General features: G+C 38.2%; 1 protein-coding gene and 1 long non-coding RNA gene across 5 annotated transcripts; one reads left to right on the top strand and one right to left on the bottom strand.

The window, feature by feature from the left end:
• Positions 1–25,124: 25,124 nt before the first annotated feature.
• LOC138987238 (uncharacterized) lies at positions 25,125–29,464 on the bottom strand. Its single transcript, XR_011463694.1, has 3 exons — positions 29,368–29,464; positions 27,883–28,013; positions 25,125–25,758 (listed from the first exon to the last, which is right to left on the bottom strand). It is a non-coding gene; the product is annotated as an uncharacterized lncRNA (long non-coding RNA).
• VGLL3 (vestigial like family member 3) lies at positions 28,854–83,011 on the top strand. 4 transcript variants are annotated; one of them, XM_005895591.2, is made up of 4 exons: positions 28,854–29,354; positions 41,301–41,583; positions 52,306–52,839; positions 78,159–83,011. In XM_005895591.2, the coding sequence occupies exons 1-4, from the start codon at positions 29,229–29,231 to the stop codon at positions 78,200–78,202; spliced, it is 987 nt and encodes a 328-aa protein (XP_005895653.2). In that variant the 5' UTR covers positions 28,854–29,228; the 3' UTR covers positions 78,203–83,011. The 4 variants fall into 4 exon arrangements, with proteins under 4 accessions (XP_005895653.2, XP_070223953.1, XP_070223967.1 ...); XM_070367852.1 differs by having other exon boundaries at positions 28,866–29,354; positions 41,298–41,583; XM_070367866.1 differs by having other exon boundaries at positions 28,873–29,354; positions 41,466–41,583.
• The last annotated feature ends 50,083 nt before the right edge of the window (positions 83,012–133,094 follow it).

The raw sequence follows: 133,094 nt of genomic DNA, 5'->3' as shown, positions 1-133,094 counted from the left end.
AGAAACAATCCTAATAGTTATCAACTAGTAAATGGAGAAATATGTGGTGCATCCATACAACAGAGTAATATTCAGCAATAAAAAATCAGCAAACTACTAATGATACATGTAACATCATGGATGAATGTCAAAGACATTATGCTAAGTGAAAGAAGCCAGATTTAAATGGTTACATACCATATCACTTCATGTATATGACACTCTGAAAAGGATAAAACTGTGGGAAAAGAAAACAGACCAGTGGTTGGAAGAGACTGGTGGAGGGGGAGGCCACTGACTACAAGAGGAAACAAGGAAATTTTTGGAAGGATGATGGGAGTATTCTATATTTTAACTGTGATGGCAGTTAGACAACTGTATGTTCATCAGAACTCATAAAACTATACTCCTAAAGGGAGAAATTTTATTGTATGCAAATTATGCCTCTATATTGAGTAACCTGTATTTGTTAGTTAGTAGGAAATCACTTTTACTTCCATGAGTTACTTCATACATAATTAAAAAATGAATGGATGCCTAAAAAGAAGTAATTGATTAACAGAGACAAAGCAAACAAATGAATATGCAAATGTTCATTTATCTTCAGATTTTTTAGAGGGGGACAGTAATTCACGAATTTTGATATAGTTTCCTAAATTGCAACTTAATTACTAAATTTTACAATTAAGACATTTAGCTCTTTATTTCCCTTTTAAGGAAATACCCTCAGCATGTAATGTATATCATAGAGTTTATGGACTGTGAGTTTTACAAGAGAAGTGGGCCTCAGTAAATAATTATAAATTGCTTTTTAGTCATTTCAATTCCCAAAGAAATACTGCATAATCTAAATAAGAAATGCTGCATTTTAATGGACATAATATTTTAATTTGGTAGTTACACAAAACTGTGTTCTGGCAGTTTATAAATTGTATGAACATGTGCAAATTCAACTGACATGCATTATTCAAGAATGAATAATTGTCCAGAAAGATGAGCAGAGAGAGAAGAATGAAATATAATTTATTTGCCTCTCTCTCACTCTCACTCTCTTTCTCATTTCAAGATAGCACAGCAAATAAAGAAAAAGAGGGGAGGATTACTTGGTTGCTTTTACTGGTGAGCCAGTAGACAGTAAAAAATAAACTATAATAGTATTGGAGAAAAATAGTTCACATCATTGTTTCTGTCCAAAATAGTCTTATATAATTTAAGTAATTCAGTCAACTAACTGGTGAACTAAGATAAATATCAGATTAATTTTTTAACTTAGTGCTTTGAAACAAAACAAAATTAAATCACACTGATTGCTTATGGGTATTTTCAGGGAGGGAAGAGGGAGGCTAAATTTATCAGTACTGATGTATTAGACACTTGTACTACAATGTACTGAACACTTCTGTGTGCTCTGATCATGAAAGATCATTTTGCAGAAAGAGATTATTGCTGATCACAATTCATGAACTCTTTTTGTGAACCCCAAGATAGCAAAGTAATGCTACAGTTCAGCATCTTTTGATTGATATGGACCAGAGACAATCGGAGGGTATGCTTTCATTTCTATCTTGATTCTAGAATCCTGTGTAGAATTTTGGTGGGAAGAGTCTTTTTCTGTTTGAAATTAGAATCTAAATTAGTTCCCTGTTGGGGCAGCATTATGACCCATCCTGTCTAACCATTCAACATTCCCTAGGCATCTTTAATAAGGCACAGTACCAACTATTTCATGCCTAATGGTGTATGTATTACAGAGGCACTGTGGCTTTTTGTCCCCCTCACTGTCACTTCTTTAATCACAAACCCTTTGAGAACCAAAGTGGTTGATTAGAAAGAGATTTAGAGTAATCAAAAATCTACTTTTATCCAAGTACTTAGCTATCCTCTCAGAAAATTTGATAACAAAACACAAGATCAATTGTTTATATTCTTTTTCATATTCTTTCCCATTATAGCCTGTTATAAGATTGGTGGCTCAGATGGTAAAGCATCTGACTGCAATGTGGGAGACCCAGGTTCAATCTCTGGGTCGGGAAGATCCCCTAGAGAAGAAAATGGCAACCCACTCCAGCACTCTTGCCTGGAAAAGTTAAATGGACAGAGGAGCCTAGTGGGCTACAGTCCATGGGGTCGCAAATAATTGGACACAGCTGAAAGACTTCACTTTCACTTTTTCAAAAGATATTGAGTATAGTTCTCTGTGCTATGCAGTTGCTTATCTGTTTTATATATGGTAGTTTATTTATGTTAATCCCAAACTGCTAATTTATCCCCCTCTCCCTCTGCTATTTATTTTGGTAACTATAAGTTTGCTTTCTATATTTCTGAGTCTTTCTATTTTGTAAATAAGAAGTTCATTTGTATCATTTTAAAATTTTGCATGTAAGTGATATCATATGATATTTATCTTTCTCTGATTTACTTCACTTAGTATGATAATCTCTAGGTCCATCCATATTCTGCAAATGGAGTTACTTCATTCATTTTTATGGCTGAGTAATATTCCATTATACAGATGTATTATATACCACATCTTCATTTTCTATTTGTCTGTTCATGGACACTTAGTTGTGTGCATGTGTGCTAAGTCGCTTCAGTCATGTCCAACTCTTTGTCACCCTATGGACAGCAGCCCAGCAGGCTCCTCTGTCCATGGGATTCTCCTGGCAAGAATACTGGAGTGGGTTGCCATGCTTTCCTCCATGGATTTTCCTGACCGGGGGATTGAACCCACATCTCGTATGTCTGCTTCATTGGCAGGTGGGTTCTTCACAGCTAATGCCACCTGGGAAGGCCTTGGTTGGTTCTATGTCTTGGCTATTCTACATAATGCTGCTGTGAACACTGCAGTGCATTTAAGAAAGATCACATCTAACAAAAAGTGGGCAATGTTATATATTTACATATCTCCACTCCTGTTTAGTATATTTTGTATATATATATGTTTCATCCTGCTCCCAATGATAGTCACAATTCTTCCCAATAATAAGTGATTTGTAATCCATCAGTAGGCAAATATTCTGGGTGTTGTGGGCAATCAACGTCATGGAGCAACCAGATAATGTTCCCTGGGAAGACTAGAATGATGTGTGCAGGTCATTACTCTCAATCACCCCAAAGTCAGCAGCAGACAAGGAAGAGATTTCCGTTATGTAGAGACTAGGCAATTGGCTGAAATTGAGTTTCTTGCCCAGCACAGCTCCTGGGCATTAGAATTGTGCTTCTCATAAGATCTTTGTTCCCACATCCTTGCCCTAAGAGTTTCTAAAAGCAGATCCACAGTAAGACCATGTTTAGAGACATTTGGCTTTTGGCTTCTTCAGGGCTCTAACTTTTCCCAACTTCCCCAAGAATTTTCACCCACACCCTTTCATTCTCTCATAAATAAATACACAAATTTTTTTTTTTTTTTTTTTGCCTTCTCTTCCCTTATAAGAGGACTATCAGACTCTTGGAGAGGAGCACAGTCATCTGTTAGAACAGACCCTTAAATCCATTAGCAATTTAAAAAATTATTTAGCCTTCCTTAAGGATAAAAAGAACTTTGTTTTAAGAAACAAAGTGTTCTTGCCTGGCTCAAATTACAACAGGGAGAAGAAGAGGCTTCATTTTGTCCTGGGAAGGAGGACCCCTAAGGAAGAAATTGAATGGCTTCTTCTAGTGTAATGCAAAGGAAACTTGGATTTTCATATCAAAAACACAAGTTGAATGTATATATATTTTTTAAAATAGAAGAAAATCTTAATTCACTCAATTTCCTTTAAAATTGTTGTTTCCTTCTCCTATTTTCTTTTTTCCCCCTTCTTTTCCCTCTCCTGTTCCACATTTATATAAAGTATGCTCCATAAAGCAGTTCAGAAAAATTATTAGGATCCTAGGTCAAAGAGAAAAAAATGAAATTAAAGAAAAGCATCTACTGATTTCCTCTTTCCTCCAAAAAGGTGAAAGACTTTTAATTTTTCAAAGGCTGCTATAAAATATCCAAATACTCACTAAGGCGCAAGGCAGTAAACCATAGCTGAAAGAATATCTGAATGGAAGTACACTATTTGAATGACTTGGTCAAGTTTTTCAACTTTTTTTTTTTTATTTCTCAGCTTCTTTATCTGAAAATGAACGAACTCTGCTAGATCCTATAATTATAGAAGTCTATGAATCTTCCCCATCCGCAGCTTTTTATTACCCTTCAGCATTAAAACAGTTTGATAATGTGATATATAAAACCACTCCTATTTATTGACTTCAGACAACTAAAATGTTGTACTAATGAGATTCAAATCTGCCCCCTTTACCCAGCTATCTACGTACATACTTGCACTTGGACAGAATTCTTTAATGTCAGATAATCTCATACCAGGTATTTCACAATAATAATAAAACAAGGAATAATACACACACACACACACACACACACACACACGGTACAGTGGTCACCACTGGCCTCCTTTCTTCTCTTTCCCCTATCAAATCTGCTCTTTGCTTAGTTGTTCCTATCAAGATGTATATGATTATAGATCAAGATGTAAGATGTTAGTATTGCACTGGTATGTGCATTTTGAAAGAGAATAAAGATGGAACTTTAACCTGGATATTTCAGTTATGGATGAAGGAGAGGGCAGGAGCATCGCTCTTTGGCACCCCTGAAATCATTCAGTGATGATTCTGCTGGCAGAAAATTCAGTGTGTGAAATGAGAATTTTGGACACAACAAGAAAAAAATGTGTCCAAAAGTGGCACAAGACCTAGAGAAATATAAGCTGAAAGAAGATTTGTATGAATTATAGAGGAAAAACCAATCTGTCAAGATGTTCATTATGGGGTTATTTGCCAAAAAACCAAGTCATGAAAACAACAATATAACAACCATAGAAAGTAATTTAAATCAAAGGCTATTCAGGTAAGAGAATTCATAGTTCTTAAAAAAGATGGTTTATAAAAACCAGAGAGCAACATGAGAAATGTTTATATATTTAAAAAGTATTTTTAAAATTTTGATATATACCACCTAAAAAGGTACAGCAGGAATATTTATCTGCTTCATTTTGTGTACCCCTATATCCCAGGGTCTATGAATCACTTCATGAAGACCTACAAGACCTTCTAGAACTAACATCAGAAAAACATGTTCTTTTCCTCATAGGGGAAGACTGGAATGCAAAAGTAGGAAGTCAAGAAAAACCTGAGGTAACAGACAAGTTTGGCCTTGGAGTACAAAATGAAGCAGGGCAAAGGCTAATAGAGTTTTGCCAAGAACTGACTGGTCATAGCAAACAACAACAGAAGAGACAATTCCAACAATACAAGAGACAACTCTACATGTGGACATCATTAGATGGTCAGTGCTGAAATAATTGATTATATTTTTTGCAGCCCAAGATGGAGCAGCTCTATACAGTCAGCAAAAACAAGACCATGACTGGCAGTGGCTCAGATCATGAACTTCTTACTACAAAATTCGGACTTAAGTTGAAGAAAGTAGAGAATATGACCTAAATCCAATTCCTTATGATTATACAGTGGAAGTGACAAACAGATTAAAGGAATTAGATCTGATAGACAGAGTGCCTGAAGAACTATGGATGGAGATTTGTAACACTGTACTGCTGCTGCTGCTAAGTCACCTCAGTCGTGTCCGACTCTGTGCGACCCCATAGATGGCAGCCCACCAGGCTCCCCCATCCCTGGGATTCTTCAGGCAAGAACACTGGAGTGGGTTGCCATTTCCCTCCCCAACGCATGAAAGTGAAAAGTAAAAGTGAAGTCGCTCAGTCGTGTCCGACCCTCAGCGACCCCATGGACTGCAGCCTTCCAGGCTCCTCCATCCATGGGATTTTCCAGACAAGAGTACTGGAGTGGGGTGCCATTGCCTTCTCCGTAACACTGTACAGTAGGCAGTAATCAAAACCATCCCCAAGAAAAAGAAATGCAAAAAGGCAAAATGGTTGTATGAGGAGGCCTTACAAATAGCTGAAAAGAAGAGATCAGATCAGATCAGTCGCTCAGTCATGTCCGACTCTTTGCGACCCCATGAATCGCAGCACGCCAGGCCTCCCTGTCCATCACCAACTCCCAGAGTTCATTGAGACTCATGTCCATCGAGTCAGTGATGCCATCAAGCCATCTCATCCTCTGTTGTCCTCTTCTCCTCTTGCCCCCAATCCCTCCCAGCATCAGAGTCTTTTCCAATGAGTCAACTCTTCGCATGAGGTGGCCAAAGTACTGGAGTTTCAGCTTTAGCATCATTCCTTCCAAAGAAATCCCAGGGCTGATCTCCTTCAGAATGGACTGGTTGGATCTCCTTGCAGTCCAAGGGACTCTCAAGAGTCTTCTCCAACACCACAGTTCAAAAGCATCAATTCTTCAGTGCTCAGCCTTCTTCACAGTCCAACTCTCACATCCATACATGACCACAGGAAAAACCATAGCCTTGACTAGACAGACCTTTGTTGGTAAAGTCAAGTCTCTGCTTTTGAATATGCTACCTAGGTTGGTCATAACTTTCCTTCCAAGGAATAAGCATCTTTTAATTTCATGGCTGCAGTCACCATCTGCAGTGATTTTGGAGCCCCCAAAAATAAAGTCTGACACTGTTTCCACTGTTTCCCCATCTATTTCCCATGAAGTGGTGGGACCGGATGCCGTGATCTTCGTTTTCTGAATGTTGAGCTTTAAGCCAACTTTTTCACTCTCCACTTTCACTTTCATCAAGAGGCTCTTTAGTTCCTCTTCACTTTCTGCCATAAGGGTGGTGTCATCTGCATATCTGAGGTTATTGATATTTCTCCTGGCAATCTTGATTCCAGCTTGTGTTTCTTCCAGTCCAGCGTTTCTCATGATGTACTCTGCATATAAGTTAAATAAACAGGGTGACAATATACGGACTTGACGTACTCCTTTTCCTATTTGGAGCCAGTCTGTTGTTCCATGTCCAGTTCTAACTGTTGCTTCCTGGCCTGCATACAAATTTCTCAAGAGGCAGATCAGGTGGTCTGGTATTCCCATCTCTTTCAGAATTTTCCACAGTTTATTGTGATCCACACAGTCAAAGGCTTTGGCATAGTCAAGAAAGCAGAAATAGATGCTTTTCTGGAACTCTCTTGCTTTTTCCATGATCCAGTGGATGTTGGCAATTTGATCTCTGGTTCCTCTGCCTTTTCTAAAACCAGCTTGAGCATCAGGAAGTTCACGGTTCACATATTGCTGAAGCCTGGCTTGGAGAATTTTCAGCATTACTTTACTGGAGAAGCGAAAGGCAAAGGAGAAAAGGAAAGATATACCCATTTGAATTCAGAGTTCCAAAAAATAGCAAGGAGGGATAAGAAAGCCCTCCTCAGTGATCAAAGAAATAGAGGAAAACAATAGAATGGGAAAGACTAGAGATCTCTTCAAGAAAATTAAAGATACCAAGGGAATATTTTATGCAAAGATGGGCACAATAAAGGACAGAAATCATATGGACCTAACAGAAGTAAAAGGTATTAAGAAGTGGTGGTAAGAATACACCAGAAGAACTATACGAAAAAGATCTTCATGGCTCAGATAACCACAATGGTGTGATCCCTCACCTAGACTCAGACATCCTAGAGTGAGAAGTCAGTGGACCTTAGGAAGCATCACTATGAACAAAGCTAGTGGAGGTGATGGAATTCCAGTTGAACTATTTCAAACTGTAAAAGATGATGCTGAGAAAGTGCTGTGGTCAATATGTCAGCAAATTTGGAAAATCGAGCAGTGTCACAGGGCTGGAAAAGGTCAGTTTTCAGTCCAATCCTAAAGAAAGGCAATGCCAAAGAATGTTCAAACTACCACACAATTGCACTCATCTCACATGCTAGCAAAGTAATGCTCAAAATTCTCCAAGCTAGGCTTCAACAGTTCGTAAACCAAAAAACTTCCAGATGTTCAAGCTGGATTTAGAAAAGACAAAGGAACCAGAAATAAAATGCCAACATCCTTTGGATCATAGAAAAAAGTGAGAGAATTCCAGAAAAACATCTAATTCATTGATACACTAAAACCTTTGACTGTGTAGATGACAATAAACTGTGGAAAATTCTCAAGAGATAGGAATACCAGACCACCTGACCTGCCTCCTGAGAAATCTGTATGCAGGTCAAGAAGCAACAGTTAGAATGGGACATGGAACAATGGACTGGTTCCAAACTGGGAAAGGAGTACATCAAGGCTGTGTATTGTCACATTGTTTATTTAACATATATGCAGAGTACACCAGGAAAAATGCCTGGCTGGATGACGCACAACCTGTAATCAAGACTGCTTAGAGAATTATAAACAACCTCAGATAGGCAGATGACCCCGCCCTTATGGCAGAAAGTGAAGAGGAACTAAAAAACCTCTTGATGAAAGTGAAAGAGGAGAATGAAAAAGCTGGCTTAAAACTCAACATTCAAAAAACCAAGATCATGGCATAGGGTCCCATCACTTCATGGCAAATAGATGGGGATACAATGGAAACAGTGAGAGACTTTTTTTTCTTGGGCTCCAAAATCACTGCAGATGGTGACTGCAGCCATGAAATTAAAAGATGCTTGCTCCTTGGAAGAAAGCTATGACAAACCTAGACAGCATATTAAAAAGCAGAGACATTGCTTTACTGACCAAGGTCTGTATAGTCAAAACTATGGTTTTTCCAGTAGTCGTATATAGATGTGAGAGTTGGAGTATAAAGAAAGCTGAGCACTGAAGAATTGATGCTTTTGAACTGTGGTGTTGGAGAAGACTCTTGCGAGTCCCTTGGACTGCAAGGAGGTCACACCAGTCAATCGTAAAGGAGATCAGTCCTGAATATTCATTGTAAGGGTTGATGTTGAAGCTGAAGCTCCAATACTTTGGCCACGTGATTCAAAGAACTAGCTCATTGGAAAAGACCCTGATGCTGGGAAGGATTGAAGGCAGATAGAGAAAGGGACAACAGAGGGTGAGATGGTTGGATGGCATCACTGACTCGATGGACATGAGTGAGCAAGCTCCGGGATTTGGTGATGAACAGGGATGCCTGGCGTTCTGCAATTCATGGGGTGGCAAAGAGTCAGACATGACTAAATGACTAAACTGAATTGATGTCCTAGGCATCTTAAACAGTATCTGGCACATAGTAGGTGTTCAATAAATATGTGTTGTGTGATTTTATTGATGAGTCATTTAAAGTAAATATTGAACGGTGATATACAAATAAATGCAATGATAGAGCTGCATTAGGGTGTGAAATTACGGTACCTACTTTTTCCTGATTTTTCCTAACTTCTTCCTTTTTTCTCCCACCTTGCTGTCCATATATATCCTGTTGCTATGCAATCGTGCATATATTTCAGTCTTCCTCTACCTCAGTACATGTCTGTTTATGTTTGCAATCTGAGCATAAATGATAATTCAATGAAGCGGGAAATTAGGAATTTTTAAAAAGATGATATTTCTTTGAAAAACAAAAAACAAGGTATCATGTGATATGCACTTTTTGTAGCTACAGTCCTGTCTACAGCCAGGGACAACTACATAGCACAGAAATGACTTCTCTCTGTTTCAGTCATGAGCTAGTTTTTCCATTGTACATTTATTCCACAGTTAATAAAACAGAGCAATTCTACTTGTTTTTAATGTTCTGCCAATGAACATACTGCTAAGAACAATAAGTATGAAATAAATTGCTGAGTTTTTTTCAGAGAGAATTAGTTTCTTACCATGAAGTTTAGCCAAGTCAGGCAAATTAAACCTAAACAATAAAGCTTCAGTTAGACATGTTATAATGCAGACTTATGTGTAGAGTTTCTGAGTAGATTGTAGTTATGGAAATCAACAGATATGTAACAATACACTTAACCTCAGATTTTAGTTTTATTTTAGTAGCATATGAAGCCTGGGACAAACTGCACTATTTTCAAACTCAAAATTGCAACCTATAATTGCATCCACAGCTTGATGCACATCATTGTGGATGGTTCCTTTCTGTTCCAACGTTATTTTTCCATCCATTCACTGTTTGCTTCTTCAGGAAATTCACTTGCTAGCTGCATAATCTTAGGTGAGTTGGTGAATAATTTTGGCTTCAGTTTCCTCATAAAAGGCAGGCAGTATTTATCATTGTCTTATACGAGTTGCTGCAGTTGAGTAACACATGCAGCATTTTAAAAGTCCTGGCATACCTCAGAAGTGTTAGCTCCTTTTACTGTGCCCCAGGCGCTCTGCTAGGAATTGCAGGTATGGTGATGAAAAGGATGGGCTTAGTTGTGGTTCATGGCAGCCTGTATCAAAGTGGGTATCTTCATCAAAAGACAGTTCACTATGGCCCTCGAGTTTCTGCATGGCTTATGAGCAGAAGCACTGACAGCCTTTTGTCCTGATTATCTTCTCAGGGATGTTTATATGGAGAACAACCTTGGAAGATAAAGATAGTGTCTTCCCCCAGGGAAGAGAGCTTTGGCTTGTTTTCCACCATTAAAAATAATAATAATAATAATAATAATAATAATGCCTCTCTCTCTGGGACAAAATGTGGGCAGATTTGCTTGAAGCCAGTTCTGAAAGACTGACACTTTCTAAATTTGAGATTCCTTTACTGCAACCCATTTTACGTACACATGTCACCTAGATCCTGTTATTCCTCCGTGTAATAACTGGGGTCTCAGACAATCAGGCCAAATGTTGATATTTAGATATAGCCATTAATGTGAATAATCTTTTATTTCTGATCCAGGACCTGTTTGACTTCTCCTAGCATCCAAGTTAACTTGTTAACTTGCAAGTTGGATAAAATTTCAGATTTTTCACAATTGCTGACAATCATTAGGTAAATTATCAGAAGTATATAACATGGCTGAATAAACACAAAAATGTACATACATTCTTGTGAGTGTAGGAAAATTGAGGATAGCTAAATGTTATAGGAATGTTGTACAGTAGGGTAAACTTGGTATTAATCTATTAATTTATTGAATTGACACTAAAAACCTTAGAAGCAGGATAATTATCTAATCGAAACTACTAGCTGTCAGGAGTTTATGCCAGTCTTGCCTACTACTTTTTCTTCACTGCATATTAGAATAACTGGCATATAGTATAGTATATTGCATATATTATTAATAAATATGTGACTTATGAATATATTTATTAATAAATGTGTTCTTTTTACTTCTTTCCAATTTCCGTAATAGGATAGGTGCCTTTGCATGGGAAATCCGGTCCTTTGTTGAATGTCATTTTTGGAAGTTCTTCCTTACTGTAATAGTCAAGCTTCCTTACTGTATTACATTGTGATAATATAAAAAGCACAACATAGTATTGAATGGCATTGCATAATAAAAAATTTATTTCTATTCTAATACCATCATTCAATATAAATTAGGAAGCTCACCTTCCTAGAGGCTTTCTCTTTCATGAGATAAATCAGAAATTGGGGCTCTTCTGTAATGTTGTTCCAACCAGGGATAAAATGAAAATGACCATGTTGTCTCCAGTGTACTTAATTTGAACTCAACTTTCATTTCTTAAACTGAACTCATTGATTCCAGTTTCTTCCTTGGAACAAAACAGAACAACAACAGCAATGAAAATTTATTCTTTTCACATGATATGACAGATATTATAATATTTATTTCCTTTGGTCTCTACTTTTTCTAGCCTCAATTTTCACAGTTTCCATAATCAGGCCTTACATGAAATCATCCTCAACTACTTTACCATTTTGATTATTTTTCTATGGCCATCTATTAGGTAGTCCATAGCATTCAAAGAATATCACTGAGAATGGAATACATCTCAATATATTCAGATTTTTGTCAGAGAGATTAGAAAGGCCAATGCCTCTAGTCTTTCCTATTATCTCATGAGAATTATGGGATGCCAGAAGGGATAATATTTTTCAGTATTAGCAGATGCTGGCCTATCTTATTTCATTTTACCTGTTCACCTCTCCTCCCTTTAGGTCACTAGACTTCAGGTGGGCATTGCCTCGAGGAGTGGTAGCTATGGAAACTGGACAACAAATATATCAAATTCTTAACTTCTAAATTTTGATAAGAACCATGCAAGAATACTTGATGATCAAGTTTTTCCTGACTTTGATGAGATAAGAACTCTCCAGGCTAGAAGAAATAGGGAAATGTAGAAGAAGCTAGAGCATTAGACACTGGTAAAGGCATAGGAGAGCAGGTTTCAGGCACTCTGTCCACTCCCCTCCACCCTCACCTTTAAAGTCAGTTCTAGAAAAGGGAGGAGGAAAAACAGAAGTCAGTCATAAGTGAAATTGGAAAAGACAGAATTTCCCAGGCCTCTGCCCTCTCTCCGGCATGCTGAGAGAGGCAACATCCTTCAGATGGCGAGGTGGGGTGTCAGGCTTGAGAACTCCAGGCAACTGCAAGCTCCCGTGCATGGCCTAGGGCCACAGATGCATTGCTGTCCTGCCCCTGCCACACTCCACCTTCAATAGCCTAATATTTCAGGCAGGAGTAAACAGGAACAATCTGAAATGTCCAGTGTAAACCTGAAATCATTGAATACATCCAGGAAAAGTTGAAAAATTTCTGAAGTAACTTGAGTTCACTTATACCTAAGTGAACTTATATCTAGGATTAACTTGTCTACCTTTAGGAAGACTCAGAGTTATAACAGGAAATATGTCATATCTTAGAAAGATACGGCCAACTCTTTTGCATTTCTAAGGACATAACTTAAAATATTTTGACAACCATAGATGGTTTGTTGTAAATGGACAGGTACTGGATTTTGCTTTAGAAGGTCTAGGTTGAATGAAGTCACCTTCTCTAGGTATTTGGCCCCATGAGAATTTCTCTCTTAGCAACAGTTTTATCATAAAAAACAGGTACGTATTATGACTTTCTCATGGGCAGAATGAGTGTATGAAATGAGGTAAGTGCCTAGAATATGATTTTATAGTGTATAAACTGTCATGAATTTATCACCATTAGCCTATTTCTACCAGGTGACTGTGGTCTTAAAATTAGGCTAAATTTAACATATGTGATTTGATGTTACACTTTGATATTGGATATAGAAAAACACTCCAGTTTAGTGCTTCTTGAATTTAACATGCATAGAAACCACCTGGAAGATCTCGTCACAGCACAGTTTCAGATTCAGTAGGTTTGGGATGCAGCCTGAGGTTTCCTACTTCTAACAAGCTTTCAGATGATAATGAACCTGTTGAACTATAGACCACACTTGGAGAAGCAATGCTGAAGTTAATGATGAGGTTTTGCATAGTTCCTGAGCTGAAACTAACAATATTCAATATTGTGTCTTATATTGACTTAGAACAGCTTTATCTCTCCCATCTGTTCATATCGAGCTCCTCATATTTGTAGCCTATCTGAAGCTGATTATGTCATGACCTGATTATCAAATGCTCTGAAATTACTTTTAGATTTTTAAAAATATTTATTATTCATAAAGAACATGGTGTACTTCCAGGGAAAGTATAAACAAATAGTTCAGTCCTTGAGAATTTATGGGTTTTAATCCCACAAAGTTGGCAGCTGATATGCTATTATTTCAGTTATCCACTTTTAAGAAAGAATAAAATGTATATTTGGATACTATAAGTAAAAAATAAACTGGACCAGTATTAAGACAGCAGAGGTACTATTTTATTTAGATGGTTTGAGTGCATCCGTATCCCCTCAAGATTCCAGGAAGGTGGTATACACAGAGGACAGGTTATCGTTCATGCTTTTGTCCCTCTGGTGAATAATACCACTACTGTCGAGAACACAGAACATCACTGCAGACATCCGAGATGAAAGATGTCTGTTCAATCACAAGAAAAAGTTGTAGACTAGAGACTGTGGTTTCCTATGATAGAATGGGTAAATTTATTCAGAACTGCCAAAGTTGCACATCAACTTTCTACAAAACCCTCTTTGAGACAGATTGTTTGGGTGATCATTTAATCACATGATATTTGATTTCCATATCTATTGTGAGGATTAGATGAGTTGCTAAAAGTAAATGTAAAGCATTTAAGACCTGCCAGACACATAGCAGACACTATGTAAAGGTTAACTATGATTATTATTGGTGTTATTTCTATTACTGTTATCATTATTTCTTAATTCCCCTTTCTTGATCAAGTTTCTGTTATGATTAGATAACTTCAGGAAGTCCACCCATAACTATGCCATCAGGATGGACTTGACTTTGCAATCTCTCTGGACACTAATATATAAAGGATGAGCTACTATAATTTATAATAACTGGAGATGATATACATCTCCTGAAATCTCAGTGGACACTGTATTTTTCAGTTGTAACATAGTTGTATTATACTAAAGAGATTGCTTACATTAAAATCCGTAGAAAATGAAAAAAAAGTATTTTCAAAAGTATTACTCATCAACCAAACATTTTTATATTATTCCAAACAAAATATGAAAATTAAGCTAAAAATAATTAAAGGTATATTTTCTAATATTCATACAAAAAGTCCTTTGCATTTGTGTTCTTCCTGTTTGATGTTTAAAGAGACCAAGGCAAGACCATTTATAGATTAACAATCCACAACATTCACTGATGACAGAGAGTCATTCAATTCAAATTTATCTAAGCAGAGTCACAGCGTACCGACTTTTGGTGCTGTAGGAAACACCCAAGAAATATCCAACTCTACCTCCTCCATCATAGAATTTGTTTTTTGAATCTTTTCATGATGGAGGCAATTATGATAACTGAAACGATCAGATCAAAATAAAGAACAATAAAAATAATAACTGTATGCAATCAAGTCACCAAATATAAGGTGCAGGCAATACAAATTATAATGGTATAAAGAAAGTTAATTTTCAAACGTTAAGATACACTACCTAGAAGAAGTGATGCCTATGAAGTAGGTGGGATTTTGAATATATTCCAGGCATCTATAGCCACAGGGATAATAACGTTAAACATTAAAATATCCTTTCCAGTATGACCTATTTATACAGTAAGAACAAAGTGGGCAGCTGGGATGCAGCTAAATTACTCTAAGGACTTTAAATGCGTGCATACCTTTGTAGGTGTGGAACAAACACAATGCATGAAAATCTGGCAAAAAACTAGCAGCCAAACAGAGGAGTCATTTTTTTGTTTGTTTGTTTCATAAAAGCTATTGGCCTTCAACAGGGTCCAAAATGTTTTCCTTAAATACAAAGCCTCTTTTGTGCTTATACACATAAATTACCTATAAAAATCATGATTTGCCCTCGTGTTCCAGGCCGACACCTCTTGTGTCAGTGAGAGCACAGCCCATAGCCAAGGGGTTGTGGGGAGGCGCAAGGCATCATGTTTCCTCTCTGCCTTCTCTCCTCTGAATGACAGCAACATGGGCTTTTGGCTTCATTTATCCTAAAATATTTAAATCAAATTATAAAACTAATGTATTAAAAATGAGAAATAAATTCAAACCAGATTATGCTGGCTGCTGTGATTTATTAGTCTAATTGGTCTTTGTCTGTGGCTTGTTAGCCTGGTGGGTTAGAACACAGTGTTAATGACGCCAAGATCAAGGCTTTAGTCCCTCCTGGCCTATTTAGCTTTGTTCCATTCCAAGGACAGAACTGCACCCACACCAGGCCAGACTTCATGTGAATATATTCCACTTGTCACAAGCTGACAGAGAGAATGCAGTTAGATTAGTCCACATCAGCCATTACTACCAGCAAAACTAGCAAAAAAACAACCAACTCAAGGTACACATTGAACTAATGGTCTGCCATTAGCTTCTATGAGGACAAATGATCCTTTCATGGTGAAGTACATGCTCTTTGCTGACTTGTTAATGCAGGCTAAGAAGTGTCTTGTTATCTGTTCATCTTATCTCACTGTTCCCAACTTGGATTCCTTTATTATTAAATCTCTATTTAAGTATATAAATAAGTAGTACTATAAAATCTTACAATTCCAGCCAAAGTTACTAGAGGAAAAATAATCTCAACAAACTTTACACAGGGAGCCTGCTGACTGTTTCAAAACTGCATTCTAGTAGTAAACAGAGGTACAAAGAGTTTCAATGAACCTCCAGTGAGTGAGAAATTGGTGAAGCAGGTGATGATGCCATTTGCTGTATGTCCCTGCTGGATTCACTGGAGATAAAGTCTCATTTTTATTAAACAAACAAAACTAGAAGGACTGAAAATAGACTCATTATTAAATTGTAAGTAGATGAAACTTCATCCTTGGAGTCTTTACATGAGAGCTTCAACTTGTAACGAGCACTGTGTGCTCTGACATAAACACATCATAAGAGAAGTAAATAAGACAGAGAAGTGGCACTTTATTAGATGTTTAAAGTCATCAGGAAAAAAAAATACCATCTTGAATCAGAGTACAAATAATATCTCTGTAAGAAACCCTGCCTAAGAAATTCTTGCATGGATGTTTTTAAAACAATCTGCAGAGAGAACATGCTGACTCTTATAAGCTTAGCCATTAAATCTCACCAGGCTGGAGAGAATAGAATAATGCAAAACACAACAGGCATGTGCCGTGCACAACTCTTGTATGTCCTGTGCCCTAGATTGTCCATGGATTCACAGGCCTGGCTGGTTGGCTTGTGCATTTTTAGATCAGAACTCTTAAAAGGACCCACAAATTATTTTTTTTAAGTATTTAGTTGCTCTGTAGTTTGTCTGTTTCACAACTTGCTGAGGAAGGTTTGTGACAGGGAAATAAGCTAACATTTTGAAGTTCAGCATGAGTTGATTTCTCCCCTATGAGCTTTATATATTTTATTTATTAATCCTCACACAAGTCCTATAAATATAACTATCTCCATTTAGACATAAGAAAACTGAAGTTCAGACTTTTGTCTGGAGCTAAGGCTTGTGCTCTTTTCATTCTTCATGTAAGTATCTGAAGGCTCTTTGTGACACTGATTTACCAGTCACCCCACAGCACAGCCAGCCCCTGCTCACTTGGTAAGGAGCTCAGGCAGCTGGTGACTTTCCTGATCACTGTCCCCTACAAGACTTGCTGTCCTGACCACCTGCCTACTCTGGCCACTCTGCTGTATTCTCTTCAAAGTCTCCATTTCTTACAACTAAGGCCACATTTCTGGTAATATCAAAGGTTATTCGATTTTCTTCTCTAGTTTTATTGAAATAAAATTGACATAAATCTGTAAATGTTTTTAGAAAAAGGAATCCTTCTACATTGCTGGTGGGAATGTAAATTAGTGCAGCCACCATGGAAAACAGTTATGAAGTTTCCTTAAAAGAACAAAAACAGACTTACCATGTGATTCTGAAGTCCCATTCCTGGGTGTATATCCAGAGAAAACTCTAATTTGAAAAGGGACATGTAATCCAATGTTCATCGCAGCACGTTTTGCAATAGCCAATATATGGAAGCTATCCAAGTAACTATTGACAGATAAATAAAGGAGATGTGGTACATATGCATAAGGGAATATCACTCAGCTGTAAAAAAAATATGAAATAATGCCATTTGCAGCAACATGAATAGACTGAGAGATGCTCATACTAAGTGAAGTAAGTCAAACAAAGGCAAATGTCATATGATATCACTTATACATGAAAAAATAGGCTCGCAGACGTAGGAAAAAACTTATGGTTACCAAAGGGGAGGTGTTAATTTCTAGGATTGTGTCCAAATTTTTGCAACCCCCGGACTGTAGACTGCCAGGCTCCTCTGTCCATGGGATTCTCCAGGAAAGAATACTAGAATGGATTGCCAGTTCCTCCTTGAGGGGTTCTTCCTGATCCAGAGATCAAACACTCATCCCTTACGTCTCCTGCATTGGGAGGCAGGTTCTTTCCCACTGGTGCCACCTGGGAATAACTGAATCGCCTTGCTATACAACTGAAACTAACACAACATTGTAAATGAAAGATACTTCAATTTAAAAAATGTTTAAAAACTGTATAAATTTAAAGTGTAATATGTAATATGACTTATGTACATCGTGAAATGATTACTATGGTAGGTTTCGTGAACACTCATCATCTCATATAAATACACTAAAGAAATTTAAAAAAGTATTTTCCTTGTGATGAGAACTCTTAGAGGATTTACTCTCTTAACAGCTTTCAGATATAATGTCACTTATCTCTACATTGTTGCACATTACATCGCTAGTACTTACTTATAACTGGAAGGTTATACTTTTTGACTACCTTTATCTAATCCCACCTAGCCCCACCCCCAACCTCTGGTAACCACAAATCTGATACTGCTTTTAATAGATTATGAAAAGAACCAAATAGAAGCTAAAAATTAATAGGACTTTCAGGAAAAAAAAAAAAAAAAAAAGCTTCTCAATTCTACCGAAGGAGGAAATTTTGAAGCTACTTCTTTAATCCCTAGCAATTAATTTTTAACATGCACTTCAGAACTTTCAGGAGCTCCCTACCCACGTCTTTCCAAACCAGTTCTTAAAGCCAGAAACTCAGGTTCAGCAGGAAATTTTAATTAAATTGACCCATTAGACAAATAATTGATGAAGGAAATTTCTGTGAGCCTTATTAATTCTTTTATCTATCTTTTTATCTCTCTCACAACACAAACACATAAAGTTAAATATAAATATAGACCATTTTGTCAGACTTAGTGCTCATTAATTTTTATATAAAGTATGGTATGATGATAATTTTTTAAAAAACATGTGTTTTGGAATCAGACCTGGGGTCAAATCCTGACTAGGCACTCACCAGCTGGGTAATCTTTAAGCTATTTAATTTTTCTGACCTTTACCTTTTTCATATCTAAAATGGTAACACTATCTAATTCATGGGATTTTTGTGAAAATTAAATGAGTAAGAGAAAAAGAATCTTAGCATAAATGCCTGGTTCATTGCAGGTGCTCATAAAATGTGAGTTCCCTTTTTCATCATCTTCCCCATGAAGACGCAAAAATATTGATCCATATAAACCTACTACATTATTCATCTTCTCATAAAGCACATGCTTTACATCATCTAACAATTCTATAACGTATATTTTGGGTGGTGAAACATCTACTGCTAAACAAAGCCTATCCCTGTAACTGTGACAATATTGAACCTCAAACGAAATTATCCTTTCATAAAGCATACAATCATGATTTCATTAAGTGTGATATAGTAGTGAATATGAATGAAACATGGGCTTCCCAGGTGGTGCTAGTGGTAAAGAACCCTTCTGCCAAGACCACAGAGGTAAGGGAAGTGGGTTTGATCCCTCAGTTGGGAAGATCCCCTGGGGAGGGCATGCCAACCCACTCCAGTTCTCTTGCCTGGAGAATCCCCCTGGACAGAGGAACCTGGCAGGCTATAGTCTATAGGTCGCACAGTCAGACACAACTGAAGTGACTTAGCATGCATGCATGAATAAAACATATATATTTTATTTCTTCATGGATCATAGTGAGAAGACAGGAAAAAAAAGAGGGGGTTAAAAAAGCCTATATATGAAAATAGGATAAATACTAGGAAGGGGATGTGGGCAGGCTGTTATTGGAGAGAATAGTGGGGGCAGAATGGGGGTGCACTTTAAATTGAAAAATGTCTTTGAGGAAGCATGTTTAATCTAAGCTCTAGATGGTAAGTAGGCCAAGTGGGGGGAAATTTTTTCCAAGGAAAGGGTGCTTGCAAAGACTTAGGGAGAGGGCTCATTGGACGGAAGCAAGTGGTAGGATGACATGTGCTAGAACAAAATTGCAGAGTGGATAGGAGGAGATGGGTAGAAATGGTACAGGTTAGCTTGCAGAGGCAGAGAGAAAGAAACACAGAGAGAAAGAGAAAGAAGGGAAGAGAGAATTCATGATAAAAAAAGCATTATATTCACCAGTGAGTTAAAACTTAGTAGAGCTAGCTGGATTAAGAGTCAGATGGGAGACATGAATCCTTTATTATTATTCCTTGAGTTGGTCTAAATTCCTACTTGGCTTCCCTGATGTCTAGGACTGTAAAGAATCTGCCTGCAAAGCGAGAGACCCAGGTTCAATCCTTAGGTCGGGAAATCCCCTGGAGGAGGAAATGGCAACCCACTCCAGTGTTCTTGCCTGGAAAATCCCATGGACAGAGGAGCCTGGCAAGCTACAGTCCATGGGGTAACAAAGAGTGGGAAACACTTTCACTTTCCCTTATATATATATATATATATATATATATATATATATATAAATAAACTAATATATATATATATATATATATAATATATATCTTAATCTGAGTATGATATTAGCATTTAAAGATTGGTTTATGTATTTTTTAAAACGACATGGTTCCTAAACATGGATCAATTTTTCATCTGGTGGTCAACTGAAGAAAAGGCAAATTTTTCAATGCTGGAGGTTAAATTGTCTGTTGAACTTTCTGAGACACAGTATATGTGATTTTGCAGGGGTTTGAAGAAATTTTCAATAATAATTTGGGCCATGCATAGTTTCACTTGCTTTATTTATTGACTTTCAGTTCAGTTCAGTCACTCAGTCATGTCTGACTCTTTGCGACCCCATGGACTGCAGCATGCCAGGCCTCCCTGTCCATCACCAACTCCTAGAGTTTACCCAAACTCATGTCCATTGGGTCAGTGATGTCATCCAACCATCTCATCCTCTGTCATCACCCTCTCCTCCCACCTTCAATCTTTCCCAGCATTAGGGTCTTTTCAGATGAGTCAGTTCTTCTCATCAGAAGGCCAAAGTATTGGAGTTTCAGCTTCAACATCCGTCCTTCCATTGAACTGATTTCCTTTAGGATGGAAGGGTTGGATCTCCTTGCAGTCCAAGGGACTCTCAAGAATCTTCTCCAACAGCATAGTTCAAAAGCATCAATTCTTCGGTGCTCAGCTTTCTTTATAGTCCGACTCTCACATTCATACATGACCACTGAAAAAACCATAGCTTTGACTAGATAGACCTTTGTTGGCAAAGCAATTTCTTTGCTTTTTAATATGTTGTCTAGGTTGGTCATAACTTTCCTTCCAAGGAGTAACTGTCTTTTAATTTCATGGCTGCAGTCACCATCTGCAGTGATTTTGGAGCAGAAAAAAAGTCAGCCTCTGTTTCCAGTGTTTCCCCATCTATTCACCATGAAGTGATGGGACCGGATGCCATGATCTTAGTTTTCTGAATATTGAGCTTTAAGAACCGTGTAAGATATATTTCTATTCCATGAGTCTTGGGCTCTGGGCTAGATGCTAATTTTTGTAAGTAACTTGCATATAGAGGTGATTTGAAGATGGATGAGGGGATAGAGTAATATGAGGAAAAAAAGCCCAGAAAAAAAAACTAAAAAACTCGATATTTTGAGTTTAAGTAGAGGAACATTTAGTGAAGGAGACTGAGAAAGAATAGCCAAAATATAAGAAGGCAGATTATCAAAGAAGGGCATAATGGTAGGATGTCAAGAGAAGAGGTAAATTTAAGGAGGGATTAATCCATAGTGTCAAAATTTACAAAGCATCAATTAGGATGAAGTTAAAGACATAAAGTTAGAATTGTTAACATGATCATTACTGGTGACATTAATAAACTTTGGTGGGGTGATGAGGCAGAAATATGGGTGGAAGAGTGAATAGAAAAGGAGAAAGTGGATTTTTGAGGGTTGGTAATGGTGGATAAGATAGGAGACAGTAGTTATAATAAGATGTGGGTCAGCATGCCAGAGGAACACAGTGAAGTTGCTGGGCACTGAAGAGAGTACCCTGAAGGCAGGTGATCTAAGATGACAACTGCGTAAGTGGTTTAACTGTTTTACATGGGACTTTTGATCTTCTGTTTTTATGTCTATTCTACTAGTATTATCAGCATCACCTTTTGGTCCAGACAACTAGAGTCCCTCCTTGGCCCCTGAGATTTAGAGAGCCTCACTGGTTCCTCTCCTATCGTGCCTCTCCTCAAAGGCAACTGTAGGGCAAAGGGGACATGCCCACCGAAGTCCTCTCTTCTAGCCTCCCCTGCCCCCCATTACACTGGTGATTAGTTTCCTACTGCTGCTGTAACAGATCACCGCAAACTCAGTGACTTAAAGCAATGCAAATTTATTGTCTTATAGTTCTGGGGGTCTGAAGTTCAAACTGGTGTGGTTGGCAGGATTGCATTTCTTCTAGAGACCCTGGGGGAGCCTACTTCATGCTTTTTCCAGCTTTTAGAGGCCATGTACTTCTTGGTTCATGTTCCTTTTCCATCTTCCAGGTCAGAGATGGCCTGGAGAGTCTTTCTCACTTCCTGTCAATAGGACACTGACTCTTCTGCCTCCTGCCTACCCTCTTAAAAAGACCCTTGTTATTACTTACACTGGGCTCACTCATATAACCTGGGATAATTTTTCTATCTTAAAATCCATTCATTAGTAGGCTAAATTCCACTGCAATCTTAACTCTCTTTTGCTGTATAAGATAAACATATCCATAGGAATTATTCTGCCTAGAACACCTATGTTTTTGTACTCAAGAGTTGACAGCTTCGTGAGTAGATGAACCAAGTCTACTTCCTCAGAGCCATACTTCCCAGAGCAGGATGCATTATCAGTGGGCTCAGCTGAGGCCAGAGGGCTGGCCAAGAATCAACTCTTTATACCCTAGGAAGAATGTTTGGATACACATGCTGAGCCATCTAACACGTGCACTGCAGATCTCATTTGTTTTCTCACACTAAGACTCTAAGCTAAAGACAAGCCTAGCTGTCATCCTTCTAAAACAAAAGGCAGCCCCCGCTTTGCCCTATTTTATCCCAAGAGGTATTGGGGAGATCCACTTCAAGTTACCCCTCCAAAAGAAACTGGTTTGCAGGGTTCACCTCATTAAATTCCAGCTGGAAAATTTGGAAATATTCTGGGAAATTTGGTGGGTGGTGCCAAAAATACAGTGACTGTAAATCCCTGACTCAGAGAGTTGGAAACATTAAAGGCCACCTAAGTATTCTATTGGTGGTTTTCCAGCTGGTGCAGTGGTAAAGAACATGCCTGCCAATGCAGGAGACACAAGAGATGTGGCTTCATTCACTGGGTTGGGAGGATCCTCTGGAGTAGGAAATGGCAATCTGCTCCAATATTCTTGCTTGGAAAGTTCCATAGACAGAGGAGCCTGGCGGGGCTACGTCCATGGGGTTACAAAGAGTCACATACAACTGAGCATACACACATACAAGTATTCTATTAGAGCCACAGTGGCTGGGATATAAAACAGTAGGAGGATAAACATCAGATAGGCTTGAATTTCACATCACTCAACCAGAAGAGGAGTGGGGCAGACTGAAAGAAGAAAATAAAGATAAATGAGTAATTTTTGAGAAACCTGAACTCAGAAATAAATCATCAAATTCCATCCTATTACTATGTTATTCCAAATAATTGTGACACCTCTGCATGACAGATATGAAAATGAGTACATCATTGGTCAGATTGAAATCTCTGGTTTGGATGACTCACTACTGTCAAATGCAATCAGCCTACATTGCCCCCAACCCACTCCTTTTTCACAACTCTGGGTTCACCAAAAGATGATCTCATCTAGAACCTCTGCTTATATGCACTAATGAATATGTACACGTATGCACACCCACATATATATGTGTGCATGTAAATATATATATATATATATATATATGCATGTGTGTGTGTGTGCATGTGTTTGTTTATATATATTATTGTGGGTGGTAGAAAACTGAACTAAGAGTCCAGAGACTGGGACACTTTGATTTTAGTTCTGCCTCCATTTCCTGTCACTCTTTGTGACTCCATGGACTGCAGCACATCAGGCTTCCCTGTCCTTCACCATCTCTCAGAGCTTGCTCAAACTCATGTCCATTGAGTAGGTGATGCCATCCAGCCATCTCATCCTCTGTCCCCCTCTTCTATCTGCCTTCAATCTTTCCCAGCATCAGGGTCTTTTCTAATGAGGAGGCTCTTCCCATCAGGTAGCCAAAGAATTAGAATTTCAGATTAGCATCAGTCCTTCTGATGAATATTCAGGATGGATTTCCTTTAGGATTGACTGGTTTGATCTCTTTGCAGTCCAAGGGACTCTCAATAGTCGTTTCCAACATCACAGTTCAGAAATATCAATTCTTTGGCATTCAGCCTTCTTTGTGGTCCAACTGTCATACCCATACATGCCTACTGGAAAAACCATAGCTTTGGCTAGACGGACCTTTGTTGGCAAAGTAATGTCTCTGCTTTTTAATATGCTGTCTAGGTTGGTCATAGCTTTTCTTCCAAGACGCAAGTATCTTTTAATGTCATGACTGCAGTCATCATCTGCAGTGATTTTGGAGCCCAAGAAAATAAAGTCTCTCACTGTTTCCCCATCTATTTACCATGAAGTGAAGTGACTAGATGACAGAATCTTTCTTTGAATATTAGGTTTTAAACCAGCATTTTCACTCTCCTCTTTCACTTTCATCAAGAGGCTTTTTAGTTTTTCTTTGCTTTCTGCCATAAGGATGGGGTCCTCTGCATATCTGAGATTATTGATATTTCTCCCAGCAATCTTGATTCCAGCTTGTGCTTCACCTAGTCCAGCATTTTGCATGATGTACTCTGCATATAAGTTAAATAAGCAGGAAGACAATATACAGTCTTGATGCACTCCTTTCCCAATTTTGAACCAGTCTGTTGTTCCATGTCTGGTTCTAACTGTTGCTTCTTGTCCTGCATACAGGTTTCTCAAGAGGCAGGTAAGGTGGTTTGGTATTTCCATCTCTTGAAGAATTTTCCACAGTTTGTTGTGATCCACACAAAAGCTTTAGCATAGTCAATGAAGCACAAGTAGATGCTTTTCTGGAATTCTCTTGCTTTAGATCACTTGTTTGCTTATCTTTAAAAGATGTTGTAAACTAGGTGATCTTTTTTATTCTTTTCTATTCTAAAACCCTAAACTTCTACCTAGGGGAAGTCAGACATATCTTCTTTCCTACAAGGACTCCAACTTAGCTTTCCTTAATAGGAATTATCCTACCTCTCTGTCTGGGCATAATTTATCTTCATTTTCTTCTATCAGTGCAGGATAGGGAGGAAGAAAGGCACCAAAACATATATATTGCATCATAGAAAATTTTGCCAAACACCTCCAGACTTTTGAGCCTATGACATTAGTGTCCAAGAACTATGTCTTAGTCGTACATTAAATATTTGCAACATACTAAACAGAGGCTCTACGGGACACAAGGAAGATGCAGAAATTGGAGCATGAACATGTTCGAGCTAGTTCTGCCTTTATTTTCTAAGTCAACAAATAGAACCTGAAAACCTCCTAAATGTTAGATATACAAGATATATATGATTCAGCAATACTCTAGTGGAGGAGACATATCGCACATATAATTGTACAAAAATAATCAGTTTTAGATATATTATCTGAAGATAAAGTTAGAAGTGTTAAGTGACTATACTTCTTCCTAGAAAGGGAGGTCTCAATTCAGATGGCTGAATGGACAGTTGCAGGAGATGGTGACATAGGTAAGAGCCAAAATCTGAATGTTAAAGAGTTGGGACTGTAGACTGTCAAGAGCTGCTGGGGAAATTTTTTTAAAAAGAAGGGCAAGCATCATTACTTTGTTGGATTTGCAGTGACTGGAACGGAAGAGAATGGACAAATGGATCAGAAGAGATTTGAACCTGGGGCCTGGAAATCAGGTAGGTGCCTCTTGCAGGATTCTGGGTGAGAGATCTCCCAGTGAACTAAGAATCATAGCAGCAGAGATAAAGAGATTAGGGGAGAGAGTCAGTAGAAAGGTATAAATGGGGATGAAATGGACTCCAAGACCATATGTGGAGGCTGTGATGTTGGATGATACCCAGATTTCCAGCTCAGCAACTAGGATGGGAGTTTCAATACCTGAAATGGAGATCAAAAGAGGAAGATCAGGTCAGGGCTATGGGGACAATATTAGTGCTATTATGACTGAGGTCCTACAGAAGATCTGTATGGAGCCATCTGGACTGAAAAGATGAAATTTGAAACAGAGAAGATTGGTATGACCAGTGGTTTTCAACTTGAGAAAAAGCAGTAATAAGTATTTTAAATAAATTTGTATATGTCTTACTTATTGCCACCCTATTTATCTAACTTATACACAGACCACATCATGAGAAAGGCCTGGCTAGAACACTTATAAGTTAGAATCAAGATTGCCAAGAGAAATATTGCCAACAGCCTCAGATATGTGGATGACGCCAAAGAACCTGTTGATGAAGGTGAAGAAGGAGAGTGAAAAAGCTGTCTTAACACTAAACATTAAAAAAAAAACTGAGATCATGGCATCCAGCCCCATCACCTCATGGCAAATTGTTTCTGTCTTTCAGTCACTCAGTCATGTCCAAGTCTTTGCAACCCCCATGGACTGCATCCCATCAGGCTTCTGTCCTTCACTGTCTCCCAGAGATTGTACAAATTCATATCATTGAGTAGGTGATGCCATCCAACCATCTCATCTTCTGTTGTCCCCTTCTGTTGTCCCTTCTCCTCCTTCCTTCAATTTTTCCCAGCATCAGGGTCTTTTCCAGTGAATTGGCTCTTTGCATCAGGTGGCCAAAGTATTGGAGCTTCAGCTTCAGCATCAGTCCTTCCAATGAATATTCAGGATAGATTTCCTTTGGGATTGACTGGTTTGATCTCCTTGCAGTCCAAGGAACTCTCAAGAGTCTTCTCCAACAACACAGTTCAAAAGGATTACTTCTTTGGTGTTCAGCCTTCTTTATGATCCAACTCTCACATCCATACGTAACTACTGGAAAGACCATAGTATTGACTATAGGGACCTTATATTTCATGGAAAATAGAAAGAGGAAAGGTGGAAGCAGTGACAGATTTCCTTGGGCTCTAAAATCACTGCAGATGGTGACAGCAGCCATGATACTAGAAGATGATTGCTTATTGGCAGGAAAGCTATGACAAACCTGGACAGTATGTTAAAAAGGAAAGACATCACTTTGCTGATCAAGGTCCATATAGTCTTTCAACTAGTCACATATGATTGTGAAAGGTAGACCATAAAGAAGGCAGAGCACCAAAGAATTGGTGTTTTTGAACTGTCGTGCTGGAGAAGACTCTTGAGAGTCCCTTGGACAGCAGGCAGATCAAACCAGACAATCTTAAAGGAAATCAGCCCTGAATACTCACTGGATGGACTGATGCTCAAGCTCCAATCTTTCAGTCACCTGATGTCAACAGCTGATTCATTGGAAAAGACCCTGATGCTGGGAAAGACTGAAGGCAGAAGAAGAAGAAGGGAACAGAGGATGAGATGTTTGGTTGGTATCACTGATGCAATGGACATGAACTTGGGCAAACTCCTGGAGATGGTGAGGGACAGGGACCTGGCGTGCTGCAGTCCATGGGGCTGCAAAGAGTCAGACATGACTAGGCAACTGAAGAACAACAACAGATAGGAATATATCCTCTGTTACAGAAAGCACAATGTCTAAGTGATGAAAGCCCTTAATAAATATATTCTTAATTTTCAAGTAATCAGAGAATGAGCAAGTGAATAGGAGCTACTATGAGTAGCTAACAGTTCCTATCCAGTCACTACAGTTTGTATATTTGAGTGTATGAGGGAGGGCATGTGTGAGGGTACATGTGTTTATATATTTGTGTGTCTGGCTAGTTATATATAACCATACACACATTTATATTTATAATATTATAAAAATTAATAATGTAAACAGTATGTTAGTACTATACATGTGTATTAGTCTGCTAGGGCCTCCATAACAAAACATCACAGACTGTGTGGCTTAAACATAGAAATTATTTTGTCACAGTTTTGGAGGCTAAAAATTTAAGATTAAAGTACCCTCAGAGTTAGTTTCTGGTGAGGCTTCTTATCCTGACTTGCTTCTCACTAGGTGTTACAAGCCTGCCAAAGCAGACAGCCCTCTGGTATCTCTTCCTCTTCTTACAAACACATCAATCCTAGATTAGGACCTTGTGTTCATGACCTTTATTAACCTTAATTACCTCCTGATAGACTGTGTCTCCAAATACAGTCTCATTGGGCGTTAGGCTTCAGCATGGGAATTTTAGGGGGCCACATCTGTCCGGAACATCAGTACAGTTGACATCCAGATTAACTTCTCAAAGGCTAGTTTCTGCAAACAAAAAGAGATTGTTCTGTGTTACATATAGAGGGAGGGATATACTCGGTCAGAGACTTTGCTTCTTTACAAAGTAAGTATAATTCTTTTCTACTTTACTTGATTATATTGAAATACAATTATATTGGAGAAGATTGTAAACCACTTGCAAATAAATCTTTAAACAACAGCTGGATGTAGGTTTAATCGCGTGTCACTGTTTGTTATTTTATGGAAACCAGGTTGAAAAGGCCAGAAGAGGTTGACATCCCACAGGAGGTCATACCGTGAAGGTGTAAACTTAAAGCGGAGATTGTAGAGAACCGGGCTGCATTCTTGGCATGTGCGCTCTTGCAAGGAAGTTAGCACTTATGGTTATATTTAATGTAGGAGCTAATCCCACTTCATTTTGCGCCTGCTTTGTTTTACCTCTCAGTACACTTGGCCTTCATTTAGCCTCGGCCTCTACGTTGGTGTTCCCTGTAAAATCTCGGTGCTGGGAAGCCCTCGCCCCGGCGGCCAGGTGACAGGAGATGGGCTGGGAATCCGCGGAGCTTTTGTAAGGGCGTGGAGCCTCTCGCATACCATTCCCTCCCACCATCACCCCACTGCCGGGAGGCGGAGAGGGCTTCCAACTTCGCTCCAATCCGCGGCCGGTCCTCCCCGGGGTCCCCCTGCTGGGCGACCGGCCCGCCACCGGCCGAGTTGGAGGAACTTCGCCGAGCTCCGCGTCAGACCCGGAGAGGAGAGCGCTCCCTCTCCTTCCCGGCCAGCTCCCTCCCATTGCCCCCGCCTCCTGGTCCTCGCCCAGCCGGGAGCGCCGGTGATAGGACGAGCCCCGGGCGTGCATTGTGTATATGCAAACCAGAGCCCGGCTCCCCAGGTCTGCCCAACCCCGGCCGGCGCTCCGCAGCGGCTGGCGCGGCGGTGGGCGCCAGAACCCCGCACTGTCATGTCCCCGCCGCGCGGCGGGCCATTGCGTCCCCGAGTCGCTATATAAGCGCAGGCCAGGGGACACCCAGAGGGGCTGAAGATGAGGGTGCCCGCGCATGGGCCCCCGCTAACTGCCAACTCCTCCCGAGCCGGAGCGGCGCGCGGAGCCCGCGGCCGCCGAGGACCCGTCTTGGCCGCAGTAGCAGCTGGAGCTGCGACAGAGGCGGCGGCGGAGCCCGTCGCTCCAGCTCATAAAGCCGCGGCCGCAGCCCCGGGGCCGCCGCTGCCCCGGCTGCCATGAGTTGTGCGGAGGTGATGTATCACCCCCAGCCATATGGAGCGCCCCAGTATCTGCCCAACCCCGTGGCAGCTGCAACCTGCCCCACAGCCTGTTACCACCCGGCGCCCCAACCTGGCCAGCAGGTGAGTCACCGACCGGGCAGCCTGCCGGGGGCGGGGGCGAGGGGCACGGAGAGTATCGGTCTGGGGCTCCCGCGACGACGTCCCTCTGGGATGGGTGGTGCGGAGGATGCTCTGAGAGTTGCGGGAGCGCCCTTGAACAGAAAGCCATCGGAAGAGAAGAGCAGAGCAGAGTTTCGGGAAGGACGAGCAGCCAGGTGGCCGACGGGTGGGGATTCCAAGTGAGAAGTTACCTGGCTGGGGGCTTCAGTGAGCTGTGGTCATAGCCACCCTAGCTCTTAGGGCTCAGTTCTTTGAAGCTCACCAAGGGCACCTGTTTTAAGAATATGTGAGTAAACTTCCTTTAAACCAAGTATCTTGTTTCCTTTGAAAAGGTGGAGTGTACTAGGGTTTTCTTGATTAAGAGGATGAAATGTGTCACTGACACAGGGAAGGCTATCCGGATAGTGAGCCCACGGAATGTCTGTTCTGGGACTTTTTTGGTGGAACTTGGGTCTAGCGTGATATTCGTCAAATTATATTAGAAGTTCTCTGTAAAGTCTGTCTTCTTCCATACTGTGACTTAAGGGGCAAGTATTGATCCCCAAATCCCTCATCTATTTTTAATTCCATCAAAGCACAGAGGTGCTATGGTTCAGTCTATTGGACAGAACCCTCTCCTTTCCCAAGCCAAGAAGTAACCTTGGATCACTGGATGCTGTATCTCCACCATGCCAAGAGTGACTGAATGCTGTTAGATAAGAAGGGTTCAGGAACTAGGGAGATGATAGCGTTCCTTTAGAAGGGAGAATAGGGTTTGGGGGAATTTAGCACTTGGTATCCCTGGATGTTCCTTTCTGGATGCCACAGAGTGTCAAGGGTTAGTCAGCCTACATAAAGCACATACGTGAGCACGTGGCCAGGGTGTACCAAAGTAGGGTCCTCAGACTCTGGGAGTTAGGCTGGGTTGGTTTGGTGAGACTTAAAAAAATGCTATTTATATACTCTGAGGTGGAGATACCTATCAGGGATCTAGGTGCGCTTTTAATAATAACATCCACAGTGTTTATTGATTTTTTGTTTTTTGTTTTTTAGTTTCTTAAAAACCCTGTGTTTTATTGTGGTCTTTAGGGTTTGGCTCTTTAATTAACCTGGTCGTTTAAAATATTTCCTCTACTTCTGTCTCTTTACTAGATTTATTGTGCTACTCTTTGGAAAGAAATGATAACTTCTGTTTATAATTTAGGGACTGAAATTCAGCTGATTCTGGAAGGGTACATACTCTAGATTCATCTGGTGAACAGTATGAGCTTAACCAGGACAACTAGGGCAAAAGAGGAAGGAGCCTCACTCCGTGGCTTTTTTTTTTTTTTAATATTCATCAGTTTCAGCATTTAAAAGCAAGATTACTCTTAGGGAGGGGAATGGGAAAGCTTTGTAATTTGTGGTCAAGGGTAATAGGTTAAAACATTTTGGTTAGGCTCTTTGTTTACATTCTTTGGCTTTAATATAAAAGATATAGGTAATGGAGAAAACCATTTAAATCCAAGTCAGGCAAGGGATGCAAAGAGACATTGGATATCTGTTTTGTGTGTTTTATGAACACTCTGTTTCAGATGAACCACCCTCTTCTTTCCTTTCTTCCATTGCAGACACTGTAGAGGCCTTCAGTTATCAATTGGAACATAGATGAGCAATAAACTCAAACTTTACTAAGCATTCATAAAGGTATTTTTCCCCATCAAAATTAACTTTAGCAGATTACTTTTAAGTAAGATTTTATTTTCTAGAGTTGTGGAAATAGTTGCATTAAAATATGAATATTTAGTGAGGGTTAGAATTGGAATAATTTTTTGAGCTAGAAAATAAAGTTTGGTACCAGAAAAATTGTAAATAACTAATCATGAAATATAGTTTTTAATAAAAAATGACTCCGATGTCTTATCTAACTTTTGCAGTAGCCCCGGAACTCAGTTCCCAAATTGCATTCTTTTGCTAAGACCATCAACAAATCAAAAAATAAGCTTTCTTTTTCACTTGAAATGTCTACCTTGATGAGTATCATATATTAGTAAATAGTAATTTCTGCTACCCTTTGGGCTTCTGTAGATATTGTTTAAGTAGGCATTAGGCTGAGTTGAGCTTAAGAACTTTGTTGAGAAGTGTGCTTGAAATTTTTATGTTGCTTTTACTGCATTGGCTTGTTTGAGATTATTTTGTTTTGTGGAGTAAAGAAACTATTTGACTATAACTGGCTAGCAAAATAAAAGATAGTAGTGTAACTCCTGTTCTTTTACTGTCAGGAGTTTATTTTGATGACCTATATTTTCTGTTGGAAAAAAGATTAAATCAGGAAATTGTTATCAAGCTGACAACATTTTTAGACTATGTGGTGTGTGGGTGAAGTGGGACTAATATTGACTTGTCCTCAACATAGTCATCTGAGAATACATATTTTGGTTGTTTTTGCATTCCATAAGTTTTTATCATTATTATCCATGAAGATTGTTTTCTCTGCACATGGAAAGTGACCCCTAGTAGCATCTTGCATGAAAGACAAAAATAAGAGCTACAAGCCCTACTACATTAAAAAAATTGATTTGTTGAGGCCAAGAAGCAGAAAAAGTGATAGAGTGACAAAGTTTAAACATCATTTAGAAAAGGTTAGAAAAGATAGCATTAAAGTTTTGCTGTCACTTCTGTATATCCAATTATTGTAGTGTATCTTTGTGATTTTTCCCTCAAAGCCATGTAGCTCTGAAGTCCTTGTAAATTATTATGCCATAATGGTTTGTTACACTGGATTTTAAACTTAAGTATATTTTCCTTTTAATGTATGATTATATAGCAGAAAATTCTTTTTGAAATAGTAGAACTTCATACTCCAGACACATGTACTCTCAGCTTTTCCCCTAAAAGCACAGAGTATGTTTGAAATCTTAAGTTTTATTTTTTTTATTTGAACATACTATACATTGTTGGTGGGTAATAGGTTAGCACCTTATGTAAATATACCTGTAGAGTCAATTTTATAGTCCTTGACGTTACTTCCTAGAAACTGCATGGCTGTGAATACATTTTAGTGTGGTTTCTAGAGCCAGGATTTGTTGAGGGCTGCTAAGCTCTCTGGTCCCTGTGCCCACCATTTCTTCCTAGGTCGAAAGTATCAGCCCCTACTATCTCCTCAGGAGAACTCTTGACCCCGTCTCTCAGCACATGCTCCAAAGGCATGATGACACTGCAGAACATGTACAGAAAGGAATGTCCTTCTATCCTAGTAGTGACAGTAGGAAAAATGGAAAAAATAAAAAACAAAAACTCAAGATATGTGTCAGGAAAAATTGAGGGAAATAATGTGAAATCATAAATTCCCTTCATACACTGGATTCCTCATCTTAAATGCGGGCAATCTGCGGTTGTCTAAAATCTCCCTCCCCCTCCCCCCATTCTTTCATAATGTTAACATTAGGGAGATACTTAAAGCAGAGCTTTCAGAACTGGGTAGTTCATAGACGAGGCAGTGAAAACAGAGGAGAATAGCCCTTGTTCACTAATTGTGCATAAGGGTTTTTAACAGTCACACTTTGGGCTTCATATATGAGTATATTTAATCTCCCCTCTTCCAGGGTGACAGCTGGGTGACTATACATGCATGCTTCCACTTAAGAGAATTAAAAGTCTTGGGAGGCAGAACTCCAGTTATAAGTTTGTAAGGGATTTTTCAAGCTCTTTCTCTGGCCTCTGCCACTTTGGTTAGGTCATAAAAATCTTTCCGAGATTCTGTTTGTTAGGGAAAAAAACCCTGGAAAACACACACTTCAACCCCTCCTTTTCCAGATGGAGAAATGCATGTTTATAGGGCTGAAATACCTGACTAAAGATTTCAAAGCTAATGGGTGACAAAATTAGGACCACTGGATGCCCTGCTCCCTAGGATAGCATCTTTCCACCATACCATGTGGTCCCCTGTCTTTTTTTTTCTTGCTATTGTGCAATAGACTTATTTTTGTCTTTAGTGCTCCAAATCAACTTTTTGATAAAGAAGATTAATACGCAGTAGATTCTTTGGCCTTGGGGCTTGAAATTCTTTCCAAGTCCTTGGTAGTGTACGTTTTTAGTTTAGGCATTCCGAAGTCCTTTTGCAGCATTTGTATAATGCTAATGACTTTTGCTATCCATGTTGCATCCTTTGTTGATGAAGCAGAATATCAGTTAGCAAATGAACATGTATTTATTTGAAAATAATATTCAGGAAGTGGTATTAACAGTCAGCTTTAGGTACCTTATATATCATTGCTATTCCAACATAAGTTTAGATTCATTAAGAGAAAAGCATATAATTACATTCTAAATAGTTTCAATACACAGGCCTCTTATTTAAGTGGGAGGATCTAATTTTCTTGCAACTGAAAGCAAGGACTTAAGTGGATTTGTAAGAGTCCATACAGGACTTCTTTGAGAAAGAACAGCCTCTCTGATTCCATACTACACAAAATAACTTGACTGTAGAGACTGAGAAGTTTCAAGTGCCTCAGAGCTTTATGCTCCCAATAACTTTCCAGCCAGAAAATTCAAAGCCAGAAGGAAAATTAAACTTTAAACTAACTAAACTGAACTGTTGTCTCTGGCAATCAACCAAAATGGAGATTACAATACCGATAGTACAGGCAGGCTGGAAAGCCATAAATTCACATGCAGTAAGGCTTCATTCACCAGAAAACCAAATGCCAGGACAAGGAAGCATTCTGTGGAAATTTAAGTTAAGGATATTTTCTCTCAATGCATGGAAGTCCTTCTTTACCTAGTGCTTGGTAGAGGCTCACATCTCACAGAGTTGGAGAGGACCAGGAGATGATAAAGGGAATGAGGGTGATCAGGAGGTAGAATGATCCTTCATGGTACCTCTTTTCGCAACTACAGAAGAGATGTTGTGCTGACCCAATTCGGCAATATGTACATTTCTATCTTATATCTTTCTGTGCAAAGGGGGTTTTCAGTAAGACTAAAAATATTATGCTCAGCTATTATACAGAGTGAAGGCAGAAAGAGAAAAACAAATATTGTATATTAAAGCATATATATGGAATCTAGAAAGATGGTACTGATGAATCTATTTGCAGGGCAACAATGGAGATGCAGACATAGAGAACAGACGTGCCGTCACAGGGAGTGGGGAAGGAGAGGGTGGAATGAATGGAGATAGTACCATGGAAACGTGTACACCACCATATGTAAAATAGCCAGTGGGAATCTGCTGTATGACTCAGGGAACTAAGACCCAGGCTCTGTGATGGCGTGGGAGGTGGGAGGTGGGAGGGAGGTTCTTGGAGGAGGGGACAAAAATGTATACCTATGGGCTGATTCACATTGATGTATGGCATAAACCAACACAATATTGTAAAGCCATTATCCTTCAATTAAAAATAAATAAATTAAAAAACAAAAACAAAACAAAAAATATTATGTTTGGAATGCTTAAGTCACATTCTAAAGTGAATTTGAGAAGTTAAGTGACTGCTGTTCTAAAACCTGGACACTTAACTTGAATCTCATTCTCATAGGCCCTATTTCCAGTTGGCTTTAAAAAGAAATCTCAAAACTGATAAATCTAGTAATATATAACAATTTATGGTATTATCTCTAGGAAAGACATTTTCATTCAAGAAACAAAGCTCTCTAATACTTAAGTTTCCCGACTCTGGCAGAGACCAGTGAAGGAAGTAATTTTGGTCAAAACTTTGCACTGAATCTTTCAAAAAGCACCTCTTTCAGCAGCTGGTTTTCTACTTCAGCTATTCATTTAGGAAGACCCTAAGAATGCCTTGAACCATTAGATACAAACATTTGCTGCTAGAAGTAAGTCATAAATGCCATATTTATAGATATTTCAGCAGATATCAGATTTATGCTAGTAATTTACAAGTATGATCTAAACTAGGGTAACTGAACTATTTTTCACTTGTCTCCTACTTTAGTAAAGAAGAAAAAAAAAAAAAAAGGAAAGGAAGAAAGGCCTGAAGTGAACAGGTGTCCTTTTCTCTTAAAACTGTATTATTTTAGTGTGCTGAAATACTTGTCCTTAGTGGGTAGGGTGAGAGGATTCGAAGGATGCCTCCTTTCCAGTTCCTGTGAAGACAGCTAAAGGAATTACCCAAACTAATTCCTAGGAATTGAGCTAGATGACCTACGTCTGCAAAAGAATTAGTCTTCACTGATCTGTAGGTTTTTTTTGGCCAGTATCCTGAAAAATCAGAAGAGGCAGCCAATGTACGAAACAAAATTAAGTGTGAATTTGTCTAGAGCTCCAGCATGTTGCTTATTAGGATAGAGAATTGTACAAGCTCTCTGAGATAATCAAGTCAAAATTCCTCATTTTCAGAAGAGGAAGTTCAGGGCCAGAGGTTTTGGTTCTTTACCCAGATTTATGGACTAGTTGTGGTCAAATCTCCTTAACCATTCCAGTTCTTCTTTCTGCTGTGTTCCCTTCCCATCTGGGCTTCCTTAGAAGCAAGAAAAGCAATTAGTAATTTACCCAGTGTTACTGTCTTATTTTCTCATATAAAAATTTTTGAATATTAGCTACTTGGAGAAATTAGACAATTAGCCAGGTAGATGCACCCTCAAGTTCTCTTTATCGTTTTCCTTACAACCCTCTCTCAAATGCTTTGACTATCATTTTTGTGGCTCCAAGTCTTTGCACAATGACTGACACAAAGTAGGAATTAACTGACAATTCCATGAACAATAGATAAATTTTTAAAAGTGAAATCATACCCTAAATCTAGTAATAGGATTATACAAACATACCAGAAATTTATATGTCAGAAATGTTGTTTCATTCAAAGCAGTCTGTTTGAGAGAGAACACATACCCTCATGATGTGATCATTGCTTAAAACATTTTGGGAATGCAAATTTTGAAATTCTCTCTCAGCCTGTGGCACATTTTTTTGAACATCTTCAAAACTGGAATATGTTCATCCTTTAAGGGGGTGGGTTTGATTTTTTGATAATGACCAGAATCATTGAGCAGCAAGTGTGCTCATAAAGAGCCAGTGTTATTTTTGGTTTGCTTCTCCCACTGTTAAGAAAAATAAAAACAAACACACAAAGCTAGCAAACAAATCTTGAGGTATGAATGTATGTTGTAAATTGACTCTGCTCATATTTCCAAAATAGTATTTTCAGAAAAACTTTATTTTGTTTCTAACTTGCTAAGGGGACAACATATTTCTAGATATAGAAGGGCAGGTTCCTCTAGGTATACATATATTTTGAAAAACAATGCTTTATTTAATAATCATATTTTGATACATTTGCATTCCTAATTTTTAAATGTTATAACTAACTTTTGACTTTTCTTAGCATATGATACCATGCTGCCTGTGGGCTTCTGTTTGTTTATTCAATTAAATATTATATAGAGGCTCATTTTCTTTAATCTGTTTTCTTGGCAGATGCTTTCTAGTCAGATAGAAATAAGTTCTAATCCCATCCCTGCCATTTACTAGTTAGATGCTGGCCAAATAAATCAGCTTTTGCATATATAAATTGAGAATAATTATTTAGACTGAATATTTGTGCACCGGTGAGAGTTAGTGAAACAAAATACATCAAAGTTCTGTGAACTATCTTCCTTATCCTGATCCTTATCCTGACCTCCCTCCACCTGATTCCCCCTCCTCCACATAGACTAAGGGCCAAAACATCAAGTCTCTCTGAGATAGATTTAAAAATCTGTTATTCAAGTAAATTCAGAAAAATATGATCAAAGAGAAATGCACTACTTTATGGGATTTATAGTTTTGAAACATTGACTAGAGGCTAGTGGTCCTTTCTTATAGGCCCTAACCATGTCTGTCAGGATGAGAGAATCATTGCCTTAGAGAAGAAAGTCAGTAGAGATTTTTTTTTTAAGTTATTTCCAAATATTCAGTGATTCATTAAAATATTTTTGTTTCCTTAGGAAAAAGTTTCCACATACGCACAGTAATCATTTGGCATTTGTAGGCTTAAGCCTTGGGGACTTAGTGGTATTTGGCTCCTGACATGGAAGCCTTTCTCTTGTCAGACAAATCCTTTCTCCGGCACATTCCTGTGTGAGTTTGTCTCTGTTGTGCCTGATGGCAGTCTGTGAGGTGGTTTGGTATGGTTTGCACTGCCTAGCCAGACTTCCTTCACACTGCTGCTTTCAAGTCTTTCAAAGTTAATTCTAACTTTGTGGCTGTTAGCTCAGTCATTGTTTCATCTAACTGAGGGTTATTTTACCTGAAGAAAACTTGTTATTATTCTGCCATGAGGGGTACATTCAATAACCCAACTTGTAGTCTTTGAAATTCCTTCTGATGACTTATTTTTGTTAACAGTTCTTAAGTGTCTAGTAAGAAAAGCATGAATACTTCTGACAGACTGGGCTATTTTTAGGGAGTGATAGTGCATTTTAAGAAAAATATGAACCACATTGCCTTTCAGCCTGGATTCAGGAAATCTATCTAGGTTCTGATGATTTGAGATTTATTTTCAACGTTTTGAATTTTGTATATTCTTTTCAAGAACAAAGATCATGCTAGGGAAGTTTCATTCCAAGGAGCATACACCAAGTAAATATAGAATATGCCAACAGCGTACATAAGTAACATACTTAGATTTTTTTGTTTTTGAAGGCAAAGAATTGATTTATAGTCACAGAAGAACAGATAACAGAAGGTAGTCAGGGCTTAAGAATCAATGGGAAGGAAGATTAGAAAGGTGTGAATGTCAGCATGTGAATCAATTGCTGTTTTAATTTTGTGTTCCCATTTTCCTCATGATCACACTTAATGTTCAAGAAATGTGTGTAAGTTCAGTGTTGGCATTTTAGGAAGCTATCTGGCTAATCAGATACTTTAGAATTCTTATTTTAACCAGTGATGTTGATGGTGAGGTCATAAATGTGCTTGTGTTGTAAATGTAAATATTTAATTGGTTCACTAAAATTAGTGAAAATTTATACAACTCTATCTCAAAAAAAGTGAAAGAAGTGACAATAAATATGCTTTATGTCTTGTCCATTGGTCAATAAATCATAGGCTCCTTTTCTATTTTATTTGTTTGATAGTCTCCAGCAAATTCATTTAGTAGAAGATCTGCCCCAAAAAGCTAGGAGAGAGAAAAAATAATTATTTTACAATTATCCAAGTGTATTTAAATAAAAGCATATAATATAGATATTTATGTAGTATTGTGTGTATTTGAAAGGAATATTCCAATATATATTTATATAAAACCATATATATATATGTATATTATATATAGGAAATATAAAGATTATAGAGAATCAATGCATCCATTGACAGAGAATTGACAGATAAAAGGTATTTTGATACAATGGAAGATTTTGCTTATCTTTTCCCATTTCATAGTGAAAAATGTGTAAATTTTAGATTAGTTTATTTGTATCCAATCACTTAACAATTGGGCAAAAAAGAATAGCATGAAATTATATAGCAGTTAGAAAATTGTGCAGTCTTTAATAGACTGAAAATGTATAGTTTAAATTCAACTGCCAGCAATGTAAAAATTAAGGTATTTTATTATCATCATTATTGATCATAATACTATGTTATATTTGCATACAAATGGAAGCTACATTTGTATTTGATTCGCAGTTAAGTCTTTCACATATAACTTATTTTATTTAAATGTCAGTTGCTAATTGGGATAAAATAAATAAACACTTGCCGTTCTTTGGATAACTAACATAGCCAGCCATTCTTTCATTTAAAGAATAAATGTTAAACAAATGAAACAAGGAGATGCAAAGCCTGACTCTCACAAACTGATTCTGTGCTGAACGTTAACAGAGAGGAAGAAAGCGATTTAATGGATAATACTGAACACTTGTGGCAGTGAAGCCACTCTGTAGTAGTTTTAATTTTTTTCCCCATATAAAAACAGTGCTTCTTTCTAACATGCCTGAGAATTCGGCAGAGTGTGTGCATTTGCTTAAAACCGTATAACTTCGGTAAATGCACGTGTGAATAGAGAGTGCCATCAAGAAATTATACTATTCGTTTAACTTCATAATGGAATTTATAGTCAGGAGTAACTTTAGAGGTCAGTTAGTTCAATATTCTCATTTTATATATAACATGTTACTATGGTGTTTTTATTATTGAAGTTAAACATAAACATGTTCAAATCTATGCAAAACAGATTGTAAGAATTTTGTAACCACTCAGTCATTACCAATCACTTATTAATCAGCAAGGCATGTTCACTCACAGGGAATGAATTTTCTATTCATCATGAATCGATAACCCTACTGAAACAAATTTTAAATAAAAAGGAATATATATGTATGTATGTATGAATATGTAGGTACACACACACACACACGTATATATAATAGCCCTAAATAATAACCAACAGCTTGTAATGTGCCTGAACATTTCAGAGCCTACCTCACATAAGAACAACATATTCATTGCTAGGGAAAAGGGTTCAGTTTTTTGAATGATACGTTTATAATCTGTGGCTATAGATTTTGAAGCTAGTAGTTACCATTAGAAACATTAAGAGTCTGGGTTATGTGTTTCGATAACATTTGACAATCTATGCTTACTGATATTCTAGAATGATTCACTTCTTATCTACTCACATTCACTTTCCAGCATCCATTTTTCTCTGAAATAAGAACAATGGTATAACAAATGGTCAGGTTTTGTAGGTATACAGATGGTAGGATGCTCATTTTGTCATTAAAATAATGAATTTTATAATTTTGTAGCATTATCTTTTTATATATATAGTAAAATTGTTGATTATAAAAGCGATAGGTACTTGATGGAAAATATTTGGAAATATTGGAAAGCAGGAATAAGAAAATAACAACTACAAGCCTACCACCCAGAAAAAGAATACAAAACATAACATTTTGGTGATTTTTTTCCACACTACATATCCTTCCCTGCCCTCCTCTGACACACGTGCACACGCACATGTACATCTGTATATTTTTTGTATTCATTCTGGGCCCACACTTGTACATTCTGTGACCTTTTGCAAGGTCAAAATAGTAACAATAATAATAACAATAATAAAAATAAAAAAAATAATAAAACAATAATAACAATGTTTGTTGTAGGATTATAAAGATTAAATGGGGTAATAAATATGAGTGTCAGTCATAATATAAACTATGTCTATAGCTATGATTATGTTATTTTGAAAATATTTTAAAATTATCAAGTGTTTTTCACTTTGAAAGCCATAGTAGCCATTGCTAGTACTTGTATTATTTTCAGTAAGTCATCATAATACCTTTTCCCCCTCCTTTTATGATAATGGTGGTAAGTGGAACATCTAAAAAATATGTTCCATGCAAAATGGATCTTCACACAGGCTTATTTTGTCATTTTAGTTTGATTTTTGAGAAATGAGTTCAGCACATCTGCCAAATCCTTTTATAAGATGCTACATTCCTGTTTTTATTTTAGTGTATTTCATTTATGAAAAGCTCTTTTCTTCTCCACCCCTCCCCCAGGCAGTGAGGCCTCCTTCTCTATTCCTCCCCATCCTGAACTATAATGTTGCTGTACATTAAATCTTTAAAATAGAAAATGGGAACAAAAGTGGAAGGGATCTGTCACTTTCTTTTTTAAAAATTCCTTCTTTTGGTATATCTAGGTTAAAAAAAAAAAACAAAAAAACACACACAACTGTCTGAGAATATGCCATGGGATAAAGGACATTTTTTTCCCACCAAATCTGAAATAACAGTCTTTTTTTCAGGGTGGGAAGCAGAAAGCCGGTTTGGGGAAGAGGGTGGGGGAGATGGAGTAAAGCAAATGAAGAAGAATCAGTTTGCGAACATATGTTAATATTTAGAGTCTTTTTTTTTTTTTAAGTGAACAGTTAACTAGTTAATGCTTTTTAAATTTTTTTTACAAACTGTCTTTGATACTGTGTTTTGTTTATTCCATCCCAGAAGAAGTTAGCGGTATACAGCAAGATGCAGGACTCTCTGGAAGTCACCCTTCCCAGCAAACAAGAGGAGGAGGAGGAGGAGGAGGAGGATGAGGAGGAGGAGGAGAAAGACCAGCCTGCCGAGATGGAGTACCTTAACTCTCGCTGTGTCCTTTTCACTTATTTCCAGGGAGACATTGGGTCAGTAGTGGATGAACACTTCTCAAGAGCTTTGGGCCAAGCCAGCACCCTTCATCAAGAATCTGCCATTTCAAAAAGCAAGATGGGGCTAACCCCCTTATGGCGAGGTAAGAATTCCAGAGCAGATGCTCTCCAGGCCACTGGCTGTGTTTCGCAACCGTCTGTACCAGGTTCCAGCTGGAGACCTGCCCCTGGAGGACGGATATCCACTCGCTTTTTAATTTTTAAGGACAGCAAGGAATTTCTTTCAGACAAACAGCTGGATCAGTTTTGTCACATGTGGAATGCAGGGTTGGAAAGGATGCAGTCACACCCCTTAAATTCCTCATGGAAAGTAGTGATGCAACCGGCCTGAGTTTATAGTGGCAGGACTGAGCTGCGAAGCACCATTCCTTAAGCCCCGATGGCCCAATTTGGATCTCTAAATAATGGGCGTGCCTGGATCAGCGTTTAAAAATTAGCTCTTGCTCATTCCACTAGGTGCTATGTGGTGACATAGCAGAGATCTGAGTCTGCCCCAGGAATACAGACTTTGAAAGCCTTCTGTGTTTGCTTGATGGCTTACTCTGTCCCACTCTGTTGTGATGTTAACTCTTTGTAGTGTACAAAACAGATATCAGTGACTGTATCTGCCTGATTTCTGCTTTTTTTTTTTTTTTTTAACCTCAGTAAAGCAAAGCAATAGATTGGGCTTCTTCTTTATTTCCCTCTCCATAGAGGTCACAGAAGTGTGTTCAAATCTTATTTCTGACTCACAGAAAATGATCGGGTGACAACTTAATTGAGATAATTACAACATTAGAGAAAAAACAATCCATCATTCCAATGATCCTTTTAGAGAAATGCATTATGAACTTTTCTTCTGAACTCACCTGGTTCCAAGAAGAATCTAGTGAAATGGTTCTCAAAGTGTGGTCTCCAGGACTGGGAACATGAGCGTCGCAAGGGAACTTGTTAGATATGCAAATTCTTGGGCTAAGCCCCAGACCCACTGAATCAGCAACTCAGAGGTAGAGTAACCTATGTTTTAACCGGCCCTCCCAGGGATTCAGGTGCAGGCTCAGGTTTGATAGTTGTAGATCTAGTGCTGTGAAAATCACAGATTGCCACCTCCTAACTCAGACCTTTGAATCAGACAGAGGGTCCAGAAGGAGGCTCTGGGAGTTACTGTAACAAGTGCCCCAGGCTATCCTGCGATGAGGAAAGGCTGGACACCTGTGTTATGGGCGGGTGAGAGGTGATGTGTGGCCGCTTCCTTCTCAGCATCAGTAGAAGGGTTCGTACTTGCCTGTCTGCCTGCTTTTCCTTCCCTTTCCTCCTCTTCCCCTCATTCTATCCTTTCACCATCCCTCCCTTCTTTTCTCCTTCCTTCTAGTAAATATGAAAATGTTAATATACACAGAGACTCTAAAGAGGAAGGTGGAATCCACACTCAAGTGACCTAGACCTCAACATAGGTGAATTGGGAAGCATATTGCTTACTTGATTAATAACTATGGACTTACCAAAGAAACTTAGTCATTCGAACACTAAGATGCTAATAGAACCAATGATGTCCTATTAGATAGCACATTGTGAATACTTTTTAAAACCATGGAGGGTGAAATTAGGAAAAGTTCAGTGACCTAGCTGGCTTTAATAAAGTGTTTGATATATCAATAATAAATGCTATCATGACAGCCAGTCCTGGGAAAGTGAGTGAAACTGTCAGTCACTCAGTTGTGTCTGACTTTATGCAACCCCGTGGACTATAGTCTGCCAGGTTCCTCTGTCCATGAAATTCTCCAGGCAAGAATACTGGAGTGGGATGCCATTCCCTTCTCCAGGGGAAAACGCAATGCCTAATTCTTTTAGCATACTGACATATGCAGCCCAGTGACCACTGAACTTGGAATATAGGAATGAAAGTTCCAAATTACAAATAGATGTAAGAGTGATTGTCTAAAGTATCATAACCAGAGTAGTTTTAAGTGAAGTGTTGCATAAATGTAACAATGCTACAATTCATTGTTTTCCCATAATCTGCCTGACTTAATGGAGAGGACCTTCAGAAAGATGTCAAATTTTAGCATCGAAAGGGTGGATAATGGTAGTGTTTTAGTATTATTAGAATTTTCTTGGCATTATCTTGAATTTGGCCTACAAATCTGTCTCCTGTTTCATTCATTGACATTGACTTATGCAGCAGATATTTATTAAGGTCCTGCTATGTTCTAGGTAGTGGGAATATATCAGTGGACAGGAGAGTCTAAGCTTGTACACTCATGAAGCTTTCTAGTAGAAGAGACAGACAGTAATATATCAATATATTGAGATGCAAGGTATTGTTTTACCTTGTTTTATTTAGGGTGACAATAGATGGTCTAAGATTTTTATTTCAGTACATACCCAAAGTAAATAAGAGTGCTTCTCATCACACAGATATCTAGAGGAAGATTACTGAAGACAGTGCAAAGGATCTGAGGAAGGACTGAACTTGAATGTTCAATGAGAAGTCAAAATGCTGGTGTAAGTGGAATGAAAGGAAAAGGTGTAGGTAGAGACCAGAATTTTTAGAGCTTTGTAAGTTAGTTTATCAGAATAGCACAGGCAAGCATAGCATGCTTTTCAATCTTCATCTCTCCCTCTTCAGCTAAGACTATACGTGTCCTGTTTAGTTATCTCACATCATTTCCCCAATACTCAGGATAATGCACTTCTATATGAAAAATATGGAATATAAATTGAATGATCAAGTGATTAAATTAAATGAACCAAATTCATACTATGTACCCAGGATAAGAAAACAAAAAAGTCCTTAATAGAGAATTTATAGTAATAAGTTGTAAGAAATCTTTGGGTACAGTTTTATTTATAAAATAAGGGACTTGAATTAAGGGATTGTTGTGTTTCTCCATGAAGTTGTGATTTCAAATGTATTACTTACTATCCAATTATAAATAAAACTTTGTCATAGTTGTGAATTGGTGTTTTTAGTTAAGTGTACATAAGTTGAATAAGATTCATAGGAAATTTCCAACATAAAATTAAGAATTTGGTGACTATGTTATAGAAAAATGTAATAGGGATTCCCATATCTGGTGAAGAGAGTTGCTTCAAACATTAACTGCCAAAGCAACACCAGTTTGCATAATGCTGTCTTTGGTTGGATTATGTTTGTTTGGGGTTCAAAATTGGACCTTATTATTGCTTGGTGGCAATGTTATCCTCGATGCTCAAAGTATCTCTGAGAGTAGCTTCAACTATAATATGTATTTATTATTACTCATCTCCTATTGTTGTTGTAAAGATTTTTTGATGATATATATGAATAATTTAGCATAGGGCTTGATGCAAGGCATTAACTGAAGGTCAGATGACTTTTCTCTCTTAAGGAAGTTTTCACTCATTTGGCACACAGAAAACCAACCTTCTATCTTTATTCAGAAACATTGTTTTCTGGAAGTTTGTATTCCTGACAAAAAGCACAGTGTCTTGAACATACTAGATACGGAAGGCTATTGACAATTTTGATGGCCATGGCAGTAATACTTTATGAGGAGCTGTTGACCAGCTGTATTAAATTAAAGGGTCTAATTTATGGCATGAGGGTTTTTTTTTTTTTTACAGTGCTACACAAGTGCTGTAGTGCTTCAAAGGAATTTAAAATTGAATTGTGTTTGATTGCCGAATATATTTCCACAGTAAATCTTCAGGCAAGTGATAGAGTGTCAGCTAATGATGGAATCGTGGTCATACTTTGAGCTTGTATCTTGATGGACTTAGGAAAGTCCTCTCTAGATGTTTTGTGACTTTTCCTGTCCTTTCCAAAGGAAATATTTGTCCTTTATTAGGCACAACATCACATGAACTACCTCTTCTCCCACTATATCTTCTAATGGATTATATAGGGCTTCTCAGTTAAGAAAACCTAATGAATCTGATTGTCTCATCCCATCCAAATAGAAACATCAACTTCAAATATATCTATTCCCTGATTTCAGTGCTTAAGTTTTATTACAGAAAGTGTGTATGTGTGTGTTTGTGTGTGTAGGAAAAGGGAGTAGTTAAGTCAAGACATAGCCAAATAGATCACTGACTTAAAAACTATGCTGAATGGTAAACTTGATATTATTTTTTCTTTTTATGATTGCAAAGTAAATATATTCTGCATAATTGATCTACACAGTATCTTCTTGGAGCAACGTTCTCATAAGAAAGATCTCTCAAAATGAGCACTAAACTCAGAGAGCAAAAATAAAGAAGGGGAAGGAGGGCCTGCCTCTTGGGTCAGCTGACACAGGGAAGGAGAGAGTTGAGCAGCCTCTCCAGGAGGCCATTGGAAGTGATTACTGTGGGGAAGTTTAAAATAAACACTTTGGAGAAAATTGAGGCCTGGTTTATCTCAGTTACTTGCCTTCAGGGATTATGGGCATCTGATAGCACCCCATGAAATTCTCATTTTAGAGTCACAAGGACTATTTTAAGCAACTCTAGAACAAAATAAGTGGAGTTCAATCTTTGTACATAATAGTAATGCTTAATTACTGAGTGACAGGTAACACTGGAACACATATCAGTTCACCTCTGACCACAAAATTTATTTTTATAGAAAGTAGAACAAGAGGAAGAAAATTGTAGACTGAGAATGGAGAAACATTGCTTTTCACTAAGGTTAATTAAAAAGGTAAATATTATCTTTTAGCATGGATGTTTTCAGTCAGTATTAATTCCAAGCATATGTTTTCTGGAAATTTTTAAGATCTTCAGTTCAGTTCAGTCGCTCAGTAGTGTCCAAGTCTTTGTGACCCCACGAATCACAGCATGCCAGGCCTCCCTGTCCATCACCAACTCCCCAAGTTTACTCAAACTCATGTCCATCAAATTGGTGATGCCATCCAGCCATCTCGTCCTCTGTCATCCCCTTCTCCTCCTGCCCCCAATCCCTCCCAGCATCAGAGTCTTTTCCAATGAGTCAACTCTTTGCATCAGGTGATCAAAGTATTGGAGTTTCAGCTTCAACATCAGTCCTTCCAATGAACACCCAGGACTGATCTCCTTTAGGATGGACTGGTTGGATCTCCTTGCAGTCCAAGGGACTCTCAAGAGTCTTCTCCAACACTACAGTTCAAAAGCATCAATTCTTCAGTGCTCAGCTTTCTTCACAGTCCAACTCTCACATCCATACATGACCACTGGAAAAACCATAGTCTTGACTAGACGGACCTTTGTTGGCAAAGTAATGTCTCTGCTTTTGAATATGCTATCTAGGTTGGTCATAACTTTCCTTCCAAGGAGTAAGCGTCTTTTAATTTCATGGCTGCAGTCACCATCTGCAGTGATTTTGGAGCCCAGAAAAATAAAGTCTGACACTGTTTCCACTGTTTCCCCATCTATTTGCCATGAAGTGATGGGACCAGATGCAATGATCTTAGTTTTCTGAATGTTGAGCTGTAAGCCAACTTTTTCACTCTCCTCTTTCACTTTCGTCAAAAGGCTTTTTAGTTGCTCTTCACTTGCTGCCATAAGGGTGGTGTCATCTGCATATCTGAGGTTATTGATATTTCTCCTGGCAATCTTCATTCCAGCTTCTGCTTCCTCCAGCCCAGCATTTCTCATGATGTACTCTGCATATAAGTTAAATAAGCAGGGTGACAATATACAGCCTTGACATACTCCTTTTCCTATTTGGAACCAGTCTGTTGTTCCATGTCCAGTTCTAACTGTTGCTTCCTGACCTTTTAAGATCTTAGAAACCCATTTTTCATTTTAATATAGTCTTCATTTTTGGTAGCTCAGACAATAAAGAATCTGTCTGCAATGCCAGAGACCTGGGTTCGATCCCTCGGTTGTGTAGATCCCCTGGAGAAGGGAATGGCTGTTCACTCCAGTAATCTTGCATGGAGAATTCTATGGACAGAGGAGTCTGGCGGTCCCCAGTCCATGGGGTCACAAAGAGTTGGACATGACTGAAGGGCTAATACTTTTACTTTCTTTTTTTCCCAAAATTAATAAAATATTTTTTTAAATTGTTTAATTTTCTCTTGCATAAAATATTTACCTTTAGATTTTTTTCAGAGAAACTGAATGTTAATGTAAAACATATCCCAGCTACTGTGAAATTGAAAAGTACCATGTTAAGCTCTTTTATGTCTCTCAGACATATTTCTGTTAAAAATCACACCAGTGAGATTACTGGGTATGCATTGGGTAGGTTTATTAGACAATTTATTTTTTTTCCTTTTTGTTGTTTAGAAATAGGGTATGTATGTTTGGTGTATTTTCTAATCCCAAATGCAAACTGAACCAAAGTATATCTAGACATTTTGTACGCGTTAGACTCAGTGTGAACGTCATCCAAATACTGTCATTGAGCCCAAAGTCACCATAGAGTGTTAATATCACATAGTTCTGAATTGCTGAAAAGTAATATTGCGTGGAAATACTGTGTGCAGTTTTTCATAAGCTTTTTCATCCAAAAAATGTGGCTGTGATTAAATACTTGTAAGCAAAGAGTCATGTAATGAAAAAAATTTACATACATATGAAATAAGCATACTGATTCCCAGGCATGAAACAAAGAATATCATCTGTTTCTTTGTATCAAGAATTTCTTTTTAAACAATCAAGATACCAGATAGTGATTTTGAAATGTAGACTTGCCTATAAACATATTTTCAATTCAATATCTTTTCATTTATTTGTAGAATGCAACATTATTTTTTCAAAACACTGCATTGATCTCTGCAAACTTTATGTTAATCTCAGGAGACACACTGACTGGCAAAGTACTAAAGTTGCTTCTAATTTGATTTTTCCCTGGCACATTCTAAAGCTTTGTTCAGCCTTTATGGGGTGTGTTTTTTAGAACAGACTTCTACTTTCAATGATAACATGTTCACTAATCACAATACAATATGTAATAAATAGGATAATATTTTTGTAAGGAATTTTTTCATTATTTATATTTCTTCATGCATATCCAAAATGTGTAAACATCTGTACCATATATTAGGTCCATGGACATGAATGAAAGAAACAAAAGGAAAGCATCCAGGAAAATGGCATATACTCTCTGTACTTTTGACATTTTAACGGGAGATATTAATAAGGAGAACTCTATCTCTGGCACACACCTGTGGGTTGAGTTCAGCTGTTATTATGGGATTCTGGTCCCACAAGAGATAAAACTTATGAGCAGAATGAAGCGTTTGGTACCAAAGATTGGATCTCTGAGAGCAAAGGAGCAGGTCGGTGGCGGCAAAGCTGCACTATGTAATATAAGAAGCCTCTACAAGCTCTTTCATGAGTTTTTTTTTTTTTTTTAATTTTATTTTATTTTTAAACATTACATAATTGTATTAGTTTTGCCAAATGTGATCTATTTAGGCATTGTCCTCCTCTGACATATGAAACTTGGGTGCCAATGACAAGAAGGAAAATTGTGTAAGGTGTAGGAAGAAAATTCAATTTGCGTTACATGATGGCAGTGCTAAGTCACTTCAGTCATTTCCGACTGTTTGCGACCCCATAGACTGTAGCCTGCCAGGCTCCTCTATCCATGGGATTCTCCAGGCAAGAATACCCAGAGTGGGTTGCCATGCCCTCCTCCAGGGGATCTTCCTGACCCAGGGATTGAACCCATGTCGCTTGTGTCTCTTGCATTGGCAGGCAGGTTCTTTACTACCAGTGCCACCCAGGAAGAGGATATATGATGGACATTTGTAGAATATTTCTATGAGTTTTGAACTTTAAATGTTGACTGCTTTCACTGTGAGTATGATAGAAATATTCTTGAAATTGAATTTTCTTCCTACACCTTACACAATTTTCCTTCTTGTCATTGGCACCCAGGTTTCATATGTCAGAGGAGGACAATGCCTAAATAGATCACATTTGCCCAATGCCAGTAGGCTTGACTCTAAGTGCTATTTTCTAATAGATTGTGATTGTGATAAAACTAAGTCATCCAAGTAAAACTTTGCCAGGTTTGCTGGAAGCTTTGAAGAATAGTTTGCTTTTCATCCTTTGCCTCTACAAGATCATCATCATTTATGTTTCCTCAAGGATTTGAGATCCAAGGAGATTCTGGGCAGGGGCTGGGGGGAGACTTGAATTGAGACACTGAAAAGTTGTCTATCTGTGGATGGGGTGGATGATAGCTCTGTGGTGAGGCTGACGGGGAGAGAGAGGAAGAGCTTACAGTGTAGTGACTTAGCCTTTAGTGAAGCTAAAGAAAGAAAATACTTGAAACAACCCAGTGATATCCTAACTATGTTCATCAAAGTACATATATGGAAGTTGAGTCAAGTTACTTAAAATTTCCCTGAGGTTAAAAGAAAAAAAAACTATGTCCTGAAAGTTTATGAAGAATGTGGACATGTCTGACATGTCCACGTTCTTACTTCAGAAACTTTTATTTCACATAAACTTTTTCATATAAACTTATTTCACAGTACTTCTTGGGATATCCTTCATTTCATGGAGATATCTAGCAAGGTTCTTTTATGTGGAGCCCAGTATAAAAATGCTGTTGTACTGTACATGCATAACTAATGTACTAACAACCTTATCTTTATAGATAGAAATAATCCATAGGACATGTCACAGAATGGTTAGAAGCATGGGGCCAGAAGATATTTGGAATTAAATGAGCTCAAATGCCTTATATTTGATTGGAAGACACTAAGCCACAAACAAGGCAACAGATCACTTTGGGTCCTACAATAAGAGAGGATGATTGCTGGATACCAGCTCTCGACCTGGGCTCTCCAGACTCCCAGGCCAGGGCTTGCTCAGTTACCTGTGCTGGACGCAACAGGCTACGGCTGGAGTAGCTATTTCTCTAAACACAGATCTTACCATAACCCTTCCTAGGAACTATACTCCATAAAAATTAATTTAAAAAGTAAAAACAAAACTCTTTTTAAGCTCACTGGACCTCCTCAGGATAGTACCCATATTTAGTGCATGGCTTGTAAGGCTATGAAAAGCCAACCTAGGCAGTATATTAAAAAGCAGAGACATTACTTTGCCAACAAAGGTCCATCTAGTCAAAGCTATGGTTTTTCCAGTAGTCATGTATGCATTTGAGAATTGGACTATAAAGGAAGCTGAGCACTGAAGAATTGATGCTTTTGAACTATGGTGTTGGAGAAGACTCTTGCGAGTCCCTTAGACTGCAAGAAGATCCAACCCGTCCACCCTAAAGGAAATCAGTGTTGATTGTTCATTGGAAGGACTGATGCTGAAGCTGAAGCTCCAAAACTTTGGCCATCTGATGCAAAGAACTGACTCATTTGAAAAGACCCTGATGCTGGGAAAGATTGAAGGCAGAAGAAGAGAAGGACAGAGAATGAGATGGCTGGATGGCATCACCAGCTCAATGGACATGAGTTTGAGTAAACTCCAGGAGTTGGTGATGGACAGGGAGGCCTGGCATGCTGCAGTCCCTGGGGTCACAAAGAGTCGGACACGACTGAGCAACTGAACTGAACTGAACTGTAAGGCCATACCCATCTGGGTCCTTCTTGGACCGTAGTATGTTTGCCACCATCTGCCCACTGAGTCCTTTTTTGATTCCTCAAATGCTGCTTTGTGCAAGTATGTGTATTCTGGCCTTTCTCCACACACTTTTTCATTAGCCTAAAACACTCTTCCCTAACTCTTCTTATGGCTAGCCCTCCTGACCCTTTTGTGCTGTTACTTTCTAAGCCAGTTTCAATGCCCTGTCTGTGTATTTCCCCTCCTGAGAGCACAATCTAAGTTACATTGCTCATGTCTATATATTTCTCTGTTCCCTTCCAGATGTGACTGAAGATGGCATCTGTCCAATCATCCCTAGTCACCCAATGTTTCACACATAGTAGGACATCTATAAATATGTCATGAACTTTGAGTGGATAAATTGAAGCAAAGCTTGGAATTGTTCTCTCTCTTGCTTATTTATCTCCAAGTGCTATTTTTTTGATATCATTCCCCCCTTCTCAATATCTCCTCCAATCCATAACCCACCTGAATCTCCTCCACTCATGATTTCCACAGAATTTTCACCAAATTCTAGGTGTTCAGGTTATAGTTACAAGTGTGCTGACTTGTGGCAGGCACAGTTGTGATGAGTGACAGCCATTCCTTGCCTCAGCTTCTACATCTCTAAAATGCGGATAATAATAGTAACTACCTCATAAGTTTGGAGTGTGGACCCAATGAGATCAACCCATGAAAAGCTCCTGGCCTTGTATCCAGTACTGGGTCACTGACATTAAATGTAAACTATTATTATTTTCAGTCTAGAAACTCCCAGACCTCTACAGAAAAACTAAATGGGAATACATCTTTCTTGATGTAAAGTGAGTGCTGGCAAGTATCCTTAAGTATGATCTTACTTCCCTTTGTTTTGGCATTAAAATGGTTAGTTTGAGTGAAAATTGTATTTGCCTTTAAAAGAAGTTGGTAAACATCATTTGCAATCTACCTGAATCATGTCCATGGCATAACCTTTTTTTTTAACCTGTGACGTATGTACCCGTGACCTCTGCTCAGACCTAACTGCATTAAGACACCCAGGAGAAAGCGAAGTTTTCCAGTCCTAGACTCGTCCACCTCAGCCTAGACAGTGACCGCCTAAACTAAGCCAGCAACACTAGGGACTCACTCATCATCTGGGCCCCTGCGCATTGGCTTGGGGAGAAACCTGTGTCTGGTATCATTACCTGATATATCATTCACCTCCGTGTGGGGAGAAAAAGAGTGCATACTCATTAGCTTGCTTGAGAATACTGGACAAGTAGAGGCAAGTCTATCCCAGAACTGAATCTTATGTAAATAATGTTATTTTTCTGTCTTCTCAGACAGCTCAGCTCTCTCAAGCCAGCGGACTAGTTTCCCGACTTCCTTTTGGACCAGCTCTTACCAGCCCCCACCCGCACCCTGTCTGGGGGGCGTTCATCCTGACTTCCAGGTCACTGCACCCCCGGGCAACTTTACGGCCGCCGACCCCAGCCCCTGGCCGGGACACGGGCTGCATCAGACTGGCTCTGCCCCTCCACCTCCAGTGTCGGAGTCCTGGCACTACCCGCTGGCATCTCAGGTGAGCCCGTCCTACGGGCACGTCCACGACGTGTACATGCGGCACCACCCCCCGCACGTGCATCACCGCCACCACCACCACCACCACCACCATCACCACCACCCTCCTGCGGGCTCCGCCCTGGATCCACCTTATGGGCCCCTGCTGATGCCCTCCGTACGTGCGGCCAGGATTGCCGCGCCCCCGTGTGACATCACAAAGACAGATCCAACGACAGTCACCACCGCTACCTCAGCGTGGGCCGGAGCCTTTCACGGAACCGTGGACTTAGTGCCTAGTGTGGGCTTTGATGCAGGTGAGCCCGGCGATTTCCTCCTTTCTATAGAACGAAGAAAAATGCCTGAAACGAATCACTGAGAATGGAGGGTGTTTTAAACATTATGAAGTATTTTTTTTTTCTCTTACAAGGAAAGTTAAGCTTTGTCCATATGGTTTTCAATTCACCGTTTTGCAAGAATTCCTGCATTCCTGCAGAAACTGGTGTGACTACCTGAGAGAGGTCTCAGAGCTTTTCTCCCATTTCTTAAGCTAGTAATCTGTGTATTTGAATTGGAATCTCTGGTATCTTATGTTTACAAAGATTTAAGCACATTGGTTAAATCGCCCATGTCTCCATACTCTCTAAGGGTGATGTGTAATGCCTGACAATTCAGATCTAGTATGTTTCAGTAATTTTCCCTTCTCCCTTTTTGTCAGATCTTATTTATGATTTATAAACCAAACTACTTTCTGAAATGCAATTCATGGAATATAATCATGGTCTTTGAAAAGAATTAGGAAATAAATTTTAAAGGAATGGATTTCTCTTCTCTTCCTACCCCTTTCGTTCCTCTTCATTTGTCTTTTGTTATTTCCCTCCTTCCTTCCCTTCTTTCCTTCCTCTTCCTCCTCTTTCCTTTCTCCCTCTCTCTTATTTTAAAGCATCAAACTTAAGACACTACTCCAAAATTTATATTTAACAGATTTGGGGAAAAAATAACAGTAAGGGAAATATTTCTTCAAAGGACATTCAGCTCCTCTCTGGAATTCACTAGGTCTGAAAACCATGGTGTTAAATGCTTGAGCTTGGTTTTTTGAACAGACTACTTATATTAATAGTGTTATTTGTTCCAAGTTCAGAAAAATCACAAACATCAGAGGCTAAAAAACAAATCAAGTCAGTGATTATATCCCCAGAAACTACATTCTAAAGATAGCCACCACCACCTCTAATCCCAGGTTCTTTTCTGAGAATCCTTGTGAAAAATTAGGGCTTTCTTTCCAGAGGTTTAAGGAAACACACTTTTAAATTTTTTATAAGTTTTAATTATTTCCTTATTTTCCCTGGAAATGAGAAAACTCAGTCTTTTCATAGTGTTCCTTAGTTTTCCTCTTAGTGGTGGTGTTCAGTCACTGAGTCATGTCTGACTCTTTGCGACACTATGGACTGCAGCATGTAAGTTCCTCTGTCCTCCACTACCTCTCTGAGTTTCCTCAAATTCTTGTCCATTGAGTCAGTTATGCTAACCATATCATCTGCCACCCCCTACTCCTTTTGCCTTTGATCTTCACATCATAGGGTCTTTTCCAGTGTGTCAGCTCTTCCCACCAAGTAGCCAAAATATTGGAACCTTCAGCATCAGTCCTTCCTTATTCTTCATGTGTTGTTCAGTTGCTCAGTCATGTCCAACTCTTTGTGACTCCATGAACTGCAGCACACCAAGCTTTCCTGTCCTTTACTATCTCCTAGAGTTTGCTCAAACTCATATCCATTGAGTCAGTGATACTATTTAACCATCTCTGCTGCCTCCTTCTCCTCTTGTGCTGCATCTTTCAGATCATCAGAGTCTTTTCCAATGGGTTGGCTCTTTGCATCAGGTGGCAAAAGTGTTAGAACTTCAGCTTCAGCATCGGTCCTTCCAATGAGTATTCAGGGTTGATTTTCTTTAGGATTGACTGGCTTGAACTCCTTGCAGTCCAAGGGACTCTAAATTCTTCTCCAGCACAACAATTTGAAAGGATCAATTCTTTGGCACTCAGTCTTCTTTATGGTCTGGGCTTCCCAGGGAGCACTAGTCATAAAGAACCTGCCTGCCAATGCTGGAGACATAAAAGACAGGTTTGATCCCTGGATTGGGAAGATACCCTGAAGGAGGAAATGGCAATACACTCCAGTATTCTTGCCTAAAGAATTTCATGGACAGAGGAGCTTGGCAGGCTATAGGATCACAAAGAGTAGGACAAGACTGAAGCGACTTAGCACAGCACACACTTCTTTATGGTTCAACACTCACATCTAATCTGTACATGACTACTGGAAAAACCATAACTTTGATATATGGACCTTTGTTGGCAAAGTGATGTCTCTGCCTAGATTTTTGATATGTTGTCTAGATTTGTCATAGCTTTTCTTACAAGGAGCAAGTGTTTTTGAATTTCATCACTGCAGTCACTCTCCACAGTGATTTTGGAGCCCAAGAAAAACAATCTGTCATTGTTTCCATAGGTGTTTCCCCATCTATTTGCCATGAAGTGATGGGACCAGATGCCAAGATCATAGTTTTTCGAATGTTGAGTTTTAAGCCAGCTTTTTCACTCTTCTCTTTTACATTCATCAAGACACTATTTAGCTCCTCTTTCCTTTCTGCCATTAGCATGGGATCATCTGCACATCTGAGGTTGTTGATATTTCTCTCAGCAATCTTGATTCCAGCTGTGATTTATCCAGTCAGGCATTTCACATAATATACCCTGCATAATATACTCTGCATATAATGTATAGCCTTGATGTATTCCTTTCCCAATTTTGAACCAATTCATTGTTCCATGTCTGCTTCTATTACTTCTTGTCCTGCGTACAGGTTTCTCAGGAGGCGGGTAAGGTGATCTGATATTCCTGTCTCTTTAGTATATTCTTAGTGTACAGGATTTTAAATCTGAATGCCAATTCACAGCAGAGAACTCCACAGAGTAACAAATGCTCAGCCTCCATTTATGTTCATCCTAACCTAAGTAGAACATCCTTATCTTGATTAACTGGTTCTCCACTAAGCTTTTCGATGTTGGTCATTGCCTAATGTCTCCAATCTCTGCTTCCTGTTTAGTCTTTGGGTTCAAGCTGCTTTTCTAAACTATCAGGCAAGAACTTGGTTCTTCCTCTATGTAAGAAGAGAATGTGATGCAGATAACCACCACAGGTTTGCCTCCATCCTTTGCCACATACTAGTAGTATGAACTCTTGAGTCATTCGATGCCTTGGGCCAGATAGAATGAGAGTCCCAGTGAGTTAGCTACCATCATTGGCAGCCAGTCTCTGGAGGCTCTCAATTTCCCAGAACCTGTGTGGCCAAGGTTAGTAATGCTTTTAGAAGCAAAAGGAACATTCTCTTCTTTCTTAGTTTGGGCTGCTTCAGCAGAATACTATATACTGGGTGTGGTTAACAACAAATATTTAGTTCTCACAGTTAGTTCTCTGGGAAATCTAAGACCAAGATGCCAACACATTCAGTGTCTGGTGAGGGCCCACTTCCTGAATCATAGAGACTTTCTTTTCAATGTGTCCTCATTTGAGGTGGAAGGGACAAATGAGTTCTCTGCACTCTCATTTATAAGGACATTAATCACATTCATGAAGACTCTACCTTCATGACTTAATCTCCTTCTGAGGGCCTCACCTCTAAATACCATTACATTGAGGGATAAGATTTAACATGTGAACTTTTCAGGGATATAAGCTTTCCAGAAGTAGATGTGATTGCCTTTGCTTTCTGTTTCTGTCACTGATTACCTACTTTTGTACTTGTTAATTTTGATGTGAGCCTGATTCACTGACTCATTGTTTAGAATTTTGGCTTGAAATAATCTCTTTGGAATGAAAAGTCATCCTCCTACCTTCAGGAAGTAGGAGAAGATTTTCATTCTCTATAAAGAATCTAGAGAGAACCCATGTGGATATATTATATAATAGTTCTTAATGCTGAGCTATGAATTAATATGTATTGAGTATCCACTATATAAGATATTGCCAGAGATATTATATATATTTATATTATAATAAATATATATACTATATTAATTTATATATTATAATAAATAAAATATATAAATAACACATTTTATTATTATATATTATATAATAATATATTAAAATTTATATATATATATATATAATTGCTTGTAATTCTTAAACTAAATCTAAGATGGATCTTCTCCAGTTCAGTTACTAATAAGGAAATGGCTCGGTTTTCCTATTTGAAAACATCTTCCTAAATCTCAAATGCCCAAGCTATATTTGACCCCAAATCTGCCCCAAACTAAGGCATTGCTGGGGTAGCATCTGCCTTTTTATGTAGGTGAATGAAACTATTGATTAAAACTGTTATATTAGACTGTAAATGATTAATATTAAGGAATGAAGATTTACCTATAGGACATATGTAGTGCTCCTCTTTGTCATTGTGGGTTTAGGATGATGATCATGAGTCATTCCTATCCATAAGTTTAACCCAGTTGAACAAAGACAAGGGAATCAAGAAGATAAAGGTAAAATCATAGCATAATTATCACCTGTGTGTGTTTAGTCACACAGTCGTGTCCGACTCTTTGTGACCCCATGGATTGTAGCTTGCCTGGCTCCTCTGTCCATGAGATTTTCCAGGCAAGAATATTTCCGTGGGTTGCCATTTCCTCCTTCAGAGGATCTGCTGACCCAGGGATCAAACCCACTGAGCCATTGCATCAGTACAAATTTAGGCCAAATTAGAGATCTTAAATTAGGCTTACTACTACAATTGAGCTTCCCAGAATCTTCATTTAAATTTAGATTCTGGTAGATCCCATCCTACTGAAATATTCTCTTCAAAGAAGAGTCCCGTAGACATCTTCCTTGTCACACAATTTAGAGCCTTGTTACTGTGAAAAGCGATAATGATTGGTCAGGTTTGCCACAGATAAGTATAAACCGAGGCATGCCTTACCTTACACAGGTAGCAGAAGGAGCATGCCTCTCCCTTCATGTGAGGTCTGACCCCAAAAAGAGAGGATGGAAGGGATGAAGCCTTCAGGACTCATTTTCCTCTCCTAAACTCAGGCATCATATCAAATATCGAATCTCTCTTCTTTTAGGAAGGGTTAGAAGTGTTTTCAGTCAGTTTCCCCAAGAAACAGACTCTAAGACACAATTTTGCTTGTAGAAAATTTGTGTAGTATTGTTCTCAGGACAACATCTTTGTACAATAAGAGAGAATTAACCAGGAGAAGTCTCACAATGAATAAGTTCAACTGAAACTTAGTGGATTCTACAGGGAGTTCTGGAGCTGGGATGACTTTTTAAAATTATCCTGCCTTAAGTCAAGGTGGATGGACTTTTATGTTCTCACTTTGATCAGTTACTGTGTGTATTTGCCCTTGGAAAAATAGTCAGTACATTAGGCAAGGTGGCCTTGTTCAGCTGAAGGCAATTCCCAGAGAGAGACAACTGAAGGCTCTATGCTGTGAACATCAAGAAAATGAATATCTCAACACAGGATACAGAGGGATCTGGCAGTCCCCAGTATCCACAAAGAGGGACAACAGAAGGGCAGTAGCTGCTCTTCCGCTTATCTAAGTACTTGTTAAAGAACAGAAGTTTCTATATCATAAGCCCAAGCTGGAAAAGGTAAGATTGTTGAAAAGAAAGAGAGTCCCTGTACATAATCTGGGCAAGGTTGACCTAACCATGCCACGCAAAACAGCTCAGAACCCAACATCTATATCAGGTGGTTACTGAGCAGCTGTGAAAAGAGCCTGCATTCAGGTGATATAGGGATGAAACTTTCCAAAGTCTAGGTTCTTAGGCCACCAAAGTGTAGGTCATTTTCACATTAGGAGGCAAATAAACTAATCCAACCACTTTTTGAAAGGTATTTGGTAAAGGATACACTTATTTCCTCAGGAGGGAAGAGGTTTAATAATTATAGGTGCATTTTTATTTTGCAGTCATTTAATGAAATTGAATGACTAGGAGGTTGAATATTATGTAATGCTTAGTGACCTAAGAAAGTTTTAGAGTACCTTGTATGGTATAATCCAAGGGTCAGTAAAATTTTTCTGTAAATGGCCCGATAGGAATATTTAATGCATTGTGGGGATCACACTGTCTTTGTTGCCACTTCTCAACTTTGCTTTCATAATATAGAAGCTACCACAGACAAAAAATGAATAAATGATGTACCTATGCCCAATTAATCTTTGATGGACACTGAAATTTGAATTTTGTATGCTTTTTGTATGTCAATGAAAATGATACTTAGTTTTTTCATTCCTTCTTTCTCAACCGTTTAAAATCCAGTCTTCCATTCTTAGCTCATGGATTATGTATAAACAGACGGTGGGCCTGATTTGGTCTATGGGTTATAGTTTGCTGACCTCTAGTATATATAGTCCCATGCAAATACTTTTTAATCTATCTATATACATACATATGCATGTATGTGCCTGAAAGTATATACCCCAACATATAATGGTCATTGCTGCTAGTAATTTGTGTGCAACATGAGCTTTGAAGTGAAACTGCCTGGTTTTATAAGCTTAGCTCTGTTCCTTGCTAGCTACAGAATTTGGGGCAAATTTTTAAATTGCTTGGTGCCTTTAATTTTTTATCTTTAAAATATGTCTCATTGGATGGTGTTGAGGATTAAGTAAGTTAATGAAGTTAAACATTTAAAAGATGTGCCCTGCACATAATAGATACAATATAAATTCTAGCTACAAAAGAGAAAGTGATCAGACCCTCATTCATTTTAGCTTTAAAAAATTTATTATCGAACAGTATTTCACCTATCATATACTTCAGCATGTTAAAGCCTACAATTCAGTGGGTTTTAGTATGTTGATGATGTTCTACAAGTATCTCTATATCTAATTATAAAGCATGTCTGTTACCTCCACAAGAAACCCATAACTGTAAGGAATCAGTCCCAATTTCCTCCTTTCACTATCCCCTGGAAATCACTAATCTACTTTCTGTTCCTATGGGTTTTTTTTCACTGTGGAAATTTCATATATAGAGAGTCATACAGTATGTGGTCGTTTCTGTCTGCCTCCTTTCTCTTAGCCTGGGTTTTCAGGATTCGTCCATGTAGCATGTATAAGAACATCATTCCTTTTTGGGGTAGACATTAGTCCATTGTATGGATAGACCACATTTTGTGGGCTTCCCAGTTGGTGCTAACAGTGAAGAACCCACCTGCCAATGCAGGAGACATAAGAGAGATGGGTTTGATCCTTCCCTCAGTTGGGAACATCTCCTGGAGGAAGGCATGGCAGCATACTCCAGTATTTTTGCCTGGAGAGTTCCATGGACAGAGGAGCTTAGTGGGCTATTATCCATAGGGTGACAAAGAGTCAAACATGACTGAAGTGACTTAGCATGCACGTATGCCCCACATCTTGTGAATTATATATCAATTTTTTTTTCCTACTTTTTGTCTAATAAGGATAGTGCTGTAATGGATACTCATGTACAAGTTTGTGGGTGAACATATATTTTTAATTTTCTTGGGTATGTACATACATACTAGAACTGTGGGGTTGAGAGAACCTCACTTTATTTTGATACCTATTTCTTAAAGATATAAAGAGAATATACTTTAACTGTAATTAATTTTTAAAATATTTATTACAGAATATTGTAATATAGTAATAAAATAGAGTTCTGAGGTTTGGTAGACAAAATTCTTCTCTAAGAATAAGGAGAGATAGTCCATCTTTTCTGAAGGGCCCAAGGTAAGGTGAGGAACACAGAATATAAAGAGATATTCACTTTCTGGGGCATGCAAGCACATAAATCCTTAAATTTTGCCTCAACCTGCCCTGGCCCTACTTTCGCTATCACTTATTGCTCCCTCTGTTGAACGGATATTACATAGAGATCTCTTGGAATGATCAGTGTGTTGATATAATCATAGAGCATCTCTGTCTTCCCTCCTTGTGCAAAATACCCTTCTTTACCAAAAGGCTGTTATCAAAATCTCACATAAAACTCTCCTCTTTTCCTTAGCAATCACAGAACTGGGTTCGGTTCCTTGAGAACAGTGGTTTCTAAATGTAATGAGAGGCTTAATTGAAAAACAGAAAGATTTTTGGTGAAATGAATTTGTTAACATTGCCTTCTCTGTACATCCCATTGAGATCAGAACTCAGTTTAGTGTATAAAAGGCTATTATCCATTCTTTAGTAAAGAAACATTCTTTAGTAAAGAAACATCTTAAATTTTGCTTAATAGGAGATCTTCCACCTGACTTTCTTTTGGGCACATTTTGTTTTTAGCATACTTATGAACTTCTCATGGAATGCTCTTTGGGAAATGCTATTACTGTTTTTTCATCATAAAAACCATGTGGTTTTCAACTTCTGCTAGTAACTTTCACCTAACATGTAGCTACTGTGAAGAGGTATGGTTTAGAAAGCGTAGATGGGTTTGAAGAAAATACCTAGAAAGGTAAACTGAAGAAGAGAGGACTCAGGATATGGAGGATTAAATTCAGTAATCTCAGAGTGTTGTATGATATCCTTTGTATGTCAGGAAGAAGAGAGTTAAATGTGGAAATATTTGTGATTTTGATACAATGTATTATGAGATATGTATATATGAATGCAAGAATATCATGCTCAGATTTTTTAATGATGACATTAGGTAAATTCTGACTTACAATTCATCTTTTAGTGGCCATAACCAAAAAATGCATCTTATGGAAATGCTGTCATATTTTCTGTTATTAACAACAATTTCTCTTATGTAGGACATAAAATGTTGCATATTTCAGCCAGTTTTAATTGATTTTTCAAGTAAGATTTGTTAATGAGGTCTTTTTTTTTACTGAAATACAAAGTTGAATTTATTTGTAGGTTCCATTTCATCCACTGTATTTAAATTTACAGAAAGGAAAAAGAGTCATGCTTTGTGACTTTTTTCCTGTAAACACAAGCTGCTCAGGGCTTGAGATGGTTTTCATCTCTAGATTCACAGATTTATTTTTCTTAGCATCCCTCATGTTATTTTAGCTCCAATTTTGTTATAATTTTTTTTTTTTTTACTTTGAGGAGTGTCACAATAATTCTATATAAAATATACATAAACAGCTTAGAGTTGAGGCATACATGTTCTTTTGCTAATGTTCATTTAGGTAGCTTAAAATTTAATAAACCAAACAATAGTCAATAATATTCTGTAGTATATCACAGGTTCAAGAAATCTGGAGATAAAAGAGAATTAACATATATTTATGTACTTTCTGGTTTCGCAAACATTTTGTCATATAAGCATTAACTGTGTGTGTGTAGCCTTGGGTGGCACTAGTGGTAAAGAACCCACCTGCCAGTGCAGGAGGCACTAACGTGACAGGTGTTCAATCCTTGGGTCTGGAAGATCCCTTGAGGAGGGATGGCCACCCACTCCAGTATTCCTGCCTTGAGAATCCCATGGACAGAGGAGCCTGGAGGGCTATGGTCCATGGGGTCACAAAGAGTCAGACACAACTGAAGCGACTTAGCATGATGTGTGTGTGTGTGTGTGTGTGTGTGTGTGTGTGTGTGTCTGTGCGTGTGCATACAGTTGTCTCTGGCTCTTTGTGACCCAATGGACTATAGACTGCCAGGCTCCTTTGTCCTTTGAATTTTCCAGAATATTCCAGACAATAATGAATATACCTTCAGATATTGAAATCAAGATTACTTATGATAGAATGGGACAGAGTTCCTCCTAGACAGAGAAAAACTGTAACTGCAATAGTTAATAGATATGAAAATTTCTTGCTAAATGGGAGTTATGAAATTTTCCAGGAAAACTCAGGAAACTACTTTTCTAGTATTCTCACAAATTTTGAGGCATGTAGCAAATTATTTCTGAAGAGAATTTCATACCGATGGGCTTGATTAACTTGGGTATAGATATACTCTGTTAAGAAAGAAACCTGGAAAAATATTTTTGAACTCCTAAATTGTGGTAGTGGATAGGGAGCATTGGACAACAATAGGGAAGTGAGAAGTTCACAAATGACCTTATCTTTTTTTTTTATTCTTCACAGACACTTTGTGTCTGAAAATATTATGAGTAAAATCACCTTAGTTTTCTGAATTTTTTGTGGTATAAGACCTGTAAACTACATATATTTGTATGTATAACTATAACTTTATAGTTATATTTATATATGTATATATATTTATACATATATATGCGGTGCTGTGCTTAGTCGCTCAGTCGTGTCCGAATCTTGTGACCCCACAGATTGTAGCCCACCATGCTCTTCTGTCCATGGGGATTTTCCAGGCAGGAATACCAGAATGGGTTGCTATGTCCTGCTCCAGGCGATCTTCCCAACCCAGTGATCAAGCCCAGATCTCCCGCATTGCAAGCAGATGCTTTACTGTCTGAGCCACCAGGGAAGCCCATATATATCAAGTTTAATCTGAATTTCTTATCTGAATATTTTGTGAAAAAGACATCTTTCATAAATGACAAAATGTATTTTAATGCAATCTAAATTGTAATTATTGCTTACAATTATTATATAGTGTTTCCTTAGAAATAAGCTAGTTAAATTACTTCTTTGCTTAGGATCAAGGTGGTCAACTTGCTTAATACTATATGGATGCTTTACATTGAAATCCATTAGAAATATAAATATCTTTGTTTTATCAGATGCAGGAAATAAAAGACCAGGGTAAAAATAGTTCACTTACTAGAGTAGCAAATGGACAAGCAGTTTCTGTCTATGAAAGAGAAATGGATATCAAGTTACCACTTGCTCTTTCATCTAGCCTGTAAGTTACCATCTCTCTAGATCACATCTCAAAACCATGCTTTCTTGAAGGTGGGTCTGGTGCTGTCAAGCCTGGGCAAAACTTAAGCATGAAAGTTCTCAGAATAACCTTGCTAAGCTATTTTAACATCTCATTTTAAAATGTCACAAATTTTGGTATTTGGATCACGAAGGATATCAAAATCATGGAGCTTTGCATAAAATAACCTCTTTGAATTTGCATAAAATAACCTCTTTGAATTTGTTTCTCTCTATAGATATTTACATTAGATGCTTCTAAAGATATTTATATTAGATGTTTCTCTCTATAGACATTTACATTTACGAAAAAAGACTAAAGGAAACCTAAGACATTTGAATATTTACCTGATAACATAATACTCCAATTACAAGCTTTACAGTGAAAGAGAGATGTATTAAATTTGGAGAGAAATCATCTCAGTTCAGTTCAGTTCAGTTCAGTCGCTCAGTCATGTTCGACTCTTTGCAACTCCATGAACCGTGGCACACCAGGCCTCCCTGTCCATCACCAACTCCCAGAGTCCACCCAAACCCATGTCCATTGAGTCGGTGATGCCATCCAACCATCTCATACTCTGTCGTCCCCTTCTTCTCCTGCCCTCAATCTTTCCCTGCATTAGGGTCTTTTCAAATGAGTCAGCTCTTTGTATCAGGTGGCCAAAGTATTGGAGTTTCAGCTTCAACATCAGTCCTTCCAATGAACACTCAGGACTGATCTCCTTTAGGATGGACTGGTTAGAATCCTTGCAGTCCCAGGGACTCACAAGAGTCTTCTCCAACACCACAGTTCAAAAGCATCAATTCTTTGGTGCTCAGATTTCTTTATAGTCCAACTCTCACATCCATACATGACCACTGGAAAAACCATAGCCTTGACTAGATGGACCTTTGTTGACAAAGTAATGCCCCTGCTTTTTAATATACTGTCTAGGTTGGTCATAGCTTTCCTTCCAAGGAGTAAGTGTCTTTTAATTTCATGGCTGCAGTCACCACCTGCAGTGATTTTGGAGCCGAGAAAGACAGTCAGCCACTGTTTCCATTGTTTCTCCATCTATTTTCCATGAAGTGATGGGAATCATCTAGAGCCACAGTAATCATTAACAGGATAGTATTAATTATATAAAAATATTAAAGCACTAAGACAGTTTTCAGTATAAAGAAGAGAGTGCATTAAAGCAACATATATGATAAAGGCTCAACTAAAAGCCATGTCACTCCTTCCTACTTTACCAGTTCTTTGGAGCATAGTTATTACTCATTTAATACGTTTATGAAGGTTGTGGGGTTGGTGATTTATTGTAATCTTTCCTAACATTATTAATGATTTTTACAAATAAGGAAATTAATGAATTTTATTTAATAGTGTCATAAAATAGAATAGACAGAGAAGCTTACTTCTAATCATTTGATTTCAGCAGGGAGACACATTAAATGGTTTTTTAATATAGAAGCCAGCCCTAGAACTATGTGATTTTTCAGTGACAGCTGTGCTGGTCGATAGAGATTTACAGATTTCTGGATACTTACCTTGAAGGCATTATCTTAATTAGGATAACTAAAGTGTCACAAAGAAATAGTTGTGGATTAAAGAAAATACTAGGAAGAATATTTGTAAACTAATACTTCCTGTGGACTTTTACTATTTTTTTGACAGTTTATTATGACCTGATAACATAAAGACTCTAGTAATTAACAGCTGATTGTGCCACTCTTTCTGCAAACCTTTGTTTTTCTTTTGGCCTGTGGCATAAGCCTATTTTCCACTGAAAGGAAAAAAAAAAAACCCGAAAGTATGTTACAGTATTTACACACTCTTGAATGGTATTAGCTGTATAAGGCACATGTCCAGAATGACAGTTCCGTGACCAGAAGGGTAATGGAAACCGTCTTTGAGATGCATGTAGAATGCCAGTAGATCCCAGCCAGAGAGTGAGATCTGCATTAAAAGTAGCAGGATGGTGAATCAGAGGGAGAAATACATTCCAGAGCACTGCTGTCAGTTTCCAGCATCCAGGGCTAGATTCTGCAGGACCTTAATGAAACTCCCCTGCTCTCCCAGAGTGCTGTAGATCTTCCCATTCTCCATCCTGGCCCTTCATCCAGAGGGGTGTGTGTGTGTGTGCATGTGTGTGTGTGCGTGTGCGCTTAGGCATGTCCTACTCTCTGCGACCCCATGGAGTCTCCTCTGTCTATAGCATTTCCCAGGCAAGAATATTGGAGTGGCACTGACATTTCCTACTCCAGGGGATCTCCCGGATGCAGGGATCAAACCCATGTCTCTTGAATTTCCTGCACTGGCAGGTTGATTGTTTACCATGGAGCCACCTGGGAAGCCCATCCTTAGGATGGTGCCATAATGTTACAATGCCCAAAGCATGGAGGTTTCTTCTCAGAGATTCTCTTCCAATCTTACAGGACAAATGCAGACACATTCTGAGAGAATTCTGAATGTTTTAAGGTGCATTTGTATAATACAAATAAATGCCTGTGTGTGTGTGTGTGTAAATCCTTGTAAAAGACATCTTGGTTAAGGGAAAATGCTATTTTCATATATTGCTGTTACAAAATTAGAGAAGTGTAAGTTTTTTTTTTAAGTAAACTGAAATATGTACTACAGTTAAAAATTCTCCTAAATTTTGACCCAGCATTGACTCCTCTTGTGAGTCTGTACCACACAAATATAAGCAGCAGCATGCGAGGACAGGTACAAAAATGTTTATTGTAACAATGTTCATAATATCTCGGAAGTGGAATCAAGTGATTGCCATTAAGAGGGGATCTATGAGTGAAGCACGTTTTGTGTGATGCTGCTGACTAAAAAAAAAAGATGAAGAAGCACATTTAGATGCCCTTTTCTTAAAAGGACTTTTTGATATGGACCGCTTTTAAAGTCTTTATTGAATTTGTTACAATACTGCTTCTGTTTTATGTTTTGGTTTTTTGGCTCCAAGGAATCTTGGGATCAGGGACCCAACCTGCAAACCCTTCATTGAGAGGCAAAGTCTTAACCACTGGACCACCAAGGAAAACCCTATATGCCTTTTTTTTTTTTGGAAAAAACAGATGGCAAGAAATCCTGTATGTGTATTTATGCATTTCAATGAAAGCAGAGAAGACTAGTTTGTTAATTTGGGTTTCCTTTTGGGACTGAAGGTATTGTTGTCACTAATGTGGTTTAAGGAGGAGAGAAGGAGAAATTTATAAGAGAAAAATATGTTTGAGTGTGTGTGCCTATGTGTATTCCTGTGTATATATGAGAAAGAGACAAGGAAAAAGGAGAAATATTGATTTTTATGAATAACTTACTCTTCCTCCAAAACTTAGGGAGCTAAGATGAAGAATTGATGGTAAAATGATGGTAAATGTATAGGGAACATTAATCTTTGCAATGTTTATGGAAAAAGCAGAGGGCCAAAAAATAGATTCCTGGACCTGTATTCTATTTTAGCTATATTGTGCTGAGCAAATCTCAAAATCTCTCCACTCTTCTTTCTTAGATGCAAAATAGAGATGATACTTCCTACTCTGACACAACCAGGAGATTCCAATGCACTAATGCACATGGCTGTGTTTTCTAGATTGTGACATATAGTGCAGAACTAAAGTTCTCATTATTCTTCCTACGTATGGTACATTTCAAACAGAAACACAAAGTCACACTGGAGATGTGAGGCATCATGCATGATAGAGACACAAACTTTAAATTCTTCCATCACTTCCTGTTTCTAGTTCAATTTATTTCTGTTCTTGAAGAATAGCTGTAATATTTGTCAGAGCCAAATTTCCCAGTAGTGATGTCAGCTGGTGTTGGCCATACAATGAAAACCAGGTACTTTTATATTATTGGGCAGATTATAAGAAAAGGGAAGACAAAGAATCAAGTAAATAAGGATTTGAAGGGTCATCAGAATATTTTCACATTTTAAAATATAGTTTTCTCCATCTGGAACTCTCTACCAAGTGGTTCTGTTCAGTTCAATTCAGTTGTTCAGTAATGCCTGACTCTTTGCGACCCCACAGACTACAGCACACCAGGCCTCCCTGTCCATCACCAACTCCCGGAGTTTACTCAAACTCATGTCCATTGAGTCGATGATGCCATCCAACCATCTCATCCTCTCTCATCCCCTTCTCCTGCCTTCAATCTTTCCCAGCATCAGGGTCTTTTCAAATGAGTCAGCTCTTCATATCAGGTGGCCAAAGTATTGAAGTTTCAGCTTCAATGAATATCCCAATGAATCAGATCAGATCAGTTGCTCAGTCGTGTCCAACTCTTTGCGACCCCATGAATCACAGCATGCCAGGCCTCCCTGTCCATCACCAACTCCCGGAGTTCACTCAGACTCACGTCCATCGAGTCAGTGATGCCATCCAGCCATTTCATCCTCTGTCGTCCCCTTCTCCTCTTGCCCCCAATCCCTCCCAGCATCAGTCTTTTCCAATGAGTCAACTCTTCCCATGAGGTGGCCAAAGTACTGGAGTTTCAGCTTTAGCATCATTCCTTCCAAAGAAATCCCAGGGTTGATCTCCTTCAGAATGGACTGGTTGGATCTCCTTGCAGTCCAAGGGACTCTCAAGAGTCTTCTCCAACACCACAGTTCAAAAGCATCAATTCTTCAGCGATCAGCTTTCTTAATAGTCCAACTCTTACATCCATATGTGACTACTGGAAAAACCATAGCCTTGACTAGACGGACCTTTGTTGGCAAAGTAATATCTCTACTTTTTAAAATGCTGTCTAGGTTGGTCATAACTTTCCTTCCAAGGAGTAAGCATCTTTTAATTTCATGGCTGCAAGTCACCATCTTCAGTGATTTTGGAGCCCCCCAAAATAAAGTCAGCCACTGTTTCCCCATCTATTTGCTATGAAGTGATGGGACCGGATGCCATGATCTTAGTTTTCTGAATGTTGTGCTTTAAGCCAAATTTTTCACTCTCCTCTTTCATTTTCATCAAGAGGCTCTTTAGTTCTTCTTCACTTTCTGCAATAAAGGTGATGAGAGATTACTAAAAAATATATCCTATCTCACTATGATTATGGATTGTTGGGATATTTGTTCTTGTCACTCATAGACTGAAAGGAAATTTTATGTGCAGAACAAGGAAGTTAGACTATGCATGTAGTTAAATTCACTGAAACTCCATTAATAAAATATTCGCTATCTTCAAAAGTTGTGAGTAAAATGTGTTCTTTTTCCATTCTAGTATTAATTTTATAAACAAGTTTCTATGGGTAGCTATATAAATTGGATGGCATCCCTTGCTTTCTGAAATGTTTTCTTAAAAATTGCAAGCAAATGTGTGCTGCACAGTTTTCTTTTGTTTTCTTGAAGGAGTTGTCATCAACTCCCTGTCATTGGGATTGGCGATTTTGTCAAAGTACACAATGTCTTCCCGAGAGAAGCTTATTTGCTTGCCTAGGAGGGGAGCTATAGAGGTTGAAAAACTGTTTAATTATCACATGATTCCAAATAAATAACCACTCTAAGCATTAAAAGGCTTGTTTCAGAGGTCAGCATATTTCATATCAGCAAATTATCTTTTCATTACTGCTTCCCTATTTACTGTATCACATATAGCAGTACATCTAAAAGAACCAGCTCCTATGACAAAATCTGTTTTGTAACTTGTATCCAGGCAATTTTACATTAATTTTGAATTAGCCTACAAAGATTCTATACAAAATTTTATGTGGCTGGTGAATTGACAGGTTCTTTTTATTCACTTTCTGGCTAACTCTTCTCTTATTCTATTTATCAACAATATAGTGTTTCACAAACAGTTGTCTGTGGCCAACATGTTCTGAATTCCTTGGCAAAAAGATGACCAAAAAAATTCTTGCAAGAGACAGATGAAAGGCCAAAATATGCCATTTGTTTGTTTGTTTGTTTGGTTGGTTACAGCCTGATATACTAGGGATTTAATTTTTGTCGACCACAAGCATGCGTTATAATGCTTATTTTCATAGCTGCCTTGTTTGAGCACTATCAGATGACACTTAGCATCTTCACAGTCATTGAAACCCTATTTATGTTTGCTTGGATTGGACAGAGGTTTCTGGAATATGTCAGAGAGCACGCTTGTGTTCATGCCACAGAGAAGTGAGATGAAAAATTACTGATGTCAGTGAAGAATTGATCTATATGCAACATGTCTCGTTCTTACTGAATATTTTCCAATATGGTTTGATTTAATGGGGGGGAATGATTACTTAAACTAAGTAGGCATAAAAGATACATTGTACTTCTGCAGTTAAAATGTGAGAGTCCTTAACTAACTCATAGTTTCAGGTAGAATACTTGCTGTGTTGTGTCCTTAATTAAGGTTTTATGGATAAGTAGTGGATCCAGATTACCTCTGCCTCTGGTTGGATTATCTATTTTCTGGATCGTAAAGCTGTCACTGCATAACCTAGAAACCTTTTTAAAGATGCATGTTTGGCTGCATTTGTTATCCAGCAGATGTCTGGATAGTTAGAATCTCTTGAGAGTATTATAACTTGTGGTTTCAGTTACAATAAATGATCTAGGCATTTCTTTTTTTTTCTTTTTTGGTCTTGTTCCTCTCCAGTTCTGGGGGAAAGTCTGTAGAAGAAATTACAGAAGGTATTTTATTTCACTCTTCCCCATTCCTTTTTTCCTTTATTCTTTGTCTCTGTCTTCAAAGTTACTTTTTATCTGCTTTTGAAATTGAGGTCACTGACTTGGTGAGCAGTGTCTACACACCATATTGTGCCTCCTGGGCCCCAGCTTCTCTCAGCCAAGAGCTTATCACACTGACATTCATGTTTTGAGCATGGTAAATTGGTGGTATGATCAAGAACTCTACTCAGTGCTCTGTGGTGACCTAAATGGAAAGGAAATTCAAAAGAGTGGATAATGTATATGTATACCTGATTCACTTGCTGAACAGCAGAAGCTAATACAACATTGTAAAGCAACTATACTCCAATAAAAGTTTAAAAAAAAAAAAACACAAAGAACAACAATAACAAAAGATCTATCAACTCTATGATTTGTATTTTATATTTGTCCTAAAGGTCAATTGTAGAATGACTAGTTCAGATTTGTAATTACATATCCTGATGCTTAAAGTACTTGCCAGTTCCCTCCTAGCTGAGCATTTGAAGTGCAGGAATCTGAGGAAATGGATATCAGTAAGGGCAAAAGTTGGAGAGTCAGTGCACGAGTTTGTGGTTTTGGAGGGAGGAGGGTTCTGAGAGGGCAGACAGACTATGTGCCTGCCGCTTGGGCCAAGAGCAGAGGGAGATACCTTGCCACTGAACTGCTAGTCACCTGCAATCTTGGCCTCAGGTGTGTGGGTCCCATGCTTCTTCCAATAATGTAATAAATTATGGTCTACCAGTAACATCAAGTTCAATGGGCTTTAAATTTCTCCTTCTCTTTTGAATCTGAATTAAAGAGATTTTGACAGGTTTAGACAGCTTTCACCTCACTGTTTCTGACAAGACTACTACGTGGACATTTTAAGACAATTCTAAATGTACCTAGGAAAATACCTCTACACACTGAGAACGCTCCCTCTGCTAACAAATGATTATGCATTCATAGTTAGGTATCTTTTGTCATTGTTTTAGTGTGTAAGAGTTGTAATGATACTTGGATAATTGTAATTGAGTTTAACAATAAGTTTAATCCTTGGTCTGGTTCAAGAATACATTCTTGTTTGTGATGACTTTTAAAATAATTATTGTCCAAAGTTTAGGTAGTAAGTATGGAGGTATTTAGTGCTCATTAAATTGGCCAAAAATGTGTGTGATACATGAAAACAACTACTAATATACCTAATATACAAAAGGCATTTAGAAATCAATGAGGAAATTATTTTGTTATTAATCAAAGCATAGAAAGTCAGCCAAAAGATAAAACACAGAGGAAGGAATACTAAATCACATAATGTTCAGCTTCACAAGAACTGAAGGAAATGCAAATTGAAACACTTAGATACATTGAATCTATAATAATGATAATAGTAAAAATATGAATATTGATGCAAACTACTGAAACATTTACCACTCACCATGAATTATGTAAGTGTTTATGTAAGTGTAAATATTTTTATACACTTGGGTTCAGTGATTATACAAATGTATATTCAGGAAGCTATCTCACCTACCAAAATAGTCACATAAGTAACAAATATATTTTTATACACACACACACTGTGTGTGTGTATATATTCAAATTATGCATATCTATATAGAACTGAGTAATTTATGGTATAGGGAAGAATGAATAATGTGCATATTGAAGAATTAATATTCTTCAAAAGAGTTGATCGACATATCCTGACATGAAATGGTTTTGAAAGTCAATATTGCTGGTGAAATAAGCATTGTTGTCACATAGGATATATGTGGTGTATGTACGTACATCTGAAGTATACTCAGCAAGTTGTGTGATGACAGGGTACATTATATAGAACTTTTACTTTCTAAATACTTCATAACTTGATCTTTAAACAACAAATCTATGATATTTTGAGGGTTTTTTTTTTTTTTTGAAGTTTGAAAAACAAATGAAGGGACTTCTTCCTGATGCTTAAACATGATTTATCTTGATATTTACCTGCAATGAAATCAGTTCCCAAATTGAATAGCTTTCCACTCTTATTTTTACCCCTTCATTAGTGTTAAGGTACTATCCCCATTTAGATCTTATTTAAACATTCTTCATTAGTGTTTAAACTGATTGCCCAGATGCTCAGACAAATGAAGTTGTATGATAATTGTCAGTGATAATTTTATAAAGTAGAAGAAGATAATGTGACTGTCTCTCACATCACATAGTTTGTTATTTTGCAGTGTGTCGGTGTTAGATGTTAGGCTGTTGGTGAAGGCTGGGTATTTTGATATAGCAGCCAATACAGCACTGTGTATATTTGTATTTGTGATAATTATGGCTTTTCTCTATTAAAGCAAGGATGAAGCAGGTATTCATGTTTTAAACGTGGAAATAAACCACCAGCGTCTTTTAATATCAGTTCAGTTCAGGTCAGTAGCTCAGTCGTGTCCAGCTCTTTGTGACCCCATGAATTGGAGCACGCCAGGCCTCCCTGTCCATCACCAACTCCCGGAGTTCACTCAGACTCACATCCATCGAGTTGGTGATGCCATCCAGCCATCTCATCCCCTGTCATCTCCTTCTCCTCCTACCCACAATCCCTCCCAGCATCAGAGTCTTTTCCAATGAGTCAACTCTTCGCATGAGGTGGCCAAAGTACTGGAGTTTCAGCTTGAGCATCATTCCTTCCAAAGAACACCCAGGACTGATCTCCTTCAGAATGGACTGGTTGGATCTCCTTGCAGTCTTTTAATATAGTATCAAGCATTTTGATCCACAGGGGTTTTCTGGATGCCTAATATCTATGAAACTAAATATTTCGTTTCAGTATTTTCTTTACTTTTCAGGCATTAAATATTCCACCTGCACATCCAGGTTTTATGTTCCTATTTTTCTTCTCTTTTTATCAACAGCATATTCACCAGTGCATGGTTACCACATTACCTCTTTTATCTCCAGCAATAAAATTAATTGAAATCATATTAAAGTTACTTAAGAGTGATAGTGATGTTGTCAAGGGATTATTCTTCTTTTGAAGTAGGATATGCTTTTCTAGTGGATATGACTGATGATCACATGGTCCTAAAACTCAGATGTGCTGGAGTATAACATTTTCAGTAAGCCAGTTTATTATTTACTTCTACCCAATAGCAGAAAAGTTAGCTTTTCAATTCATTTTCTCTAAATTTATTTTATTCAAGTATAGTTGATTTACAGTGTTGTTAATTTTTGCTATACAGCAAAGTGACCAAGTTGTTTATACATTCTTTTTCATATTCATTTCCATTACGGTTTATCAGAGGATATTGATTATAGTTCCCTGTGTAATAATTACTTCACCAATTCTAAGTATTTGTAGTCCAGCCCAATGATTTCTTCATTGCTCAGTTTAAAACACTGTTCCACTTCTAGGTGAATCCTCTTCTCAGATGCTTCCCTCACTCTCTCCCTAGGGATTGCCTCTGTTTTCCTGTTAGTCATATGGTGAACATTGTTGATTAAGTGGTTGCTGTCTCTTCTTAGCTTTGTCATTTCATTCTTATCTTGCTTTTGTTTGCAAACATATCCCCTTCCCCACCATTTCTCTGTGCATTCCCCATACAGTGCTCCACTGATGACTACGTCATTCGGCTTCCTAAAGTTTGTGACGCCTCTGAGGTGCTCAGCTAGGGTGGCTCATATCATTTTTTCTGCCATGGGGTACCCACATCACAGCTATGGGATAAAGAGGCAGGCCTGCCAGAAATCTCTCTGAAGCAACTTCTGTATCTTTGTTTGAGGAGCCCATGAGAACTTTAAGATTTTTTTTGTCATCAGACACCTAGGACTTGAAGGAAACAAGGGAGGGGGAAGTTTCTAGGCTTTCTCTGCTTAGGCACACCCTGCTGCCATCTCCACTTCCGTATTCCCAGAGGTCTTTTGCAAGAGAACAAATCTGTGAAGCAATAAGCTCCCAAAAATTTCAGCTAGAAAATGAGTTACAATGCCTTGTTACATAGATTCTTCAAATTTTAAAGGGAAATCCAAATATGATTTCTTTTAACCAAAACTTCTAAAGGAGATCAGTCCTGGGTGTTCTTTGGAAGGAATGATGCTCAAGCTGAAACTCCAGTACTTTGGCCACCTCATGCGAAGAGTTGACTCATAGGAAAAGACTCTGATGCTGGGAGGGATTGGGGGCAGGAGGAAAAGGGGACGACAGAGGATGAGATGGCTGGATGGCATCACCGACTTGATGGACGTGAGTTTGAGTGAACTCTGGGAGTTGGTGATGGACAGGGAGGCCTGGTGTGCTGCGATTCAGGGGGTTGCAAAGAGTCTGACGCGACTGAGCGACTGAACTGAACTGAACTGAGCCAAAACTTCTTTCCTACTCCTAAGTATTCAATGTATCTTTCCTATGTTTGTACTTCGGTTTTTCTATTCCTGGATTTGGTTTTTCTTTTTTCTTTTGATGGTCAGGTGGTGATGGTATTGGAACTGAAGCGAGGAACTGGGTCTGTGGGCTTGTGTTTTCTTTCAGGTTTATCTCCTGACTTGATCTCAGACTCTCAAACTCTGAAGTGAACAGTGTGATATCTTTGTTCTTTGGTCCCATTTCTGACAAACACCTGATGAGTCAGATGGCCACCCTACGTCTTCAGTTTTCATACTGTGGCAGTTTATTTGGGTGGGGGCAGGGAGGCGTGGTTACACATCTATTCATACAACATGTCCTATTACACGATCTGGAGTATAACAAAGGACTGCGTAATCATCTTCTGTGACTTAGAAAAACTTTGCAAATGTATAGTTTAAAAAAAACACAGTTATTTTATTAACACTGGTATCAGTTCTGATAAATCAGGGTGTTTCTAAATAGTGCAAAAATCAATATTTAAAATGTATTGACTTTTCTTTGAATTGATTTAATGAAAGGATTTTGACTCCAGGAGTTGCCAGAATACAGGCTGGTGTCACAACCTACAGACAATATAATCCACAAAAGGAGAGCCATATACATTGTGGTTAAAACTATTGACTCTGATATCAAACCACAAACATTCAGTCCTGGTTCTACCACATAATAATTGGCATAACCTCTCTTACTCTCACTTTTTTTATTTGTAAAATGAATATATATATCCAGTATATACATAGCGTGATTGGAAGCATTAAATATTTCACATAAAATAGCACAATGTCTAGTGTGTTCAGCCCTAAGAAAGTGTTTGCTAACATTATCATTGTGATGTTTATTTCACTTTCACTGAAAATATCACAGAGTAAACAACCTAAAACAGAGTTACTAATATCAAGAGATAAACATGGGTGATTTCAGCAAGCCAGTAAGTAGATTTCAAAATGTGTTGTAAACTAATTTCATATAGGTTAGAGTTTGAGGAATGAGAAGCAAAAAAAAAAAAAAAAAGCATGAATAGTAGCAAAATAATAGTAGAGTGTTTTATGTTCTTGTAAGAAAATTTGGGGAACCCCCAAGTATCTGTAGATCATGTAAGGATCATGGATTAAAGATTTATGCATCCAGTCCCATCATTTCATGGCAAATGGAAGGGGAAAAAGTGGACAGGTTTTCTTTTCTTGGGCTCTAAAATCACTGTGGGGGCTTCCCTCATGGCTCAGCAGTAAGAATCCACCTGCAATGCAGGAGACAGAGAAGACTTGAGTTTGATTCCTGGGTTGGGAATATCCCGGGGAGGAGGGCATGACAACTCCCTCCAGTATTCTTGCCTGGAGAATCCCATGGACAGAGGAGCCTGGCAGGCTATAGCCCATAGCGTTGCAAAGAGTTGGACATGACTAAAGCAACTGGAGCACAAAATCACTGTAGACTGTGACTGCAGCCATGAAATCAAAAGATCATTACTCCTTGGAAGGAAAGCTATGAAAAAACCTAGACAGCATATTAAAAAGAAAATACATCACTTTGCCAACAAAGGTCTGTACAGTCAAAAGTATGGTTTTTACAGAAGTCATGTGTAAATGTGAAAGCTGGACCACAAAGAAGGCTGAGCACTGAAGAATTGATGCTTTCGAACTGTGGTGTTGGAGATGACTCTTGAGAGTCCCTTGGACTGCAAGGAGGTCAAATCAGTCAATCCTAAAGGAAATCAACTCTGAATATTGATTGGAAGGACTGGTGCTAAAGCTGAAACTCCAATAGTTTGGCCACCTGACGTGAAGAGCTGACTCATTGGAATAGACTCTGATGTTGGGAATGTTTGAAAGCAAAGGTGAAGCGGGGTGGCAGAGGGTGATGTGGTTAGATAGCATCACTGACTCAATGGACATGAATTTGAGCAAACTCCAGGAGATTGTGGAGGACAGAGGATTCTGGCATGCTACAGTTCATGGGGTTAAAAAGAGTGGGACATGTCTTAGTGACTGAACAACAACAAGACCACATTAAGAATCATGAGTTAATGATTTTGTCTCCTTTCACCACTGGGAAAACTCAGTGTACTGACTGATTCTTAAATATTTTAATCTTCCTTCAACAAGTGTTTAACAAGAAAAATCATATCCCTGTTACAACTTACTAGTAGTAGAGTCTTTTGTCTGTGGTTGTTCCTTTTCTTTATATTTACTTTGAAATTTACAGGTATGGATACTTGGTAATCAAAGGAAAAGTTGTATTTATGTCCCATCAATGAGAAGAAATTAAGCCAAAAGGACAACATTAGCCATTTAATATGTTGTAGGCCATAGGTGAACTGAGTTGTTTTTTTTTTGAACTGAGTTTTTTAAGGTTTGCTTTGGAGTAATGCAGACTTGGAAACACAGTTGAAGAGCAAGAGTTATTCCAACCATTAACTCTGATTAGAATATTTAGGACTATGTTAAGTAACATAATTCTTGTCCACAGAAAAAGGCTAACATGATTTTGGTGGAGTCATCTCTTTGCAAACTAGGGATTGCTTTTATTTAAGAAGAAAAAAAGACACTCAAACCACTTGATGATTCCAACACTATTCATGACTTGCAGTGCTGACATTCTATAGATTGATGGGGTCTTCAAGTGTGGAAAATACTGAGTCATACAGAAGATGAGACGTTTTAATAATGAAAAAAATATTTATGCAGTCAGCAGATTGTCGGTTAAGGTGGTTTAGATTATAAAAGTCACCCAACGGAGACTTTGTCAGGTTGCAAATTATTCTGACCACAAAATTATTTGAAACTGAATAAAGCAAACTTAGAGTGAGTTGATATGCCCCAGATCCTTTTTATTTTTTGTCTTCCTCCTCCTCTTCTTTTGAAATGGGAAAGGGAAACTGTGGCCTGTCTGTCTAAACATAATGCTAGTACACGAGATAAAACATAAGACGGCACCAATCATTTGGCATTCAGAAAGAGCTGATTTTTCCCAGTATACAAATGCTATAAAACCAAAGATCGTGCCTTGTGGTTCTATGAGGTGCTTCTTTGACTCCTTTTTGTTCTTTTTCATTTTATGTAATTTGTTTAGTATAGTGTCTTAATGACTCCCATAATGACTGACTAATTGTATCTGTTTTGTAATGACATCCATTGCTTTACACAATTATTTGACAAGTTGAAAGACAAGAAATAAAATCACTACAGATGCTTTAGTGGGGCTTTCCTGGTGGCTCAAATGGTAAAGAATCTGCTCACAATGTGAGAGGCCTGGGTTCGATCCCTGGGTTGGGAAGATCTTCCAGAGAAGGAAATGGCTACCCACTCCAGTATTCTTGCCTGGAGAATTCCATGGACAGAGGAGCCTAGCGGACTACAGTCGATGGGGTCACAAAGAGTTGGACATGACTGAATGCACACACACAAATATTTTCTGAAAGAAGAGGCAATAAAAATAAGTAAATTTAGTTCACTGCCTTAGTCCAAAAGTATCATCTGATGTTTGCTGAAAAGTGTTAACTGAAACGCTGCCTAAATACGCCCTAGAGATTAGTTGTATCCTTTTTTTCCCATGTCAGTAACTTTTGATATTAGAAATAAGAAAGCTTCATTTATATTATTTTATTTATTATTCATACCTACTCTAGTAAGATAAAGGCCACAGTAAAGAATGTGTACTGTGCTAATGGCACTGCTCCAGTCTAGAGTTTTCTTGGTCACTTAGTATTGGTTGGCTTTTTGAAACTTGTGAGCTCAGTTGCTACTTTGGTTTCTGTATCTAGTGTATTGTAGAAAATGCCCAGTCTCAAGTGCTACACATATTGATACTTTTCTATTTCTCACACCTTTTCTAGGTCTACAGCATCAAGACAAGGGCAAGGAATCACCGTGGTACTGAAACACACAGTATTATCAAGTTAAATTGGAGCATGAATCCATGGTCCCACTGGGAGAAGATGCTGCCAGGGACTGTCATTCTGCAGTGGGACATATTAAATGTGGAAGGAAAAGAGGAAGTGCTATCCAGCTGACTTTGGTTTGGAGCCTTTTCTTGAGAAAGCAGAATGAGTCCTAGACATTGAAGAAAAGCATTTTTGTTTATTTCTTTCCCTCATCTGAGCCTTTGCCAACTGTGCAACTCTCTCTCTTTCTTTTTCTTTTTGTCTTGCTTTTATCAATATATGGTTTAATTTTTGGTTTGACTTTTTTTTTTCCTTCTTTTTGAACCAGTTACCTTGTCAGGAAAAGATGAACCACAAAGAAAATGTTCATTCTTTCAGGAACACAATTTTGTATTTCTATGTTCTTCTATTTTTGTAAAAATACAGGAAGTTTGATTTAGCATTGATGGGCTATTTTTGAGGGATTTTTTTTTAATATTGTAAAAATTGTTAAGTTCTGTTTAAAGAACTTGCTCTCAGAGAAGCACTGGCTAAAGTGTTTAAAATGCTTGTCTCTAAGATGTCTGTGATATGCTCTGTGCTCTAAGTTACCTCAAATGTTTGATAGTTTCTCCTTTTTGCGAAAGTAGCACCATAGCCAAACCAATATAGTATTGTTTTACATTAAGTCTCAGTGAAGATTTAATTCCATGATAGCTTACTTAGCTCTGAGTTACGTGTGTAGCTTGAAAAGGAAGTTTTTTAATGATCACACTAAATAAAAGCTATTCATTACTTTGATTTCTCCCAAAGACTGCTTGGAGGTTGACTAAGAAAGTTTTCATAAACTTTGGATTAGATGGAGAATTATCTTTGTAGTCCATCCAACTTTGATAAAATGGAACCAGAATTTACAACCAACTACTGGAGAAAAAAAAAACAAAAACATTTAACCATGCTATCTTTGAGTGCCAGTGACTTATTTTTCTTGTTTATAATGATTAATTCATGACAATTTTAGTCATATTTTAAGTGAGTTTTGCCTGAAGATAGTTTGAAAGGATTCTATTTGGGAAAGTACTAGACACATGACAAAACCTTTCATTCAGTGGCTGTTTCTGAGAGTTTGATCCATCATTATAAGTTGAAGGATAATGTATTGCATGTGTATTGTTTAAACAGGTTTTTGAGAGTCTTATTTGTTTAATTCTGGTTTTAATTGATCTGATTCTTTTTAAGAAAAGAATTGGGAGCAAGATAAATTTTTATACTATAATTACTGAAATTAATTTAATAAGCAATTTATTATTTGAAATTTATTTCTGGGGACTCAGGATTCAACTTGACATGTCCCTCAGGATCTAAATAAGAAAAGTTGGGATTATCATTAAAATACAATTAGGAAAAGATTAAGGTTATCAAATAGCAGTTATTGATATTTTAAGAACTTTCAATATAAAGTCCATTCTTTCGGACGCTTTCAGAGTTGGGTCATGTTAAAAAAGTAGTGTTACACAGATGTTTTAGTTCGTTAACAATGTTTCTCAAATTTTTCCCATCCCTGTCCTCATCCATGTGAAATTAAATGTTTAGTGAAATATCTTTTTCCATCTTAAATAGGATAACTTATATCTGTGAACATTTTAGGTATAAGAACAATGCAGTCTGCTTAGCTAGGCAAAATTCCCATGGATCATTTTCAAATTTCCCTATCGTTCCATAGTCTTCTTTCCTGGTGCATCTTATTAGTTATAAATTTATACCCTCTCTTGTATTTTCATCACTATATTTCTTCTTAACCAGAGTCCATTTAACAGGGTATACACGTTTACCTAATGTGAGGTCCAAACTTAAGGAATCGTCCACTTACTAATGATTTACTAATGATATGAACTTAGATTTCTAGGGAGTGGTTTGATTAAATTATCTACATTTTGATCTGCAGTTTAATTTGATATAGTTATTTGTGCTCTGCCTTTATCTGTGTAGCACAAGGTTTAATGCATCTTTAAATTGGTTTTATTTTGTACCCTCCTGAATTCTTAAAGGCCAGTATTCAGCAGCTCCCACGGGATGGCTCAGTGGGGATGATTTATTTTTCTCTTCTTCCCTTGGAACCTGTTAATTTTGCAGTTTCTCTTAGAATTGTATGGTACTCCAGTTCATTCCGATCTCTCAATTGGATTTTCCCAATTTTGAGAAGAAATATATCAACTCTCTGCTTCTTTCCTTACTCTCTAGTGAATTGAGTTGAAGGAGAGAGAGCTGACAGATAGCTTCACCCTAAATTTAGGATGACACTGCGCCCTCTGTCATTCCTGGTAGCTATCTGGTAAAATATTCCTTGGCTCTGAGGACCCAAGAAAAGTTAGGGACCTAAATTCTGCTGTACACAGGAGAGATTTGTGAATAAGATCCCCCACTGAAAACAGGCCCAGGTGGTGTTGGCACTTTGCAAAGACTGGATCCTTGCATATACAAGGAGTGGATCAAAATCTAAGTCAAAGAAGAATGGATGTGTCTCTGTGATTGTCTGGCGTGCATTTGTTACCATTATATTACCATAACCACCAGATGTCATACAAGGGATGAGTTGTAATTTAGTATGATAGTCTGAGTTTAAGCTTAAAATGCCATAATTCTCTGGATGGATTTTCTCCCACCAAAAAGATACAGTAATCTTGGAGGTTTCCAGACTGTGTTATTGAGGGCTACCATTTCCCTCTGCAGTTTCATTTGGAAACACTCCGCTTTTGGTTATTTCACAAATTAGTCTTTATTCAAGCTTTCTAAAGATGTGTGAGCTAGACCCTAGGAAATTATCTCATTGATTTTCCATCTAATCTATGTTTCGACCACTGAACTATCTTGATTTGAGGAACAATAAAATAGTGACTAGTTAGATCCTAACAGGTTATTTGGTTCCTCACTGTTTATTTGAAAAGCACCTCTAAATGTTTAAAAAATCAATGTTTCATCTTAATAAGGTTAACAATCCCTTCTTAACTTCCCCTTTAATTTTTCTCCCCTCTCTTTCATCTTAAAGTTATGTGCATTACTATTTTAAGCAAAAAATAATGGGGATTGCTCTACATTTTGCCATGAGAACAAGTGGATTGCAAGTAACTGAGGAATTAATTTCTTTCATGTTGTAACAACCTTTAAAAAACAAAACAAAACAATTCCAGGCACTGGCATAAAAATGTGCCCTTATGAAGCTCCTTATTTATTATGCAAATAGCAATCAGATACTATATTTTAAGAAACTGCATTCTGTCCCTTACTGAGTACCCCTTCGTTACATAATATATGCCAAATTAAGAAAATGGGTCAGTGACGCTGCTGCTGCTGCTGCTAAGTCGCTTCAGTCGTGTCTGACTCTGTGGGACCCCATGCACTGCAGCCTACCAGGCTTCTCCGTCCATGGGATTCTCCAGGCAAGAACACTGGAGTGGGTTGCCATTTCCTTCTCCAAATCTCAATGTTACATGCTATCAATTAATCAACATGTTTCATAGGTATTTATTATTGATGATAGCTAACTTTTTAATATAAGAATTTTTAATAATACCAAACACACCCTTAAATGAAGACTCAAACCAAGACAAGATTTTTGATCATGATCTACCTTGGTCTCTTTCCTGACAGAGACATTATGATAATCTTCATTGTGGCAGAAGCTGAAGTCCACTCCAGTATCTGTTACTGGTTCCTACACATAGATACAGCCATAAATTTTTTGATCACAGGAATCATGGTAGAAACTTGAACAGCATTGAGAACCCACCATCTCCAATGTGCTCTTCCTCATGATGAAAATAGCTTACACTGTTTTCAACTAAGGAATCTTTAGGGAAAACTGGCAGCCTAGAGATCGTGGTCTTTTCAGTCCAGGTGCACCCATTTAGTGGTCTTTGTCGCCCTCCTGACAGAGGCAACATGATGATCTTAATCAGAGCAGAAGCTGAAATCAGCTTGTAGGATCCATTATGACCCACATGTATTTATACACAGGAAAACCAGCAGAGACTAAGCAGTAGAAAAGGACAGTATTTATGTTACAATTCCGACTGGAGGATGAATAGAGAAGCAATGAATCAATGAACAAAAATTGACTTGGACATTAGGTCATTTTCTGAATTCTGGCTTAGCCACAATTAGATGTGTGTTTTGGGGCTTCATTTATTTATCTCATGAGTAAAGTAGGATAATAATACCTAACTGGCAGGCTAGGAAGGTTGAAAATTATATTACACACACACACACACACACACACATACACTCAACAACATGGCTCATAGTAGACATTCAGTCAATGACAGATTCCTCAAGTATCTGTCAGTTGAGTAAGTAAATCATCAAATTGAGCTCCCAAATGTCCCTTTTCTTTGTATACCCATATCTATAGCAAATTGATATACAGCTGTGCTTTTATGTAAAAAATTGTTGCAAGAGAATCTTTGTCTTCTACTAGATGTTGATGATAAAATGTAAATTTCTTAATTATTTCTGATATTTTAATGTGCTGTTTATGAAAGAAAATAAATTAACTTCTTAGTGGTATGTAGGTCCAACTCTGAGTTTTCTTACGTTTCAGACTTATATTCATCCAGAACCCTGTGATTATTGTCTCCAAAATGAAAGTGACAGTTTCATGAAATTACCAAAGTTTTTATTTTGTTTCATTATATTTGGGGCTTTTTTAGCACCTAGAATAAAAACATCTCCTTTGAAGTTATCCGTTTTTTTAACTTGGAGGAAAAATTGCAAAATATGGTGGAAAAAAATTTTTCCGCATGAAAAGAGGAGAAAAAAAAAAACAAAAACTCTTTACAGTCTCAGTCAGCAGATTTATTTGACTTGAGAAAAAAGAAACAACTTCATTGGAAGCAGATGTTGACACTGTGTCAGTTGTTGAAGATGGAAAGGGTTCTCCTGAGCCATTGTGGTTACAAGGGAGGTATCGATGGCCGTTAGAATTCTTGGGATTGAGCATCTTCACAGCAGATAGGACAGTGCAAAAGCCAAAACTATGATACCAAGACTGAAATCAGCCTGCCAATTTTAATTTACTGGACCCTAAAGACTCAGTTGTTTTATTTTTTCCTCCTCCAGAATAAAAGTCATATCTTTCAAAAGATTTAAGTGGATTCTGAGAGAGAAATTAAAAAATGTTCTCTAAAAACATGGCCCAAGAGCCCTTTATTATTAAAGATTAAAACTAATATTCAAGTCATTTTAGAAGAATCAGGGTAAAAATTTGGTTTAATGGTATATGTTGAAGAAATAATCTCAAAGACATAGAGAGCAGACTTCTGGTTGCCAAGGGAGAGGTGAGGTGAGGGAAGGAAGGATTGGAGCTTGGGATTAGCAGATGGAAACTAGTAAATTTAGGACTGATAAACAACAAGGTCTTACTGTGTAGCACAGGGAACTGTATTCAATATCCTGTGATAAATCATAATGGAAAAGAACATGAAAAGGATATATACATATATATGTGTGTGTGTATATGTGTATATATATATATGAACTGAGTCACTTGGCTGTACCACTGTACTGAAAAAATTAACACTGTAAATCAACTATACTTCAATATAATTAGAAAAATAATGTGTATTGAATAAGGATATGTAAACTGTGCACAAATGGAAGGCTCTAGAAAGTGGGGAAAAGGTGAGGTCCACAAAGGAACCTCACATCCTAATAGCTCCTCAATGTTAATTAATTGGTGACTTGATCTCAGAGATTGGGCACAGAACAGACTTTCAGAATTTTTCAGTAGGTTTTTTTCTTTTTAGTGCTCTCTGGGAATTTCCCTCTGTACACTTTTCCAAAGTATAGCAATAGTCATAATTAAAATATCTTAATTCTGTCATTTCTTTTATTGTCCATTGTGTGTGCTTGTTTGAAAAATATTTTTATGGTTTCAAAAAATTGATCAAACTAATGTTCTCTTGAAATTGCAAATTAATTTGATCCAATTCAATTATCCAAATCTTTTAAAATTTTAAGAAATGATAAGTAAAATTTACCAATTCTCTTGTGTAAATAAACAGCCATAACTTCTAGAAAATGACAGGTCATCATCAGTTAGCTTTCTTGTTAACAATTTTTGGACTACTAAATTTTGACCTAAGAATAACTCTTTTAGAATACAATATCCTTTAATTAGTTGTTTGGTATATGTATGTGAACTCTTCTGTGATATCTTTTTATATTGATAGAGCTGTACATTTTTTTCTTTGCTATGACTAGGGCAAAAATTAATGATTATTTACACACTTGATTTAATTTTTTAGACTGTTTACAATCTTAGATACAGTATCTGATTTAAAAATCACTATTCCATACATGTTTCTGGATACACAATTTAGGGAAGGGTTTTTATGTGAATTCTTTGTATCATTTTAAAGTTCGTGTACTGAAAGGGAAAACAGACTCTGTTTTCATCACATAAATTTAGATCAGGTGAAAGCTTTTGTAAAAATACATAGTACAATGAGATTTATATTTGTCACTTGATTAAGTGAACTGAAAACATAATAGAAATGTTATCTTAGAACCGTTAAATAAAAAAAAATTCCAGATGTATTAGTTTGATGAGCAATTTTATGCTATCTTCCTTTTTACATGCCCAGAAAGAGAAATTAATCTTAGCTCTATTGTCATTCTTAATTTAGAAAGAATATATAACTCATAAAATTTTAGCTTCACAAGCTAACTATAAAATCATATATATATATATTTGTTGTTTTTCATCAGGATGCAGGAAGAGACATTTTTGTATTTCTATTCTCTCTTCAAATAGGTCTCATAACTATGTGTTGATGATATAAAATAATGGAGGACTTTGTAGTTAAAACAAATGTCATCTTCAGTTCAATAAATAATGTGAACTCAATGCTTATATTTTAATGTAGCAGTTTGGTTTTGTCCACATTTCTTGACAATTAACTAAAGCCCTCTGTTTTTTTCTTATTCAATTAAGCAACTTATAAGTATCTTTAGAAATTAAAACACCTTAGGTGTTGTTTTTTTTGTAATGGGGTTAATTTTACAGCCAAGGGATTTATGTGTGGTGGTGAGAATTGTATGGTTAGAAAACAAGGGTTGTAACAGAACAGCAAGTGAAATGGGCTATATCAATTACATAATAACAGGCTTGGGAACTTTTTAATACAATGCTTCTGAAGTTATCAATTAACTCTTTAGCAGAGGTGTTCTTTGTTGTTTTGCTTTTGCATTTGTTAATGTGGAACTTGCTGTAAGTCCTGTGGAAAACTTTGCTGACAATTCATTGACATTGAAGAAATACACCTAGAAAGGAGAAGTCCAAGACCTTATATTTTTAAAGGAAGCTAGAGGTTCCCTTGGAGAAGGAAATGCCAACCCACTCCAGTGTTCTTGTCTGCAGAATCCCAGGGATGGGGAGCCTGGTGGGCTGCCGTCTATGGGGTCACACAGAGTCGGACACGACTAAAGCTACTTAGCAGCAGCAGCAGCGGCAGCAGAGGTTCCCTACATGGGCCCTCTATTTTCTTGTTAAATAAATTTTTGATATGTAAATGCAAAGCTTGGAGATCAGTATTTCAATTAGTAGACATTCATCACCACTGGTGAAAATAACGTGACACAGCCTTCTTAACTGTTTACCATATTCAGACTAGACAAGTGTAATGAATTTTCTGTGGTTACTGTAAAAAGTTACCACAATCTTAATGGCTAAAAGCGACACAAATTTATCTGGTGGCTCTAAGTCCAATATCCAGTACTGATCTCAGTGGGCTAGAAGCAAGATGTCAGCTGTGTTCTTTCAGGGAGAACTATTTCTCTGATGTTTCCAGAGTCCTTAGCTCATGGCCTCTTTCTTCCATCTTCAATTCCAAGAACCACTGGTCAAGTCCTTGTCATATGATATCACTCTGACCCTCTCTTTTGCTTCCCTTTTACAAGTTTAAGGACCTTTGTAATTGCATTGGCCCTGCCTGGATAATCTAGAATAGTCTCTCCATCTCAAGTTCTTCATTTTAACAAAAGTCCTTCGATGTGAGGTAACATATTCACAGGTTCTAGGGATTAGGAAGTGAACATTTTGAGGGTGTTATTCAACCTACCATAGTTACTATTGGATTTCAGTTAATGGTTATCAACGTTTTAATCGAAGAGGGTTTAATGTATCACTGTAAATAGCAAGGCGTGTTCCATGTTTTCAGTGGTCATTTGTGTAAGGATTCATCTACATTCACTTAAATAATTGCATATAAAGGAAATTCTTGTTATTTCAAATATTTATGTGCTTCTTATAGTGCCTTGGAATCCAAAGGGTTATACTGTGTTTATGTCAGAGAGGCACTCAGGGGGGTGGAGACCAGGACATCTGGTGCAGATTCTTCCTAGCTGAAGTGTGTTTTCTCTGGGGACAATCATCTACCATTTAATTGTTTTGCTTCCTTTTTTGGGAATATATGCCCATCCTGTGATGTCCTAAGTCTCCAAGCATCTTATTTGACCTGTTTATACTCATTTGACTAGCTATCCATATATGACTACATTGACGTGGTAAAGCTTTTACATTCCTGTCCAGATTGAATCCTTCCATCTGTTATCAGTTAAGCCGTGGAAAAACTGTTATGGAAAGCAAATATGTTTTGATACATTTAATGTGTAAAGTAGGAACCTAGATTCTGGAATGCTGTTGATCAATAAATGAACTAGAATCTCTTCAAAACAACACTTAAGCCCCACTGTTTTACTTTCCATACCAAGTTTGGCTGTGGCTGAATGAAGAACACCAGCATTGATCTTTGCTTTGCACTTGTACAAGAGACTATTTGTAGGGAGCCAAATATAGCCACAGAAGATTTAATATCTTGCCAAAAAATACAGAATCTGTTCCCCTTTAAGCACGACACTCTATCCTTTTCTTGTGGATCTTGCTAAAAGGAAAATATAACTTTCAACTAGCCCATTCCTCTGCTAGAAGTTCCCTAATCTTTTTCAAATGGGCTATGTGTGGTTTTCAGGAGATTTATGGTTCAAAAGAAAAAAAAAAGGCTATATGAGAAATCCATTCAGTGTTATCATTTTCCTTACAAAAACCAACCCCTAAATCAAGAATGAGAGTAAACAGTAAGGAGGAAAATCACACTTTCGTGGTTTCAGGACTAACCAAGGATCACTGGGTCGTCTTTGTGTTTCATTTTGTATTGAAACAAAAGTAATAATAAAAAATTGGCTTCAACCAACCAGGTGCTTTAGAACATGGATGTTTCACACTGACTGTTGTCTGATGCGTAAATGAACAAGTCGAACTTTCTCTATAATGTGGGTAATGACAGTGCCTGTTCAGTCTCTTATGTTGTATATATAGAAATTTGAAAGCAGTGTTGCAAGTATCACCAAGAAAATAAATTTTGCACAGTGACAGCTTTAACAGACATCTCCGTGTGGGATTTAAAAAAAAACACAAGGCTATTTGGAAATACTTTGTATATGTAAATATGCAAAATATACTGATGAGTGCTAACAGCTGTATGGTGTACGCCCTTATCTTTGAGCAGAATATTTTGGTGGCAGCAGTTATTTTTTTCCATCTTTACTTGCCATTTCCCCTTTTTGTCTCCACCCACTCACCCATCCATTACCTCCTCTTAAAACACACTTAACACCCTTCCCCCCATCCCTCCACACTGCTTCCAAGAGTCATTTGAGTAGATTCCCACTGGAAAAGGCGGGTGGTGCCTTGAAGGAATGTGTGACTTGTACTGTGTTGTAAAGGTTGAGCTTCAGAGAACTTGCTTGCACTTGCTCTGACACCAGCCCCGCACACAGCCCAGACACTCTGCAGGCCAGATTCCATTAAGGCTCGTCATTGCCCAGGGAGGGAAAGTCCTGTTGAGAGTGGCCTTCCTGCCGTGAAGATTCCAAAGATCAGTGTAATCACTTTAAGTGTGTGTTATCAAGTTCTGTAATATCAAGACACTCATCTATTTATGAAAATAAGCATATGCCTTTCAGTCCAAAGCCTTAAAAGGGAGGGAGGAAGGACTCAACAGAAGTTAAAAATGAAAGTCACTTCTTACAGGATTTTGACAGGTTTGGAGAGGAGAAAAGGTGACAGATGTAAAAGGAGAAACCCTGGGTTCCTAGGACCAGTTCCATGAAAAATGTATTGATATTGCTGAGTCCCAAATTTCCAGTTTCTCTGTCCATTGAAGATCAAATGAAATAAAAGATGCAAACTGCTTTGAGAAAACTAAAAGTAGATACAAACAGACAGGAAATAATATTTACTATAAGTCCTCTATATACCTTGACCATTACATGAATTTATCTCAAGGAATTTTCACAAATAGCAACATGTAGATAGCATTATTTGTGAGGCTGTTAGCAATATTTTTAAAATGGGGATTTGAGTTTTAGTGATGCTGGTTAAGAGCTATGTATCCTTGAACAATTTCCTCAGCCTTTTTAAAAAAACTCTCTGTGTTCACCCATAAGATGAAGATATTTAAAGTAACTGTATCATAGAGTCATGAAGATTAATAAAGTATGTAAATAGTTTAATACCAGGTAAACACTATGGATTTCTTATAATCTTATTTTTCTCTAATCTGAGTACTTGAGCCCAAGGGCACTTGGCCACAAGTAAAAGTCAGGATTCAACTCCCTCAAATAGAATCTTAGAACAATACACTGCTCCAATGTTTTTGCTATTGTCACATCTAAATGTATTTGTTGTGAACATATTTTAATCATCTCTTAGCCAACTGGAATAAAGAGTCAGTAGGAGGAACTAAAAATGTCCAGAAATAGCTAAGTTCTTTAAAAGAGTGAGAGTAATGTGGCTTTCAGGAGCCAAATAGAGTTCCGACAGATGTTGCAATTCTGGAGCATTATTTGTAATTTGGGAATACAGAATCAATTCACTCAATATATTCTTCTGGTTTGAAGGACACTGATTATTTTTCTACTTAGATCAACCTCAAGTCTCAGTAAAATAGTGAATAACGGGTTAGAAGAATTAAACATTTTTCTGCTGACATCTTGCCATAGTTTTCATCTGAAGGTGTCAACTCCCTAATCTCTTTAGGGATGAGCTCTCATTCACTGTGCTGAAAGAATCAATGTTACATTTTAATCCTGATTGTTTAAAATAATTCAGATTATGTTTATGCAGTATTCTCATTTTTCATAACCTGAGTGTATGTTGGGTCAGGAGTAATGGTGGTAAAATAAATCATTTTAAAATACACAGTATCTTAACTTGCAGATTCTCTGTTAGAAAGCTAAGAAATTACAAGATTTGGTTTTGATCTTTTTTACTCTCTTTTAGTTGGTTGATATGTGGAAAGTACTCTTCCTCATTAGTTAAAAAAAATGCTAACCCCTACTTTGTAAAGTAGACATGTGGATTAAATGAGATAATGTATAAATGCCTAATACAGACTTCTCAAAGGGGTATGATTTCCTGTATCAGTTACAAATGGCAGCAATTTACTAGGCATTTGTAACAAGGACATTTACAACAGTCACCCCACTGAATCCTCACACAACTTTCCAAGGTGGGTTTTTAATTCCCACATTACAGAGGAAAAAGCTGAGTTATAGAGATTTTAGATCACTTTCCAAAGCAAAATTAGGATTGTATCCTCTGTCTGTATACTTACAAAACTCGCATCTTTCCCACTGCACTGGTTTGCTTCTCAATCTACCTAAAGATTAAAATTGAGTGCCTGCTGTTTGCTCGTGTTCACATGCAGAATATAAGAATGAGTATAAACACGCTACTCTGGGTGATGGGATGCTTGGCTTCTAAACAGCTTATATTGCAAACTAGCTGTGCTCCCTGAACTAAATTACTGCACAGCTAATTTCATGACTGAGACACTATGATGAATAATCCAAAGTCTAGTCAAATTTCGCATCAGAAATCAGATTATCATAAACTTGTGCAACAGCGAATTAATTCCTGTTTTCACCCTCCTCCAAATCCCATAAAAACAGAACAGAAGAAATATCCCTCTCCCAGAACCCAAGAACTTGTGTGTACATATGTGTACAACATATTTTTCAACTATATATACTAAAAATACTAATAAAAGTAAAACAAAGTACTGATTTCAATCCCTAGAGGCTGTGGTCTTGAAGTACGTGTGTGTTAAACCTTTTCCCTTTGACAATTGTCAGTGAACATAGCGTGTGTACTGACTGTTTGAAATAAGCCAAACTACTCTCCTATTAGGCAGTGCACATTCATAAAAACAAGTCTTAGAAATGTCAGCTCTTTCATGGAAATGTTCTTCGGTGCAACCACTGCTCATTACTCTCTGCAGTACAACTGGGCCTGTGAAACTTCTGAACCTCTGTTTTCTGGCACCATGATGATGCCCTTAGACTTGTCAACAGTCTCTGATGTTGATCTTTTTATTGCACTTCTCAAAAGAGGCTTTTACCTGTTTTGATTTCTTTGGTTGCTCATAATAGCTCTTTCCTGCCTCCACGTTGCTCAGTTCTGGCTCCTGGTTTCAGGCTATGCTGAAACCCAAAAGAATTATCTTGGAAAGTTATTCACCTAAGGACTGATTTATGATCTTTTGGGCCTGAAACATGAAAGTAGGGGGTTAGAGGGGCTCTTTAAAGAAAATACAAAATGATGCTAAATTACATATGAAAGTGAATATTTAGAATGAGAAAATACAACTAATAGATTTTGGGAAAAACTGATAAATACCATAAACACAAAACTTAGAAAAATGATGGAAATTTGTATTAATACCTGCTTAAGACTCAAGTGGCTTCCCTGGTAGCTCAGACAGTAAAGAGTCTGCCTGCAATGCAGGAGACCTGGGCTGGATCTTTTACTTTCACTTAAGACACAAGCATGGTATAGCATGCTACTCTTCCAACAGCTAGCCAATTGCCACATTTCAAAAATGCTCCTTTTCCAGTGCCTTCTTGTACTTGGTAGTAGAAACTTCATGGGCCCTGCTCATAGAGTGATAAGCTCTCAGCACCTAGAAACAGCACAGTGAGAGGCTGAAGTATTCCTAGGAACCACTGATGCAGTCTCTCTCTCTATCTCTCTTTAGTCGCTAAGTCATGTCTGACTCTTGCGACCCCATGGACTGTAGCCTGCCCCCATGGACAGCTCCTCTGTCCATGGGATTCTCCAGGTAAGAATACTGATACATTAGGGCATGGTTATTTATCTTTCCCTGGAAGTGTTTGAGAATACTATGAATATATACCATTCAGTCCAAATTCAAACTGTATATCTACCAACTCAATTTTCACTTAGCTTAACTCCCACTACCCCACTCAGGGAAAGTGTAATAGGGACATCTGAGTTTAGAAAAAAGAAAGTATTCTGAAAAAGTTGTGGTTAAAATAGCTTATTTTTGGAAAAATTGCAAAAACATATGTCAACATAAATGCTGGGATCCATCCCAAGTCATTTAGCTTCTTTAGCTTCAGGGCACATCTGTCTGTGTACATGCCACTTCAACAAGTCCCCCACATGTCATCCTTAAAAGACTATTGGTGTGTGGCTTTGCATTCTTTTCAGTTATTGTGATCTCCTTCATTACTTAGCATGCATCACGTCTTCCTTTGTGTATCATTAAATAATTCATGGCCTCCTTTTCAAAGACTTTTCTTTCCATTCCCATCACAAGATGCTGACCATCCTCAATTGCTGTCTTTGACTTATTCTGAGGTAAGCTGTGATGGAAACACCTTCATGCCTTGGAGAGGAGGTCCTGCTCACTTGTGGACAGGTGTTCATACCATGGATCGTCTCTGAGAGACCAGATACTAAAGGACTCGAGGACAAAGTGTGGCTTCGAGTAGAATTCTGAGGGGGCCCTTTACACCACTCTGAAGCCACCATATGGTTCTCTCCATGGCTGCGGCACGTGTTCCAAGCAACACAGCACCGCCATTTCCAGGATGAGCTCTGACACTGGGAATTGGCCCAACGGCTCCTGAGGTTCCGGATGTTTCCTTCCCCAACCTTCACACCACACAGAGGACTCAGGTGTGCTGTGTGGGGCATCTCAAGCTCAGCGCTACTGAGAATGAGCCTGCAGGAGCAGCAGCAGCAACAACAACACACTTGTTAAAGATGTCATTTCATGGGCCCTGCCACAAACTTGCAGAATCATAACTTCTTAGAGGGGGGCCCTGATCCTCAAGAGATTTTCATACACTTTAAAGCAGCTTCAGAAGAAATACCGTTAAGTGGTTCCTATTAATTTCCCGCTAGGATCACAGTTTTGAGAAACATCATCACTTGTGCCCTCCCCCTCAGAGTCTGTCGACTGATCTGGGTGGAAGCATCAATGCTATTTTAATTACATGATTAATTAAATCACATAATTTAATTACGTGATTTAGAGTGATTCTAGAGTGAGGCCAGGGTTAAGCACGGAGGCTACTGGGTAGATCTGTGAGGGTTGCATCCAGCCTTTGGTCCAAGTTGGGGGTGACCGTATCAGCTCTGCATGCATTTGGAAGGGGCAGGTCAGTGTAGCCCACATACTTCACGTTGGAGCTGAAATGTTAGGTGTCTGTGGGAGGGGAGAGGATGTGCAAACAGGAAAGAAAGCAAATCACAGTTTGGTTTTCCTGTAGGAGCTCCTTGTTCCTGAATTTCTCCTGAGACAAAAAGCTGGAAAAACTGGCATCTTCAGCGTTTCAGGGTCCTCCCATTTCTGGATGCAGTGGGAGCAGGTGAAGGCATTGTGCTGATGCTTTTGAAGGTATGTTCTCAAGATGCAGATGTGACTCCTCAACTCAGCCTTGCCTGAGACCACAATCCATGGAGGGGGAGAAGGAAGGGTAAATGGGAGGCTCACAGGTAAATGCCCTGTCTCGGGTCAGAGGCTGTCAGCTTTTCCTCCTGGAGTGCCATAGACTGAGGATCTGCAAACATTTGATTCTCTGCCTCTCCTGTTCCTGCCTAGCAAGGTGGTTTTCAATTACTTTTTTTAAATTGAAATATAGTTGATGTAAAATGTTATGTTCAGGTGTAGAATATAGTGATATACAATTTTAAAGGTTATATTCCATTTATAGCTGTTATAAAATATTGGCTATATTCCCCATGTTGTATAATATATCCTTGTAGCTTATTTTATACATAATCATTTTTACTTCTTAATCCCCTACTCCTATATAGCCCTACCCACTTCTCCACACTGGTAGCCACTAGTTTGTTCTCTATGACTCTTTTTCTTTATGTTCACTAATTTTTTTTTGATTCCACATATAAGTGATACCATACAGTATTTTTCTATGTCTGACTAATTTCATTTAGCATGATATCCTACAAGTCCGTCCTTATTGTTTCAGAGAGAAACATTTCATTCTTTTCTTTTTTATGACTATAGTACTGTATGTATTTGCCACATATTCTTTAACCAATCATCTGTCAATGGGCATTTTGGTTGCTTCCACAAATGAAGAATCGTATATAATGTTGCTATGTTCAGATATATACCCAGGAGTGGAATTGCTGGGTCGAATGGTACTTACCTTTTTAGTTTTTGAGAATCATCCATTCTGTTTTCCACAGTGTCTGTACTAATTTACATTCCTACCAACAGTGTCCAAGGGTTCCTTTTCTCCACATCCTCGCTAAGGCTTATTTGATATTTGATGACAGCCATTCTGACAGGTGCAAGGTGATAGCCCATTGTGATTTTGATTTGCATTTCCCTGATGATTAGGAATATTGAGCCTTTTCATGTGCCTGTTGGCCATCTGCACTTCCTGTTTGGAAAGTGTTTATTTGGGTATTCTGCCCATTTTGAAATTGTATTGTTTGGAGTTTTGATGTTGAGCTATATGAGCTGCTTACATATGTTGGATGTAAACCACTTATTAGTCACATCATTCGCAAATAGTTTCTCTTCATTCAATAGATTGTCTTTTTCTTTCATTGCTGATTTCCTTTGCTGTGCAAAAGCTTTCAAGTTTAATTAAGCCCAATTTGTTTATTTGTGCTTTCATTTCCCTTGCTTTAGGAGACAGATCCAAAAAAATATTACTACAATTTGTGTCAAAGAGTGTTCTGCATAAGTTTTTCTCTAGGAGTTTTATGGTTTCTGGTCTTACATTTATGCCTTTAATTCATTTTGAGTTTATTTTTGTATATGGTATTAGAGAATATTCTAATTTTATTTAGCTGTAGTTGTCCAGTTTTCCCAATACCAATTATTGAAGAGACTGTCTTTTCTCCATTGTATATTCATTCATGTGTCCTTTGTCATGGATTAATTGACCATATATACCTGGGTTTATTTCTGGGCTGTTTTGGATTTGTGTTTTTAACAGTTCCAGTTCCTATTTGTTGTAGTACACTAAACTATAAAGTAAAAAGATGATAAGAGAGTTCCATCTTGAATAGCCAAGATTAAAAAAGGCTTCAGTTTGAGAGAGGGAGGCAGAAGCAAAAGCTAAAATTTTTTGGAAGAAATTCAACATAGGCAAACAAGGAGAAAACAGTTTAAAAGATGACTCTGAACTGAAGAAATTTGTGTGCAAATAACCTGAAGCTGATAGCAGTAAGGAATGAGTTATCCCCTGGATAAGCCAGTTTTGTTTACCTTCAAAAATAAAACATAAGTGTTTGTAATGTTTGTACCAACTCATAATTATGAAGAAGAACTATATCACATGCTCCACCCTCGCCAATGAAGTATTACTATCAGTTCAGTTCAGTTCAGTCACTCAGTTATATTTGACTCTTTGCAAACCCGTGGACTTCAGCACGCTAGGCTTCCCTGTCCATTACCAACTCCCGAAGCTTACTCAAACTCATGTCCATTAAGTCAGTGATACCATCCAACCACCTCATCCTCTGTCGTACCCTTCTCCTTCCACCTTCAATCTTTCCCAGCATCAGGGTCTTTTCTAAGTGAGTCAGTTCTTTACATCAGGTGGAGTACTGGAGTTTTAGCTTCAGCATCAGTCCTTCCAATGAATATTCAGGACTGATTTCCTTTAGGATGGACTGGTTGGATCTTCTTGCAGTCCAAGGGACTCTCAAGAGTCTTCTCCAACACCACAGTTCAAAAACATCAATTCTTCGGTGCTCAGCTTTCTTCACAGTCCAACTCTCACATCCATACATGACCAGTGGAAAAACCATAACCTCAACTAGATGGACCTTGGTTGGCAAAGTAATGTCTCTGCTTCTTAATATGCTGTCATAGCTTTTCTTCCAAGGAGCAAGTGTCTTTTAATTTCATGGCTGCAGTCACCATCTGCAGTGATTTTGGAGCCCCCCCAAAAAAGTCTGTTACTGTTTCCATTGCTTCCCCATCTATTTCCCATGAGGTGATGGGACCAGATGCCATGCTCTTAGCTTTCTGAAATTTGAGCTTTAAGCCAATTTTTTCACTCTTCTCTTTCACTTTTGTCAAGAGGCTCTTTAAGTCTTTTTCACTTTCTGCCATAAGGGTGATGTCATCTGCGTATCTGAGGTTATTGATATTTCTCTTGGCAATCTTGGTTCCAGCTTGTGTTTTATCCAACCTGATATTTCTCATGATGTACTCTTCATATAAGTAAAATAAGCAGGGTGACAATATACAGCCTTGACATACTCCTTTTCCGATTTGGAACCAGTCTGTTGTTCTATGTCCAGTTCCAACTGTTGCTTCTTGACCTGCCTACAGATTTCTCAGAAGGCAGGTCAGGTGGTCTGTATTCCCATCTCTTGAAGAACTTTCCACAGTTTGTTGTGATCCACACAGTCAAAGGCTTTGGCATAGTCAACAAATGAAACATTAGTGAAAGAATGCTTTCCTAGATTATCTGGGAAAAAAATGGATTCCCAACCTGGCTCTGTCACCAATAATTTATGTACTTATGGAAAAATTGATAAATATCCTTGCCGTATTTCTCATCAGTGAAATAGGGGAAACAAAACTAGGTGACCTCTAAGACTTCTGGGCTTCCCTGGTGGCTCAGACGGTAAAGCATCTGCCTGAATGTGGGAGACCTGGGTTCGATCCCTGGGTCAGGAAGATCCCCTGGAAAAGGAAATGGCAACCCACTCCAGTACTCTTGTCTGGAAAATTCCATGGATGAAGCAGCCTGGTAGGCTATAGTCCATGAGATCACAAAGAGTTGGGCACAACTGAGCAACTTCATTGGTTCACTAAGACTCCTTCTATCTCTAAATGTTCTCTGTTTCTATAGGCATTTAAAAAAAAGAAATATAAAGCTATAATGCTAACCTAGTTAGACATCACCATTAATATTTTCCTGGGGTCAAAAAGTTTTGAAAAGAATAATCTAATTGGAAAAGTTTGTCAACTTCTTCAGAAGTTAATGGAAGGCTGAAATATAAAAATTCAATAATGACAATGTGTACACAGCAACACAAAGAAAAATTCCAAGTCTCTTTGCAACAAAATGCCATTGGTGTTTATGTAATCTTAAGACAATAAAAGCAGGAGAGACAAAATTCTCTTAGGAATTTGACATTCCAGAATTTATATTTCTATCACAGCTTGTCCTTTAAGGAGCCAATGTTCAAACCTGTGTACAATTAGAAGTTTTGCTCATCCCATGCGTTCAGTGTGCTGGATTGATTTATTCAGTGATTGGAAACTAGGAATGTGGAATTAAAAAAAAAAAAAACATTTGCAGCATTCCTATAAGTAATTATGTACAACACAATAAATAAAATTATAGATATAAATCACTAAAGATGACTTGTCCCTATTTATTTAGTTCTATCTAGTTTGAAAAACAAAATCTTTGTGGTGTGTAAGCCTAATTTTGGAGAAGGCAATGGCACCCCACTCCAGTGTTCTTGCCTGGAGAATCCCAGGGACAGGAGAGCCTGGTGGGCTGCCATCTCAGGGGTCGCACAGAGTTGGATACGACTGAAGCGACTTAGCAGCAGCAGCAGCAGCAAGCCTAATTTTAACAATCCATGTTGGCATCTATGACTTCCACTGGAAAATTAATAATAAAATTTCAATAAACACTTTCTTAGATTTTTATTTTATATTGGTTTATAGTTGATTTACAATGTTGTGTTAGTTTCAGGTATACAGAAAAGTGATTCAACTATAAATATACATATATCCATTCTTTTTCATGTATGCTATTACAGAGTATTGAGAAAAGTTCTGTGTGCTGTACAGTAGGTCCTTATTGGTTATCTATTTTATTAATAGAGGTGTGTATATGTTAATTGCCAAACTCCTAATTGATCCCTATGCACCCTTTCCCTTTGGTAACCATAAGCTTGTTTTCTATGCCTTTGGGTCTACTTCTGTTTTGTAAATAAATTCATTTGTATCTTTTTTCAAGATCTCACATGTAAGTAATATATATTTGTTTTCCTCTGTCTGATTTACTTGACTTAGTATGATAATCTCAAGGTCCATCCATTCTGCTGCAAATGGCATTATTTCACTCTTCTTGATGGCTGAGTGATATTCCATTGTATGTATGTACCACATCTTCTTTATCCATTCATCTGTCGACAGACATTTACATGGCTTCCGTATCTTAGCCAGTATAAACAGTACTGCAGTGAGTAGCGGGGTGCATGTATCCTTTCAAACCGAGTGTTGTTCCAGGTATATGCCTAAGAGTGAGATTGCTGGATCATAGAGCAACTCTATTTTTAGTTTCTTAAGGAATTTTTGCACTGTTTTCCAAAATAGCTGCACTAATTTACATTTCCACCAGTAGGGTAGAATGGTTTCCTTTTCTCCACACCCTCTCTGACATTTATTGGTTGTAGGCTTTTTGATGATAGCCATTCTCACTGGTGTGAAGTGATGTCTCATTGCAGTTTTGATTTGCATTTCTCTAATTAGCAATGTTGAGCATTTTTTCATGTGCCTCTTGGTCATCTGTAAGCTTTCTTTGTAGAAATGTCTATTTAGGTCTTATGCTCATTTTTTGATTGGGTTATTTTTTTGTTTGAGCACTGAGCTGCATAAAAATGAAAGTGTTATTCGCTTAGTCATGTCTAACTCTTTGCAACCCCATGGACTGTAGCCAGCCAGGCTCCTCTGTCCATGGAATTCTCCAGGCAAGAATACAGGAGGGGGTTGTCGTTCCCTTCTCCAGCGAATCTTCCCAACCCGGGGATCGAACCCAGCGTTTCCTGCATTGCAGGTAGATTCTTTACTGTCTGAGCTACCAGGTATAAGCTGTTTGTAAATTTGGAGATGAATCCCTTGTCAGTAGCATTGTTTGCATATATTTTCTCCCATTCTGTAAGTTGTCCTTTCATTTTGTTTATGGTTTCCTATACAGTGCAAAAGCTTTAAAGTTTAAGTCTCATTTGTTTATTTTTGTTTTTCTTTTCATTACTTTCAGAAGTGGATCCAAAAAGATATTGCTGTGATTTATGTCAAAGTGTGTTCTGCATATGTTTTCTCCTAAGAGTTGTAAAATATCTGGTCTTACATTTCGTCCTTTATGATATTTCGAGTTTATTTTTGTGTATGGTTTATACAGTCTTCTAATTTCAATTTTTTATACGTAACTGTCCAGTTTTCCCAGCACCACTTACTGAAGAGACTGTATTTTATCCATTGTATATTCTTGCTTCCTTTGTCATAAACTTATTGACTTTAGGTGTGTGGGTTTATTTCTGGGCTTTCTACCTTACTCCAGTGATCTGTAAGTCTCTCTTTGTGCCAGTACCATACTGCTTCGACTACTGAAGCTTTACAGTCCTGTATGAGGTCAGGAAGTCTGATTGCCCCAGCTGTTTCTCTTTCTCAAAATTATTGTGACTATTCAGGGTCCTTTGTGTTCCCATACAAATTTTAAGATTTTCTTTGGTTTTAAATGTACAAAAAAAAATCATTGGTGATTTGATAGGAATTGTGTTGAATCTATAGATTACCTTGGATCATACAGTCATTTTGACAATATTGATTCTTTCAATCCAATAACATGGTATGTCTTTCCATCTGTTTGTGTCAACTACAATTTCTTTCAGTAGTGTCTTATAGTTTACAAAATACAAATGTGTTGCCTTGTTAGGTAGGTTTATTCCAAGGTATTCTATTCTTTTTGATGTGATGATCATTGGGATTGTTTCCTTAATTTCTCTTTCTGATCTTTAGTTGTTAGTGTATAGAAATGTAACAGAATTCTCTGTGTTAGTTTTGCATCCTGTAAATTTACTGAATTCATTTACTGCTTCTTTTCCAGTCGGGATTCCTTTTTCTTTGTTTCTTCTCTCACTGCTGTAGCTAGGACTTCCAAAACCATTTTGAATGAAAGGGGCAAAAATGGCCATCTTCGTCTTGTTCCTGATCTTAGAGGAAATGCTTTCAGGTTTTCCTCATTGAGTACAATGTTAGCTGTGGGTTTGTCATAGATGGCCTTTATTTTATTGAAGTAGTTTCCCTCTATGTCCACTTTCTGGAGAGTTTTAATTAAAAATGGGTGTTGAATTATTTTATCAAAAATTTTTTTGCATCTATTGAAATGGTCATATGGTTTTTACCCTTCAGTTTGTTGATGTGGAGTATTACACTGATTGATTTGTGAATATTGAAAAATCCTTGCATCTCTGTGATAAATCCCACTTGATCATGGTGTATGATTCTTTTAATGTATTGTTGAATTCAGATCACTAGTATTTTGTTAAGGATTTTGAAGTCTATGTTCATCAGTGATATTGGCATGTCATATGCTTTTTGTGTTATCTTCAGTTTTGGTATCAGGATGATGGTGGCCTCATACTATGAGTTTGGGAATGTTTCTTCCTCTGCAATTTTTTGGAATAGTTTGAGAAGGATAGGTGTTAGCCCTTCTCTAAATATTTTATAGAATTCACCTGTGAAGCCATCTGGCCCTGGACTTGTATTTGTTGGGAGTTTTTAAATCATAGTTTCAGTTATGTTTTCTATTTCTTGCTGGTTCAGTTTTGGGAGATTGTACCTTTCTAAGAATTGGTCCATTTTTATAGGTTTTCCATTTTATTGACATATAGTTGCTTATATCATTCCCTGGTGGACTCAGATGGTAAAGAATCTGCCTGCAATGCTGGAGACCTGGGTTCACAGTCCCTTGGTCGGGAAGATCCCCTGGAGAAGGGAATGGGAATCCTCTCCAGTATTCTTGCCTGGAGAATCCCATGGATACAGGAGCCTGGCAGGCTACAGTCCATGACATCACACAGAGTTGGACACGACTGAGTGACTAACACTTTTGCTTTCATTTTTGATCTCTTATGATCCATTATATTTCCTTTTTCATTTGTAATTTTGATTTGAGCCCTCTCCCTTTTTTCCCTTGATGAGTCTAGCAAATGGTTTACAAATTTTATCTTTTCAAAGAACCAGCTTTTCGTTTCACTGATCTTTTATATTGTTTTCTTTGCCCCCTCAGGGAGCCACAGTTGCCGTCTCCACCTTCCCAGGACACCCTGTAGCTCCAGCGGGTACATGTGGCCCAGTCTCCTATCAGCAGGCACATGTGGCCCAGTCTCCTATGAAGTCACTGTTTTTTCCCCTGTGCCCATTTTCCCAGCGCACATAGGACATTGCACCCTCCAGGAGTGGAATTTCTGTTTCTCCCAGTCCTGTGGTGTTCCTGTGTTTAAGCCCTGTTGGTCTTCAAAGCCGAATGTTCCGGGAGCTCCTCCTTCTGATGCCAGAGCTTCATCCTGGAGAGCCTGACGTGGGACTTGGAACTCCTATAGGAGAACCTCTGTGATATAATTATTTTCCGTTTGTGGGTCACCCACTCATGGGATATGGGATTTGATTGTATTGTGAATGTGCTTCCCCTACTATCTTTTCTGGTTGTCTCCAGTTTCTTTTTTTTCCAGTTGTTGTTCAGCCGTTTGTTGTGATTTTGGTATTTTTGTTGGAGAAGGTGAGCTCACGTCCTCTACTACACTACCTTGCCCTCAGACCCCAGACTCAATTAACATTTGCTAGCCATTTAATTCCTTGTGTTCAAATTTCATGTAATTATCTATAGTCTTTCGCCATTTCATCAGGAAGAACAATTATCACCATAACCTAAAAACTACCACCTACTCACACTGCCATCTCTCATGAGGGATAGACCAAATTAAATGGATCCAAGTCCTTTGTCCTAAAAACATCCTCATCCAACTTGGCCTATCTCAACTGTGTTTCTGAGTTTCTATCACGTTGTCTTTATCACTAATTTGACCAAATCTTCTTTCTTTCACTTTTCAAAGTTAAATGCTTCAGTTCAGTTCAGTCACACAGTTGTGTGCGAATCTTTGCAACTCCATGGACTGCAGCATGCCAGGCTTCCCTGTCCATCATCAGCTCCCAGAGCTTGCTCAAACTCATGTCCATTGAGTAGGTGATGCCATCCAACCACCTCATCCTCTGTTGTCCCCTTCTCCTCCCACCTTCAATCTTTCCCAGGATCAGGGTCGTTTCAAATGAGTCAGTTCTTCGCATCAGGTGGCCAAAGTATTGGAGTTTTAGCTTCAGCATCAGTCCTTCCAATGAACAGTCAGGACTAATCTCCTTTAGGATGGACTGGTTGGATCTCCTTGAGTCCAAGGGACTCTCAAGAGTCTTCTCCAAAACCACAGTTCAAAAGCATCAATTCTTTGGCACTCAGCTTTCTTTATAGTCCAACTCTCACATCCATACATGATTACTTGAAAAAACAGCCTTGACTAGACGGACCTTTGTTGGCAAAGTAATGTTTCTCCTTTTTAACATGCTGCCTAGGTTGTTCATGACTTTTCTTCTAAGGAGTAAACGTCTTTTAATTTCATGGCTGCATTCACCATCTGCAGTCATTTTGGAGCCCCCCAAAATAAAGTCTGTCCCTGTTTCCACTGTTTCCCATCTATTTGCCATGACGTGGTGGTACCAGATGCCATGATCTTAGTTTTCTGAAAGTTGAGCTTTAATACAAATTTTTACTCTCCTCTTCCACTTTCATCAAGAGGCTCTTTAGTTCTTTGCTTTCTGCCATCAGGCTGGTGCCATCTGCATACCTGAGGTTATTAAGATTTCTCCCAGCAATCTTGATTCCAGCTTGTGATTCATCCAGCCCAGCGATGATGTGCTCTGCATATAAGTTAAATAAGCAGGGTGACAATACTCAACTTTGACTTACTCCTTTCCTGATTTGGAACCAGTCTGTTGTTCTATGTCCAGTTCTAACTGTTGCTTCCTGACCTGTATACAGATTTCCCAAGAGGCAGGTCAGGTGGTCTGGTATTCCCATCTCTTTCAGAATTTTCCACAATTTGTGATGATCCACACAGTCAAAGGCTTTGGCATAGTCAATAAAGCAAAAGTGGATATTTTTCTGGAACTCTCTTGCTTTTTCAATGATCCAACACATGTTGGAAATTTGATCTCTGGTTCCTCTGCCTTTTCTAAATCCAGCTTGAACATCTGGAAGTTCACAGTTGAAGTACTGTTGAAGCCTGGCTTGGAGAATTTTGAGCATTACTTTGCTAGCGTGTGAGATGAGTGCAATTGTGCAGTAGTTTGATCATTTTTTGGCATTGCCTTTCTTTGGGATTGGAAGGAAAACTGACCTTTTCCAGTCCTGTGTCCACTGCTCAGTTTTCCAAATTTTCAGGCATATTGAGTGCAGCACTTCCACAGCATCATCTTTTAGGATTTGAAATAGCTCAACTGGAATTCCATCACCTCCACTAGCTGTGTTCATAGTGATGCTTCCTAAGGTCCACTTGACTTCACATTCCAGGATGTCTGGCTCTAGGTGAGTGATCATACCACCATGATTATCTGGGTCATGAATATCTGTTTTGTATAGTTCTTCTATGTACTCTTGCCACCTCTTCTTAATATCTTCTGGGTTTTTTTAGTTCCATACCATTTCTGTCCTTTATTGTGCCTATCTTTGCATGAAATGTTCACTTGATATCTCTAATTTTTTTGAAGGACCTCTAGTCTTTCCCATTCTATTGCTTTCCTCTATTTCTTTGCCCTGATCACTGAGGAAGGCTTTCTTGTCTCTCCTTGCTGTTCTTTGGAGCTCTGCATTCAGATGAGCATATATTTTTCCTTTGCTTTTCACTTCTCTTCTTTTCACTATTTGTAAGGCCTCCTCAGACAGCCATTTTGCCTTTTTGCATTTATTTTTCTTGGGGATGGTCTTAATCCCTGTCTCCTGTACAATGTCATGAACCTCTATCCTTAGTTCTTCAGGCACTCTGTCTATCAGATCTGTCCCTTGAATCTATTTCTCACTTTCACTGTATAATCGTAAGTGATCTGACTTAGGTCATACTTGAATGGTGTAATGGTTTTCCTCACTTTCTTCAATTTAAGTCTGAATTTGGCAATAAGGAGTTCATGATCTGAGCCACAGTCAGCTTCCAGTCTTGTTTTTGCTGACTGTATAGAGCTTCTCCATCTTTGGCTGCAAAGAATATAATCAATCTGATTTCGGTACTGACCATCTGGTGATGTCCATGTGTACAGACTTCTCTTGTGTTGTTGGAAGAGGGTGTTTATTATGACCAGTGCACTCCCATGGCAAAAGTCTATTTTCCTTTGCCCTGCTTCATTCTGTACTACAAGGCCAAATTTGCCTGTTACTCCAGGTGTTTCTTTACTTCCTACTTTTGTCTTCCAGTCTCTTATAAAGAAAAGGACATCTGTTTTGGGTGTTAGTTCTCGAATGCTTGTTTCCCCTCCATTTCTTACTCCTGGTCAACGTCCTAATGCATACTTAGTTGGTTTTCTTTCTCTTTCCTTCTTTCTAATTCTAGGTAGATTATCTGCAGAGGGTTGATGCCCTTTTCACTATGCAGTGATAATTGCTCAGTGTAACCAGAGCAGTTCACTCCAAGGTGGAGGGGGAAATATTTTCTCCTCCTAAGTGAATTGCTCTGTTCTAGAAAGGACAACAGCGTTTGTTTATTTGTAGAGATTGTTTGCTCTCAGATCTCTTTCTAAACTCTCCAGTATTTCACTCAGTATCGTAGGAGGAGTGACCCCCAGCAATGCCAGGAGAATGAGGAATGAAACCAGGAGTTTGGGAGAAGTTGGGATATTTCTCCCTTTCCTGCTCTACTTTGAATAAGATCTCTGGCAGCAGCTATGTCTCCAGAGATGACTATGGCTTCTCTATGGCCTCCATTCCTGCCATAGTTCCAGGTAATGCTGGGTACCCTTGCCTCAGGCTCCTAAGGGAGTATTAAGATACTGATTCCCAGTTACAGAGGAAAGTGGCTTCCTATTGTTACTAACCTCTGGTTTGTTTCACCATATCCTTAGCTCTTCCATCAACATGAAACCAGTATCTTGCATTCAGTTTGCTTTGAGGACCCAGCGTGATTTCTGTTTGCTGCTGCTACTGATGCTGCTAAGTTGCTTCAGTCGTGTCCGACTCTGTGCAACCCCATAGATGGCAACCCACCAGGCTCCCCCGTCCCTGGGATTCTCCAGGCAAGAACACTGGAGTGGGTTGCCATTTCCTCCTCCAAGGCATGAAAGTGAAAAAATAAAGTGAAGTTGCTCAGTCGTGTCCGACTCCTATCGACCCCATGGACTGCAGCCTACCAGGCTCCTCCATCCATGGGATTTTCCAGGCAAGAGTACTGGAGTGGGTTGCCATTGCCTTTACCTGGTTGAAATGTGGCAGAGACAATTTTACCTATAAGGAATAGTCCTAGGAAACAAACCCTCAAGAAAGGATGGGGCTTAGAGTTGTTCATGTGTTAGAGCATAAATGTAAGAATGACATTTTTGCAGGCAAAAAAGGGGACTTTTAGTAATCCATGGTATGCGATAGCATCAAAACTATTTGAAGTATCAGGGCTCTAAGAACTAAACAAACTGCTGAACTTGTCCACCATGGCAATAATGGTTATAAATATTGTAATTGAAATTGTATTGTATTGTATTTGAAACAGCATTGAAGGCCTTTCCAAAAAAAAATGAAAAAGATTAACTCAAAATTTTGAACTCTTAGCTCAAAATTCTGATAAAAACCAAAGAACATCATAACAGTATTAAATGGATTTTTAAATTTGTAGACATGGTTGAAGATCAGGATTAAAGTCTTATGGTACAGTTTGGAGGAATTTAAAGGAAGTTGGACAGGAAACTTTACCAGTTTTATTAATGAGGAAGGAGTGATTTCCTCAGACATGGACAGAAATATTTGTGTGTTCTCAGAGAAAGTTGGAAACCCTGGGCCTCCAAAATTTAATAAATCCCATAATTGAGCCCCCAAATTCATTTGCCAGTTGAAACAACTCCCTTCCTCTTTTGGAGGAAATTAGCCTTCTTTCATAAAATACCCACATCATACTTCGAAAACTGGAGTCATTTATTGGGTTACCAATAAAACCCAGGGGGAGAATCATAATTATTTTGGGAGAAGGAGGCTTACAGAGCACACAGATGCAAAGGAATTGCTTATATTTACCATGTGAAAGCTAAGAATCATGTACGTGAATTGACGTTGAGCGTGATGGACTAAGAGGTAGAATAGAAAATTAAGTAGGCTGTATCTATCAGATGCAGGATTTAATGGACTAACTCAGCTGGAAATGATGAACCATTTGCTTGGTTGACTGACTAAAGCATGGATTCCACAAAGGGCTATGTTTTAGGAGGTCAAGATGCCAGAGTTTCCCTGTAATCATTTAGAGGAAGGAATCCAACAGGCTTAATCTAGTGATGTTACTATAAAATTATCATATGCAATTTGCTTTCTCTCCTTTTGAAAATGTTGCCTGAAAGTTACAGAAAACACTCCCAACCCTGGGGCATTAGGAAATGCATTATGAAGGGAGAAGCAGAATCCTTTCAAACTTGGTGTTAGCTGTCATGAATAGACTGGGTATGATGGCAGAATCTGCCACTGAATTAATCTACATGATTTTAATGGGAATGATAAAATCCCAGAGTGACAGAAGCCAGCTGACAGTACTTAACCATCAGAGATAAGAGCAACTGCCATTCAACATGTTTTAAAGTCTAGGGATCTGGGGCATGGCTGATTGATTACAGGGTCCTAGGAAAAAATATAATAAAATACAAATATGGGGAACAAAATCTTTCATCATTGCCATAAGATGTTCTCCCACCCAATTTCTCTACGCTACATCATCTATAAACCAGAACCCTTTGACTGAAGAAGCGACCAGGCCCTCTTAAGGAGGGTCTTGCAACAGTTATGTGTACAGACTGTAAGGCATCCTCTAAACACCAGCCGATAGGGTAAATAGTCATTTTGTCTGTGACTCTGCTGGAGAAAGAGAAAAACCCCAGACACTGACTGTGAGTTGACCTTAATCCCTGTGGACCTGAAATGCCACGATGATTCACTGAAGCTTATGGTGACCAGTAAATAGAGGTTTGGCCCAAGTCTATTTCAAAGTAAGCCTATTGAATCTATCCTTTGGTTATATTCCCAGTTCCTGAAAACTACATAGTTCAGTAAAGTAGATGAAGAAAATAACAGACTTCAGTTCAGTTCTGTTCAGTCACTCAGTTGTGTCCAACTCTTTGTGACTCCATGGCTTGCAACACGCCAGGTCTCCCTGTCCATCCAAAATGACAAATTTGGAAGACCTTGAACTAACCTGTCCCATGGACACGCTGAATCTATACATATATACAGGGCAATTCATCCTGAAGACCTGAGGGTTGGTTGAATATCTTCTGCACATTAAATTATAGACCACATAAAGAAGGAAAGACCAGTCACAGACACATTATCTATGGGAATCGCACCCATGATGGGGCAACATTCAGTAGGGAGGGCTATCAGTGAGGGACCTGTGTGAAGACTTGCAGGGCCTGGGGCACAGTATAAAACCCAAAATTTGTTTTCATAAAAATAGATAACATATTTCATAAGTGGATTGTCTTAGCATCCACATTGGTTCCTCCTCCAGCACCATCATCCATACAATTTCAGAGCACCTTACTCTCCATCATACATCCCACACCTCATTACTTCTAACTGAGAAACCTATTTCAGTGTGAGAGAAGACAGTAATCCACATCCACCAAATGTACTTAACTCATGTACTGGCTGATCCAGCCGAATAGTGGAATGACCAAAGATTCAATGTGAGGGCCACCTGGGAGATAACACCTCTGAGGTTGGTTGTGCTGTTTTACAGACTTTGCTGGACTTGCTCTGAAATAGTGACATGGTGCTAGTGTTATAGAGTTCACTGGTCTGGGAACTAAGAGCAGTTGGAGAGACCCTTCATATTATACTTGACAAGATAAGAATAAACGTGATAAATTCAGTAAGAGTCAAGTCTAGATTTTCTCTCCCCCTTTTTTCAAAGATTTGACTCCTAGTGCTAAGAGCCAATACAGAGACAGGAAGGCCTTTAACTTATATGCACATTTCTGGCATGCAAGACTTTCCCCAGGGCACTGAGTGCCCTGATTTTTATGCATCCCCTGTGACATTCTAATTGAGCCCAGAGGTATCCTGGCATATTTTTTGTTTCTTAATGAAACTAGACTTTTCCTATCTTTTCTAAGGCTCACCTGTGAATCTGCAATACAGTCTGGTCTTGGGCTTGTTTGCCGTCTTGGAATGCTCTCCCAGTCACTCTTCATCCTCCTCGTCCTGCAGGCCCTCTTTGGTTGAACAGTGGCCAGCATGCATTCAGACCATCTCCACCCTGCCTAAGTTCTGAAACGATAGTTCAGGAGACAGTGTGCACTGTGCTACTTCTCCCTTGTGAGTTATTCTCCAACAAATGCTATGTATACTTCTCCAGTAAATACTGCATGTATACTAGAAGTACATGGGCTCCTCGTGGTATGTGTTTTGATTTCCTTGCAACAAAAAACATACTTGTAAGGTTTTGCTTTGCCTTCATGTAAACTTGTGGATGCTGTTTTGCTAGTTATCTTAGTTCCTAATACAGGAATATTTTGATCCAAGGGATATAATTATTTGCTTATACTGGAAGTAGAGACTAACACCTATTTTGAGCTCCTCATTCTGCTGAACCATCAGAGATAAAAAAGGATGGTTACAAAATGTAGGGGAAAATAGATTGCTAATAATTTGTCACAGGAAGAAATATGTATAGAATTGAAGGGATTCCTAGGGTGCATCTTATTACTTCTGTATTTCATAGTAAAGATCAACAGAAGATAACATAAAACCTATAAAAGACAGGCCTTAGGAAATCAGACCCTTCAGAAAAGTAGGTTTGATAACCCCAGTAAGTAATGAACCTGATCATCCAAGGTATAGGCTGAGGGCAAGAGTAATACAATTATGAAAGTTAAATTACATAGCTTTCTAGTTGTAGTACTCCAAAGACATGGTACCATTAATTCAAGTTACACTCAGAGTGTTTGGAGATATGGTTACTCCAACTTTTTTCTTGATCCTTGAACTTAGATCTCAGGAGAGAGACATGAATCAGACATGGATTCATTTCATAGGAGCTCAAGATGTATAAAATAGGAAAGCGTACCAAATTCTCTTTCTTTCTTATTCCTTAGACTTGTAAGGAAAGGTCAGTATGATTATGTCAGCTTCATCTTTGAAGCAACTGCTTTTTACTCTACATGTATAAGAAGTCTTAAGATCTTAGTCCTTTTTATTAAGACCACCCTGAATGAACTGTGGGTGTGTTAGTCACTTAATCATGTTTGACTCTTTGCAATCCCATGGACTAGGGCCTTCCAGGCTCCTGTATCCATGGAATTCTCCAGGCAAGAATACTGGAGTGGGCTGCCATTTCCTTCTCCAGAGGACCTTCCTAATCCAGGGATAGAACCCAGGTCTCTTGCATTGCAGGCAGATTCTTTACCATTTGAACCACATTTCAGGGCTTAAATGAACTGAATGAACTGGCCCCATATTTAAAAAATCTCATTACTTCTTCTGATTTTCTAGACACCAAATAATTAGCTTTACATACTCTGACTATATTTTGTGATTTTTGATTTAGCACAGGTGATTTCCCCAAGCTTGATTATTTTTTTTAAATTATGAGGAAAAACTATTCTTCCCTAAATTAGGGAAAATCTTCCTGGGCCAGAATAACCTATCAGCCCTTATCTCATGGGTGGGACTTGGACATGAATGAAATTTTCATTTTATTCCGTCTAATAAGTTCACATTTCTTTTAAAGCAATAGTTAAGTTCTAATATCAGTTCTTCAGTCTATAAGTACACAGCTTAAAGTAGTTACATTCTTATTGTCATATATAATTTATCTTAATATTTTATGATTAGCTATTAAGAATCTGCCTGCAGTGTAGGAGAGCCAGGTTTGATCATTGGGTGGAGAAGATCCCTGGAGGAGGGAATGACTACTGACTCCAGCATTTTTGACTGGAGAATTTCATGGAAAGAGGAGCAAGGTGGGCTACAGTCCATGGGGTCACCAAGAGTTGGGCACAACTGAATGACTAACACTTTTACTCTCAGTATTTTATGTGCTGAGCCATATATAATTGCATTGTAGAATCTTTATAAAAATTCACTTTTATGGCTTAGTGGCTGTATATATTAATATATTTCTCCTGATTAATAAGTAATTCATAGCCTATATTTTGGAGAACAGAAAATGCTATTCACATATAAAATATTACTGTTTCTGCAGGTAGTATCTTTAAATTGTCACTGAATTAATAAATGCACACTACTTAGAGCTAACCACACACAGTGTCTGTGCAAGTCATCCTGCTTTTGATTTTTGTCTTTAAAACTTGACTTTTTGCAAGTTTCTTCTCAATGTGTTGAGTCTAACTTGTCAGATATTTCATTAATGGAAATAGGTCTTATTGAAAAGAATTTTGGCATTGTTTATCTCAAAAGATTTTTTTCATATTAGTCTTTGTTACTTTACTTTCTCTATTACCTTTGTAGAATGAGTTGAGATTATACGAAAATTTTTATGAAAAGAATATGTCATCTTTTTAACTGAACATTTCTTGACTGTAAGTGATGTTTTAGGTCCCCATTTCCAGTGTTATTGTTAATCTAGGTAACTTGTTGAAAATAACTAGCTGTGACTAACTAGATTATTGCAAACCAAAGTAAGTTCCTTGAAATGCATTTTTAAACTAACATTTAGAATGACTATTGTCAGAAATATAGTTCAACATTATAATCTCAAGAAAGTATAGGGAGTTAATATATTTCTGAATATTTTTCCTTAGGTCTAAATATACTCTCCTCTAAACTTTAAAGGAAATTTACTTTGGGGAATTTAAACATGATTTATCTTTTCAATGAGAAAATATGTGATTGACTTAGTTCATGATATTAAATATGATGAAGCTCATTGACAATGGTCTAGCATTCCAATGTGTTCCAGTCACAGTTCTATGCATCACTAGTATTATAATTATGAAAGTTGTTTTACTGGTACTTGAACTATTCTTCTAAGTATCATCAGAGATATTGAAACTGATTTTTAAAAACCCTATTCTATTACCATTTCATTATCTAAACATTCTGATAATTGAAGAATAATGCTCTTCAAATACTGACAGAATCCCAATCTGCAGTCACATTTGAGTGACAGTGGAAATGGTATTACAACTTTCTGAACCTAAATTTATAAATTTGTTCAGATAAAAGGATTTATCTTGAATATTAAAATGTGCTCTCTAACTAAAAACACCATGCCTTTTTAATACATGTTAGTGTCCCTAAAAATAATTAAACCTACTGTAAAGAGTTTTAAAATAAATTTTATCTGTAGTAAAAAGTATATAAATTCCCTGAAAGTCAAACTTCAAAAACAAATGTACAAACAAAATGTTAAAAAGAAAACACCCTTTTTAATGTGATTCATCTTATTATTTTGTCTTAGTACAAGTTATGTAGATCATTCAATATATTTTACTAAATGTTTTTTTGGAATCTGGTTTCTGGAATGTCACTGATTATTCTTATTGTAGGGTAAGCTTGGTACATCATTCTTCTAAACCAAACAGGATATTCAGGCTAAGATCATCCAACCTCAGAGGCTTCATCCAAGAAACATTTATTTCACACTAACTGTAGTTGTTGACAAGGGATCTCTACTCCTTTTAGCTGTTCTAGAACCCAGCTTACTCCTTGGAAGGAGAGTTATGACCAACCTAGATAGCATATTCAAAAGCAGACATTACTTTGCCAACAAAGGCCTGTCTAGTCAAGGCTATGGTTTTTCCAATGGTCATCTATGGATGTGAGAGTTGGACTGTGAAGAAAGCTGAGCACCAAAGAATTGATGCTTTTGAACTGTGGTGTTGGATAAGACTCTTGGGAGTCCCTTGGATTACAAGGAGATCCAACCAGTCCATCTTAAAGGAGATCAGTCCTGGGTGTTCATTGGAAGGACTTATGTTGAAGCTGAAACTCCAATACTTTGGCCACCTCATGCAGAGTTGACTCATTGGAAAAGACCCTGATGCTGGGAAGGATTGGGGGCAGGAGGCGAAGGAGACAACAAAAGATGAGATGGCTGGATGACATCACCAACTCAGTCGACATGAGTTTGAGTGAACTCTGGGAGTTGGTGATGGACAGGGCGGCCTGGTGCGCTGCGATTCATGGGGTCGCAAAGAGTCAGACACGACTGAGTGACTGAACTGAACTGAACTGAACTGTTTACATCTTGAAGTTGCAACATCTGGAACATTTAGTCTTTCCAACTTTTTTTTTTTTTTGGTGAGTTCATTTTGGAAATTAAACATGTTCCTCTTTCTTATATCTAATTGGCTCCAACTATTCACATGATTCTATCAAGCTGCAAGAACATGGAGAAATGTGGGAAGAAATTTTTGGTGAACATGTTCTCTGCCACAGCCATGAACAATAATAAACATTTATTGTTTACCTTGACTTATGTTAATCACTGAGCAAATAGCTCAGTAACATATTAAGATATTAATTCTCACTTGACCCTAGGAAGCCTATAAACCAAGGAAGTATTTCTTCAGTAATACAATCATTGAATTGAAATGATACAACAACCTTTCCAAAAGATTCCAAGAATCCCTTCACATTTGGAAGAAAGAAAATATCCAGTAAAAATTAACTGAAACACTGTATTTTCCTACAGATAGGAACGTAGCTGCTTATTTTTATTATTATATATAGTTTTAAAGTCAATTGCACTTTTAAATTGATGAGCCTGTGTTACAGAGAGCTTATATACCTTATTTAACACATGCAACCAATAAATACTGAGACGAGGTTTAATTCATTTCTGAGTCTACAACCCAGACAACTTGCGTTTATGGGATTTGGTAGCTTTCTCTCTGCAAAAGAATATTCCAAGCACCACAGTTCAAGATAATAATCCTATGGTCACAGTGATAGTTCTTTATTGATCTCCATGTCTCTTCTGTGCTCTCTGTCAAAGCTTTGAGATGAATCTTCCTTTGAACAGTCAATTTTTATGATACTTTATTAGCTTTGTAAAATGATTTAAATTGTGGTTTACCAGAGAAACAAAAGCTAAAATTTGTATGTGTATATATTTTATTCATTGTGCAAGTTCAAAGTCAGCAGAGTAGGCTAGCAGTTGGGAGACCTAATGTTGCAGGGAAGACCTAACGTGGTTAGGGAAGAGCTAATGTTGGAGACTAAAGGCAGAATTTTCTCTTCTTTGGGGGATGTCTTTCTCTTTTCACTTAGGACCTATTTTAGACAGGAGAGGAGTGTTAGGGTGTGATTGCAGTCATTCAACACTGGTAGTTTAATGTAAGAACCATTTATTTCAACTGACTGTATGAGGCTATATTACGAGGCTACTCTGCTTTATTATGAATAAAGGCTACTGATTTGAATGTTAAACTTATCTAGAAATTAACTTCACAGCAATATCAGACTAGTGCTTGCCCAAATATATTTGAGCATCATGTCCTACCCAGGTTGATGCATAAAATCACTGTTACAGATGAGAAAACCTCTGATAAAATACTTAGAAAATTATTGTGCTGTGTGCTAAGTCACTTCAGCATGTCCAACTCTTTGTGACCCTATGGACTGTAACCCTCTAGGCTCCTCTGTCCATGGAATTCTCCAGGCAAGAATAGTGCAGTGGGTTGCCATGCCTTTCTCCAGGGGATCTTTCCAACCCCGGGATCGAACCCATGTTGTGTCTCCTTCATTGGCGGGTGGGTTCTTTACCAGTAGTGCCACCCGTGAAGCTCCCTAGAAAATTATTGAAGGTAGAAATTTTTCCTGTGTATTAATGTAATATGTACTTTTAACATAAAGTTTTTAGAATAAATGCATACCACCCAAATGTCTTTCCAGACTCATTTTACATTTAAGTATTTTAAAAAATATCCACAATTAGGTCCAAGTCCGCAGAATATTTACTGACAATGTTGACTTATTTTTTCCCAGAGAAGAAGCTGCTATCCAAGTTAAAACACTCAATGCAACTCAACAAATATTCACAGAGCATCTGTTGAGAGGGAAGGACAAGACCTATTCTCTTCTATATCTGTTGTGCCATTCATTTTCCCTCATATGTAGCCTTACAGTCTTAATTATAGTTTTACTTCCCTAGGCCTTGATTTCCTAAGATAATTTCCCTCCAAAATGATATGCTTCTTGACATAAGGGGTCATGTCTTTTCTTGGTCCATTACAGCTCTACAACACATCTCTATGACACTGTTCACAAAGCCAGTACCATAAAATATGGCTTCAATATGTTAAAAATAAAATTCCTTCTATTTTAGAGATTTTTGTTTGGAGAGTAATGAGTTAAAACAAAACCGACAGTTTATTTTTATTTTTATTGAAGTATAGTTGATTTACAGAGTTATGCCAATCTCTGTTACAGAGCAAAATGACACAAACACATCTATACATTCTTTTTTATATTCTTTCCCATTATAGTTTATCACAGGATATTGAAAATAGTTTTCTGTGCTACATATTAAGACTTTGTTGTTTATCCATTTTAATGTAATAGTTTCTGTCTACCAACCCCAAACTCCAGTGCATTCCTCTCCCTCTCCCCTCTGCCTTGGCAACCACAAGTCTTTCTATGAATCAGTTTCTGTTTCGTAGGTAAATTCACTTGTGCCATATTTTTATTCCACGTATGAGTAATATCATATAGTATTTGTCTTTCTGACTTAACTTAGTATGATAATCTCTAGTTACATCCACGTTGCTGCAAATGGAATTATTTTGTTCTGTATATGGCTCAGTAGTATTCCTTTGTAAATATGAACCACATCTTCTTTATCAACTATAAGACTTATTTGTCAAAAATATATCTGAGGAGCAATTTGGTGGAAGAAGTACAAAACTGAGTACAAGGAGAGCTGGTATCTCCTTCTAGCTCAGTGGCAAACCGAGTGGCAAACTCAAGGCATGTCAACCCTTCCTGCACCTGAGTTCCCCTCTTGGCAAAGGAGAAGCTTATATCAGAGAGCTTTAAGACTGTAGAGGTTCTATAGTTCTTTGAAATAGTCTAGGAATTTATTTACATTTTTATTGCTCCTAAATTATCTTGGTTATATTATACAGGCTTAAAGATAATTTCCTTAAAATATAGTAAATATTAAAGTAATACCTTTAAATTGTTTTGCAATTTTTAGGAGAAAAATCTTGTAGAAAGAATTCTATAATTAACAAAGAAAATCCAGATGGCACATCATAAACAGAAACATTCTGGTGTTGTATCATCCTGTTGCAGTTGAAAGATATTTTGAAAAAGAAAAATAAAAGCAATGCTAATAGCTTTGAAAGGACTGGACTTCCTTCAACATTCTGGCTGACATTTTTGATTATTTTCTATGTTGTTCTGATTGACAGTTTGAATAAATCTACATGAAATATTAGCAATCTATCCCCAAACAGTGTCAGAAACTCCATGCTCAGAATGAGTGTCAAACTCCCAACATAATCCACAATTACAAGGCTCCTGCAAATCACAGTCTTGTCATTTTTTTTAAAAGAGAAATCTACAAGCATAATAATTGCTTCTTGGTAGGATACTTTTTTTTCCCCCTGAGGGGTCAAATTTAAACCATCTGCAAACAGATGGAAAGGAAAGTGGAATTAGGACTGCTACCAAACTCTTCTGCAGCTGTCGGGATGTATCTGAGGCAGCCCCAGTGGTCCTAACAGGCAGTACTACATCCTGGGAGAAAGAAGCAGGGCCTCGGGGGACAGGGACATTCTTCTCCTGCCTGATTGTTTGGACAGACATGAGTAAGTGATGACTGGATTCATCTTTGCAGAATATTGTTTCTCTGCACCTGGCCTGTAGGTTTTACTCAAAATCTTTGGTGTACTTTCAGGTCATCCGGACATACTGTGGTTTCCAGTCCTTCAAGGGAGAACCAACTCAAGCCCCAGCCCTAATTTCTCACACCTCCCACACCCACATTTTTCTTGTTGTGATCATCACCAGATCTCTCCTGTTTGTTTTAATCTTTGAAGAGAGCAAGAAAAAGAAAAAGAAGTCTAGGATACTATAGAGCGTAGCCATTTCATGAAATAAAATGAAGCTGCTGCTGCTGCTAAGTTGCTTCAGTTGTGTCCGACTCTATACGACCCCATAGATGGCAGCCCACCAGGCTCCCCCGTCCCTGGGGTTCTCCAGGCAAGAACACTGGAGTGGGTTGCCATTTCCTTCTCCAATGCATGAAAGTGAAAAGTGAAAAGTGAAAGTGAAGTCGCTCAGTCATGTCTGACTCTTAGGGACTCCATGGACTGCAGCCCACCAGGCTCCTCCGTCCATGGGATTTTCTAGGGAAGAGTACTGGAGTGGGGTGCCTAGACCTGTGCAACAAAGCAAGGGTCTTCTGGAGACACCCACACTCATTACATGTTGGGTTCACCACCCAGGCCCTTCTCAGTTTCTGGATTCTTCAGGTGACAATCTTTCTAGCTTGCTGTATTTTTTTTTTTTTTAATTTCCTATTTATTTGTTTTATGTAAGCAAATTAAACATGTTCCTACTTGGTGTCTCACATAACTTGCCAAAGTCAAATGGATTCTTGGAACATTAGGTCTCCATTAAAAAGAAAGGGTAAATGAGAAAAGCATACAGAAGAAATACAAGTTTACAACAAGAAGACTGTTTTCCTAATAGCCATCGTCCATACTGTGTTTTTGTTGATGTTTGGGTTCTTTTTCCTCTTTTTTTTATGAACTCTGTGATTTTTACTAGATGGAAAAGTGATTCCATATTAAAATTTCTCACAGTGGCCAAAGCATTTTACTATTATTTCTCAGACATGTCACACACCTTCTAGATTTTGCAGTGTGTGCTCCCTACATATCTCCTTTTGAGGACGCTCTGATAGCTCACTTTCCTTATCTCAGTCTTACTCATCATTTAAGACTCTTCAAAGCCATTCTTCATTCTGCATCAGGCACTTATTTCCTGCTACAGTTATAAGCCACACAGTAAATTTTACCTGGGTCTGTGATCTCTCGGCACTTGTATTAATACTATTTTCCTGAATAGACTCTTAATCTCTCCGTGGCCAAGATCCTGTGACACACTTCTCAGTGTTAATATCTTTGAAGCACCTTACTCAGTAGGAATTCATGAAAAGATGATGATGGTAATAACTTGAGGTCCCATTTGGAATGGTACATTTAGGATGGAAAAACAGTTGAAAAACACTCATGGAGATAAATCCATCATATACTATTGTCAAGATGTCAGAGTAAAAATATGTTGAAAGGTAAAAATCCTCTGGGCTTAAGTTTCACCATTTATCATGACCCAGTAGATTTCAAGTTTGCCTTTTCATTAAGAGCAGAGCTGTTTTCCAGAAGAAAGGGTGGAATGCAATGCAGTTCTCAGCACAAGAATGAGAAAGTAGCTTAACACTTTGAAAATTAAAACAAAGGCCATTACTGGAAATGTAGGCAGAAAGAAAATTGGAACCCAAAGATGAACGAGCTTGGGGGAAGAAAAGATGTGATTGGCCTCAAATATACCGATAGTCCAGAACAACTTCTGTACTAAAGAAGCTATAACAGAAGGGGCTAAGTATGGTCGGACTTTCTCCGTGGGGTCCTTACAGGATGAGTTTGCAATGTTGTTGTCTGTTCAATATCATGGAAGTGCTTCAAGTGTCAGTCAGCCCTATGATTACTAAAATTTTTAAAAAGTAATTATTAATGTGAGTCATATCAATATATTGATTCACTGATCTATTAGCCCATCATTTATCCCTGGAAGGAAAGGAGACAGGAAACGGCAGATAATCAAATTTGCATTGTTTTAGCGCCTTTTGTCTTGACTCTGTTTTGAGGGCTTTGTGTATATTGACTGTCTTAATTATTACAATAGCTTTAAGAGGTGTTTGCTGTTATTATCCTGGTTGTTCAGAGGGAAAAAGAGAGGCACAGAGAGGTTAAACAATAGGTTCAAGCTCACACATGGCTGGTGAGTGGAAGAAATGGAATTCAAAAAAATTCAAACGGGAAGATCCATAACCATTGCACTGCTGCTGCTGCTGCTGCTAAGTTGCTTCAGTCGTGTTAGACTCTGTTCAACCCCAGAGACGGCAGCCCGACAGGCTCCCCTGTTCCTGGGATTCTCCAGGCAAGAGTACTGGAGTGGGTTGCCATTGCCTCCTCCGTAACCATTGCAAATGGTTACGTAAACCACCTCAAATGTCATTGGATATTTCAAGTAGTTTTGTGACAAGAATTGGGCAAGAATGGAACAGATTATAAGTTTATAGTTGCTAATCCGAATAGACAATTGGAATTTGAGAGAAGTTAATGAAGGCAGGCAACTAGTACATTTATTATTCAATGGTTGCTTTCCTGTCCTGAATGAGGTACCTCTGCAAGAATATCGGAGAAGGCAATGGCACCCCACTCCAGTACTCTTGCTTGGAAAATCCCATGGACGGAGGAGCCTGGTGGGCTGCAGTCTATGGGGTCACTAAGAGTCAGACATAACTGAGCAACTTCACTTTCACTTTTCACTTTCATGCATTGGAGAAGGAAATGGCAATGCACTCCAGTGTTCTTGCCTGGAGAATCCCAAGGATGGGGGAGCCTGGTGGGCTGCCGTCTATGGGGTGGCACAGAGTCGGACACACTGAAGTGACTTAGCAGTAGCAGCTGCAAGAATATATTTTAATGCATTGTTAGAGTTCTTGCTTGGTAATATGTCAGGTCCCTGGCCATCAGCAGGCTGGGTGCTGGTAGGGATGCTAGTCCAAGAACAGTCCAGGAAGCCATGGCTTCCTCCATATCTCTGGCTTTAGCACAGTTGTGATTCTGATGCTGATAGAAGGTCCTATTCTGTTGTGGCTTCCCTCTGCAAATCAGAATTACTATACATTGTCAGTAAAGATCTCCTGGAGGAGGGCATGGCAACCCACTCCAGTATTCTTTTGGGGAGAATCCCCATGGACAGGAAAGCCTGACGGGCTACAGTCTATGGCGTCACAAAGAGTTGGACATGACTGAAGGAACTGAGCATGCATGTCAGTAAAGATGCCCTGCCCTGGAGTTTACTGCAGTTAGTGCTGCTTGATGTAATAGAGCACTGAGTGCAGGTCGAGTCACACCCCCAGTCTAACAAATTTCATTCCTACATTGCTTGTAGAAACACCACACTTATGCTTATCAGATGGTGAAAATGACCACTATATTCATGCATTGCATCCTGGTATTTAACACAGAATCTGACCCATTATATAACTCAAGCCAATATACTTGATTAAAATTTGTATCCTTAAATGTTTTTTCAACATTTGAAAAGATTAAAAGCAGAAATAGTGATCATTGAATTTCCCACATTATCTCATGTTCTAAATTTATCCTCTCATTCAGGAGTTACGTTAAGAGTCTCTATTGTTTAATGTATGGTCAGACCACTCAAGATGGTTGCTCTCTTATTCTCTGGATATCCACTCTGGCACCAGTGCCTGCCTCACCTTTATCCTACTCACAAGACTGCCCTTCCTGTATATTTGCCCTGGGTCCCAGCTAGTGATTGTACTTAGGAAAGGGGCAGTGAAGGGCACGTCCTTTTGGTTTCCTGCTAACTAATGAATCCACATGATGTTGGGCATGTGTGCTAAGTCACTTCAGTCGGGTTCAACTTTTGCAACCCTAGGGACTGTAGCCTGCTTGTCTTCTCTGATTGTGGTATTCTCTAGGCAAGAATACTGCAGTGGGTTGCCATGCCCTCCTCCAGGGGAACTTCCTAGCCCAGGGATGGAATCCAAGCCTCCTGTGTCTTCTGACCCAAGGATCAAACCCTTGTCTCCGGCATCTCTTGCATTGGCAGGTGAATTCTTTACCAGTAATACCGTCTCGGAAACCTCCACATAACGTCAACTCTCCTTTAACTAGAAACCTCTCCTTTCTCACTGGAGAAAAGATTGCTCCCACAACCTACCTGCCATGCACCACACATGCTGGACTGTTGCTCCCAGACTTGGCTCCAGAAGTGTAAGCTCCCCGATCCATTAAACCATTGATGTCTCTGTTGCTGACTCCGGGCTCTTTCTTTGGTCTTGAAGCTAGGCAAACACAGGCCTTGCAGCCCAACACTTAATGTGTTACTTTGTATTTATTTCTCAATCCACCATCCTTGTATAGGAGGTCAGTTTAACTTTCACCTGAAGTATAATTATTTTCTTGCAAATATTTCAGATTTCACTACATTGACTACTAGGATGCCTCTCTCACAGCTTTCTGTTGCTGCTGCATTTTGTTGACCATTCCTGCCACTCATCTGTCTTTCCATTTGCCACTGTTTTTTTCCTAGAGATGAAATGCTTTTCTTTAGGTTTTCTTATCATTTCCACATCCATCACAGAAGATCTTATACTATTTGTAAAGCAATGTTAAACTAAAATCCAGGCTTATAGAATTTCCAGTTCAAGTTATAACAGAAAACACATATATTTGTTTCACTTGCTTCCTGAAAATTCAATGAACTAACAATGCTGCTGCTGCTGCTGCTAAGTCACTTCAGTCGTGTCCGACTCTGTGTGACCCCATAGACGGCAGCCCACCAGGCTCCCCTGTCCCTGGGATTCTCCAGGCAAGAAGACTGCAGTGGGTTGCTATTTCCTTCTCCAATGCATGAAAGGGAAAAGTGAAAGTGAAGTCGCTCAGTCGTGTCCAACTCCTAGCAACCCCATGGACCGCAGCCTACCAGGCACCTCCATCCATAGGATTTTCCAGGCAAGAGTACTGGAGTGGGGTGCCATCGCCTTCTCTACAAATGACAAAAAAAAAGGAGCTGAGTAAAGTGAAGCTATCGTCAGAACAAATATTTAGTTAATTCCTAAATAATGAAATTCAGATGGAATTATTTGAAAGATAAACCATATGGAGGGCACCCAAGTTTAAAGCTGAGAAAGAAAAAAAATTCATAACAAAATAAAAATAAACTGCTATATATATTAAAAAAAATCACCAACACAAAATGTTAAAAATAGACTTGAAGGGAAAAAAATCCATGAAATTACTGGAATATACACAAAAAAAGAAAGGAATGAAAAAGTAACAGATCAGTATGAGAGATATAGACAGTCATTCTGGGAAGGACAACATTTATGAAATAGGAATTCCAAAAATGCAGAATGAAGAAAATGGAGGGTGTGGTAGATAAAATAGTGGTTCCAAAAATGTCTATGTCTTAATTCCCAGAACTGTGAATATGTTTCCTTATAAAGCTAAAGGGAATTTGCAAACATGATTAAATTGAAGATCTTAAAATGGGAAGAGTCACCTGAATTATTCAGGTGGGCCCAATGTAGTCACAAGGGTCTTAATAAGAGGACAATGGAGACGTCAGAGTCGGAGAAAGTGATGATAGAAGCAGAAGTTTGATTTGAGGAAGGAGCCCTGAGCCAAGGAAGGCATGCAGCCTCTGGAAGCTGGGCGGGGGGGCGGGGGGAAGGAAATGGGTTCGGTTTTAGAGCATCCAGAACAAACACAGCTCTGTTGACACCCTGATTTTAGAACTTCTGATCTCCAGAACCACAGATAATACGTGTGCATTGTTTAAAGTCACTAAGTTTGTGGTAATTTGTTACAAAATTAGTGAGAAATTAAGAGAGAATTAAATGATCAAAGGGAAAGTAGAGTGAAATTTCCTAAAGGAAAAAAAAAAGAGAACAGTGCATTCAAAATTGAATGAATCTCTAGTACAAAATAACATTCAATGAAAATAAAAAACACAGCTAGATATATCACAAAATTTAGAACAAAAGAAGCTCTTAAAAGTTATTGTCAGAAGGATTTAAAAGTTAAAGCTGTGCTAAACAGCCACATGTTTTTGCTGCATAGTTGCTAAGTTGTGTCCAACTCTTTTGAGACCCCCTGGACTGTGGGCTGCCAGGCTCCTCTGTCCATGGGATTTCACAGGCAAAAATACTGAAAGGGTTGCCATTTTCTTCTCTAGGGGATCTTCCCAACCCAGGATCAAACCAACATCTCCTGCATTGGCAGGCAGATTCTTTACTGCTGAAGCACCAGAGAAGCCCAAGCAGTGACATACAAAAGATTGATTTAAAGATGGACATCATATTTCTTGCAAGCATCACTGGATAGAAGATGATGGAACATCCCTTTGAATGGATGTTTAAGGCAAATGGTTTTAAAAATTAGTATCTATCCACAGGAAAACCATTAATCAGGTAGAAACAAAGGTTTTTTTTGAAAATGTAAAACTCAGTTTTCTAGCTGTAAATTAAAGTGTTAATAACTCAGTCATCTCCAACTCTTTGCAATCCCATGGACTGTAGCCTACCAGGCTCCCCTTTCCATGGAATTCTCCAGACAAGAATACTGAAGTGGGTAGCTATTCCCTTCTCCAGGGGATCTTCCCAACCCAGGGATAGAACCTGGCTCTCCTGCATAGCAGGCAGATTCTTTACCATCTGAGCCACAGGGGAAGCCCTTACTAGCTGTAAATCCTTCCTTAAAGAAATACATAGAAGTATGCTCTGGCAAAGTAAAGCCTGAATCTGAGAGAAAGGAAAATAAGGAATTTAAGAACACATGTACTAGATTTAGGAAAATAAATGATAGAAATTTCTGGATGCATGATACAGGATGCTTGGGGCTGGTGCACTGGGATGACCCAGAGGGATGGTAGGGGGAGGGAAGTGGCAGGGGGTTCAGGATGGGGAACATGTGTATACCCGTGGCAGATTCATGTTGATGTATGGCAGAACCAATACAATATTGTAAAGTAATTAGCCTCCAATTAAAATAAATAAATTTGTTAAAAAAAAAAAAAGAAATTTCTGGATAACAGGTAAATAACAGTATAGAAACCAAGAAAATAAATGGGAAGTCAATGAGTTCTGAGAAACACTTGTTCAAGGAGAAAATGAATATCCTGGGACAAAGGTTGTGTTGAGGAAGCTGGATGGTCTTGGAGGCAACATAAATGCATATTAAAATATAAAATCCTGTAAAAAGTACACTGCTGCTGCTTCTGCTAAGTCACATATCCTCACAATTATACCAGTTTTCAATATTTCTTTGTTAATTGAAGCTAAATTCTATATTTGAAGAATTCATAAAAGTATGTGGTCACATCAGGAAGTATAGATTACTTAATAAATCTTTTTAAGGCAGAGATGGCTTTCAACAAAGGCTCTGATTTTTAGTGAATATTGAATCTGCTGCTCTCCTTACTGAAAATTTTTTGCCACATCAAAGCTGGATAATACATTTCAATTCATACATACATTAAAAATTACTTTAAATACAATACTATGTAAAAGGCTCTGTCATAATGTAGGCATTTATCATACATTTTTTGCCTTCTTATTCTACCCTTGGAAGCATAAATTTGAACTCTCTTACTATTCACTATCCTGCATAAGATCTTAGATTCTCCAGGTTCGATGCACGATACTGGATGCTTGGGGCTAGTGCACTGGGACGACCCAGAGTGATGGTATGGGGAGGGAGGAGGGAGGAGGGTTCAGGATAGGGAACACATGTATACCTGTGGTGGATTCATTTTGATATTTGGCAAAACGAATACAATTATGTAAAGTTTAAAAATAAAATAAATAAATAAATAAATAAATAAAAAAGAAAAAAAATAAAAAGAAAGAAAGAAAGTGAAGTCGCTCAGTCATGTCTGACTCTTTGCAACCCCATGGACTGTAGCCTACCAGGTTCCACCATCCATGGGATTTTCTAGGCAAGAATACTGGAGTGGGTTGCCATTTCCTTCTCCAGGAGATCTTCCCAACCCAGGGATTGAACCTGGTCTCCTGCACTGTAGGCAGATGCTTTACCATCTGAGCCACCAGGGAAGATTCTCACAATTTATAAGAACATCCTCACTTTAACTTAGTGCTGAGTTCTTTTTAGAATCTCTTTAGAAGTAATTCCTTTTCTAGTTGTCTACTTATAGCCAAAGTCTAAATATCAAAAGCAAGCACTGATGCGAAGATTCTTCACATTTTCAAGTAAGAATATTTCTTTTCATTATTGTAGTTCAATAAATGCTTGTTTAGGGAGTAGGGAGGAGAATCTTAAATTGTTTAACAAGCATGTTCCTTTTTATACCTACTTTTACTACTCATTGCCCAGAGAGTTTGAAAGAACATCCTGGGATGCCTGATAGTGTAGTTTCAAAATCTGTAGTGGTTGAAACGGTCCAACCATTTTTATAAACATTTTGTTTTCAGTTGAGACTTTTAATTTTTGACATTATTTGCAAATCCAGAAATTATTTTTAAGGACAAAAAGAAAGAACCTGAATTCCCACTAAACAATAATTCTTCAGTTTATTCTGGTTTTGCTATTTGTAGCCTCCCATCATCTGACTCCCTAAAAAATATACACATTCTTTTGGCATTTTCTCCATATTCAGTTCAGTTCAGTTCAGTAGCTCAGTCATGTCTGACTCTTTGCGACCCCATGGACTGCAGCACGCCAGGCCTCCTTGTCCATCACCAACTTCTGGACTTTACCCAAACTCATTTTCATTGAGTCAGTGATACTATCCAACTGTCTCATCCTCTGTTGTCCCCTTCTCCTCTTGCCTTCAATCTTTCCTAGCATCAGGGTCTTTTCAAATGAGTCAGCTTTTTGCATCAGCTGGCCAAAGTATTAGAGATTCAGCTTCAACATCAGTCCTTCCAATGACATTGGAAGCCAATGACAGTGACTAGTTGGATCTCCTTGCAGTACAAGGGACTCTCAAGAGTCTTCTCCAACACCACAGTTCAAAAGCACCAATTCATTGGCGCTCAGCTTTCTTTATAGTCCAACTCCCACATCCAAACACAACCACTGAAAAAACCATAGCCTTGACTAGATGGACCTTTGCTGACAAAGTGATGTCTCTGCTTTTTAATATGCTGTCTAGGTTGGTCATAACTTTCTTTTCAAGGAGTAAGTGTCTTTTAATTTCATGGCTGCAGTCACCATCTGCAGTGTTTTTGGAGGCCAAAAAAATAAAGTCTGACACTGTTTCCCCATCTATTTACCATGAAGTGTTGGGACCAGATGCCATGATCTTAGTTTTCTGAATGTTGAGCTTTAAGCCAACTTTTTCACTCTCCTCTTTTACTTTCATCAAGAGGCTCTTTAGTTCCTCTTCACTTTCTGCCATAAGGGTGGTGTCATCTACATATCTGAGGTTATTGATATTTCTCCTGACAATCTTGATTCCAGCTTGTGCTTCATGCAGTCCAGTGTTTCTCATATGTACTCTGCACATAAGTTAGATAAGCAGGGTGAAAATATACAGCCTTGACATACTCCTTTTCCTATTTGGAACCAGTCTGTTGTTCCATGTCCAGTTCTAACTGTTGCTTCCTGACCTGCATACAGGTTTCTCAAGAGGCAGGTCAGGTGGTCTGGTATTCCCATCTCTTTCAGAATGTTCCACAGTTTATTGTGATCCACACAGTCAAAGGCTTTGGCATAGTCAGTAAAGCAGAAATAGATGTTTTTCTGGAACTCCCTAGCTTTTTCAATGATCCAGCAGATGTTGGCAATTTGATCTCTGGTTTCTCCATATTAAATGCCCTATATAGATTTTTGCAGTGTATTTAAACCATAGATAGTATGTTTAAAGTGGTTTGAGTCATAACCATAACAAAGAGATTTTTTTTGTGATCATATTTTATCAGCTGTTATTAGTCTAAATATTTAAAATGGACATTTCTTTCTAAACAAATCCTGGGATATCTTTTTCTCTACCCTCAGCACTTTAATTTGGTGTTAAGTCTGTGGAAGCTTCTGAGTGGCCAATGAGGACAGCATGGACTCTACTGCATGTCTCTAGGGCTCTTGCCTTGGGGTTTCTTTCTGCTTATGTTCATCGATGACCAGAGATCTGCAGCAAGGGGAGGGATTCCAAATCCTAGCAAGAGGGATCCCTTGCTATAATACATTCAAATTACCTTCTCATTTTGAAGAGCCCAAATAATGCTTTTCAGTTCTGATGCTTTTTGTTCTCCCATCCACAAACATGCATGCACAAAAATAATGACTCTTTTCCCTTTGAGGCCTGCTAGCACACTGCAAAGGTCATGAGTGGACTTCTGGTTTCCAGTTCTGCATGGCAGAAGATTGGAAGTCAATACACAGTCTTAGGGCTTTCCACGGGTGCTAGGGGTAAATCATCTGCCTGTCAATGCAGGAGGTGCAGGAGGCTTGGTTTCTGGAGGAGGGCATGGCAATCCATTCCAGTATTCTTGCCTTCAAAATCCCATGCAGGAGGAGTTTGGTGGGCTACAGTCCATAGGGTCGCAAAGAGTTGGACATGACTGAGTGACCAAGTGCCACGGGCATTCAGTCTCAAGACTAACATCAAGTAGAAAAAGTGAACTGACTGAAAAATCAACAGCTGGAGAGGAAAGTCCACAGGGCAGACTGCTGTCTCCCAAACTGGAGAGGGAGTAAGGTAGATATAGGGAGTCTTGGTTTATACGAGCAGAAACATACAAGCAGAAATCTCTGCAGGAACTACGGCTGGGGTAGAAAAGCCTAAACTGTAGTTGGTACATTTCTGGAGGCTTTGTGTGGACAATGCTAAGAATTAAAAATTCTAGGGGCCTCAGTCATGGGGTGTCCTTACAATGTTGTGAGATTTACTTCTAGAAACTTGACTAGATTCTCACAATAAATGCCTGAGAAAAATCCTCTCAGACTTCCCACAATAGGAGGGGGAAAATAACCACTAGGAAATGCCCAAGAGTACAGGTTTCCCTCACATTTTCAAGTAGAGAGTTCGTGAAACCTTTCATAAACTGAAATGGTGTAAATCAGAGATGCAATTACCTTAGAATACATTTTGACAATGGTTGCACAAGGCGGAGTGAGATAAAGCACAGATGCCCTGAAACACAGTTCAAAGCTCAGTAGTAGATGCTTGAATGCAGTTTCTGGGGAAGAAGTTTGGGAGGGCTACCCTCACTACTCTGAGTATACACGGCCTCTGTGACGTCTCACCGCAAAACAAACACTGAATGCTAATTTTGTTTTTTTGCCTTTTTTTTCATAAATGTCAAAATCCTCTTCAGATTTCTTTTGGTTAGTGAAAACAGGTACTAAGGTAGATATTTCATAAAATTGAAATGGTATAAAGTGAGCTTTCAAAAAGGAAAAGATTCCTATACTCTGTTCTCTTTTTTATTTTTAATCTCATACTGGAGCATAGATGATTAACAATATTGTATTATTAATAGTTTCAGGTATACAGCAAGGTGATTCTGTTATACATATACATCTATCCACTCTTTTTCAAATTCTTTTCCCACTTAAGTTATTATAGAATAAATTATGGCAGAAAGTGAAGAGGAACTAAAAAGCCTCTTGATGAAAGTGAAAGAGTAGAGTGAAAAAGTTGGCTTAAAGCTCAACATTCAGAAAACTAAGATCATGGCATCTGGTCCCATCACATCATGGCAAATAGATGGAGAAACAGTGGAAACAGTGGCTGACTTTATTTTTCTGGGCTCCAAAATCACTACAGATGGTGACTGCAGCCATGAAATTTAAAGACGCTTACTCCTTGGAAGGAAAGTTATGACCAACCTAGATAGCATATTCAAAAGCAGAGACATTATTTTGCCAACAAAGTTTCGTCTAGTCAAGGCTATGGTTTTTCCTGTGGTCATGTATGGATGTGAGAGTTGGACTGTGAAGAAAAATGAGCACTGAAGAATTGATGCTTTTGAACTGTGGTGTTGAAGAAGACTCTTGAGAGTCCCTTGGACTGCAAGGAGATCCAACCAGTCCATTCTAAAGGAGATCAACCCTGGGTGTTCTTTGGAAGGAACGATGCTAATGCTGAAACTCCAATACTTTGGCCACCTCACGCGAAGAGTTGACTCATTGGAAAAGACTCTGATGCTGGGAGGGATTGGGGACAGGAGGAGAAGGGGACGACAGAGGATGAGATGGCTGGATGGCATCACTGACTCGATGGACATGAGTTTGAGTGAACTCCAGGAGTTGGTGATGGACAGGGAGGCCTGGCGTGCTGCGATTCATGGGATCGCAAAGAGTTGGACATGGCTGAGCGAAAACTGAGCTGAACTGAGTAGTGTTTCTTGTGTTGTACAGTAGGCCCCTGTTTGTTTATCTATTTTAAATATAACATAGATGTCAATACATGTCATACACGTCAATCCCAAACTTACTCTGTTCTTTATAATAAGACTTATTTTTAGGGGAAACTAGATAACCAGAGCCTAAGCTTCTGGCATTTTATCAGAGTCTAAATGACATGAAGACAGCAAATATCCAACTTTAACCTACTCTAGCCTTCCATGTGATAGAAGGAAATACAACTGACTCTTGAACAGCTTGAGTTTGATTCTTGAACAACCTGGGCTCTCGTATAGATGAATTTTTTGAATGAATATTATGGTACTACACAGTCCCTCACTGGTTGAATCTGCAGATGAAGAACTGTGGATGACTGAGGACTGACTATGGGATTTGAGCATCTTCAAAGTTTGGTATCTGCAGCAGGTACTGGGACCAACCCCTAGAGACACCAAGGGGTGACTGTAATTAACTCGAGTCCACTCTAGACATCTTTTCTCAGCTAAGAGGGGAGAAAGAAACCTGTGAATCACCTGCGAAGTGTTTCACAGTCCTGAGACATAGGGCCACTGAAAGACAGATCCTATCATGAGACTATAGAAAGCTCCCCCTCCCCATATACTTCACCACCACATCATTAACGGCTTATTTACAACAGTTTGTTTTACTCAATATTGTCATTGTTCAGCTCTCAAGAAAAATTTGAAGGCATATCAAAGGCAAAAAGAAAAAACCAACACAAAACACAATTTAAAGAGCCAGAGCAAGTATCAGAACCAGACATGGTAGGGATGTTGGAATTATCAGACTGGGAATTTAAGACAATTGTGACTGATATGCCAAAGGCTCTAATGGGTAGGCAGCCTGCAAGAACAGACAACATAAACTGAGATGGAAATCCTAAGAATGAAAAGGAAATGCTAAAGATCAAAAATGCTGTAATATGAATAGAAAAGATCTTTGATGAGCTTATTAGTAGACTGAATATGACTGAGGAAAGAATTTCTAATCTAAAAGATCAATGGAATCCTCAAAAACTAAATAGGAAAGAGAAAAAGAATAAGAAAACTAGAGCGAGATATCCAAGGACTGTGAGAAAACTAAAGAAGGTGTGGCATACATATATTGGAAATACCAGAAGGAGGAAAAAAGAAAGGAACTGAAGAAATATTTGAAACAATAGTGACCAAGAATTTCCCCAAATTAATGCCAGGTATCAAGCCAGTTTCAAGAATCTCAGAAAACACCATGCAGGATAAATGCAAAAACAAACAAAATACACTTTGGGATAATGCTTTTAAATTACCAAAAAAATAAAAATAAATAAATCAAAGACAAAGAAAAAATTCTGGAAGAAGTCAGAAGTGGGAAAAATTCACCATATCTGTAGAGGTGTAAAGATAAGAATTACATCCAGCTTCTCTTTAGGGGCTTCCCTGGTGGCTCAGAAGGTAAAGCATCTGACTGCAATATGGGAGACTGGGGTTCGATCCCTGGGTTGGAAGGATTCCTCTGGAGAAAGAAATGACAACTCACTTTGGTACTCTTGCCTGGAAAATCCCATGGATGGAGAAGCCTGTAGGCTACAGTCTATGGGGTTTTAAAGAGTCGCACAGGACTGAGCGACTTCACCTTCACTTTCTCACCATTCAAGTAAGAAGAAAGTGGAATGACATATTTCAAGTTGTTGAGAGAAAAAAAAATGATAATTATGTGCCCTGTAAATTGCCCTTCAAGAGTGAAGGAGAAATAAAAACTTTTTTAGACAAAAATTGAAATTTATTGCCACTAGACTTGCTTTGCAAGAAATATTAAAACACACAATATTTTTTGAGAAAAGGAAAATTATACAGACAGATCTACACAAAGAAAGGGAATAAAAGAAGGTAAAATAAAAATTTTATTTTTCTTATTCTTCATTGTTCTAACAATTTTTTCAAATTAATAACAAAAAGTTTTATGTATGCTTATATATGTATCTTATGTATGTTTGCTATGCATGCTTGTATATAAGTGAAATGAATAGTAATACAAAGGATACAAAGGATAAGGGGAAGAAATTAGGATTATTTTGTTTTTTAAGCTACTCACACTACCCATGAAGTTAACTGTAAAGTTAACTGTAAAGTGAACTTGGATATAAGTACAACACAGGGAATATACCTTACATTTTATAAAAACTTTAAATGGAGTATAATCCATAAAATATTAAATCGCTATGTTGTATGGCAGAAACTAATATAGTACAGTAAATCAGTTATATTTCAATTTAAGATTGCAAAATTGAAAAAAAAAATGGTGTTGGAAGTAAAACTAATGTGCAAGGTACAAAGAGAGAATGGAATCATATAAAATGCTCAATTAAAGCCACAAAAGGCAGAAAAAAATTGAACACAAAAATAGGAGCAAAGAACAAGCATAGGTTTTTTTTTTTTTCTTTTACTTCACTTGCTAAGAAGTTGAATTTTCAGGACAGACTAAGGGGTATGCCATTCACGTATTTTCATGGTGACTGTTAGTTTTGCCTTATTTTGGTTTAATTTCCTGTTCATTGCACGTACGGTAGGTGATATCTTTTCCACCAGCCTTGTCCACTTTGTAGTTGGGCCTCCTATATGCCTCTGAAACTAAAGATTGAGGTTTTGAACCTAGGGGTGTGACTGTCCTTCTAGGAGTATAGCCATCTCCCACCTGGTTAATTCAGCTGACTCTCAGTGTCAGTTAGCTGCTGCTGCTGCTGCTAAGTCGCTTCAGTTGTGTCCGACTCTGTGCAACCCCATAAACGGCAGCCCACCAGGCTCCCCTGTCCCTGGGATTCTCCAGGCAAGAACATTGGAGTGGGTTGCCATTTCCTTCTCTAATGCATGAAAGTGAAAAGTGAAAGTGAAGTTGCTCAGTCATGTCCGACTCTTCGTGACCCCATGGACTGCAGCCTACCAGATTCCTCAACCCATGGGATTTTCCAGGCAAGAGTACTAGAGTGGGGTGCCACTGCCTTCTCCGGTGTCAGTTAGCAGAGACATGCAATTCTCCTCCATACATCTGCCTGGTCTTGGCCCAACATGACTCATCCCACCGCAGAAAGGATACTTACAGACCTGGTGACTTCCAGAGTGGTTCCTCTCAGTTCAGTTTAGTTCAGTCGCTGAGTCGTGTCTAACTCCTTGAGACCCCATGGTCTGAGCACACCAGGCTTCTGTGTCCATCACCAACTCCTGGAGCTTACTCAAACTCATGTCCATTGAGTCAGGACCAAGAGAGTGTCAACCATGTCTCTAACCATGCTGTTCCGCCTTCTTTATGAGACTCAGCTACCTCACCTTAGCACACTTTGTAGAGTGTCCTGGGTCCACCCAAGAGATCTCAATGGAAGGAGTGAGTCACAAAACCCTGGACATTGTATTCTTCTCACATTGTCTAATAGACTTTCCTCACCCCCAGGTCAAACCCAGAGAGAGAATTTTGAGTCACAGGGTAATCTCTCCCCTACCTCCATTTTCTGACTAATCTTCAAAGTCAAGGCAAAGTGTTATTTCACTTATCACATTGTCACCTGTCTTTCTATATTAACCTCGGGGAACATGGCTGCTTTCTCTAAATACTGGAAAAACCTAGCTTAGTCCTTCATATATTAAATACAAACTGAAGAAGTTAAGGTAATCTTTATTTTTCTCTACGATGTTGAGATTCAAGATCACAGTCTTATTGTAAAATATTAATACTCTGTCATCATTTTTTCTTTGCATGTCTTCTGAAATACAGTTTAATTTTCTCATCTCCCAATGACTGATGCCCACAGCCCTGAACCTTGGTCAATTAACATGATGATTATATACACAGAAAAGTAAAAGAATAAAGTTCATGAATACTTTTCAAATAATTACCTTCATTGCCATTTTTTATCTATCTCCTTTTGAATTTAGGTGTATATTTCAACCATCCATCTGAAAACTTCTATTACTAGGAAGTCCGATAATCAGTGCAAAGTCTTTATGCAAAATCTGAATTCCTTATATTCTACTTTACCCCTCACACTCTCCTGTAAATCTCATTTAATAGAACCATTTCTAGCTCAGTGCCTTACTCCAGAAACCAGAGTCAGACTTGACTTCATCATTTCTTTCTTCTTATCCTTCTTGCCAATTAAGATGTGGCAAATTACACTGCTTCCAGAGTTACCTTTCCAAAATCCTTAGGAGAATAATTGACCTTTCTAAACGTATGCTTCTTTTTTGTTTTTAAAGGGTGCTATTACATAAAGGAGATCATTCCTGGGTGTTCATTTGAAGGACTGATGCTAAAGCTGAAACTCCAATACTTTGGCCACCTCATGAGAAGAGTTGACTCATTGGAAAGGACCCTGATGCTGGGAGGGATTGAGAGCAGGAGGAGAAGGGGACGACAGAGGATGAGATGACCAGATGGCATCACCGACTCTATGGACATGAGTTTGAGTAAACTCTGGGAGTTAGTGATGGACAGGGAGGCCTGGAATGCTGCGATTCATGGGGTCGTGAAGAGTCACACAAGACTGAGCGACTGAACTGAGCTGATTACATAGATTATATATTGTTGAAAGCGTTAAGTGAGATAATGGATGGATATAAATTTCTTGGTAAATGGTAGACTGAGCGACTGATCTGATCTGACTCTTGTTTTTTTCCTCATAAACTTCCACAAATGTCTCCTTTCCTACTGAGTCCCTCTGTATTACATTCAAGCTTTTAGCAAAATATTCAAGATCTTTCCTATTTGCTACCATCTTTAATGACTTGAACACTCAATTCTCAAGCCACTATGAATTTTTTCTCCTTCAGCATCAATCCTTGCTTTTTTGTACTTACGAATGCTCTCCACTGTTTGTCTGACTGCTTAAAACGCATTTCTGCCCCTACTTGTAGTGAGCTCTGCCATTAACTCTCCCAGGGACCTTGGGAAAATTTCAGAATCTCTCTGGGCCTCAGATTCCTAAATTCAAGGCTAGAGAAAAACACGAAACTATTTCTCTATTTCTGTTTAAATAATTGCACTTGCTTCTTTATTTGTTTTTAGATTCTATATATAAGTGATTTCATATATCATATGATATTTGTCTTTCTCTACCTGATTTACTTCCCTTAGTATGATAATCTCTAGATCCATCATAGAAAATGAACTTATGGTTACCAGAGGGGAAGAGGGAGGGTCAATGAGCTTGAGATTAACAGATACACACTATAACATATAATATCAAAAACAAGTTCTTACTCTATAGCACAGGGAACTTTATTCAATACCTTTGGCATAATGTATAATGGAAAAGGACCTAAATAAGTATATACATGTATATATCCTTTGCTGTACACCTGGAATTAACACAACATAGTAAATTAACTAGACTTCAACAAAGAAATATAAAAAATGAAACCAAAAGCATGAG

The sequence above is a fragment of the Bos mutus genome, chromosome 1 (genome assembly GCF_027580195.1).
Source record: "Bos mutus isolate GX-2022 chromosome 1, NWIPB_WYAK_1.1, whole genome shotgun sequence".
NCBI classification, from domain to species: Eukaryota; Metazoa; Chordata; class Mammalia; order Artiodactyla; family Bovidae; genus Bos; species Bos mutus.
The sequence above is the reverse complement of the archived record's forward strand: the minus strand, read 5'-3'. Positions and strand labels throughout refer to the sequence as shown.

What these genes read in the sequence shown, in the direction of transcription:
- VGLL3 (XM_070367852.1), top strand. Translation starts at nt 29,229, where the DNA reads ATGAGTTGTGCGGAGGTGATGTATCACCCCCAGCCATATGGAGCGCCC. An exon ending in CGCCCCAACCTGGCCAGCAG is followed by an intron (nt 29,355 to 41,297) that starts GTGAGTCACCGA and finishes ATTCCATCCCAG; the next exon opens with AAGAAGTTAGCGGTATACAG. An exon ending in GCTAACCCCCTTATGGCGAG is followed by an intron (nt 41,584 to 52,305) that starts GTAAGAATTCCA and finishes CTGTCTTCTCAG; the next exon opens with ACAGCTCAGCTCTCTCAAGC.